Source organism: Camellia sinensis, chromosome 6, assembly GCF_055761805.1.
Source record: "Camellia sinensis isolate YWXY chromosome 6, ASM5576180v1, whole genome shotgun sequence".
Taxonomy (NCBI): Eukaryota; Viridiplantae; Streptophyta; class Magnoliopsida; order Ericales; family Theaceae; genus Camellia; species Camellia sinensis.
Window position 1 is genome coordinate 11,380,109 of NC_138966.1, and position 129,788 is coordinate 11,509,896.

At 38.8% G+C, this 129,788-nt stretch overlaps 2 protein-coding genes and 2 pseudogenes across 4 annotated transcripts in view; 3 read left to right on the plus strand and 1 right to left on the minus strand.

Annotated features, from left to right (window-relative positions):
- Positions 1 to 6,172, plus strand: part of LOC114318892 (DEAD-box ATP-dependent RNA helicase 21 pseudogene) — a 6,888-nt pseudogene extending 716 nt beyond the window's left edge. Inside the window, exons 1-5 of one of the 2 annotated variants that reach the window (XR_014331970.1) lie at positions 1 to 1,683; positions 2,517 to 2,799; positions 3,380 to 3,481; positions 3,673 to 4,573; positions 5,340 to 6,172. The exon at positions 1 to 1,683 is cut by the window's left edge and continues 716 nt beyond it. The product of XR_014331970.1 is annotated as a DEAD-box ATP-dependent RNA helicase 21 pseudogene, transcript variant X1 (transcript). The remainder of the gene's footprint in view (positions 1,684 to 2,516; positions 2,800 to 3,379; positions 3,482 to 3,672; positions 4,574 to 5,339) is intronic. The other variant, XR_014331971.1, reaches the window with a different exon arrangement.
- On the plus strand, positions 4,195 to 5,814 carry LOC114304295 (indole-3-acetic acid-amido synthetase GH3.17 pseudogene; annotated as a pseudogene).
- Positions 6,173 to 15,545: 9,373 nt separating the features above from the next.
- LOC145792562 (uncharacterized) lies at positions 15,546 to 57,803 on the plus strand. Its single transcript, XM_082873221.1, has 4 exons — positions 15,546 to 15,794; positions 16,051 to 16,156; positions 55,761 to 56,730; positions 57,020 to 57,803. Exons 1-4 carry the CDS (start codon positions 15,546 to 15,548, stop codon positions 57,801 to 57,803), a joined length of 2,109 nt encoding a protein of 702 aa, XP_082729347.1.
- CP12-3 (CP12 domain-containing protein 3) lies at positions 18,770 to 20,121 on the minus strand. The gene is made up of 2 exons (XM_028265864.2): positions 19,751 to 20,121; positions 18,770 to 19,606 (listed from the first exon to the last, which is right to left on the minus strand). Exon 2 carries the CDS (start codon positions 19,556 to 19,558, stop codon positions 19,052 to 19,054), a length of 507 nt encoding a protein of 168 aa, XP_028121665.2. The 5' UTR covers positions 19,559 to 19,606; positions 19,751 to 20,121; the 3' UTR covers positions 18,770 to 19,051.
- Positions 57,804 to 129,788: the final 71,985 nt, after the last annotated feature.

Sequence of the window (129,788 nt, forward strand, 5' to 3'; positions counted from 1 at the left end):
CGGCCGTGGCTTTCGCGCTGGCATGGATCGCCGCGAGCAGAAGAAGCTCGCTGCCAAGAACGAGAAGGAAATCAGAGACGAGATTCGCAAGAAGGACGGTATTGAGGAGAAACCTGAAGAGGCCGCCGCCCAGAAACTCAAGGAAGAGGCCGCTGATTTGTACGACACTTTTGACATGAGGGTCGATCGCCATTGGTCCGACAAGAAGCTCGAAGAGATGACCGAGAGGGATTGGAGGATCTTCCGTGAAGATTTCAACATTTCCTATAAGGGATCCAAGATTCCTCGCCCTATGAGGAGCTGGGTCGAGAGCAGGTTGACTCAGGAGCTGCTCAGGGCCGTCGAGAGGGCAGGCTACAAGACCCCCTCCCCAATTCAGATGGCTGCCATTCCACTCGGTCTCCAGCAGCGTGATGTCATTGGTATTGCGGAGACTGGTTCTGGTAAGACTGCTGCATTTGTTCTTCCCATGTTGACTTACATATCTAGGCTACCTCCAATGAGCGAAGACAACGACGCTGAGGGGCCTTATGCAGTTGTCATGGCCCCTACTCGAGAACTTGCACAACAGATTGAGGACGAGACTGTCAAGTTTGCTCATTATTTGGGCATCAAGGTTGTTTCTATTGTTGGCGGCCAGTCAATTGAAGAGCAAGGTTTCAAGATTAGGCAAGGGTGCGAGGTAGTCATCGCCACGCCTGGCCGTCTTATTGATTGCTTGGAGAGGCGTTATGCTGTTTTGAATCAGTGCAATTATGTTGTCCTTGATGAGGCTGATCGTATGATAGATATGGGTTTTGAGCCGCAAGTTGTGGGTGTCTTGGATGCAATGCCTTCAAGCAATTTAAAACCCGAGAACGAAGATGAGGAGCTCGACGACAAAAAGATTTACCGGACAACTTACATGTTCAGTGCTACAATGCCACCGGCTGTGGAGCGACTTGCTAGAAAGTACCTCAGAAATCCAGTGGTTGTCACCATTGGTACTGCAGGAAAGACAACTGACCTAATCACCCAACATGTGATCATGATGAAGGAGTCGGAGAAATTGTATAGGTTGCAGAAATTGTTGGATGAACTTGGAGATAAGACAGCTATTGTGTTTATTAACACTAAGAAGTCTGCTGATAACCTTTCCAAATCTTTGGATAAGTCTGGTTATCGCGTGACAACTTTACATGGTGGCAAGTCTCAGGAGCAGAGAGAAATTAGTCTTGAAGGTTTCAGGGCCAAGAGATACAATGTATTGGTCGCAACGGATGTAGCAGGACGTGGGATTGATATTCCGGATGTGGCCCATGTAATCAATTATGATATGCCTGGGAATATTGAAATGTACACCCATCGTATTGGACGAACAGGTCGTGCAGGAAAGACAGGTGTTGCAACAACATTCTTGACTTTACATGATACTGATGTCTTCTACGATCTCAAGCAAATGCTTATTCAGAGTAACAGTCCCGTGCCCCCTGAATTGGCTAGACACGAGGCTTCAAAATTCAAACCGGGAAGTATTCCTGACCGACCACCTAGGCGGAATGACACAGTGTTTGCTCATTGAATTTGAAGCAGCATTGAACTGTGCTGTATTACGGTTAGGAGATCAGAATTGAAGTGAAGAATTTGGTTGCTGCTACAGACAAGGAACTGAGTTTGCATTGGAACACAAGCTTCTAGAATGTGGTAATAAGAATTGCAAAGTGCTGAATGTAGTTTTGAAGATGTGATTATATCTTTTCTGATATTCCTGCCATGCTATTAGCTTCTATCAACTAGAAGGATCTTCGTAATTGTATTAGACATTAGTTAAAGGATTTCATTTTAGATGATTTCTTTCTTAATTTTCCTGAAATTATATTTTGTTATAATTTGTACGTGTTGAATTAGGAATGTTCACTTTGAAGGGTTAATTTCTAGTCAGTATTGCTTTTAGAACATTCTAATGTCTGCAATTTGATCCCTATTGTCCCTTCTATGGTTCGAAAAGCCTTGTGTTTATGATGCAGTATTGGTTTGGTGGTTTTTATTTTCTTTTCTTTCATTTTTGGGCTATGCGGTGATCTTTTTCTTTTGGATTTTTCTTTTGAGTGGTTGGGAATCTGATGTTGCTAGCTCCAAGGTATATGTAGAAAGGACCTATCTATGTTGGAACACATTAGGCTTGGATTGAGTGACAAGTATATCAATGGGCAGTGTTATTGTTTTCTACTATTTTGTCATGCTGGAAGTTTGACTAGAAATTTTGGTGGCCTTCATTTTGATAGGAAATTATTGAGGCCAGGGTATGTTAGACAGAGTTGTTTTATTCATTATTTAATGGATTGTCAGATTGTATTGCTAAGGGCACCATGAGAGCATCCTTGATGATTATTGTGAAACCTCTCAAGAGTTGTATATATTTGTATAATTATTATGATTATATGTTAAATGTTCTTGCATGGTTACATTGTGTTACTCATAACTAGATAAAGATTGGGTTCAAAAGTTGCCTGAACTTGTAGTATTGTATAATTTAGCAAAGGATGTTGCTAAGCTGTGATCCAACTGACAATGAAGCTGGTATGAAGCTCTTGGAGGACCTGACCACAAATGCCAGTCAAATACAACAACAGGTATTGGATCAAATACACAAACCGAGTATTTGGGTGGCTTTCTCAATAGCCAATCTGATAAGGAACATTTCAAGAAGAAAGTTCCCATTGTCAATTACGAAGATATCAAGCCATACATCGAGCGAATTGCCAATGGAGAGCCCTCACAGATCATATCCGCCCAACCCATCACTGAGCTCCTCACTAGGTACCTATAAAATATAAAGAAATTTCTCTCTTTCAAAGAAGAAAATTAATCAGTGTGTTTGGTTTGAGTTTTCTGGATTAAGTTTTTTGAAAATTGATTTTTTTGGTTTTTGTGTTTTTTTGTTTTTAGTGAATATTTTTTAAATTTTAAACATTTTTATTTACTTTTTTAGATGCACTTTACTTAGATGTATCTAAAAAGTAAAAAATTTGTGAAAAAATATTTTAAAAAATTAATAAATACATAAAAATACAAAAAATGTACTGAATTCTTGTATTTTTTTGTATTTTTGGTATTTAGTGAATTTTTAAAAGATCTTTTTTATAATTTTTTTACTTTTTAAGTGTATTTATGTTAGGTGTGTCTAAAAAGTAAAAAAATTGCTCAAAATATTTAAAAAATTCAATAAAAACAAAAAAATACGAAAAATAAGAAAGTAGAATTTTCTAAAAAGTAATTTTTGAAAAGTAGAAACAAGCAAGGTGAATCACTGTCCGCTTTTTTCACTGCTATATATATTTTTTCCTTGATAGTTTTAATATTGTAAGTTGAAGTTCATTGATTATCGGTTTTCATGCAGTTCAGGAACTTCAGCAGGGCGGCCAAAAATGATGCCTTCAACTACTGAAGAGTTGGACAGAAAGACTTTCTTTTATAACATCCTTGTACCTATGATGAACAAGTGAGAATAACCTTCTATAATTGTAAATATATATATATATATATATATATATATATATATATAATATATGTACCATTTTCCCCCCTCTATATTCCTTGGTGATACTGTAGTACAATTTCTTTTTAGATGAATGAACGGCTGCTACATGCAAAAGCAAGATTGCTAATTAAAACAGCTGAATGAACTTATAGGTATGTGGATGGATTGGACAAAGAAAAAGGAATGTACCTTTTGTTCATCAAACCTGAAATAACAACTCCAGCTGGTCTGATGCAAGGCCGGTCCTAACCAGCTACTACAAGAGTAGTAACTTCAGAAACCGGCCCTTCAACAAATTCAACATCTACACAAGCCCCAACCAAACCATATTGTGCTCCAACAACAAGCAGAGCATGTACTGCCAATTAGTGTGCGGTCTAGTTCAGTGACACGAGGTTCTGAGAGTCCGTGCAATTTTTGCATCCGCATTCCTAAGAGCAATCAAATTCCTAGAGGATCACTGGAGAGAAATGTGTCATAACATAAGAAGAGGTCGGGTCAGTAATTGGATCACTGACCCGGGTTGTAGAAACGCAGTGTCGTTAGTCCTGGGCGAACCCAATTCAGAGTTAGCTTGTTCAATTGAAGCGGAGTGTAGAGGGAAGTCATGGGAAGGGATAATCAAGAAAATTTGGCCTAGAACCAAGTATATCAAAGTAATAGTTACAGGGTCGATGGCGCAGTATATACCAACCCTGGAATTCTACAGCGGTGGGGGGATTCCATTGGTTTCAACAATGTATGCTTCTTCGGAATGTTATTTAGGGATCAATCTTGAACCATTGTGCAAGCCTTGTGATGTATCTTACACTCTCCTCTCAATTATGGCCTACTTTGAGTTCCTTCCTATCTCTTTAATGGAGAAAAATCAGCGAGGAGTGAGTACTCTTCCCACTGATCATGAGCTCCAATATTATTCTTGCAGTGGTGCTGTTTCAGCTGAGCTAAATTTCATAGAAAAGGAGGAGGATAAGAGGGTGGAAAGTGGAGCTGTTGGTCTTGTGGATGTGAAGCTTGGTCACCATTATGAACTAGTTGTTACAACTTTCACGGGTAAGTTTTCTCCTAAATCACGAACAGTAAGTATACCTCACAAAAATGACTGGCCGTGGCTTCGAGATGATTTCTGTGAAACTTTTTTTTCGTGATGTGTAACATTGCTGAATTACAAAAAAGTACTAATAAACAGACAAAATATTTATACAAAATTTTCATACAGAATGTAAACCTTTCACTTCAAAACAAAACGCCTATGAAGGTATCTTTTGTTTACAAAAATAAAATTACTACATCATTCTTGTGGTGCTTTTTGTATGGGATTTGCATATGAATATAGTTTTCCATCTCAAATGGACACCTCACACGCGGTCATCTTTTTTCACGATTAATCACAAAAATTAGTTTAGATTTTGATTTGTATTGAATGCTCCACTTGGATGTGAATTCAACTTTGCAATCAAGGCTGAGCCCCTGTTGCAAGAAGGTTGGAGTTCGGGGGCTTGTCCTGTCCACCTTGAATTTTGATATGTTAGTACTTGTGAACTTGTAACCTTAATTATATGTATATGTTGTTGAAGGAGTTGGTCATATCTATACTTGCTTGTAACAATCATAGTGAAAATGTAACATCTTAGACTTATGTTAATATGTTCTTATGTGAGCATGTGATTTACAATTCATATTTATTTGTTCCTTTCTTTTTTTCTTTTTTTTTTGTGTGTGTGTGTGTGTGTGGGGGGGGGGTCTCATTGATCGTGGTAGAGGGTTCTGCAATGCAGTTCTAACTTGTAACTATTCATCATCTGTTGATCATGAGCAGGCCTATATAGATATAGAGTTGGAGACATTCTAATGGTGACTGGTTTCCACAACAATGCCCCTCAATTCCGGTTTGTGCAATGGCGAAATGTGGTTTTGAGCATCGATACAGACAAATCCAATGAAGAAGACCTCTTAAATGCAGTGGCACAAGCATAGCTTATCATCGAACCACTGGGCTACCTTCTCACAGAGTACACAAGCTATCTGACACATCTTGAGTGCCTGGTCATTATGTACTATTTTGGGAGCTCATTAAAACGAGAACAAACAGTGATGATCTCCAAGAACTTGAAGATGATCTTGATCGAGCGATAATGGAGCAATGCTGCTCAACGGTGGAGGAATCATTGGACTATGTATATAGGAGGTGCAGAAAAAAGGATAATTCAATAGGGGCATTGGAGATTAGGGTGGTGAAGCATGGGACATTTGATTCATTGATGGATTTTTGTGTTTCAAAAGGTCCTCTGTGAATCAATACAAGACTCCGAGGTGCATCAAATCTGAGGAAGCCATTCAAATATTGGATTCAAGGGTGGTGGGAAGATTTTTCAGTAAAAAAGTTCCTTTCTGGGAGCCCTTTAATATCCAAACTAGCTAATTAAATACTGAACCATTAGCCAGCAATGTGGGTATATGTTCCAGTCAGGGGGTTGATTTTCTGCATTGAGATGCCTCTAGTCATTACTCGTTTGCATTTGACTTTGTAAAAGCTCTTGTTTTATCACTTATGTTTTTCTCATTCTTCTTCTTCTTCTTCGGTCCTTTTTGGACACTTGTGTATGCTTGATTTGTACTGAAATTAGACTACCTGAGGAGTGAGGTTTGTTATCTCTGTGACTATGTTTTCAAATTTACAACTTGTACCCTAATGCTTGCACAGTAATGGGATTTTTTTTTTTGGTTTAAAAATAAATAAAAAATTCTAAAGCCAAATGATATACCAGAGAGATAATTACAGGAGTAGGACGACATAATGTATTGAAACTTCTATTCAATGTAAAAGGATACAGTACAACAGAGAGGGAAACAAATATTGGTGGGTGCCTCTTTACCTGGACATGTGCAATGGGGGAAGAGACTGGCAATGTTGTTGCACTTCAATTAAATTCAGATGGGTAAGGCGGCATTCTGCCTTGGAAAAGTCATTTCACTGTCAAATTGAAAAATCTAGGATCGGAGATGGTGCGATACAATATGGATCTTCTATTCTCAAATTTTTTTGTTCTCATATTTCAAAATATTCACAATAATTGAATCATTAAAAATCTTCCTTCCATGTGCCAATTCATTGTCAAATTGAAAAAAAAAAAAGAAAACTAGAGTCAAGTTGGGTGCGATGACATGGGATTTTTAATTTCTATATCTCTCTGTCTCCTTGTCATAAAATCACTCGATCATTGAAGTTCATCCTAGCAAGAGTCATTTCACTAGCCAAATTGAAAAGGCTAGTATCACAAGGTGGGTGTGGGATACTCAGAGATGAAGAATTGGAAAATAAAGCGCAGCATGCATGTTCATAGGGAAAAAATGATGCATAAGAGAAATGGGCAGCTGATGGAAGAATGCAATTGGAAGGAAAACAAAAATGGTAGAAGCAAAAGAGAGAACATAAGAGTAAACCCAATGAGCAATAGGATGATCAAGCACCAAAATTTGGTGTTATTATCTTCTGTCAATATAATTATTCCAAGATCTTTTTTGATGCATATTTTACATCACATTTTAACTTTGTTTTTTAACAAAACTATGGATACAAAATTAATCACATAAGATAATTCTAACAATACATATCACATGGTAGGATCATCATAAAAGACATAATTTGACTTAAATTACTGTACTTATGTTTTGTGTAGGTGGTGCTGTGGACAGTAGACTAATTGTAGTTTATTTGTTTTTTGTTTTTTGTTTTATTCTTTCACATTGGTTGGCTGGGCTCCAAACGTAGAGGAGACCCGCAATTATAGTGATGGAGGGAGAGGCATGAATGCAGCCACGAGGACTATAGGGTCCGAAGGAAGTTGAGATTTTGTTTTATTCTTTCACATTTGTTTGTGAGGAAAAAAAATGAAATACTTTATAGATTTGATATGATATTTTATCTTATTAATTATTTTAATTTATTTTATTTTTTTGTGAATTTTAGTCAAAAAAATCTCCTAAATCCAACTTGCCAAACACCGCCTTAACAATTTACTTATTAATAAAATTGGTCATTCGTTATGCGAGTATGATTTATGTATTAATAAAATTAGTTATTTGTATATATATATTTTTTTCTTTTGCTTTTTTATTAGTTTAGTGAACTATCTTAATAGTTTTTTTTTTTTTTTTAAATAAGAGAATTATCTAAGTATTTGTTTTATATTTATCTGTTGAAAAAAAAGTTACATACCATAATATTTTTCTCATAAATTCAGAAGAAATGTTAAAAACTCATAAATTTACTCAAAATAATACGATAATAAAATTAAAGTTTACAGCATTGATCATATAACAAATCAAAAAATGATACATACTATACCATAGAATTCTATTATTATCTAATAATTTATTTTATTCAATTTTATAAAATAATATTTTAATTTTAAAAAATTATTAAAATATAAAATTTAAATATGTTGTAATAATAACACGAGTCATGCACCGGCTTCTTACACTATAGATATAGATATGGATATAGATATATGATGATTCGGTCCACATTATCAAAAAAATTTCCGACCCAGGCCCTGCGCCCTAAAAAAGTATCGGCGGAGTCCCGCAGCAGGCTTGGTGCGGGCACAACCATATCCCCACGCAGCAAACCAACAAACATGGCCTAGAGCTAGAGGCGGTTACTCTTCTCCACCATCAGCATAGCAGCAGAACAACGTGGGATTGGAGGTTCCAACTTCCAATCCAATCCTGTGTATGAGTGTGTGATTATTGAGGCTGATATGTAAGTAAATGCTTGATAGAACAAGTGCTATTCTTTCTCTAAATATTTCCTTACAATTTTCAGAAGAATCGGACTCTGCTGCATTGCCGTCAGACAGACAGACTCTACCATTGTGAGTAAATATATCTATATATTCTTTTGCTTCCATACAATATATTTTGTGTTCATTTTTTGTGAAATTGCCATTGCACTGTTCCCTGTTAACGAATTTAATAAATCAGGATTTATAACCATTGTTTGTTTGTTTGTATGTTTTTTTATTTATTATTATTATTATTATTTTTTTTTTTGTGAATTAGGGTTTTTGAGTTTGGGTATCTTTACAACATTCAACGCCACCAAATTTGGGTAAGGGAAGTGATTGAGACCCCTCCAATCACCACCCCCAACAGATATAGAAATTACAACATTCATTCAGATATCTTACATATCTCACATGGTATCAGAGCACAGGTGTTTTGCCTAGTCTCTTCTTCCGCTGCACTACATTTTTTTTCTTCGCAGATTGCTGTGTCTCTCGTCTGCATCACATTTTGACAGCTTGTTGAATATCTCAACCTTATCTGCCTTCCATATTGGACCACACCAGTACCTTCGTCTCCTCACGACGAATCCAACGCCACCAAATTCATTACCAACCGACGTTCCACGCGCCTCCACGTGCCGCCAGAACTTAAGGCCACGCGCTGCTTCGTTCTCAGACGCGCTCTACGCGCCTCTTATGCGCCTCTTACACTATCCCGTGCTACTGTGCGCCGCGGCCTCCTCTGCTAACGTGAGCCGCGTGTTTCTGACGTCAGCCGACGTCAGCCCTAGCTGCTTTCGTGCGCCGGCTGCTATCCTTTGCTATTGTGCGCCGCACACTTCTCTGCTAACGTGCGCCGCGCCTGTGACATCATGACTATCGCCCGTGACATCATCTTGTTTGACCAGATTTGTTGACCAGACCACTCCACTCACTTTGACAAGCCAATTTAGTACTTTTCTGGTCCTATTTTTTGGTTAGTTCACTCATTTTCCACTGATTTCGACCCTCTGAATTCACTGGTACCCTCGGATTTTTTAAATTCTACCTCGAAAGTACGATTTTTCCCTCATGGATCGCCTCAACTCTTCTCACCACCCTATTTCCGTTGTTCTTGATGGGACTAACTATGTCTTATGGGCACAAGCTATGTTTGGATTCCTCAAAGGAAAGAAACTTTGGCGCATCATCACTGGGGATGTGTGCAAACCCCTCCCCGCAACCACGGAATCCGCTGCCACCACGGACTCCGCTGCCAAATATGTCGACCGTCTGGAGGATTGGGATAGTAAAAACTATCAGATTATTACCTGGTTTCGCAATACTTCTATTGCATCTATCAGCCTTCAGTTTGGTCGGTTCCAACTTGACTTTGCTTCCTCTCCAGCGAAGGCCATCTGGGATTTTTTACAGGAACGCTATCAGACTACTAGCCTTACTCACCAATATCAGCTTTTGAGTCATCTTCACCGTATGCGTCAAGAAACAACTCAGACCATTAATGATTTCCTCTCCCAAATGTATTATGTTTGGGATCAGCTCGCTCTTTCTGAACCTCCATGGGATTGTACTAAGGATGCTGCCTTGTTTACTACTTACCGTGACCAACATCGCTTGGTTCAGTTTCTCATGGCTCTTACTTCCCGTTTTGAGCCAGTACGCGCATCTCTCCTTCATCGCACTCCTTTACCCACTCTTGAGCAAGCAATTTCTGAACTCCTATCAGAGGAAACCCGGTTTGGTACTCTCCATCCGCACCCTGTGGACTCTGTTCTTGCTACTCCCCAGACTCGGAGTTCTCCTTCCCCACCTTCACCACAGAAGTCAACTTTCTGCAACTATTGTCAAAATCGCAGTCTTCCGTCGACTCATCTTCTGGTTAATTGTCTTGTTCGCCTCTGTCGGTTTTGCAACAAGACTGGTCCTGGTCATCTCCAGCAAGATTGCTTCCGCAATCCCGCCCGTGCTTCTCGCAATGGTCCTTCCCCCGGGCATTTGTCCCGCAGCACCTCACATCGTTCTGGGACTCCGTTTAAACCAATCCCTGCTCAACGCACTGCTGCTGCTGCCTTAGAGGATTTACCTTCCCCTGTCCCTATAGATCCTTCCACTCCAGTCTTCTCTCAAACAGATGTCGAAGCCATGTTTCAATATTTTTGGCAGAAATCCGGTACCCCTCCCTCTACTGCTTTGTCTGTCACCGCAGGTAACACTTCCTGGTACTTTGACTCCGCTTGTTGTAATCACATGACCTTTGACTCTACTATTTTTACTCCTCTCTCTTTTACTCCTCATGTTCCTTCTATCCATACTGCTGATGGGTCTCTTCTGTTTGTAAGTCATGTTGGTTCTGTTTCCACCTCTCACTTATCTTTATCCCATGTATATCTTATGCCTGCTCTCACTTTAAATCTTATCTCCATTAGTCAATTATGTGAGCATGGTCTAACTGTTACCTTTTTCCATACTGGTTGTTTGGTGCAGGACCCTCGGACGGGGCAAACTCTTGGGATAGGCTGTAAACATGGACGTCTCTACGAACTTATCCATCTTCATGTTCCGGATTCCTCTCAGATCACAGCTCCTACCACTGCTACCACTGCTCCTCGTTTATCTCCTTTTCAGCTTTGGCACTGTCGTTTAGGCCATCTTTCTGCTGGTCGTTTAAACACTTTGGCTCCGTTTGGTAGAGCTTTGTAATTATGATTTGAGAATATGAGTTGTATTTTGAGTTTGTGTGTTTTAGAATTATGATTTGAGTGTAGAAAATTTGTTTGGTTATAGTTTTTGAATAAAGTGTTAAATTGAGTGTGGAATTAAGTTTTGAATTGAGTGTAGAATTGAGTTTTGAAAGTTTGATTTGACATGTGAAGTAAGAAAATTTGTTTGGTTATGAGTTTTGAAAAGAGTTTTCAAAACTTAATTCAAATTGCTATAACTCATAACAAAACACATTACTTTCATATTATTGAAAATTTTGATCAACACTCATAACCAAACTCTTTTTAAAATTCAATTAAAAAAATTTATTATTAACAAAAAATAACATTAATCAATTTTTTAATTGAAAATACTACAAAGGAAATAATTTTTTTTCAAAATAAATATTCAAAAAATTTAAATCATAAATATTTAAATAATTTAAATAATCTAAAAAATTTAATAAGTAAAAAGTTAAAATAAATATTCAAAAATTTTAAATCGTAAAAATTTAAATAATTTAAATATTCAAAAAATTAAAATAATTTAAAATTTTAATATTTTAAATTTAAAAACAACTCTACACTCAAATCGTAACCAAACACATAAAACAAAACTCAATTTAAAAATTATTTTTAAAACTCATAACCAAACACATAACTCGAAACTCCATACTACTTTCACAACTTTACACTCAAATCGTAACCAAATACATAACAAAAAAATTAAAATATTCAAAAATATTTTTATAAAATAGAGTTTGAATTTATTTTTATAAAATATTTTAAAATTTAAAAAATTAAAATCGTAATATTTAAAAATTAAAATATTTAAAAATATTCAAAAAATTAAAAAAAAATTAAAAAATTCGTAACATATTTAAATATTAAAATATTTAAAATCTTAACAAAATTAAAATATTTTTAAAATATTGATTTGAATGGAGTTTTGAAAAGAGTTTTGAATTATGTGTTTGGTTATGAGTTTTGAAAAGTAATGATTATGTTTTGAATTGAGTTTTGAGAAATGAGTGTAGAATTATGATTTGAAAACCCTAAACAAACACCATACTCACAAGTGAGTGTGGAACTAGATTTTAAAAACTCCACCAAACGGAGCCTTTAATTTCTAGTGGTCATTTAGGTCCTGTAAGTTCTGATGCTTTAGATTGTGTGTCCTGTTAACTTGCTAAACAACCTGCTTTGTCGTTTAATAAAAGTGACTCTGTTTCTCTTGCACCATTTGATCTCATCCATTCTGATATTTGGGGACCCTCTCCTACTCCCACTATGGGCGGAGCCCGCTATTTTGTTGTTTTTATCGATGATTTTTCCCGTTTTACATGGTTGTTCCTTATGAAAAATCGCTCTGAGCTCAAACAACTTTATTACAATTTTGCTGCCATGGTTAACACAATTTTCTAAAACTATTAAGCTTTTTCGCTCCGACAATGCCATGGAATATAAAGATTTTGACTTTCTTTCCTTCCTTCAGAGTCATGGTACTCAACCTCATCGTTCCTGTCCCGGTACGTCTCAACAAAATGGACGTGCTGAACGGAAACATCGGCATATTCTCGACACTACTCGTGCTCTTCTTCTATCTTCCTCTTGTCCGGAACATTTTTGGGGAGAGGCAGCTCTCACTACTGCTTACGGTATCAATTGTATCCCTACACCTGTCATTCATAATCACACTCCTTATGAGCGTCTGCATGGCACCCGTCCCCCTTACACCAACCTTAGGGTCTTTGGCTCTGCCTGTTTTGTTCTTCTCCAACCTCATGAACGTACTAAACTTGAACCTCGTTCCCACCTATGTTGTTTCTTGGGCTATGGTATTAAACATAAAGGGTATCGTTGTTGGGATCCTCTCTCCCAACGACTTCGTATCTCTCGTCATGTGGTCTTTTGGGAACACAAAATGTTTTCCTCTCTCTCTCTCTTTCGTTTGTCCGTTCCCTCACCCTCTCTGTTTTTTACTGATCCTTCCACCGATCTGTTTTCTGATGATCTTACTCCACCACCCCTGCCAGCCTCTCTCGAGTTTTCTGATCCGCTTACTCCACCGCCCTTGCCAGCTTCTCTCGAGATCGTCTTGCCTCCTGGTCTGTCCCATGCCCCTGCTCCCTCTGATGGTCCTGCTCTTGCTCCCTCGGGCTCCTCCCTTCCTGCTGAGTCTCTTCCTCTGGCTCCTCCTCCCTCTGCTCGACCACGCCGGGTAACCCAACCTTCTACTCGTCTTCGTGACTGTATTGTTGATTCTACTGCTTTTTCTACTTATGAACCGACCTCCTATCGTGAGGCTCGCTCTAATCCTCTTTGGCAGCAAGCTATGACTACTGAATTGCAGGCTTTAGCCAAAACTCATACTTGGGACATTGTTGACCTTTCTCCTGGCAAGTCTGCCATTGGCTGCAAATGGGTATACAAAATCAAGACTTGTTCTGATGGATCTATTGAGCGCTACAAAGCCCGCCTTGTTGCCAAAGGCTTTAACCAAGAATCTGGTATTGACTATGAAGAGACCTTTGCTCCTGTTGCTCATCTCACCTCTGTTCGCAGCTTGATTGCTGTTGCTACCTCCCGACAATGGGATCTTTATCAACTGGACGTAACCAATGCTTTTCTTAATGGTGTTCTTCTCGAGGAGGTCTACATGCAACCTCCCCCTAGGTCTACTTATCCACCTCATAAAGTCTGCAAACTTCAGCGTGCCTTATACGGTCTCAAACAAGCTCCACGCGCTTGGTTTGCCAAGTTCAGCTCTACTATTCATGAATGTGGTTTCACCTCCAGCTCTTATGATACTGCTCTTTTTATCCGGAAAACCACTCAAGGGACCACCTTGCTTTTGCTTTATGTAGATGACATGATTATCACCGGTGATGATATCGATGGTATTCTTCACCTTAAACAGTTTCTTAGCCATCATTTCGAGATAAAAGACCTTGGTCCTCTCAGCTATTTCTTAGGTCTTGAAATCTTTCATGATTCTACGGGTTCTTTTCTCTCTCAGGCTAAGTATACCTCTGATCTTCTCACCTGTGCTGGTCTTACGAATTGCAAGACTGCCTCCACTCCCCTCGAGCCTCAGAGTCGTCTTACACCTCTTGATGGCACTCTTCTCTCTGATGCTACCCTATATCGTCAGCTGGTTGGCAGTCTTGTCTATCTCACTGTTACTCGTCCTGATATTGCCTATACCGTTCATATTGTCAGCCAGTTTATGTCGGCTCCTCGTACCCCTCATTATGCTGCCTTAATTCGTATCCTTCGGTATCTCAAAGGCACCATGTTTCATGGTCTTCATTATTCCGCCCGCTTCTCTCTCCAGCTTCGTGCTTTTTCCGATGCTGATTGGGCTGGAGATCCTACTGACCGCCGCTCTACTACTGGGTTCTGCTTTTTTCTAGGTGATTCTCTTATTTCTTGGCGCAGCCAGAAACAATCTCTTACTGCTCGTTCCAGTACCGAGGCCGAATACCGTGCTCTTGCTGATATTACTCAGGAGCTTCTCTGGCTTGGTTGGCTTCTTGCTGATCTGGGTGTTACCTCCTCTGGTGCTATTCACCTCTTTTGTGACAATCACAGTGCTCTTCAAATTGCTCACAATGATGTTTTTCATGATCGCACCAAGCACATTGAGATTGACTGTCATTTTATTCGTCAACACGTTACTCGTGGTACTGTCCATCTCCATCCGATCTCTTCTGTTGATCAACCTACTGATATCTTCACCAAAGCTCATTCCCCTGGTCGCTTCGTTGAACTTGTCTCCAAACTCCAGTTGGTCAATGTTTTTCTACCTTGAGTTTGAGGGGGGCTGTTAATGTATAATGTATATAGTATAATATATTATAGGGCAAAGCATAGAAAGCATAGGATTCTTTTCTTCTTTCGGTTGTAAAGACCAAACACCACTCACACACTTTCATTATTATGCATAGCTTTTGTCTTCTCCTTTCGGTGCTTTCTCTATAAATGAGCATCACTCTTGTAACCAACAGATATAGAAATTACAACATTCATTCAGATATCTTACATATCTCACAGTGCCGAGGCACATGCCCGGTTCAAGCAGTATGAATATCGAGCCAATTCAAGTCTTGTGCTGACTACGGACTCTCGGCCTCGTGACACCCACAAGCCCACCAGAGAGCTTGAGTCACTTCATGGGAAGATAGACCCCAAAACCTTTGATGAGTACAGAGGTAGACCCCCTGAGTAACGAGTTAGACGAGAAACTCAATAGATCTAGGAAGAAAAAGGAACGCGATGAGCTTCTCTTGTTTCTGAACCCTTGCCTACTATCACTAGGCATTGCAAGAAAAGCCGCCTTCTTCAATAAGAAAGTGTCCACACGGTGCTCCAACATATTGTGATTGGTGGGAGAGTGAGGCCTACGAATTTGTATTGGGTAATTGAAGAATATAAGAAGATATGATAAATTATGATTGGTGAGGGGTATACCTCTAGACCAATCAATAATTTTTCCTCCCTAAGACCAAGGAAACTAGGATTTGGCTCCAGGGAATGTGGCAGCGTGACTCCATGCTTTTACAACTTCCGCACTTCACCAAAGATTTGGCTAAGAAATGCCAAGAGAACCCTGGGAAGAGTATAGAGACACTGTTTGATTTGATGGAGATGGAGGATGATGAAAGGGGTGAGCTCTTGCAAATGTCAGATTTACATTTGATGGCACAGTTTTGCAACCGTTTCCCAAATATTGATCTGACCTGTGATGTGGTAGATGGTGGCAATGTGAGGGCTGGGAAGGATGTTAGTTTGTAGATTACACTTGAACGGGATCTTGAGGGCAGGATAGAGGTGGGAGACACTGATGACCCGAGGTATCCCACAGCCAAAGAAGAAGGCTGGTGGCTTGTGGTTAGTGATTCCAAAACTAACCAGTTGCTTGCCATCAAAAGAGTTTCCTTGCAGAAGAAAACCAAGGTCAAGATTGATTTTGCTGCTCCCAGAGAAAGTGGAAAGAAGGCCTATACTCTCTATTTCATGTGTGATTCTTATGGCTTAGATGTCAAAGAAGCAAGAGCTATTGGATATGACAGTGGAAGAGAATGAGTGGCATGTTCAGAAGGCTGAACTGATTTTGGGCTTCTGCATCATTGACATGGTCATCTGTATTTATTAATTTTGCTATATATCGTCGCATTGTAAGTTTTTTAACGTGTTATTCCTCTTATTGCTATACCTAGGAATATAGTAACATATAGTTGACGGAAGATGGTTTAAAATTTGTTGCTGGGAAGCCTAGTTTGAAGCTTTACATATTCCCCCATTTCTATAATTTGCTCACCAGTGGTGTCGTTTAGCTAAGCCATAGATAAAACAACTCAAATATGCTATCTACTTGGTTATGCATAATTGATTTTAATAATAAGACTTGTTTTTCTTTTTCTGTGTTTTTAACTTTCAACATATGTAATTATGGTTTTCGTGCCACTCAAAATTTGAAAATTATAGAATAACTGTTGCTTCGGTTTCTGTTCTGTCATTGGTTTTGGTTTACAAGGTCTGGTTCTGAAGGTGGGTTTTGGGAAATCCTGTGTGATCAATTTTTATGATCGATCATGATACAATGAGTGTTTAGTTTTATGATGATAGAATGTTTACTCGGAGCACCTATTGATTGAAATATTTTAGACTGGATACAGAAATGGTTGAAATTATGAGATTTTAGAGCAGAATTTGTAAGGATGTGTGATATGTATTGCTGAAAGACATCCGACATCCTGCTTGCTCATGGGAAGCCATGACTATGGTTTTTTTTTAATTTTTTTTTTTTCGGAGTGAAGTTTTATTTGGTGTTAGTTAACAACCATGACTACATGTTGCACTTTCTGCCTGCAAACAGATTTTGAGAAGATGATAAAAAGTGATTTTTTGATTTTTAACGGTGGTTTGAAATGTTCTAAATAAATGTATTTTTTGAGTTTTTATAAAAAGATGTGTAGAAAAGTAGAGAGGAGATGTTGATTGATGTGACCTCAAAAAGATAAAAAGATGGACTAAAATATGTTATGCTAAACAAGGTTCTTAGAAAGTTGATAAAAAGTTACTTTTGACTTTTTTGATTAATATTTGTTTATGATGTCAAATCACAATAAAATGATTAAATTATTTCCGTTTAATTTAAAATATTTACAATTTTACTCATATAGCACATTTTGACCTATGAGGGGTAGAATTATAATTTCACCTGTGGCTGAAAATTAACTTTTCAAATGTCCTTAAAAAAAAAAAAATCAACTTCTAATTTTTGCTACAAATGTGATTAAAAGCAACTACAAAATGGGGCCTTTATCTTTTAATCTTGTTTTCTTAGCCAAGCGATTTGTTAAGAATTAGCAATAATTGAAAACAAAAAACAAATTCCTACTTTGTATGTTGGTTGTATTCATTATGGGTATGGCTTCTGTCCAGTCTGGGATCGGATTGGACCGTACTGTTGGGCCTGTAGAGATTTACCACGGGTCCTGTTTTGATAATCTGAACCGTTTAATGTGTAGAACTCATCGAGTACTATATGCCTGTAAAAAATCACGTTGATCGGATATCGATAGCTATATGATCAAATCAGTTTCGTATTAAAAAAATTGGACGGTGAACAAATTAACGGTTGACAAAAAACTGTTTTGATCACATAGCTATTGATATCCGATCAACGTGATTTTTTACAGACATATAGTACTCGACGATTTCTACACATTGAACGGTTCAGATTATCAAAACAGGACTCGTGGTGAGCCCCCACAAACCCAACAGAACGGTCCAGTCCGATCCCAGACTGGACAAAAGCCATACCCATTCATTATTATTGAGAAATTACAATGAATTTGTCTTTGTTTGTATAGTGATAATTATCATTGATTTATAGTTGGTCATTGATTTCGATCTAGATGTGAAAACTTGAGCACCGTATAATTCAATTAAACATAAGTAGACAGTTGATAACACAATCCACATTTTGTTTCTACTTTCTATAATTGCTGACTTGGTACAATACTTAAAAATACTGTACTACTTGGTACTTAAGCAAAGTAGTAATTAGTATTAGAAATCTGTTTAGTAAAACTTTTAAAATTTAATTCTATCTTTTAGTTTTAGTGTGTTGTTTGATTATAACTTTAGAAAATTAATTTTATATCTACTTTTTAAAACATTTTTCAAAATATCTACTTTTTAATATTATATTTCACATCACTTAATTTAAATTCTTTTTAAAACTCATAACTAAATATATGTTTTATACTTAAATCATAATTTTAAAACTCACAAATTCAGAATATAATTTTATTTTCAAATAATAATTCTAATGCTCTACCAAATGCAATCTTAGACTCCCTGGAGTTTTTAAAACTTAATTCCACCCTTTAGTTTTACTGTAGCGTTTGGTTAACATTTTTAAAAGTTAATTTTAAACTCATTTTGAAAACACATCTACATGATCACTTTTTCAGACGTTTCCTGAACGTTCGTCTGGTTGATTGATTGAAACAGAGGCAATTTTTTCTTTTTGAATCTATTATTTTTATATTTTAAATAAAAAATATTTTTAAATTTTTTAAAATTCTTTTTATAAATTTTGAATAAAATTTTAGATTATTTATTTTGTTATGAGTTGTAAATTTTTATATCAAATATTATGTCGCATTACTTAATTTAAAACTCTTTTCAAAACTCATAACTAAACAAATTTTTTATATTCAAATCATAATTTCAAAATACACAAATTCAAAATATAATATATAATTCTATTTTCGAATCATAATTTTAAAACATAATTCTAAAATACTACGAAACATGACCTCAGAATTCCACATCAACACATCATACACAGTAAGTTTTTACTGCATACACAGATAAATACATACATAGAGGCAGGCAGTAAGTAAAAAGGTAAGGGATGGATAGATGATGAGGATGATAAGATAAAGATAAGATTACACGAGAGAGAGAGAGAGAGAGAGAGAAGTATCGTGGTTATCACTGTGAGCACAGCAGTGGGGAAGTGGTCAATCGTCATAGATACGGCATTCGTCGGTTTCAGGGTTGTCCTGGCAGAAGAATTCGAGGGGATCTTGTTTCTCCAGAAGCTTGAGGCGGAGGTCAGCCTTGGCCTGGCTCACCTCCTCCACCTCGTCCCACGCTACCTTGCACTCATCCGATCTCTCATCTCCCTCGCACACCTCTTTCGCCTCCTCCACTTTCTTTGCTATCATCTCCGCCAGCTTCTTCTCTCTCATCTGCGTCCCTTTGTACTTCGCCACCCCTCCACCACCGCTTCCACTTCCACTTCCCCCAATTGCTTTCACCGCCTTCCCCTTCATCCTATTGTTGTTGTTGTTGTTGTTGTTTTTGCTTCCCGTACGGATCGAACAAAAACCATCACCAGATCGAAGATCCCCAAGAAGAAGAAAAAGAGGAGGAGGATATTGGGTTTGGATCATCGTCAAATTGATCGAAGCCACCCGTGTTACTGTCGAAGAACCACTCAAAGCTGCTGTAATAAAAGATGCCATAGATCGTTTTCCAAAATTTCCAAACCCCCCACCCCAATCAATCCCCCCCTAAAAAAAAACAATTACTATTAAAACAAATAAACTTGAAAATAATAATAATAAAAAAAACAAACAGAAAGAAACAAATTCCAGTAGATATAGATTCAACCCTTGAGCGGATCGATCTTGTTGAAAGCACAACTCAAAACTCACCTGCTCTCTCTTTCTCCTCGTTTTTCCCGTTCTCCCCTTTCGTCCTTTTGTTTTACTGATGGTGTGGTGTTGTTGTTGGTGTTGGTGATGGTGATGTAAAGAAAAAGAAAACCCATAAGTAATTGAATTTACACAAATACCCAGAGCAGGGCATTTAATGCAAGCCCACAGACTTCAACCCACAATCAAAGAAACGGATAATGTTTGTTGGGAATGGGTCCACTACCCCAGCCAACTGTTATCATCACCAAATACTGTGGGCCGGACGTTTGTATCTGTGTACGTGTATATTTACCATCTCATTCTCATCCTCCTCCTTATCTCTTCATCTCATCATGGGGGTCGGTGGAGATTAGATTGACCAAAACAAAATTATGAGAAAATTACAATTGGCCTTTACAAAATATTTACCATTTTTTTTTTGGTAATTTTACTTGTTAAGGTTCCGTTTGATGAGGTGGTTTGAGGTTATGCAACAACAGATAAAATAGGTTATTTTAGTCACATCAAACAAAACATGACATCTAATTTATAATCATTACACTCTTCTCTCATAAAAAAAAGTTAAAAAAATCAAAAATTTCTTTTCAAACCAAATTTTTTAATCAAGGTTAAAATAGTTAAAAAAATCAAAAAGTTAATCAACTTTCCAAACGGATGCTAAAATTGGTAAAACTTTTCACTGATTAATTTTTTTTTTGAAAGATGCACTGTGTTAAAATTTTTCCAAAAATTATTTAGCAAATTCAAATTAAATCACATATCCATTGCTTTTTATCAATTATAAAAGGATGGGTCATTCTACCATCAATGATGTTTTAGAGTTATAATTTAAGAGTGTTAATAGAACTTTAATGATACGGACAGGGCCCATGTATTATGCGATTCACACTCTTCTCTTTATCTCTCTACTCTCTCCTATCTTATTAGAACTCCAATTAAAATTACTATTTTAAAGTTATGTATTACTACTTTTCTACCATGTATATTCCTTAAGAAAGCTGTTATCATAGAAAAGTTATTAAATTATTTTTAGTTACATTTAAAAAAATATCACAATAAATTGTAATTAAACATGATTTGAAATATAACTAATGACCTCTTTAGTTATTTATTTATTTTTTTTATTTGCAAAAGTTAGTTGTTAGATTAGCATAGATATAGCCTCCACATACTTTACAAAACATCAAGGGTGTGTTTGTTTGGACGGACTAGATAAGAGAAGATTGTAATCAATCGGACTATTAGTCATGGGATACATTGTCCCCGGATTATTTGGTTGGACTGAATTTGTATCCTATGTTTGTTTAGTCATGGAGATTAGATGTCTGGATTGGACTATTTTTAGTTATCCAATGTTTGTTTGGGATATTATGGAAAAGGAAAAATGCTCAAATGACTATTTTATCATTTTCAATTATTTACTAAGTAATAGCAATATTGAACATAGCTTTAATATTTTAATTATTTTTAGCTAGATTAAATAAAAATTTATTTTATTTTATTTTTTGCACAATTATATAAATTTATTTTCAAAACATTAAATAAATTAAATATCAATAAAAATATATATTATTTTTTTTAATTAAAATTTTAAATAAATTTATTTTAAATAATAATAATAATTACATAATGAAATAAAATAAAACATCTATTAAAATTTAAATAATGAAATTAAATAAAATATAAACAAAATTTTAAAATAAAACATCAATAAAATATGTATAAAAAATTAAATAAATAAAAAAATTTTAAAAATTAAATAAAATTATTGTATTTTTAAATTGAAACATTTAAATTTTATTGAATTTTACTAAATATAATACATAATTAAATACCAGAGGGCAAAAATGTAATTTTAGTAGCTAATCCCATGAGATGAGTTATCACATGGTTTCTATCCCACACCCCCCCATGGGATAGCATAGTCCCACAAATATGAGACTAATAGTCCGGAGGGATTATTAGTCCGGACCAAAAAATTCATACCAACCAACAGACTATAAATCCATCCGGACTAATAGTCCAATCCCATGGTATTATCCTTCAAAACAAACATGCTCTAAATACTTGCCCTTCTAATTAAACTCCCCTTAAGAAGAGTTAACACATAATCTTCCTTTAGGGAATAAGTCCTTACAAAAGTCATGTAGTCAACTGCGTTAGGCTTAATTGGTTACAGTAACAATTATTGTAAGTCATAATTAATATTACAATGATTCATAATTAATGGTCATAATTAAATATTATTTGAGGTATAACCAAAGACTTAAATCATAACCAACACTACAATGAATTAAATCATAACCAATACCGTAATGAATCATAATTAAAGCATAACACCTAAAGACTACTAAAACCCTAATCATAATTGTGGGCACAAGGTAGAGACACCTTTTTTGATTCGTGTATTATAAATTTTTCTAAAAACATTCATAATTATTTTGTTTCTGTCTTGTTTTTTAAAAACAATATAAATTATTATTGGGTGGACATACAATTACAAATAAATTAAACTTATCGAATAATTTCTCAGTATTCATAAAAATGACACTGAAAAGGAAAAAAAAAAAAAAAAAAAAATTTGATTGAGAATTTGAATTTTTGATTGAAAAGGTTGTCCACAACAACAAACAAACCTGCTCCTGTCGTAGATAAGTTTAAAGTAACGAATCACAAACTTCTTCTACCCATTTGCAGTGGCAATTGAGTGTGTGATTCCTATTATTCTCAATTAATAAATGCAAATTTTAAGTACTGTGTTTTTTTAGTAGAATTTCACCTTACTCTTTCATAGTTTGATTTGTGTAAATTATTTTTTATATTTAGAAATAATCATATAATTTTCTTATAGTTTGTAAATTAAAATGCTTTGTTAGACCGATTAATGATTTAATAAAAAGTCTAAAATATCCTTATATATAAGTAATCTAAGTATGTGAATTACAAAAAATTTTGTCATTTATTTAGAAGGTAAAGTACATTTAAACTTCTTGTACTTTATTTTATGTGCGATTTACCCCCTTCAAATTTAAAAATGAGTATATAATCCCTTATGTTTGGCACGTGTTTCATACTTGTTAAATTTGACATAATATTTAACGATACATTTCAGTTCACAAATCACAAAAGAATTGTGGTTATTTTCAAAAGAGAGGGAGTAATCCGCACATGAACAAAATCATAAGGGGTAAAATGAAATTTGTCATTTTTAGCACTTCGCTGTTTTTGTGTATGAATTTCATTTGCTCACCATCCTTTAGAAACATAGCACTTTGGGAGAACAGAAGTCAAAAAGTGTTTAGGGTTGGAAGGCTAGTTTTGGTATGTATTTGGGGTCCCTGTTGTGGTGGGAAAAACTGACATTCTTGCTGCATCGGTGCTCCAATGTGAACTTGGTGGACTTCAGCCTGAAACGCTCAAGAAAACAAAGAAATAGAGAAATGGAGTATTAGTGTAGAAGTTGGTCCCTTAACATTCCCATTAGGGTCAAATTTGTACTCCCTTGGATGACCAGTGTAAGTGGTTCTAATTTCCCCTGCCACTCTTCAGGTTCGTCCCACTTTTTGTGGGATTGTGTTCCATATTTGATGATTTCTAGAAGTGGTTGGTCCATGTATATAGGACCAAGTGTAAAATGCCCGAAAGGGGTATTCATGCGCATTAAATAGTTTGGATCATTGACTTCTTTGATCTAGTCTCACGAGTGCAATATAAAACATAAATGAGAGTTCAAATTTGACAATTTTTATAGAAAATTCATTTTATTGCAAAATATTTGTTAGAAATGGACTGCATCACCAGATCTTAGAGTCGCTACCTAATGTTTTGGAAAAATTAGGAAACCTGTGACTCGTACCAAGGCCACCGTTCGTCGTCACTAAAGATACTTGGCTCGGAACCTTAAGTATGAGAGGGGAAGGTCATTATTGAGCACCCCCGCTCACCCGATCAAAAGATCGGCCTCTACTAGACCATGATATGAGTTTTATTTACTTTATATGTTCATGTTCTTATTATTAAATAAATTCTAAAAATTATTATGTGAAGCATACAAGTATAGACTATGCCATTCATTTTGGAATAAATTGATTTCATATATTTTGAAAGAATTTTGAAGATGTACAACTCATAGAAATTGAGTTTACAAAAATGAAAATCAACATTATTCCAAATTAAGTGACACAACCTCCATCCACTAACATTCATACAATTATATCAAGTAAGCACGTAGACTCAATGTAGGATACTAAACATAGTAAGAAAAATACACATAAGCGGGATGCTAAAGCATAAAAACTCACAGGTTTACTGACGTCCCACGAACAACTACAAAACAAAATTAATAAAATATGCATGATCTTATATACAACATTTTAATGCGATTCACACATGAGATGTAACTAAAGATTTGACTTCTAGGATGTGACATGTGAATCATCTCAAGAACATGAGGTAGCGCACATAATCATATAAGAATTGATTAAATCCACAAATACAAACTTAGCCGAATCAAGATGTATGAAACATGAATGCAAAGCATAGATAGGATGAAAAACCAAAACATGATACTTATGCACAAATAAGGAAAGTAAGTAAAAGAATGAGATAGAAATAAGCGGGCGAGAGATTATTATAATGATTTAAAAAAATAATTACAAACCAAATTAGAGAGGGAGGAGAAAAATATTACAACAAAATAAAAAATATAGCGATTCTGGTTTAGACCCAACCCATCTTGTATTCTGGACTCGGGTTTCATGATTCTGTATTTTTGTTCTCATCTTTTTCCCTTATTTCTCATTGAGTTTGAGTATTGGAGTATCTCGGTTGTGTTTGGAATAGGTTGCTTGCTTAGTTTCCAAACTCTTGCGGCCCAAAATTTTGCTCATCCACTCGAGTGGCACTTTTTTCGCTCGAGCGAGCTTTGTGAACTCTCAGTACTTTTTTAGGTCTGCAAAATTACTGGGAGAGTGTATTTTACGCTCGAGCGGCCTTTCTTGCGCTCGAGCGTTGGTCTATTGTCTACAAAACATCTGGGAGTGTGCATTCCGCGCTTGAGCGGAACAACTTATTGTGTCTAACGCTCGAGCGTCACTTCTTGCATTCGAGCGGACTGTACGTATATCACTTCGCAGCAGCTTCTTTCTATATCATTTTTCATCTATTTTCCTTCTGAAACCCTAGATCTAGAGTCTCTCTCTTCAAAACTCACATTCTCTCTACATTTTCACCTAGATCTAGTGATTTCTCTACCCGTGTGCCTTTGTTAAAAAGGTAGAGCACCTCAAGGGCAACGTTTTGATCTGAATAGAACTTGGTTTCGGCGTCTTTGGAGTTCCCCCATTGCTTCCGTTGGTTTTCTAACTTGAGGTAGGGATTTTTTACACTCTCCTATGATTTTTAACTTAACTATTTGTGACTGTGTAAGTAAATGTTGGGATTTAGAGGATTTTAGACAAACCTAGGGTTCTAGTTTAAAATCGAAATAGGGGTTTTCAAATGAAGGTGTTAGAAATGATTATGAGTGTAGATATGAGGATGTGTTGTGTCGAATGTGTTGATTTTGGCTTATGAATTGGGTTTTGAACGAAAATGAGATTTTGCCCTAAAATGTCTTTAATGGTTATTCTGTATAAATAAATGAAATTGATATTAGAAATATGAAAGTGGATGAATGCTTAGATAAATGGTGGAGTTGGATATGTATAAACTCTCACCTATGGAAATTTGGGTAATTTATCTGTTTTAGAGATTGTATATCTGTTTAGAAATATCCATTTTGGGTTATTGGTGGAGAATAGTTATGATTTTTGTAGAAATTGCATGAGGATTAAGTGAATTGAAACTAACCTCTTCTCGATTGTTATTGAATATGACTGTATTTTAATACATTGTATATGTATGATATTTGGAGGAGAAAGGGGATGTACTCCATGTTTGGAAGTAGAAAGGGGATGGACTCCATTGAATTAAGTTAGTTTGTGTGTCCAGGGTGAAAGTCCCGAAAATGTTGTGTATACAGGGCCGTCTTTCTTGAAATGAGAGTTTTTCTAGTCGAATCCGGATGAGTTTGTGGGTGATCCCAAGGAGCCACTGAAGGCAGATGATTGGCTAGAACAGATAGTAAAGACGTTCGAGATGTTGGGCATCAAGGACGACCAGTTGAGAGTGACCTTGGCATCCTTTAAATTGAAGGGAGATGCGTGTCAGTGGTGGAAGTATGCGCGTGGGCGCATTGGAGTGACTTGGGAGGCTTTTGTCAGATTCTTCCAGGACAAGTTTTTGTCTCCCACTGTTAGGGAGAAATTGAGGGATTAGATTTCCAAGCTAGTACAGTTGAATACTCCGGTGGCCGAGTTTGAAGCCATATTTACTAGCCTTTCTAGGTTTGCACCGAAGTTAGTAGCGACTGAGTAGTGCCGTTGTTTGGAGTTTGAGAAGAAGTTGAGGGCCAAACTCATGTTCAAAGTGGCCAAGTCAATGATTAGAGACTATGGGTGCCTTGTGGAATCGGCGGCTCATCTGAAAACCTAATGCAGATGGAGGAGGAGAGGAGCAGAGGATGAGGGGCTCTAGGAGGTGTCAGGATGTTTAGGGGGACAGTAAGAGACAGAAGGGTTCTAACCCACAGCTGTCCCAAGGAGTTCAGTCGAGGTCCACTTTTCTAGTACCGAGTTCAGGCTTTGGGAGGGCTGGTCAGGGAGATTTTACTTGTTACAAGTGTGGCCAGTTGGACTGTAAGTCTCCAACTTGCCCACAGAGAGGAGGAGAGTAACGATCTGCATTATCTTCGATTTTTTCTAAGAACCAGAGTCATGGGAGAGGCCAGCTGCTCACTTGTTATCAGTCTGGACAAGCGAGGTACATAAAGAGATTTTGCCCTCAGTTAGGTGGCACACTCGGTGCGTCTGGTTTGAGGCAGACATAAAGCTACTAGCCGGCACAGTCAGCATAGGCCTCAAGGGCCAATTAGAGAGCCTCTTCGGTTCAGTCAGTGCATCAGATTTATACTCTGAGGGGTGAGCATGTTGAGCAAAGACCTACAGGGCTTGTGTTTGCTGTTACTGTGCTAGATCTAGTACCAGCGTCGTCGGTAGTGAGAGGTACCTTCTTGTTTTGCAATTCAGTTGCTAATGTATTAATTGATATGGGTTCATCCCATTCATTTGTTTCGTCTACATTTGCATTGGTTTTGGGATTAGAGTTGGCGTAGTTAGCATCTCCTATCTACGTAGAGTCACTTATTGGTGGTGAGGTTGTTTTGAAGTAGGGGTGTCGGGGTTGTAACATACAAGTTACCGGTCGTCAACGTTTTTTTATTTTTTGCATTTGTGTTGATTGATATGTTTAGTTTTGACATTATATTAGGTATGGACTGGTTGTCATCCTATCAGGATGTCATAGATTGCTACCGTCAGAGGGTTATTGTATGTACCTTGAGCGGTGATTGCTTTTATTTCTTGAGGGATCGGGTTGATAAAGTCTTATCACCGGTGTATGATCTGCGGAGTGAGCTTAGTTGCCTTCTTGCCAACTTCTTGAGTATTGAGTGTGACGAGGTCTAAGTTGAGTTGCTAAGGGTAGTTTATAAATACCCAGATGTTTTTTCGGAGGATCTTACTAGTTTACCACCTCACCAAGAGATCGAGTTCTCTATTGATTTAGTGCTTGGCATGGCATCGATTTCTATGGTACCATATAGATTTGCACCTGCCAAATTGAGTGAGTTGAAGATTCAACTCCAAGAATTGTTAGATAAGGGTTTTATCCGCCTTAGTACTTCGTCTTGGGGAGCACTGGCCCTTTTTGCCAAGAAGGAAGATGGTGCGTTGCGACTTTGTATAGATTACCATAAGTTGAACTGGGTAACTGTCAAGAACAAGTACCTAATGCCTCGTATAGATGCTTTGTTTGATCAGTTGAAGGAGTCTTGTTACTTCTCTAAGATAAACCTGAGATCGGGTTATTGCTAGTTGAGGGTAAGGGAGGAGAATATCCTGAAGACGGGATTTCGTACGCGGTATGGCCATTATGAGTTTCTAGTGATACCCTTTGGGCTAACCAATGCACCAGCTGTGTTTATGGATTTGATGAACTGAATCTTCCGTGGGTTCCTAAACCGTTTTGCAGTCATCTTTGTGGACGACATCTTGATTTACTCACCTCTGAGGAAGAGCATGAGAAACAATTGCGAGTGGTGCTTAAGTTGCTTAGAGCCCATAAACTGTATGCTAAATTTGGGAAATGTGAATTTTGGGTAAGGGAAGTTAAGTTCTTAGGCCATGTGGTATCTGGAGAAGGGGTGACTGTAGATTCATCTAAGGTAGAGGCAGTGCAAGATTGGAAACAACCTAAGAATGCTTTTGAGATCCGTAGTTTCTTGGGATTGGCCGAGTATTACCGTCAGTTTGTGAAAGATTTCTCTAGATTAGCCTCACCATTGACTAGATTGACGAGAAAAGGAGCTAAATTTGTGTGGAGTGAGACCTGTGAGAAGTTATTCCAAGAGCTTAACGTTAGCCTTATCACTGCTCCAGTATTGATTCTTTTGGAGAGGGGTTTGGACTTTTCTGTATATTGTGATACCTCACGGGAAGGTTTGGGTTGTGTGTTGATACAAGAGGGGAAGGTAGTAGCCTATGGCTTGAGGTAGTTGAAAACACACGAGAGGAACTACCTTACCCATGACCTAGAGTTAGCAGTAGTGATCTTTGCCCTGAATATTTGGAGGCATTATCTGTATGGTGAGAAATTTGAGGTGTTTTCTGATCATAAGAGTCTGAAATATCTGTTTACACAGAAGGACCTGAATCTGAGGCAGAGGAGGTCGATGGAGTTCATAGAAGATTACGATTTCGAATTACATTATCATTCGGGGAAGGCCAATGTTGTGGCTGATGCCTTGAGTAGAAAATCTATTAGCAGTGTAGCTTGTATTGTCATTTGGGAATGGGAGATGTAGGGTGCTATTAGGAAGTTTAACTTGCATCTTGGCGAGTTTGTTGAGTCTGCTACCTTGTTTTCGGTAGTTGCACAACTTATACTTGTGAACCAAGTGATAGAAGCATAGAAGGGTGACCTTGAGATAGAATCCCTCTACGAGAAGATCTCCAGTGGGAAGGTAGAAAGAGGCTTGAACTTGTACTCTGACTCAAGTGTTAGATGTCTTAATCGTCTATTCGTGCCAGAGTCTCGAGAGGAAATACTTCGAGAGTTTCACAATTCACACTTTACGGTGCATCCGAGAGGCACAAAGATATATCATGACCTTAGTTGCCAGTTTTAGTGGAGGGAAATGAAGAAGAATGGAGCCGTATTTATATCAAAGTGCCTTACTTGTCAACAAGTGAAGGTCGAGCAACAGAGGCCAGCGGGTTCGTTACAACCCTTACCTATAGCCGAGTGGAAGTGGGAACATGTTACGATGGATTTTGTTGTGGGCTTTATGAGAACTCAACGGGGTAGTGATGTAATTTGGTTGATAGTTGACCGGTTGATCAAGTTGGCGTACTTTATTCAGTGATTCGGTAGATTATCTTGCCAACCTTTACATTAGGGACATAGTGAGGTTGCACAAGGTCCCTATGACGATTGTTTCAGATAGAGATCCGTGTTTCACAGCTCGGTTTTGGCAAAGCCTACAGAGTGCGTTGGGCACAAAACTAACCTTTAACACTACGTATCATCCTCAAACTGACTGGCAGTTAGAGCGCACCATTCATATTTTAGAGGATATGCTTTGGGATTGTGTCCTTGACTTTAAGGGTTCGTGGGAGAGGCATTTGCCCTTAGTGGAGTTTGCCTATAATAACAGTTTCCAATTAAGTATTGGCATGGCACCGTTTAAGGCCTTGTATGGTCGACCGTGTAGATCCCCTGTGTGTTGGGCTGAGGTGGGTGATGCACCTATGTTGGGTCCAGAGTTAGTCCGAGAAACGACGAAGAAGGTTGCACTTATCCACAAGAGGTTGGTTACGGCCTAAAGTCCTCAAAAAAGTTATGCCGACCGTAGGAGGAGACCTTTGTCCTTTGAGGTAAGAGACCATGTATTCTTAAAAATATCACCTAGGAGAGGTTTGGAAAGAGTGGAAAGTTATCCCCTCGATTCATTGGGTCTTTTGAGATCCTTGAGCGGATTGGAGAGATAGCTTATCGTTTGGCCCTGCCACCATAACTTTCCAAGGTTCATGATATGTTTAATATTAGCATGCTTCGGAAGTATGAGCCAGATCCATCGCATGTGTTGGTTTGGACCGACTTAGAGGTAGATAAGGATGCTTCGTATGAGGAGAGACCGATGAGAGTCTTGGATACTGTAGACACCCCATTTTTTACCACTCTTACGACTTGGGCGCCACCGCTTGCACGCCCAATGATGAAGTTGCATATGCTTGTTAAGTACTCGAAGTCCTCAGCAGAATGCCACAACTTTGAGTCTCAAAACCCTACACACTTTGTGCTTTGTTTTGGACCAAAACAATAGTTTTTCAAGCCTAAAAAACCTAGGGACCTGCAGGCCCCCTAGTGTGGGCTGTCAGCCATGTGTGTGGCCTGCCGACCACTTGTGTGTTTCTGCAAATATTTATGCCAGTTGTTTCCACAGGTGCTTGCATCTGTCCACACGTGTATGTATGGATGTTTCTGTGGGAGTCACATGTTTTTCTATAAATAGAAGACCTCCCCTTTCATTTTTGAGGATTGAAAAATTTGGAGCAAAAAATATTTTCTCTCTCTTTACAATTCTCTCTTTCTCTTGCAAATTCTTAAGCTTTTGCCTATACACTCTTAACCAAACCTTGTGGTCTTTGAGCTGAGGTGCTTTTGAGCCTACTTTGAGCTCTTGAGGATGTGTAAGTGTTGATTTGTTTTTTAGAAAGGGTTCTCCTCTTCAAGAGGTATAAGTCTTAGCTTGTTTCTTTGATTTATTTGCTATTTTTCCTATTGTTTTTAGACTATTTTTGGATTGTTTAAACTCTGAACTTTTGGGCTAAAACTTGTGGTTTAAGGCCAATAATGGTGGATGGGTGGATCACCCTTCTTTGCACTTGGCTTCTTAGGCCTCTGCCCTTGTGTTTCCCACCTCTCTGTCAACTTTTTTTGAGCTTTTTTATATTGCTTTTCAGAGGTTTTTCAGTTGCTAAAACCATGTTTTAAAGTTCCAAAAATGGAGGGGTTAGCCTCCCATCCTTATGCTTTGTTTACTAGGTTAACTTGCTCCATGTTATAGCTTACTCTTTTAGCTTTTTGTACTTCATTTCCAACACTATTTTTGACTGTCTTAGGATTATTTTAGGCTGGTTGTTCCATTTATGCCTTGTAGTGCATGCTTGTAGTGTAGTAGTCCTCATAAGTTTGGAGGTTTAGGCCTTAGCCACTAACCTATTTGAGTTGATAGTGTTTATTTCTTGCATTCCATACTTGTGATCACCTCTAATCACTTCTGCAACCTCCCTCATTTCTTGGCTTTTTCTTTGTTTTGAAAGTGGTTTCAACCCAAGTGTTTGTTTAAGTATGAGATTGAGGTGTTGTGCTTAATTGTTTAATCCTTTTGGGGATTCATTACTAATGGCATAATGTCTCTCTCATGCCTAAAGCAACTATTGGTTTGATATTTCTTTCCATTAGAGGACTTAAAGATCACTATTGGACTTAATAAACTAAAGAATGGTTGGTAATTAAAATGGAGTAATAAAATTAGGACTAAAAATAATGTAAGATAATAACTTGGTTAGGGTTCAATCAGACGTTAATTGAACCCTTGAGTCTTGAGTCGTTTCATACTTGTTTGTAATTAAAATGGTTCAAGAATCATTGTCAACCACTTCCCTTGATTAATCCATGATAGGGAGGAGGTTTGAGAGTCTTTTATTGTGCATTTATTGAAATTGTACCCCTTGATTCATAGGCCATCATGTAATGAAATTGCATCGATTGATGGCTTGTGAATCAAACTTACCACTCCTTTGAGTTGTTTGATGATAAGGAGGGGTAAGTGTACAAACATCCCTTGAGAATGTCCTGTTTGTGCTCTGTTTATTCTCTGTTACAGCAGGAGGAACTAGGCTCCAGTGGACGGTTGGTCACTTTTTCCGGCTGGCATGCCAACTTTTTTGGACGGCAGGCTACCTTTTGTGGCTGGCCGGCCACTACTTCTGGCTTGCCGGCCACTTTTGTGAAACCAAGCAGTCCCTTTTTGATACATAATAGAGTTGATTCTGAGGTGAAAAACAGTGCAAATGTTCTAACTGTGCAACAGAGACATTCTGGCAGCAAAACAGTGGCTTTTTTGAGTGGATAGTAATTAGTTTATTCAGACCCTCCTGTGCGAGGACAAGCAATGTAATAATGTGTATATCTTCCAACCCCACATCTTTCTCCCTTTTATTTATTTGCTTATGATGGTTAGTTTGGAACATCACTTTTCTTTTAGCATACTCTATGTTTGTATCCACTTGTTTTGCATACATCAAGACTCATTCCATCATTCTAATAATGTATTGTCGTTTAAATACTTCTTTGAATATGTGTTTAAACTGTATGCTATCAAATTGACTCACATGTAAAAATTAGTAGCCAAGCCTATTAGTTACATATCGCATGTGTTGCATTAGTCATGTTGTATTAGTTAGAATCATGCATTTTACTAACTCTTTCATATTTTTTGGCTTGGAGTACTAGGTGAGCTTTCATTTGTTTTAGAATATTGCATTGTATGTTAATATTACCATGTCAAGCATGTTCACCATGAGGCTAAGTACTTAAATGATAAACTGTTTGAATGCCTGTGGATGAAGGCCAATTTCTTGAATTGGAAGAATTTGAGTAATGTACATATGAGATCACTTTTTCAAGTGGTACATATTCAAAACTCTTTTAAAAAACAAACATGAAATCAAATGTTCCAATTTTTGCAAATTAGTCTATACTTGTGTACGTCATATAGTAAGTTAGCCTAATAAATCGGAACAAGAGTATATAATGTAAATAAGAATCACATCATGATTAGTAGAGATCGATCTTTAATCGGCTGAGTATGAATGCTCAATTCATGACCTTCCCCTCTCGTACCTAAGTTCTCGAGCTGAGACACTCTTGGTGATGACGGATAAGTGGCATTTGACACGAGTCTCGGGTTTCTTAAATTTTCCAAAAAAATATTTAAGTAGCAACTCTGTATCTAGCAAAACAGTCTATTTTTGGCATTTTGATTCAAAATCGATTTTTCAAAAGATTTGCCGAATTTAGACTCTTTTATGTTTATCTATTTCACACTGCACTTGTGGAATCAGATTCAGAACCACGGGAGTTCGAATTGTAGGGCTTCTCGTCTTTTGAAAGGAGCACGAAAAGTCGAGCTACAGATACCCGAGATCAAGTCTTGCGAGGTAAGACAATTCCCTTGGTTAAGGTATTATGGAAATATCACGGGGTAGAGGAAGCAACTTGGGAACATGAGTTGGAAGTTCGTGAGAAGTATCCGGACTTATTTGTTGATATTTGAACATGCATCGAAATTTTGATGATGTTAATGAAATATGAATGCATTGTATATGTTTTGAGAATATGAAAACATTGTATGTGTTGTATATGTTTTGGAAGCACGGGTTTAACATAAAAACATTGTATATGTTTTGGAATTATGAATTGTGTATTCAGTATTGAAATTCGTTTATCATATTGATGGGACTGAATGACCGGAAAATGGGTCATGGTGATAGAATTGAATGAATATCATTATTGTAATTGGTTTCAACTCAATTTTCAAACTTGATTGGAATTTTGAGGACGAAATTCTTTAAGGGGAGAGATTATAGCGATTTTGGTTTGGACTCGACCCATGTTGTATGCTGGACTCGGGTTTCATGATTCTATATTGTTGTTCTCACCCTTTCCCCTTATTTCTCATTGAGTTTGAATATTAGAGTATCTCGGTTGTGTTTGGAACAGATTGGTTGCTTAATTTTAAAACTCTTGTGGCCCAAAATTTTGCTCCTCCGCTCGAACGGCACTTCTTGCACTCGAACGGGCTTTGTGAACTCTCACTACTTTTGCAGGTCTGTAAAATTATTGGGAGAGTGTATTCTACGCTCGAGCGGCATTTCCTATGCTCGAGCGGTAGGGCGCTCGAGCGGCCGTTCTTGCTCTTGAGCGTTGGTCTATTGTCTGCAAAACTTTTGAGAGTGTGCATTCTGCACTCAAGTATCACTTCTTGCGCTCGGCCGGAACAACTTATTGTGTCTGACGCTCGAGCGTCACTTCTTACGCTCGAGCGAACTGTACGTATATCAGTTTGCAGCAGCCTCCTTCTGTATTACTTTTTCATCTCTTTTCCTTCCGAAACCCTAGATCCAGAGTCTCTCTCTCTCTAAAACTCACTTTCTCTCTACATTTTCACCTAGATCTAGTGATTTCTCTACCCGTGTGCCTTTGTTTAAAAAAGTAGAGCACCTCAAGGGCAACGTTTTGATCCGAATAGAACTTGGTTTTGGCATCTTTGGAGTTCCTCCATTGTTTCCTTTGGTCTTCTAACTTGAGGTAGGGACTTTCTACACTCTCCTATGATTTTTAACTTAACTATTTGTGGCTGTGTGAATAAATCTTGGGATTTTGAGGATTTTAAACATACCTAGGGTTTTGGTTTAAAATCGAAATGGGGGTTTTCAAATGAAGGTGTTGGAAATTATTATGAGTATAGATATGAGGATGTGTTGTGTTGAATGTGTTGATTTTGGCTCATGGATTGGGTTTTGGACGAAAATAGGGTTTTGCCCTAAAATGTCTCTAATGATTATTTTGTATAAATAAATGAAATTGATATTAGAAATATGAAAGTGGATGAATGCTCATATAAATGGTGGAGTTGGATATGTATAAATTCTCACCTATGGAAATTTGGGTAATTTATCCGTTTTAGAGATTGTATATCGGTTTAATAATATATGTTTTGCGCAATCAGTGAAGGATGACTATGAATGTTGTAGAAATTGTATGAGGATTAGATGAATTGAAATTAACCTCTTTTTGGTTGTCATTGAATATGACTGTATTTTAATACATTGTATATGTATGATGTTTGGGAGGAGAAATGGGATATACTCCATATTTGGGAGAAGAAATGGGATGGACTCCATTGAATTAAGTTGGCCTGTGTGTCCAGGGTGAAAGTCCCGAAAATGTTATGTATACATGACTGTCTTTCTTGAAGCGGGAGTTTTTCTGGTCGAATCTGGATCAATTTGTGGGTGATCCCAAGGAGCCACTGAAGGTAGATGAGTGACTAGAACAGATAGTGAAACAAAAAATCTCACAAAACACTCAAATAAAAAAAAACAAAATAGAAACTTCATGCACCTTAGAAACCACTGGAAATTGGACAACATCGGAAGGCTATGCCGTTTTGTCCAAAAGAAGCAAACCGGTCGACCGGCCAAATAGGCCTAGCAAAACTTGTCTTCTTGCAAAACCGAGAAAGGGAACAAATAAAAAATTTGTAGGTGGCTCAACTAACTACTTCTGATTATCTTACAACAAAACTAATATGAAATCAAAGCAAGAAAACAAATATAAGATAGGAAGTTACAACAAAATGAAGGAATTGAAACATAATTACTTTACAACAAAACAATATGAAACAAAAGTAAGAAAATGAATTTGAAATAGAAATAAAAGAATTAAAAATTCACATTCTAAAGAAATAATGAACCTCTTGATTTTCAAACTTCCTCTTGATTACCCTCAAGTTTGTGTGAATTATGTTCGTAATCCTCAATTCAAGAGCTTGGAATTTAAGCTAAAACAATGGTTTTGAACAAGTGTATGATCATTCTTTACTCTTTTTTAACTTAGCATGACTACTCTTTCTTTGATTAAGGCTTTAGGACTTGGTTCTTAAGTGGTGTTTGCAAGGGAAGATGAGATGGTAAGTTCACTATTTTGGCAAGACAACTCTTTTGTTTTCAAGGCTTTCTTTTCTCTCAAATTCTAACTCAAATTTAGCATTCTCTCTACACTTCTCTTCTAATTCTCCTCTAAATTCAAGACTAGAGCTCTCATTATATAGACAATGCAAGTGGGCAATGGTGGAAGACAAAGTAGAGGACAAAGTGAAAGACAAAATGGAGCATTTAGGGAAGATAATGGAGCTAATGGAAGACAATGTATAATAGAGGTGGATGGTGAGTAGGGGGTGGTGAGGTATGATTAGGAAAATATATGATGAATGGGGATGGTAAGTGTGATTATGAAAGTGGATGGTGAGTGGGGATGGTGGGGTGTGATTATGAAAGTGGATGGTGAGTGGGAATTGATGGGGTATGATTATGAAAGTGGATGGTGAGTGGGGATTGATGAGGTATGATTATGAAAGTGGATGGTGAATGGAGTGAGGTGTGATTAGGATAGTGGAGATTGAAGAGACAAAATTCTTTTGGTAGTGGAGATTGGTGAATTTTGGATGAAAAATGATTTGGCCAAAAAATATGTTAAGGCTGGGATTAAAGCTCAAATTCCATCTCTCTTACTGAGGATTCTATGAGAAACACATTATGATTGTCATCATCGGATAATCAAAAGAAAGTACCCAAGTCTTAGGGTCGGTCAAAATAGGGTGTCTACACCAAGCATTGACCTAATTTGATTGTTCAGAATGTCACCTGCGTCTACAAATTAGTTCAGCTTTCCGAGCTAACTTCCGGTCCTACTCGGAAGTACGGGTTTTAGTTCAACCATAAGTGCTAACTCCTTTCCTAGCTCAGCACACCTACCGTGCTCTAGTCCTAGTCAGGCTTTAGAGAATTGTATTTCAAATTTTACCTTCCATACCTGTGTATCAAAAATGTAATTTATCATTTGAAAATGACTTCTCCCCAATCCAAGTATAGATAGAAGCAAATCGTTTAGTTGAGCAAATTGTGCTACTTTGATATTTGTATAAATTAAGTGTAGATTTTGTTAGTCTATTGAATATTAGGTTGGATTTTTTTCATGGATCTAATATTGTTTTTGTAAATAAATAGATAAAATTTGAACTACTAGTTCACAAAAATTGCTGACTAGTGAACATTCAATGCTCAAACTAGATGTCGTCCAGTTCGAGTTGAAAGACTATGTTTCTATGCAATAGGGATTGATGGCCAACTATTCCCTCCCTCACTCCCTCCCTCCTACCTTTTTTTAAATAAAAAAAAAAAAAAAGAAGCCCAAATCTATGGATGTTTGATGGGTAAACCACGTTCAATGGGTAAACCAAAAGCTATGGAAATTTCTCCCATGTTCAATGGGTAAACCAAAAGCTATGGATGTTTGCAATTCAATGCATTGGCTATGTTGAAGTCCAATTTTTATTTTTATTTTTTCCACTTTTTCTTTTTTAAATCTAGAGGTATTGGCCCAAAGCCCAAGTCCAGCCAAGCAGCCCGAATTAAGAAAAAAGCCCAAATCATTGATAGGTCCGTCAGACAAGGGGATAGTGTCACGTGACCAAAACCTGAGTAAAATCACTTTCTAGAAAGATATTTGCAGAATGCAGGGATGCCCTTAGATTTATTCACAATCAATGACAAGGATCATAATCATCATAGATAGGAGCATAGGCCTAACTAACTCAAATGACACAACCATCTGATAAACCTAATCGAATGGATGGAGTAATTGGCAAGTTCACCACTAACGCCTGACATAATCTAAGCCGCACACAGCTAGATAATCCAACGGCAAAGGATCAAAGTAACCTGGCCACTTGTCCAACGAAAGTCTGGTAGTAACTAGAGCCCTTAGATGAAGACGCCAATCCAACGGCCAAGGCCAAGACAATAACACTATAAAAGGACTAATAAGGAAAATCAAAGAAGGTAACAAAAGGGCAAAGAAAATCTTTCTTCCTAACCAAATATTATATGGCCGATCATTTTTTTGACTTGATCATCGGAGGGTCCTCCCGACTATCCCTAGTCGGGGGTGATCACTAACGAGTTAGTTTCTCTTTGCAGAGTAAAGGAAGGAGCATCCCATCTTGCTTTTTCTGTAGAGAACCTTTCTACCTTCCACAATTGGCACCATCTGTGGGAAGGACAAAAATAAGTACCCATCATTCTTTAAAAGAGATACCAAGTGATCATCAAAATGCATGGATCGAGAACATGGCCAGTCTAAACTTTGGCCATGATTCCAAGGTAGCACTCGAAGACTCAAAAAAGATAATCCCCTTGCCAGATGATGGCCACCAACAGACTCCACTCGTAAATTGGTTGGTGGCACAAGTTGAAGCCCTCAAAGAAAAACTACGCTTAGCTAAAAGTAAACCTGACACCCGAATAAAAACTGTCGATAATCGTAAGAAGATCGGTCCTCATGGAACCGCCAGCCAAACAGGCAGTAGCCACCCTGATTGGACGTAGAGAAAATGCCAGGTCACCAGAAGAGAGGACTCATAGGATTAATAGAAGAATGATTTGAGGAGCTGGCTTGATGGACGAATAGGGGGCAATCCTAAACCCGTTCGAAAAAAGCTCTTCATAGAAGAACTGGCTTCGCCATTCTCTCGAGCAATAGAATATGCCCACCTACCGAAGAGGTTTACCCCACCAAAATTCAACCTATACGATGGTTGTGGGAGCCAAATAATGGGGGTCGTAAATAGGCCGAGTACATGAACTTGGGGAACTGGGATGTATATATAGTATTCGGCTTCATCCCACATCCAAATCCTACCCTATTCAGTCAAATAGCCGAATAGGGCAAGGGCCGAGTAAAAAGCAATTTACTACAAAGGAAGCCGAATGACGAACAGAAAGTGGGCCTAATCCCGAGGCCCAAGAGAGAAAGGATATAGATAGAAGAATATCAGCCAGTAAAAGGCAGGTAAGAACTATTGTGCTTAATTTAGAATACAAGTAAACTTGAGTGTAAAGACTGACTTGCCTGTCGGAGTGCTAATTTCGGCACTCCCGGTCGGAGTGTTTGTTCCCTTTCAGGTGACTAGAAGAGGATCACTAGCATCTCCCAAGATCAAAAGAGTATTTCCAAAACCACTAACCCATAATTGGCGTCGTCTGTGGGAATACTCAAACACATCCATGGCGAGCGTAACGGAAGACCCTCCGATAGTCACTGATGAAACCACGCAGAGAGACGACCTCACTCCATCAACCATGCTTGGACCGAAGACCATCCCCACAAGACGCGCTTTGAACTTTGCCTAACCCTCGACTCCAATGCAAGCGATCATGGAATAAGCAAAGCAAAACGAACAAAGGTTGGAGAACATGATCGCAGAGAACGAACGTCTCCGTCAGGATTTGGCCTTGGAGGTGGCAAAGTCCAAACAAGCTGCACACTAAGGCCCAGAATGACCTGTGAGGGCAGGTGGTCGACGATCTTGAGCCTGACAACAAGATACTGATAGCAACTCTGACTCATTATCCTCGGAGCCCAAGAAGAAGGGACGATCTGAAACTTCCAGTTCTTCTGAAGAGAGTCCCCGTATAAGGCATAAGCGAAGAAAAAACAATTCGGATGAAGATCAACACGATCCTTTTGTACGACGGATTGCAAAGGCAATGCTACCCAAGAAATTCAAAGCACCGTCATACACCTTGTATGACGGTAAATCAGACCCCACCGATCACATCCGCCATTACAAGCAAGCCATGACACTGCACGCAGATGATGAGGCTTTGATGTGCAGAATATTTCTGAGCAGTCTGGGACCACTAGCTGTTAGGTGGTATTACAAACTGGAGCCGGCTTCGATTAGAAGTTTCCCCCAACTCCAAAAATCCTTCAGGGCAAGGTTTATCACTAACGAGGTCCAGCCAAAGCAAGTTGATTCCCTCTGGGCAATGCAGATTCAACTGGGGGAAACCCTTCGTGCCTACTCGGCGCGGTACTGGGAATATTTCAATATGGTAGACGATGCTTGCAATGACTCCATGGCCATCACCGCCTTCAAGATGGGGCTGCATCTCGACAATGCCCCCCGCAGCTCTTTGACCAGACGGCCCCCCAAAACAGTTTGGTCGTTGATAAAGAAAGTTGAAGAATACTGTAAAGTGGAAGATGATGCCTTGAGAGTTAAAGCCGGTAATGTAAACAACAAGACGGCTCCTGCTGAAATTGCTCTGCCGTTAAATTCTATAGCACCTCAGAGCCCTGAACCACGGCATCAGGCGAAACGAGATAAGAGACGGGATTCCCGCCGATCAAGCGACCAATGCTCCCACCGAGAAAATGAACAGCTGCAAGTTGACAGCAGGCGCACGAGGCGCGCCGACAAAAAATATACAGAGTTGACTGAGCCGATCAGTGCGGTTATGTCCAAAATCCAACACCTTCCGTTCTTCAAATGGCCGTCGACAATGGTGGGATCACCCGACACGAGAAGATGGGATAGACTATGTGAGTACCACAAGGGCCATGGCCATGATACTGATAGTTATTATGCACTGAAGGACTCCTGGAGGAATTGGTACAAGATGGCCGGCTACAATCGTACGTCCGAAAAGGAAACCCAACCAAAGCAATAGCCTTGAGACAGGATTCACCCCCGCTCGGCGTGATCCACATGATATACAGCCTGGCAATGTCATCGGCGGTGCATGCGATTCAATCGAAGTCTAACCCTCAAGACCAACTCACTCCGGCTAAACGGCCCCATGAAGCCGAGGTTATTACTTTTGATGATTCGGATTTGGCCGGAATAACACTGCCCCACATTGATCCTTTGATAATTGAGTTACGTGTAAACCGATTCACAGTTGAGCGCGTACTCATTGATCTAGGGAGCACATCGGAGATTATGTACTATAAGACATTTACCAAACTCGGCTTCTCCAAATCGGATCTCTCTCCGGCCCCTTATCCACTATTCGGCTTCAATGCCAATCCAGAGTATCCGTTGGGAAAAATCAAACTACCCGTTCGAGCAGGTTCCTGAACAGTGGATGTGGAATTCTTGGTCGTCAAGCTGCCGTCGCCGTATAATCTCATCATGGGGCGATCCTGGTTGCATACTATGCAGACCGTGCCAAGCACCTATCATCAGCTGCTATGCATCCCTACAGAACGCGGTATTGAGCAAATTCGTGGCTTCCAGAAATCAGTACAAACATGTTATCTCCTTGCTGAAAAAATGCCAAAGGAACTACAGGTGAATTCCATTGAGGTGTCGGATCGAGAGAGCCTCGACGATGTTGGGCGGCTCCCAAATGAAAAAGCCACGGAAGGCTTAGACCGAGTTGAAATCGATGGAAGCCTAGACAAGTTCTTCATGGTCGGTGCCTCCCTAAATCAGGCCGACAGACAGCAACTAATCTCTTTCCTGCTCAGCAACCTCGATGTCTTTGCATGGACTCTGTATGAGATGTCGGGTATAGATCCGTCAGTTTCACAGCACCATTTGAATGTCGATCCTAAGTGCAAGCCGTTCATTCAGAAAAGCTGGCGATCAGCCGCAAAGCACACTACCGCCGTTGTTGAGGAGGTTAACAGGCTACTTGACGCCGGGGCAATTAGGGAAGTGACCTCCCCTACATGGCTCTCTAATACAGTGGTGGTGAAGAAGAAAAATGGGACTTGGAGAGTGTGCGTCGATTTCACGGACCTAAACAAAGCCTGCCCCAAGGATTGTTTTCCCCTACCCAGAATCGACCAACTTGTAGATGCGACGGCACGCCATCAACGTATGAGCTTCCTCGATGCTTACAGAGGCTACCATCAAATCGCCATGCATCCAAAGGACCTGGACAAAACTGCATTTCTCACCCCAAGAGGAACCTACTGCTACAAAGTTTTGCCTTTTGGGCGGAAGAATGCAGGAGCAACTTACCAAAGACTGGTCACCGCCATGTTCAAGGAGCAACTTGGCCACACTATGGAAGTGTACATTGACGATATGGTGGTCAAGTCCAAGGAAGAACATAATCATATAGCCGATCTAGAAAAGACATTCAACTTTCTACGCAAATATAGAATGAAGCTGAACGCTTCCAAATGTGTATTTGGGATCGGCTCTGGCAAGTTCTTAGGTTACATTATCAACCACCGAGGAATCGAGGCCAACCCAAGGCAAATCACAGCAATCTTGGAACTCGGCTCCCCTCGTTCAGTAAAAGAGGTTCAAAAGTTGATGGGGATGGCCATCGCACTCAACAGGTTCATCAGTCGGTTTACAGATCGCTGCTGACAATTCTTTCATACACTACGGCAGGGCAAGGCTTTTGAATGGTCTGCCGAATACGAAGCCACTTTCAACGAACTCAAGACCTACCTCCGCTCAGTGCCACTCTTGACAACACCCGCTGCTAGTGACCCGCTCATTTTGTATTTGGCAATTTTCGACAGGGCCGTCAGCGCCGTACTGATAAAGGAAGAGCTGGGGGAGCAACGGCCAGTGTATTATGTGAGCAAGGCAATGGTTGACGCCGAAACACGGTACCTTCTGCTGGAAAAACTCATCCTAGCCCTAGTCATGGTGGCAAAAAAACTAATGCATTACTTCCAGGGACATAGCATCGGGGTACTAATAGATTATCCCCTCCGATCAGTACTACGAAGTGCAGAAGCATCAGGATGTGTTTCAAAGTGGGCTCTTGAACTCGACCAATACGACATTTAGTTTCTACCCAGAACCTCAATCAAGGGACAGGTACTTGCCGACTTTGTTGCCGAATTCACTGGGGGTCTTGCCGATTTCAAGTCTGATGAGATTCGTCCAGAGCCCAATTGAAGAATTTATGTTGGGGACATTTGGCAGTTGTACTGTGATGGATCATCCAATCAGCGGGGCAGCGGAGCCGGAGTTGTAATCATGGCTCCCGACGGCGCAATAATTGAGCAGGCCGTCAAGCTCAGCTTCGAAGCGTCAAACAACGAAGCCGAATACGAAGCCCTTCTAGCCGGTTTGCGAAATGCACATCTTCTGGGTGCTCGGCGTTTGCTTGTATTTTGCGATTCAAAACTGGTGATCAATCAGCTAAAGGGGGAGTACGCGGCAAGAAACGACCGTATGGCGGCTTACATGAAAACGGCCAACTCCTTGCTGGCAAAATTTGACCATCATGAATTGAATCAGATAACACGTGATCAGAATACACATGCAGATGCCCTTGCTTGCCTAGCCTCCGCCATCAACTTAGAGATTAAACGAACCATCGAAGTAGGTTTCATCCCAGAGCCGAGCATTGGCCCTTTGGAGGAAGTCCAGGTCAATGTTATAGAATCTGGACTGAGTTGGATGGATCCCATTGTCGCATTCCTGTCTTCCGAACAGCTCCTAGAGGACAAGAAAGAAGCGCACAAGCTGCGAAATAAAGCCCTGCGATGCTACTTGGATCCGCAAGGAAGGCTTTATAAAAAAATCCCTCTCTGGTCCATATTTGGAATGTGTACACCCGGACAAAGTCGAAGACCTTCTGACTGAAATACATGAAGGCAGTTGTGGCGCCCATTCTGGCGGGCGGTCCTTGGCCCATCGAGCCGTGACACAGGGGTATTACTGGCCGACAATGAGAGCAGATGCCGAAGGCTACGTGAAAAAGTGTGAACAGTGCCAGAAGTTCTCTCCTTTGATCCACCTGCCTGCTGAAGAGCTGAGCTCCATAACTAGTCCTTAGTCGTTCGCCCAATGGGGACTTGACATCGTCAGACCACTGCCTCGTGCCCCGGGTAACAAGCGATTTTTGATTGTCGCGATAGATTATTTTACAAAATGGGTAGAAGTGGAGGCACTAACCCACATCCGAGATACCGACGTGAAGCGTTTTGTTTGGAGAAACATCATTACACAGTTCGGCATTTCGAGAGCACTTATCTCAGACAACGGCACCCAGTTCGATTGTGGTGTCTACCGAGAACTGTGCAGCAAGTATGGTATACGGCCTTACTTTTCTACGTCGACTTATCCACAAAGCAATGGTCAAGCTGAAGCCTCTAACAAATCCATCTTGGACGGCATCAAAAAGAGGCTGGAGAAAGCTAAAGGCAAATGGGTCGAAGAATTGTCGAATGTGTTGTGGGCTCATCGAACTACGTCGAGGTGGTCTACTAGGGAAACACCGTTTGCTCTATGCTTTGGAACCCAGGCAATTATACCCTTGGAGATTGGCCTCCCAACCTTGAAATCGACAGTTTTTTATATGGGTCAAAACGACATGATGCTAGCCTTGGATTTGGTTCTGATTGAAGAACGAAGAAACCGTGCCCTCGCATCCATGGCGCGGTATCAATAACAGCTTGCTAAGTCGTATAATCAACGAGTTCAGCTGCGCCGCTATATACCCAGGAGAGTTAGTCCTGAAGAAGGTAGTTCCAGCTGCCAAGAAACCGACTGATGGAAAATTGGGTCCGAACTGGGATGGCCCCTATCAGATTGATTCAATCGCAGGAGTAGGGGCATATCGGCTCAAAGACATGTCAGGAACGAGTCTGCCACGACCTTGGAATTCCATGCATTTACGTAAATTTTATCATTGACCCGACTTGTGGGACATGATGCTTGTTCTGAACGGTTCGCCATGTACATCTCTTTTTTTGTAATACAAAGATCCCTATTTACCCGCTACAAATTGCAGTTCAACGGTGTTCCAAAAAAGCCTCCGGATTCGGAGGGCTCTTCGTGGATATCACGATTGGCCAAACAAAGCCTCCGGATTCGGAGGCCCATCGGCGCATGACGTCTTGGGCCGAAAAAGCCTCCGGATTCGGAGCGCCCTTCGTGGATATCATGATTGGCCAAACAAAGTCTCCAGATTCGGAGCCCCATCGGCGCATGACATCTTTGGGCCGAAAAAGCCTCCGGATTCGGAGCGCCCTTCGTGGATATCACGATTGGCCAGTGTAGACACCCCATTTTTGACTGACCTTAAGACTCAGACGTCACCAGTTGAGCGTTAGGTGATGTTGCATAATATGCTCGTTCAGAAGTTTCAGAGTCGCGGCCGTGAGCCCTGCCTCCGGACTTCCGAACCCTTTTCTGTGCCTTGTCTCGGTTTGCGAGCCAGACTCGGTTTTCTCTGTTTCTTTTCCTGAGGGAAGGGAGAGGTCCCGTGGACCATCTCTCAATGTCCGTAGGCTGCATTTGGTGGCCGTAGGCCATTTTGCCCATTTCAGAGTCCGGTTCCCGGTTTTCGGAGCCGTCAGGTCGTGTGCCTCAGTTCGGGACCGCTTAACCATCTCTTATTGCTCTGATTTTTGGCATACATCTTATTTCATCCCTTTTGAGGGACACTGGGGGCTAAGAAACCCACTTCGAGGTCGAATACCATTTTCGGTGCTTAACAGCCCATTTTCGGGACCCCGAACTGCGTGTTTTGGCCCCGGAACGTTCATTTTGCAACGGTTTTCGTTCATTTTTGGCAGGTACCTCTGTTTTATCACAGGGAAGGTCACTGAAGGGTGGGAGGCCAGCAATTTTTGCAGCAACCAGTTATTTCTCTTCCGGAGCCTCCCGGCGCCCGTTTTTCGCACTTCCGGGCTAATGTTGAATACCTTGGAGCTAGTGTTGCCAACTTTCAACCACATATCTGTGATCTACACACTTGGGAGGCCCCTAAAAGTTCATGGCCGGCCATTAAGGTCACCTGACCCTTTTGACCCCTTTCTTCCGGGCTAATGTTGAACCCCTTGGACCTTTTTTCTTGAACTTTGAACCACATATCTGTGATGTACACACATGAGAGGCCCCTGAAAGTTCATGGCCGGCCATTAAGTCAACTTGACCCTTTTGACCCCCTCTTTCCGAGCCATTGTTGAACCCCTTGGGCCCACTTTCTTGGAATTTCAACTACATGGTTGTGTTGTACACACATAGGACTACCTCCCCAATAGCTGGCCGGCCAGAAAATCACCTTGACCCTTTTGACCCCTAGCCGGCCAGCTAGGGGGTGTGGCCGGCCGGCCACCTCCAGCAAAAGTGTGAGGCCGGCCTGCTTCCTTGCACTGTGCCCTTTACAGCTGTGGGGCAATATCCCCCAGATATTTTCTATATCCGGGGGATATTTTGTGGGGGAGTTTTGCCCTCCTTCTCCCCCACCTTTACACCCCATTTTGAACCCTTATAACCAGCTGGTGGCCTTCTTTGTAAGGGTTAGAAAATTTACTCTTCAAAGCTCCATAGCCAACACTATCTTCTTCCTTTTCAATTCTTCAAAAAACCCTAAGTCCCCTAACCACCATTCCTTCTACACCACCAAGCTCTACTACCACCATCTCATTTCCAGCAGCAAGGAGGGATTCTTGAAGGCTAAAGAAGCTACAAATCCATCCAAGAAGCAACAAAAGTTCGAATCTTCAAGGGTAAGTAACACTTTTACCCTTTTGACCCTTTTTCTTGATCCATTTCTAAGCCTCACTTCTTTTTGGTTTCAAGCTCCGGCCCTAACTGAAAAGGGCCATATTTTGAGCTCATATTCACTTCTCATTAAGGGCTCAACCCTATTTGAGCCCTCCATAATATACTTGCTTCATTGATCATCTTGTATGTCATGATTTTGCATGCTATCTTTGGCCCATGAGAAATCTGTTTTTCAGCATGTTATAAACTGATATGAGGCTTATTTTGAGCCCCTCTTCAACATTGGAGAAGGGCTAAACATTGTTTGGTGTCTCCATGTGTCACTTGTAGTTATATCCCTTATTTGGCCCCATTTTTGCATAAATTGGCAACCCTCTTTGCTTCTGTTTTTGGACCTTGGTCCGAACTTAAAGTGGTCTTATTTTGGCCTATACTTCATGTTTCATTCACACTTTTTTTCTGTTTGGTGAATATTTTGTATACTTCATGTTATAGCCATTGTTGAGCCTTATTTTGCATCACATTTCTATCATGTTTGTATACTGATTTTGAGGCTGCCATATACTGTGAATGTTCATATTTTTGGTCCATCTTCAGTGTTGTAGAAGGAAATTTTTCAGTTTGGGTTTTGCTTATACCACTTGCTTCATTACCCCTCTTTTGGCCCCTATTCTTGCATGCTATTTTTTCCATACCTATACTTGCTGTTTGGCCATGTTCATAACTGTGAAAGTGCATCTTTTGGGACTGTCTAGCTTCTGTCTTTGCATTGCATGTCCATATTGTGCATGTTTGGCATAGCTATAGGCCATTTCGGGTGCCTTATGTTGCATTTCGGGGCATTTCCTTGCATTTCATGTCATTTCGCTTCATTTCGGGACTGTTTTCCCCCGTATTTTGTTGCTGAAATTCCATTAGCATGCTTGCATATCATTTTTGCCATATTTCATTGCATTTCATCATTGCCTCGGTTTGCGTGCCCGTGTGCACGCATTTCGAGGCACTTCATTTTTATCCGACGGCATCCGATGTGAGTGTGGCTGAGGCTCACTCATGTTGGTATAAGCCCATTTGTCATTTCCATGCCATTTCATTGCATTTCATCATTGCCTCGGTTTGCGTGCCCGTGTGCACGCATTTCGAGGCACTTCTTTTTTATCCAACGGCATCCTATGTGAGTGTGGCTGAGGCTCACTCATGTTGGTATAAGCCCATTTGTCATTTCCATGTCATTTCATCATATTTTTGCATCGCCTCGGTTTGCGTGCCCGTGTGCACGCATTTCGAGGCACCTCATTTTCTGCTATCGGCATCCGATGTGAGTGTGGCTGAGGCTCACTCATGTTGATATAAGCCCATTTATCATTTCATCACATTTCATCATTGCCTCAGTTTGCGTGCCCGTGTGCACGCATTTCGAGGCACTTCTTTTTTATCCGACGGCATCCTATGTGAGTATGGCTGAGGCTCACTCATGTTGGTATAAGCCCATATCATGTTTCCATGTCATTTCATCGCATTTTGCCATCGCCTCGGTTTGCGTGCCCGTGTGCACGCATTTCGAGGCACCTCATTTTTATCCGACGGCATCCTATGTGAGTGTGGCTGAGGCTCACTCATGTTGGTATAAGCCCATATCATGTTTCCATGTCATTTCATCGCATTTTGCCATCGCCTCGGTTTGCGTGCCCGTGTGCACGCATTTCGAGGCACCTCATTTTTATCTGTCGGCATCCTATGTGAGTGTGGCTGAGGCTCACCCATGTTGGTATAAGCCCATATCATGTTTCCATGTCATTTCATCGCATTTTGCCATCGCCTCGGTTTGCGTGCCCGTGTGCACGCATTTCGAGGCACCTCATTTTTATCTGTCGGCATCCTATGTGAGTGTGGCTGAGGCTCACCCATGTTGGTATAAGCCCATATCATGTTTCCATGTCATTTCATCGCATTCCATCGCCTCGGTTTGCGTGCCCGTGTGCACGCATTTCAAGGCACCTCATTTTTATCTGCCGGCTTCTTATGTGAGAGTGGCTGAGGCTCTCTCATGTTAGTATAAGTCCATGTTGCATTTTCCATGTCATTTGCATTGCGTATACCATTGCCTCGGTTTGCGTGCCTGTGTGCACGCATTTCAAGGCACCTCATTTTCATAGCATTCTGTCATTTTCTCGGTTTGCGTGCCCGTGTGCACGTATTTTGAGGCATCTCATTTTCATTACATAACATCATATCATCGCCTCGGTTTGCGTGCCCGCATGCACGCATTTCGAGACACATATCATTGCCTCGGTTTGCGTGCCCGTGTGTACGCATTTCGAGACACGTATCATCGGCTCGGTTTGCGTGCCCGCGTACACACATTTCGAGACACATATCATATCGCCTCGGTTTGCGTGCCCGCGTGCACATATTTCGAGACACATCATCGCCTCGGTTTGCGTGCCCTGTGCACGTATTTCGAGGCACCTCATTTTCATAGCACATTCTGCATTTTCTCGATTTGCGTGCCTGTGTGCACGTATTTCGAGACATCTCATTTTCATTGCATTCGTGCATTTTCTCGGTTTGCGTGCCTACGTGCACGCATTTCGAGGCATTTCATTTCTATAACATTGAGTATGTTAGGATTGTATCTTAGTTGCATTTCATGCATATCATGCATATTGCATCATGTCCGGAATAGGAGTTAGCCCGGGCACGGGAAGCGAGATACATTTCGTACTCCGAGTGACGGAATGTGTCTCAATTCCCCAGTCACCGACACTCCGGATTATCCATGATGGAGTTAGGTTTTAGCTGTAGTTTCATGTGCATTCATCCTATATTGAGTTGTGCATTTCGACTCCTCGGCCATCATGCCTCGGTATGCGTGATTGGTGGCACGAGGATCGAGACATGCATATATTTGTGCAAATACATTGCTATGCCCCTTTCCTGCTCTCTGTTGCAGCAAAACCAGGAATCAGCAACTTTCCGGGACTTGGCACGCTTTTCAAAAAATAACAGGTGTAAACAGAGGCTAATTGGGGCATTCCGGTGGATTTCCGCGCAAGACAGTCCGGACATGCATCATCCACCAGAAGCAAGGCAGTCCCTGGCTTGCACGCCAGTTTATTTGCTTTCTAGTTAATTCATTAATTAATTAGAATTCTGTAATATTTTGGACTGTAATATTCTTTTATTTTGGGGACTGTAATATTCGGACTGTATTATTTATTCGGACCCTCCGAGTGAGGGCACAACTGTAATAAGTGTGCGTGAGTGTGATGTATGTCTTCCAACCCCACGTCTTTCTCCCTTTTATTTATCCGCTTATGATGGTTAGATTAGGGCATGTTTAAATTAGCATACAGTATGACAGCATGTTTGCATCATTCATCTGTTTTGCATGCACCAGGCTCGGCGCATCATACTAACTGCATTGTATTTTCAATTCCAAGTTGAATACATGTTAGTTGTAGCATTTCATATGCCATCTTAGAATAGCCGAGCCTACTATAGTTGCATTTTGTATGTGTTGCATTAAGCATTTTTGTATACTTAGGATCATGCATGATTTTTAATGTAGTTTCTGTTTTTGGCTTGGAGTACTCGGTAAGCTTTATGCTTTAGCATCCTTGCATGCGTGTGAGTGAATGCCATGATAGCATGCTTACCATGAGGCTATGTGCTTATCTGATATATCTGCCTCAATGCCTGTGAGTGAAGGTTGGGTTATCTGAATTGGAATGAATCATCAAATGTTTCAAGCCTACCTGCGGGTAGCAAACCATTTTAAAAAACAAGCATGAAATGTTTTGTTCCAATTCAGTCGATCCAGTCTATACTTGTATGCTGTAAGCATCACATAGTAACCTAGGCTAATAACCGGAATAAGAACTCACAATGTTTTCAAAAATTGATATCATGGTTAGTAGAGGCCGGTCTATGACCGGGCGAGCGGGGGTGCTCACGAAGTGACCTTCCCCAATCGTACCCAAGTTCCCGAGCCGAGGCAACTTTGGTGATGACGGACACGTGGCCTTTTGGCACCGAGTCAGGGTTTCCTAAATTTCCCAAAATAAAATATTTAGGTGGCGACTCTGTATCTGGCAAAGCAGTCCATGTTTGGCACTTCTTTCAAAAATCTGTTTTCTCAAAACGATTTGCCGGATTTGGACTCTTTGGTTCAGACTTAGAACCGTGACTATGAAAAGTCGAGTCCGAGCTGTAGCGAGGTCCCCCGCGGGCTTGTTACAGCCAGTCTCCGGATTCGGAGCCCCATTGCGCATGACGTCTTTGGACCGAAAAAGCCTCCGGATTCGGAGCCCCATTAGCGCATGACGTCTTTGGGCCGAAAAAGCCTCTGGATTTGGAGCGCCCTTCATGGATATCATGATTGGCCAGTCTCCGAATTCAGAGCCCCATCGACGCATGACGTCTTTGGGCCGAAAAGGCCTCCGGATTCGGAGTGCCCTTTGTGGATATCACGATTGGCCAAACAGTCTCCGGATTTAGAGCCCCATCGGTGCATGACGTCTTTGGGCCAAAAAAGCCTCCGGATTCGGAGCGCTCTTCGTGGACATCATGATTGGCCAGTCTCTGGATTCAGAGCCCCATCGGCGCATGACGTCTTTGGGCTGAAAAAGCCTCCGGATTCGGAGCCCCATCGGCGCGTGACGTCTTTGGGCCGAATATAATAAATTAAATACACCACTTACCACAATTTCACTTGTTTACAGTGAAGTTCAGTCCCAATTTTGCTCAAGTTCTGTTGAAGCTTTTTTATACTTACAAACTTCTTCTTCGACAACAGGTTTCCTTTTAACTCTAATACTCAAAATTACAGTTTGTTTCATGCATTGACCTATTTAACTTGTTCATAATTTCTATTTATGATGCTTCTTAATTTATGCTTTTACCAAATGTGATTACTTGCACATTCATTCTTCACAACTTCTTTTGATTATTTTGCATGCATTAAAGTCTAAGAAAAATCAAATTTTATTTTAATCGTTCATTCTAATTCTATATTTTGGCATAGCTTCCACAAATTGTTCACTATGTGCTCGCCAATATATGTAAACCACAACTTCTCATGTGTTGCCACATCTCACATGTGTAGATGCTATTAGAAAATCAAGACAATAGTGACATCTGTATTTCCAGCTACCAATACAATTTAATCTTTAATAATGACCCAAATTATCATGTTCACAAATGAAAAAAAATACACTTAACCATATAGTAATTGCCAAAAAGGTAGACGAGCTATATTATAAGGTCCCGATGTCCCACATCAGGAATGGATGGGGAGTTCCTGGGTTATAAAAGTAAAAACTCGGACCCTTATATAGCATCAAGGCCTTTTCTCGAGTGGTGAAATCCCTTACGGAACTCTCTAGTTAAGCATCCTTAGGTTGGAGTAGTTCTGGGATGGGTGACCCACTGGAAAGAACAAAACCGTGCAAGCGTAGCCCAAAACAGACAATATCGATAATATGTGAAGGGTTGGGACATTACATATATTCATAGGACATAAATTTTACAATGATTCACGATCAAAAAGTGCCAAAATATCAATAGAAGAGCACCAGGAAAAAATAAAATAAAATAAAATAAAATCATCAATTGTTTTACGATAACCATGAAATGGTTCAAAATAATGCTGGAAGAAAGAGATAATAGGGAATAAAATAATCTAGGGGGGGGGGGAACCTTTAAAAATTTGCTTAGAAAGAAAAGTTGTTAAATCCTAAAAGGTTAAAAGATTAATTACAACTATTGATCAATCACAGCTAGCAAGAGATTAACCATTTCAAACCAAAAACTACAAGTTCCAAAAACAAAAATAAAAATAAAAATCAATAAATAAACAAATAAAATACAATCCAAAAACTAATCAGACTCTTCAACTATAATTGGTCAAGTAGCAGTAAGTTGACTAAAAGACCAATAAGAAAATGCCAACATTTTAGGCCAACAACAATGCTACTCCATTTATCAATATTACTTGACAATAATGAGACCTTGAAATTATTTTCTCCAGTTTTTCTCCACAATTCCTAATATAAATCTAAGATCCAAACACAAACCTAAAAGCTATGTAGTAATGTACATAAATTCTTACTTTCCATCCAAACTTGAAATGTCAAAAAATAAAAAAAATAAAAAAAATTCATATCTCCTGGGCTAAAAGAAAATCAGTTTCAACCGCAAAGAAATATCACATTCAAGCGAAATGTTAGCCACTGAATCATTTGAGGTTATGTCTAAAACCAATAAAAAGAAGGAAAAACTCCAATCCACTCCATCGAACACCTCATACTTAATGATAGTTCCAACATTTAATTCAAAAACAAAGAGAAAAGAAACTAAACATCATTAGAACAACACCCCAAAAATTCCATATAAAAAAAATAAACAAATAAATAAAATGAAAATCCAAAAAACCATAGTAGGAGGCAAATGTTCAATCCAAATCCAAGTCCCCGTTCCTCAACCTTTTCAAGTAACCACTATTAGGCAAATGCTTGAATTCCTTTTTGACCATCAAAGCCAAGCACTCACCGCTCAGTACTCACCATTAAAGTAGTGGTATTGTTCTTTATTAGATAAATCTTAGCAACCTTCTCTCACTAGATAACTGAATTTTCTGACTTAAAATTTTGATTTGTTTATAAATTTGATGAGCTGTGTTTAAAACTTGGATTCTCTATGTTGAGTGGGGGTATTTCATCCATAATCTTGGTTTAGGGAGCTTTCAAATTTGAATACTTCAAGGGATGATAATAGCTTGTTCCCCACCTCCCCTTTATTTTCTTTACTTGATTTCAAAGCTTTGAAATTTGTGATGTTGCTAATAGTTTATGGAAATCACTTGGTGATAGGCATGTAGACAATAAGAATCATATGAGAATGCAAGAATCATATAAACTTATGTTGTGTTCTTTGAATTAATTTGTAAGAAAAATAAATTGGTTTGCCAAAGAATGTGTGCAGAAACAAAAAATGAAAAAGCTATGAAAAAAAAAAAATGCATCACCCTTTGATTGGGCGTGTTCTATTTTGTCATATATTGACATACTTGGTTTCAAATTGCCATCCAAAATTATGAGGTTTACATTTTTAAAACTCCTGTTAGTTATTTACTTGCACCAAATTGAAAACCCAAAATCAATAAAGCTTACAAATCAACAAAAAGTATAAGTAAATCACTACACTGAAAAAAATATTTTGTGCAAAAGATAGAGATCCTTTAAAAATAGAAGAGTAAAAAATAAAATCCATTAAGGAAAAAGACTGAGGTGTAAACAGAGCAAATCCAAATTTTAACCACTCAATGCTTGAAACTTTGGGCATGATGGATAATGATTTAGGCTAAAACAAGAGACACTCTTCTTATCCCTCAGAAAATTAATTAACACATTCAGCTACCAATTCCAAGACTTCACAAGTTCACACACCGTATCTTTCACAGTAGACCTATACTGTTTCATAGAAAAGAAAAAGAAAAATTATAGTACAAAAATAATATAGAAAAACAGTTGTTTTAAAGTGAAGACCCGAAAGAGAAAAAAAAATATTTACAAAATATAAATAAAAAAAGGGGACAAAATAAGGATTTATACATATTCAAAAATATATATAGGTATATTTTTCATACAATATGTTTACATACACACACACGATATAGATGTATAGATATGAAATGAATTTATTTGCTTTTCATGAATAAAACCTTCAAATGGTGGTCCAAAAACTCAATGTTAGTCAAATATATTAAAAAAAAAATTGTTTACCTTTTTGTTTATTTGTAATGCAAAATTGTGCTTCATTTCTAGGCATTAACGCTCCTTGCAACTGAAGATTCCTCTTTGCTCTTTCCTAGGCATTAAATATACCATTCTATATGTCCTCTTCAATTTCCTATTCATTCCTATGTTCCAAGAATTTATAAGGTGCTCATGTCGCTTTTAAGGTCCCAAAGATTTTAACAAAAATTTAGTTTCATTTCCCGCTTTCATAATAATCTTTATGCCAAAAAACATTTTATGTTATTTGCATGCCTATTTAATCATATATTAATTTCCACATTTGTAACTACTCATAGACAAAATTAACAACAATGGTGGAAAGAAGGAAATCGAAGTATTCGTACATATATTTTTCTCAAGAAAAGAAGGACCGTATCAATCAAAGAAGAAGAGAACTCCGAGCATTGTGAAGAAATCCATCATATCTTAATACTATTACTTATCTTTGCAAGAAAATCAGCCAAGCCAACGGACTTGTGAACCTATTTTCACACATACATCTAATGAGCCTTCAGCTTTGCATACTGTTATTCCTAATTTTGACATCAGCAATGATCTTCAATAAAACATTCAACCAACTAATTTTGATATAGGCAAAAATCTATCTACCCTATATAAAAGAAAAATACATATTCTCAATCCTTATCAAATTTCCCCTCCTTATAGTATAACTACTACATTTTGTTATAATCATTTTTTGTTCATTGAAAACTAATCGATTCAACATCTACCACAACACATGAGCCTCTAGAACAAGAATACATAGCTAAGGAACAAATTGAGATGAATCTATGCTCTGATACAGAAGGTGGTTTACTATTACCATATACTTCTCAAAATCAAAATTATCTATTTTAACGATCTTTTGTCTTCTTTTTTCCAATATGATCGCTTATTCATTCTATAACCAAAAAAAGAAAAGGAGAAAGATGCATTCCAACTGAGGCATTCACTTTGCGCACTCGAACTCCTTGCCAATTTTGCACCACAAAAAGAATAGATCTTGAGCCAAATGGATTTTGTTGCTCTGGTAGAGACATTTTTCTATCTCCAACCACTGTTCATCCCATATTATATGATTTATTTATGGGTCACTCTGTTCATTCCCTAAACTTTTTAAAATATAACAGAGCCTATAACAATTCCTTTGCTTTTACTTCATTTGGTGTTACCATCGATAAGGATTTGGCTAGGAGAAATAGAGATACCTACACATTCCGTATTCAAGGTCAAATTTATCATTTCATCAATCATCTTTACGCTTCAAATGATAAACCTTCATATTTGCAACTCTATTTTTTTTACATTGAACATGAAGTACAAAACAGATTGCAAAATTCTGACATGTTAGATCCTATAATTGTTTTTCCTCTGATTGATATCTTAGCATCAAATCCTTACTCACTTTTCTTTTGAAGTTTAAGAGATATATCCAATCTAGATACCCATCGTATAATCATTCGAGCTGATCCATGCTTAGATCCTCTAACTTACAATGCTCCAAATACTTCCCAAGTGGCTGCAATTTGAAATGAAAATGATGACAATCCATATTATGGAGAGCGTGTTATACTTGTTCACAAACATGAAGGACAAAGTCAAAGAATTCGATATTACTATGGTTGTTATGATCCCTTACGATACCTATTGTTATTTCCATTTGGAGAGCCTAGATGGCATCAAGGAATTAAGAGAAAAACACACCAGAAAAAAAAAAAAAAAAAAAAGAATGCACATGCCACCACTAGAGCTCAATCATCAATTTTGCCTCAAAATGCTACCAATGCAAATGATTTGCTTGACAATGAGGCTAAAGGTAATTATAAGCACCAAAAAAAAAAAAACCTATGTTTATATTGTTCCAAGCAATGTTTGAAAATTTTTAACATTGTTTCAGTCTTTAAAAAAAATTCAATTTCAGCTAGGGAGTTTTATGCATATGAGCTTCAAATAAGAGACAATCATCAATTAGTGCTTCTTCAATCAGGTCGACTTTTGCATCAATTTGTCGTTGATATGTATGTAAACCTTGAAACATCGCGACTTGATTATTTTCGATCAAGGAAACACCAAATAAGGATAGATTTATACCAAGGAATTGTTGATAGTGTTGTACATCGAGAATCCAAAGGTTCTCAAATTGGGCGAAGAGTAATCTTACCAAGTTCATTCATTGGTGGTCCTAGGGATCTTCGAAAACGCTACATCGATGCAATGACATTAGTTCAGTGTTTCGGCAAACTAGATATATTCTTAACTATGATTTGTAATCCAACTTGGCCTGAAATTAAAGTTGAACTACTCCCACATGAGGAAGCACACAACAGACCTAATTTACTCATTTGTATCTTTAGAAGCAAATTTGAACATTTGAAAATTGAAGTCATAAAGAACAAACTTTTTGAACCAGTTATAGCCTTTACTTATGTTATTGAGTTTCAAAAAAGAGGCCTTCCTTATGTTCATATGCTCTTGATTTTGCAACAAGAATACAAACTAAATTCTACTAAAAAATTTGATGCCTTAATATCCGCTGAATTACTAGACAAGCAAAAATATCCTCATTTATCTTCTGCAATTGTCAAGCACATGATGCATGGACCATGTGGTTCATTAAATGCAAACAATTCTTCTATGAAAAATGGATTATGCAAAAATCATTATCCAAAAAATTTTAATTCAGCAACTACCATGGTTGCTGATGCTTATCCTCTTTATAGAAGACAAAATAATGGTGAAACAGTATTGGTTCGAGGCCATATTAATGTTGAAATTTGCTCAACCATTAAAGCTGTAAAATACTTGTACAAGTATATTTACAAAGGTTATGACAAGGTAGCACTCAACATTATTGGAGCCAATGCTGTTGAAAATATTGATGAAACATCACAGTTTTAATCAGCAAAATGGATCTCTCCTCCAAAAGCGATGTGGAGAATTTATCGTTTCTCTTTTAATGAGGTCAATCTTGCAGTCATTAGTTTAGAAACATCTTGAAGGCTGCCAAACAATTGGATTCAACAATAACGTTAGCTTAAAATCCATAGCTAACAGTGAGTTCTTTTCAAGAACCACTTTGACAGATTTTTTTGCAATGAATAGATCAAACAACAAAGCAAAATTTGGAAAATTTTTGTACAAAGATTTCTAAAAAACAATTATCTGGTATTCTAAATACAGATTGTGGTTTGAAAGGCAACAAAGAGAGGTCATTGGAAGAATAGTCATAGCAAATCCAACTGAAGGCGAGTGTTATTATTTGCTAGTATTGCTAAATCATATCAAAGCACCAACATCGTTTCAAAGTCTAAGAACTGTTAATGGAAACACTTATGCGACTTTTAGAGAAGCAGCTCTTCAACATGGATTGCTAGAAGATGATGAAACTAATGAAAAGTGCCTGGAAAAGGCAATCAATTTCCAAATGCCTTCTCCACTGAGACAATTATTTGCAACAATACTTGTCTATTGTAATCCACATAATCCAAAGGCACTCTTTACAAAGTTTGAACAATATTTATCAGAAGACTTTTTAAGAAATCCAACAATCTCAATGAAGGATATTCATTACCAAGTCTTGCAAAGTATAAATTCTACACTTGAGTCTATGGGTAAAAATTTAGCCCAATTTAATCTTGTTGACTTGCTAGTATTAGTGAACCAACATAGCACGCTTTGCAAAGAAATACAAGATGAAATGAATATATCAATGTCTGGTTATGACTTATCATGTGTATCATTACTAAACAAAGAACAAGCAACTGCATATTCCAAAATTGTTGAAGCTATTCTATCAGGCACTCCAAGTTACTACTTCATTGATGGACCTAGAGGTACAGGAAAGACTTTCCTTTATCGCACAATCTTAGCAACAATTAGAAGTCGTAAAATGATTGCTCTTGCAACAACAACATCAGGTGTTGCAGCTTTAATTTTACCTAATGGTCAAACTACACATTTTTGATTTAAGATACCAATAGATACCGAAGGCAAATTTTCTTGTAAAGTTACCAAGCAAAGTGGTCTACCACAACTTTTAAAAGTTGAAAGACTTATAATTTGGGATGAATCCTCCATGGCAAAGTGCTAAGCCATTGAAGCGCTTGATGAAATGCTACGTGATATAACTGATTCTAACCTTTTATTTGGAGGAAAGGTTATGGTATTTGGTGGTGACTTTCGACAAGTTTTAGCCAACTGTTTCTAAGGGTACTGCAAATGAATGCATCGATGCCAGTCTCGTGTGTTCTCATATTTGGAATTCTTTGGAAAAGCTAAAGCTAAAGGAAAATATGAGAGCAAACGAGATCCACAATTTTGCGAATATCTACTTCAAGTAGGAAACGGAACAAAACCACAAACCTCTAATGGAAAAAACAAAATTCCTCCATCAATGTTTCTTCCTTCCTCATCAAGTTTAAATTCACTTAAACAATTGATAGACTTTGCGTTCCCAGATTTTACAAAATATTCTAATGATCCTCTTTCAATGATGAACAATGCTATCTTAATTCCCAAAAATGAAAGTGTTGATCACATCAACCAATTGCTCATCGAAAGATTTCCTGGTGCTCAAGAACAATATATGAGTATTGATGAAACAATTGATACAAGCCAACAAGGTCAATATGAAGATTTCTTACATTCTCTCAATCCAATTGGCTTGCCTCCTCATAAAACTATTGTTAAAACTAAACTGCCCAATTCTGATGTTGAGAGATATAGATCCCTCAAAATGATTATGTAATAGAACAAGACTCGTATGTCATAAATTTGAAAGACATCTCGTTGTTGCTGAAATTATTGTTGGTGATCATAAGGGAAATATTGTTTTCTTGCCTCGAATCCCTTTACAACCTTCAGATCAAAATATGCATCCTGTTCAGTTTACTAGGCGTCAATTTCCAATAAGGCTTTGTTTTGCAATGACAATTAACAAATCACAAGGTCAAACTTTGGAAACTGTAGGTATATATTTGCCATAACCAGTTTTCTCTCATGGTCAACTATATGTTGCCTTGTCTCGTGCTACAACTTCAACTAAACATCGAATCCTAATTGAACCACATGATTCTGATAGTAATGGAACTGATTCCATAACAAATATTGTTTTTCATGAACTCTTATCATTGGCACAATGCGCATGATTTTGTAAGCACCATTTGCTTTACATATCCATTACACACTTTAACCGCCTCATTTATTTCTTGTTCTAAATTATAAACCAATCTTTTCCTATTCCTAAATAAATTTTATTTCTTATGCAGAGCAAGCATGACTAATTGTAAACACCCCATTTTTGACCACCCTTACGACTTGGACACCACCACTTGCACACCCAATGATGAATGTGTATATGTTTGTCAAGTTCTTGGAGTCCTCAACAAAATGCCACAACTTTGAGCCTTCAAAATCCTACACACCTCTTGCCTTGTTTTGGACCAAAACCCTTGTTTTTCAAGCCTAAAAACCCTGGGACCTGCAGGCCCACTTTTGTGGGCTGCTAGCCACTAATATTGGCTGCTAGCCACTACTCTTGGCTGCCAACCATCATTAGTGGCCTGCCAGCCACAGGTGTGTTTTGGCAGATATTTTTGCCAACTGTGCCAGCTGTTGTCACAGATGCATGCACTTGCTTACATGTGTATGTATTGATATTTCTAAGGGAGTTTGATGTTTTTCTATATATAGGAGACCTTCCCTCCCATTTTTGAGGGTTGGAAATTTTGGAGGAAAATATTTTCTCTCTCTCTTGCAAATTCTTAAGCTTTTGCAAGCTTTTGCCTATACACTCTAAACCAAACCTTATGGTATTAGAGCTTAGATACTTTTGAGCCCACTTTGAGCTCTTGAGGGTGTGTAAGTGTTGATTTGTTTCTTGGAAAGTGTTCTCCTCTTCAAGAGGTATAAGTCTTGGTTTATTATTTTGCTTTAATTGCTATTTTGCCTACTTTTTTTGGGCTATTTATACTCTGAAATTTTGGGTTGAAACTTATGGTTTAAGGCCAATAAGGGTGGAGGGGTGGATCACCATTCCTTCCACCTAACTTCCAAGGCCTTTACCCTTGTGTTTTTCACCTTGTTGTCACCTTTTTTTGAGCTTTTAAATATTGATTTTCAGAGCTTTTTCAGTGGCTAAAATGTTGTTTTGAAGTCCAAAAATGGAGGGGGTAGCCTCCCCTCCTTATGTTTTGTTTACTAGCTTACATAGTTCCATGTTTTAGTCTATTGTTTTAGCTATTTTTGTCTTAATTCCAGCATGTTTTATGACTGATTTAGCATTGTTTTAGGACTGTTTTTAAGTGTTCATTACATTTGAGCTTTGTATTGCATGCTTGTAGTGTAATTGTCCTTATAGGCTTGGTGGTTTAGGCCTTAACCACCAACCTATTTGAGTTAATAGTGTTTATTTCTTGTTTTCCATGCTTGTGATCACCTTTAATCAGCTCTGCAACCTCCCTCCTTTCTTGGCTTTTGCTTTGCTTTAAAAGTTGTTTCAAGCCACTTGTTTGTTTAAGCTTGAGATTGAGGTCTTGTGCTTAATGGTTTAATCCCTTTGGGATTCATTACCAATGGCATGACACTTCTCTCATGCCTAAAACAACTCTTGGTTTGATGCTTCTTTCCATTAAAGGACTTAAAGCTCACTCTTGGACTTAATTTACTAAGGAATGGTTGGTAATTAAAATAGAGTAACAAATTAGGACTAAAATAATGCAAGATAATAACTTGGTTTGGGTTCAATCAGACATTAATTGAACTCTTAAGTCTTGAATCGTTTCATATTTGTTCGTGATGAAAACAGTTCAAGAATCATTGTCAACCACTTCCCTTGATCAATCCATGATATAGAGGGGGTTTGAGAGTCTTTTATTGTGTATATTATTGAAATTGTACCCTTTGGTTCATAGGCCATCATGCAATAAAATTGCATCGATTGATAGTTTGTGAATCAAATTTACCACTCCTTTGAGCTGTTTGATGATAAGGAGGGGTAAGTTGTACAAACAACTCTTGAAAATACCTTGGTTGTGCTCTGTTTGCTCTCTGTTGCAACATGAAGAACTAGGATTTTGTGGCTGGTAGGCCACCATTTTGGGATGGTAGGCTACTATTTATGGGTGGCCGGCCGGCCACTACCACTTCTGGCCTGCTGGCCACTTTTGTCAAATTGAGTAGTGGCCTTTTGAAATAGAATAGTGCTGATTTTGAGATGAAAAACAGTGCAAGTGTTCTACCTGTGCAACGGAGGCTTCCTAGCAGCAAAACAGTGGCTTTTTCAGGTGGAAATCTGCGTACATGCATGAGCACTCCTCGGTTCCCGAGGCTGTTTAGTTTAATTATTTAATTTTGTCTTGTAAAGTGTTGTAATTAATTTGCTAGTTTAGTTAATTTATTTCATTTGGATTTGTAATAGTTAGTTAATTAGCTTTAATTAGCTTAGCTAGTTAGTTTATTCAGACCCTCTTGCGCGAGGGCAAGTAATTGTAATAACGTGTATGTCTTCTAACCTCACGTCTTTCTTCCTTTTATTTAACTACTTATGATGGTTAGTTTAAAGCATCATGTTTCATTTAGCATACTCCACGTTCGCATGCACTTGTATTGTATGCATCGAGGCTCGGTTCATCATGTTAACTTGCATTGCTAGTTTAACGCTTCTTTAAATACTTCTTAGACCGCATGATATCAAATTGATTCACATGTTATGTTAAATAGCCGAGCCTATTTAGATTATATATCACATGTGTTGCATTAGCCATATTGCATAATTAGGATCATGCATTATTCTAACTTTATCATCTTTTTGACTTGGAGTACTAGATGAGCTTTTACTTGCTCTAGCATATTGCATGCGTATGATTGTTGCCATGCTAAGCATATTCACCATGAGGCTAAGTGTTTAAGTGATAAACTGTTTGAATACCTGTGGATGAAAGCTAATTGCTTGAATTGTGATAGTTTGATTCATGTACATTTGAGCCTACTTTTTCAAGTGACACATTCGCAAACTCTTTTCAAAAAACAAACATGAAATCAAGTGTTCTAATTTTTGCAAGTTAGTCTATACTTGTGTGTGTGCGCATCACATAATAATCCTAGCCTAATAATCGGAACAAGAGCATATAATGTAAATAAGATTCACATTATGATTAGTAGAGGTCAATCTTTGATCAGGCGAGCGGAGGTGCTCAATTCATGACCTTCTCCTCTCATACCTAAGTTCCGAGCAGAGATAATCTTGCTGATGACGAACACGTGGCCTTTGACACAAGTCATGGGTTTCCTAAATTTCACAAAAATATTTAGGTGGCGACTCTGTATCTGGCAAAGCAGTCCATTTTTGACATTTTGATTCAAAACCGATTTTCCAAAAGATTTGCGGGATTTGGATTCTTTGATGTTTATCTATTTCACATTGCACTTGTGAGATCAGATTCAAAACCGCGGGAGTTCGATATTGTAGGGCTTATTCGTCTTCCGAAAGGAGCGCGAAAAGTTGAGCTACACTAATCAGCTCAAAAAAATCAAGGAAATTGATCCAACTACAAGATGATGGATATGCAACATCATGGTGATTGAAAAGGCACATCCAAAAATTAGCATGGCCACTGTAGGACCATACTAAATATTGGTTCTCACTGACTCATAGGTATGCTTAACACAATGGATCTCTTTCAACTGTCCTATGCACTTATTCCTTTCATATGTTATCAGTTTATTCCTTTCATAAGTTATCAGTTTATAACTTCCATACTAACCAACAAAATGAAAACATTCATAGGAAACCAAAACACAGGACACAATTTATGGAAATGATATTGAAGTTTTGAAGAACACATTGCAAATCTTTGGAACATATTCAATATCAAATGCCACAGTCAGACATGTTGCAGAAAAGCACCGTATCGTTCCCAATGAGTACCAATGGAATCTACATGGTCGAACTCCTATTGAGGAAACTGAAGATGATCAGCTAACTTTGCATAACCTTTCATTCAACTTCACTCCTTTGAATGATTTAGAAGATGCCAAGGAAGCCAAAAAAAACATAAGTACTATTTGATGTTTTTTCTGTATTTAAAAACATAACAACTACTATATACTTATGCTTTGTTATTATCATTTCAAATGTGCTTACTGCAGTACTACATGTATCACCACCAAGGAAGACAACTTCAAGCAAAGAAACAACCCTAATGGATGTCATTCTAATTGACAAACAGTAAGTTCATTCGTTTATAGAAAACTTAAATTACTAGAATACTCAACTAAACATTATTTTATGCAACTTGAAGCCAACAGTCCTTACACTATGGGCTCAACTCAGCACATGTGAAGATGCAACTTTTGCAACAAAATCAGCTCCATTTCCAATAGTAATTGGGATAAAACTAAAACTTACATTATACAATGGTAACAAATACTCTTTCCCCTGTACATATTAACTACATTAAAAAACTAAAGTCTAACATGTATCACATAAATTTATTTTCTGCACAAGCTTGACATTGTCCACAAAATCATCAAGCTCATTCATATTTGATTCCCCCCATACCAAAAGCCCTAGAATTGCAGACTTGGTAATCACATTCTGTCTCATTAAACATATTTAGACTTGATTCTTATAATAATGTCTATCTTTTTTTATGAATTTCTATAGGTGCATTAATCATGCTAATATCATAAATGCAATTTCATTGAACAACTTACAACAAATTTCACAAGCACAATCAACTCCACCAAAACCAAGCAACATCATGAAGATCAATGAACTGCCCATGTTTGTCACCGACATAACTAACGTTCCTTTAATTGACTTAATTCAGTTTGATAATTTCTTTATTTTCCATTTTCATTTGTCATTTTCTTTGTCTCCTTTGTTTGCCCCTTTCAAGTGCACATCATTTCAAATATGTATTAAATATATATATTTATATATCTTAATCTCTCATGTCTGTTTTACACTAGAAATCCTAATTCACAATTATTCTATTGCTCTTTTTTTTTCTTCTCATATTCACATCTTCAAACAGACTACTTACTATTGGATACGTGGTTAGGCAAATGTTCCAAATTTTCAACAAAAATTTTGGTACATGAGTTGCTCTAAATGCAAGAGAGCAACAGTTGCAACTTCCACTGATTTAGTTCAATGTAATTTCTGTAACCAAAAGGTCCAAACAGAACCTCGGTAAACTATATACTCCTACAAAACATTATTGGAAACTTTTTAAATTATTTTATATCTTTTACCAATTAATTGATTGTCTTTATGTATCATTCTAGATGTAAGTTTGGCATCAACTCACTAATACAACTGGAACAATAGTTGCAAAAATTTTCGGTGTTCAAGCTAAGAATCTTTTCTCAATCACTACCAAAGATTAGATGCACAATACAAACCTTGTAAGTCTTCTACTAACTACATTGTACTTTATACATTTAAAACAAAAATACGTAATAATTATATATATCTTTCATAAAGGATGGACAGGTTTCTCTCGACGCATTAGGAAATCTATGCAACACTGATGACTACTTCATCCAGCTTCGTGCATACCCATTCAAAATCTTTGGTACTATGCAAATTTAAATTCACTGTCGTTGCAATACACAAAGAATATGCCATCAATACACCAAAATTCCATGAAAGAGCTCCAGATTCAGTCTCATCTCCACCTATAAAAAGAGCACACAAAGAGCTATTTGCACTTGCATCAGCTTTAACTGGAAACACTTCAAAGAATGCTTGATCTGCTTTTACCACCATTTCTCTTTTGCTTACACCTGATCTCTTTTTGCATAGACTTGATTTCCTTTTAAGGATGTACCTATCTTTTTGTTTGTATGCATTTGTAGACCGCCCGAACTCTCTCCGCGCGCCCCCTTTTCAGAGAGGGCGCAGATTTGTGTTCATAGCTACTACAGTTCGGACTGCTGTCACGGTTCTGTATCTAATCTCACAAAGTGCAATGTAAGACTGATAAATTACCAAAGAGTCCAAATCTGGAAAATCGTTTTAGAAAATCGATTTTAATCAAGAAGTGCCAAACATGGGCTGCTTCGCCAGATTACAGAGTCGTTACCTAAATGTTTTGTTTTTTGGAAAATTTAGGAAACCCTGACTCGTGCCTAACGCCACGTGTCCGTCATCACCAAAGTTGCCTCAGCTCGGGAACTTGTGTACGAGAGGGGAAGGTCCTGAAATGAGCACCCCCACTCGCCCCATCAAAGGATCGGCCTCTACTAAACATGATATGTTGTTTTGAAAACACATGTGTCTTTATTCCGGTTATTAGCTATATTACTATGTGATGCGCACAGCATACAAGTATAGACTAGATCGCTTGAATTGGAACAAAATAATTCAATGTTTGTTTTCGAAAATGGTTTGAATTTGCCACCCTCAAGTGGGCTTAAAAATGCGGATTTGCCACCAAACAAGGTGGGCTTAAAACATGATGATTTGCCGCTCCAAGTGGGCTTAAAACTCACATTTTGATGAATTGTTCCAATTCAGGCAATCAAGCCTTCACCCACAGGCATTCATGCAGTTAATCAGTTAAGCACATAGCCTCATGGCAAGCATGCTATCATGGCAACACTCACACTCACGCAAGATGCTAAAGCGAAAACACTTACAGTGTACTCTGAGCCAAAACGGAAAACTAATTAGAAATCAATGCATGATCCTAGCTATGTTAAGATGCCTAATGCAACACATGCAAAATGCAACTAAATAGGCTCGGCTATCTAATCATGGCGTATGAATGCAACACTTTGATACATGTATTCAAATAAGTATCGAAATACAATGCAGTTTGAATGATGCGCCGAGCCCGGTGCATGCAATACAAATGAATGATGCACGCATGCAAGCATAAGGATGCTAATTGAAAAATGTCCTAAAATTAACCACCGAAAGCGGGTAAATAAAAGAGAGAAAGACGTCGGGTTAGAAGACATACACACACACGCGCACACTTTTTAAAACATTTGCCCTCTCGACGGAGGGTCCGAATAAAAAGGAGCTAACTAGCTACGCTAATTAAGCTAACTATTACAAATTAAACTAATTAACTATTCTAGTTAACTAATTACAACACAATTGAATAACTAGCTAATCTAAACTAATTAGTTACAAACCGAATTAATTAATCAAACACTTAACTAACTAATTTCAAAAACGACTAAGCTAACTAGCTAATTAGCTAAGCAATTTAAATGAACGGCCTCAGGAAGCGAGGGATGCATGCATGCTCGGTTGCTCCGCTTCCTCTCGAAAGTCCTTACTTTGCCACTGGTTGCCTCTGTTTGCATTCGCCTTGATTCCTGAACACCGAACCAATCTCTAGGTTGTTTCTGCTCCAGAACCAGAACAACTTCTGACCACCTCTGAGCCTAAGAACTGTCGGCCACTTAAAGAGGCTATAGGCTACTTAAAGTGGCCGGTTGTGGACACCCCATTTTTGACCGCCCTTAAGACTTGGGCGTTACTGATGATTTACTTGGTGATGAAAGATGTGCAGGGCAAAGGTTCGATTTCTTCGGCAAGAGGAGAGTCAAATCCTAACCTCACACCCCATTTTGGACTAAAGCTATTTTGAATGGTTTTTCGACCTTAAAACCCTCTCTTTCAAAATATTTTGAAATAAAGTTCCTACGATGTTCCGGGGCTCGTATTTTGTCAAATGTTGCGCTTTTCGGTAAACCGAGCAAGGACAAAGTGGAAATGAATCAAAGAGAGATGAAATCTTTGGAAAATCTTTCAAAACCTCTTGTTTGGGTGTTTGAAGTTGAAGAAAAGAGGAGTGGAGAGAAGAAACCTAGTTGAAGAAGAAGGTGGGTATGAATCGTCAAGAGAGAGACAAGCAGTCCTTGCCAAATCGGGCCTATCCTTTTGTATACTTGGATTTAAGCTATGAGACCACCACCGTTGGAAAGAAGACTTCTGGGGCTTCATTTTACACTCAATCTCCTAAAGCCAAGTTCGGATGGGGGAGATATGGTTGGTTGAAGTAGGGCATCAATCTGGTTGGACCGAAACTAAGCAGCTTCACCAAAACAGGCATAACGCTTTGCACATTTGGAATTTTGATACAAGGATGCCACCATTGGAAAGCTTACTTCCGGGGCTTCAATTTGGACACAAGAATGACCTGAAAAGGAGTTCATATGAACGAGTTATGCCCATTTGAAGTTGGGCCTGAAAAGCAAATTTTTGTGGCCGATCGGCCAAAAACAGTAGCAGATCGGCCATCACAAGTAGCAGATCGGCACAAAAGATGGCCGATCGGCCAAGAGTGACCCAAACTCATTTTGTTTGAAGATATTTTGTCCTCCAGCTATTTCCAACTTGTGCCACCTGTCCCAAATCAGATATTTCGACCCAAGCTTGATATTTTGCTATATATGAAGCCTTATAACTCATATTCAAAGAGGAAGAACTTCTTGAACAAGTTTGAGAGCTTCTCTCACTAAAAAATCCTCTCTCTCTACAATTTCCAGAGCTAAATCTCTGCCTCTCTCTCTAGTTTGCTCTCTCTTTTACCCTTTTGGGCATAGAAGTGCATAGAAGTAGAGAAATACTTCTAGTTTGCCTAGGCATCCTTCATCAAGGTTGCATATCTATGGGATGAGGTCCCTTGGAGCTTATTTTTGGGCTGATAGAAGATCATTTGAGCCAAGAAAGAGGCTATTTTTCTGCTGTGCTCCAAAGGTAATCACTCGCCCCTTTTAGCTTGTTATGCATACTAGCTTTGTCATAGTTTTCAACTACTTTGGGGCTGTGTTTTGGGGTGGTGTTGAACTACAAAAACCTCTTTTTTTTCCCTATGTTTTTCAGTCCTAAAAGTCTTGGTTTGTGCCTTGGTTGGCTAGGGGGTTGTCCTTCCTTTTGCTCCTTAGCTTGTAAGGCCTTGTGAGCTAACTTTCAAACATTTCAAAAAAAACTTTTGTTTGGCCTTAGAATCACTGAAATCTAGAGGATTTTCAGTGATAAAAACCCTATTTTGAGGGCCCAAATAGGAGAGGGTGGTCCCTTCTCCTCTTGTCTTGCTTGCTAGTGTTGATGGCCAACCAAATGAGCATGTGTTTTTACTTCTTTATGGCTTTGTTTAGGCTCATTTTTGTGACTTATCAGACATGCCATAACTCTGTTTTTGGCTGTCTTGGTCATCTCTTGCATGCTTATTGCACTTGTAGTGTAAATCCTCTTTGCTAGCCTTGTTAGCCTTACAAAGTAGCATGCTTTTTTGGTTTGAACTAGCTTAGTTCAAGCATGTTTTTGGTATTATTTTGACATGTTATAACTCTAATTTTGATTGGTGGACTCACCTCTTGCATGCTTTATACACTTGTAGTGTAATCCATGCTTACTAGGCTAACATGCTTGATGTTTTGGCCAATCATGCTAGCTTATTTTGGCTATACTCCATACATGTTTTAGCATTATTTTGACATGCTTTAGGACTTTTTTGGGCTGCCTTGGTCATATGACTCATGTTTTGTATAGCTATAGTGCAAATGCCTTGACTAGTCTTGAGTTTTGAGGCCCCTACCATGCTATACTTGTGATGTTTGCATGCTTTGGCATCATTTGGCATGGAATTTCAGAGCTTATATCTTTGTCATATTCTCATGTTTATCACTCTTTAATTGTCTTTAAGGAGTTGGTTCTTTATGCCTTAAGTATGGGCCTATATGCATCCCATCTTGCCTAAGCTTTTGGGCCACCATATCAATGCATTTTTGGTGTTATTTTGCCATAATATAACTCTGATTTTTGTTGGTAAAGCCAACTCATGCTTGGTTTTGATAGGTGTAGTGTAACCTTCCTTATTGGCGTTACATACTCCATGCTTCATGCCCTTTATGCTAGCTTGTTTTGGCTCTAGTCCATGCCTGTTTTAGCCTTGATTTGACATGCTCTAGGACTGCTTTGAGGTGTCTTAGCCATATGGTTCATGTTTTGCATAGCTATAGTGCAAGTGCCTATGCTAGTTTCAAGCTTTGAGCCTTCTAGCATGCCATGCTTATGTTGTTTGAATGATTTGGCATCTTTTCTTACTTGATTTCAGAGCTTATAGTGTTGTCACACTTCCACATTTGTCACTCCTTGAGCACTTCTGAGAGTTATGCTCTTGACCCTAGTTGATGGGCCATTGCATGAGCATGCATTTTCTAGCCTTTCATGCCATTGTTTCATCCTTTTGGCCACTGTTTTGGACCCTCTTAGATCTGTCCACTTTTGGTTTAAGTCCATTGAGCATATTGTTTCAATGTTGTTATATTGTATCATGTTTGCATGCTTGAGTTGCATGACATTTGCATGCTTATGACATTCTTACTTGCATGTTGTTGCATGTTCATGATGTTTAGCATGTTGATTAGATAAAATGTTATTGCATTGCTTGGTGCATTGCATGTTGTTGCATGCTAGTTGCATTGCATGACATTGTTGCATGTTGTTGCATGCCATGTTGTTTGCATGCTTATCATTGCATTGTGCTTGGATAGGGCATTAGTCCAAACACGAGGAACGAGGGACGTTTCATACTTGAAGTGATGAAATGTGCCTCAATCCTCGGTCCCCGACCCTCTTGATCAAGCATGATAGAGGTTAAGGCAGTTATGTGTTTTTGTGCATTCATTTGACATTGATTTGTGCAACTTGGCCTCTTTGGCCATCATGCATCGAAATACGTGATTGATGGCTCGAGAGCCGAGCACTACACACCTTTGAGCCTTAGACATGATAAGGGGTGTAGTTGCACACACATTTTTTTGCAAATACATTGTCATGCCTCTATTTGTGCTCTGTTGTAGTAAAAGGAGAGTTTGCAGGAAGAAGTGGCCGATCAGCTGTCTAGTGTGACGATCGGCTATCAAGAATTGGCCGATAGCCTTGAAATTGGTCGATAACCCTTATTCTTTTGCCGATGGCCACACCTTTTGGCCGACCACCTCTCAGATTGTTCCTAAGGTGGGTCAAAAGTGCTTTAGAGATTGGTGCAATTTTCAGAAGTCTAAAGCAGTGCAAACAGAGGCAACATGAGGCATAGTAACAGATTTCCGAGCGAGGAGATCGAGCATGCATCTTCGAACTCTTAGAACTGAGCTAAGGCTTTGTAATTTGTAATTAGCTTTACTTGATTAGTTAGCTTTTGAATTTATAATTAAACTAGTTAATTTGTTAATTAGTTAACGTGTTGTAATAATTAACTTAGTGTTAGCTAGTTATTCAATTTGATTATGTAATAATTAGTCTAATTAGATAATTAGATTAGTTGCTTAGCGTAGCGTAGCTAGCTAGTTGATTTATTTGGACCCTCCGTCGAGAGGGCGAATTTTGTAATAAGTGTGCGTGTGTGTGATGCATGTCTACCAACCCCCATTTATTTCTCCCTTTTATTTACCAGCTTTTGATGGTTAGTTTTAGGGCATATTTCAATTAGCATCATTATGTTTGCATGTGTGCATCCATTCATCTGTTTTGCATGCACCAGACTCGGCGCATCATACAAACTGCATTGTATTTCAATACCAATTTGAATACATGATATCAAGTTGCATTCAAATGACATCTTAGAGTAGCCGAGCCTATTTCTAGTTGCATTTTGCATGTGTTGCATTAGCCATTTTCACATAAACTAGGATCATGCATGATTTCTAACTAGTTCTCTGTTTTGGCTCGGAGTACACTGTAAGTGTTTATGCTTTAGCATCTTGCATGAGTGTGAGTGTTGCCATGATAGCATGCTTGCCATGAGGCTATGTGCTTAGGTGTTTAATTGCATGAATGCCTGTGGATGAAGGTTGGATTGCTTGAATTGGAACAATTCATCGAAATGCGAGTTTTAAGCCCACTTTGCGAAGTGAAAAAATCATGTTTTCTAAGCCCACTCAAGAGTGGTAAATCCACGTCTTAGCCTACTTGCGAGTAGTACCTTCAAACCATTTTCAAATAAACAAACATGAGACGTTTTGTTCCAACTTAGGCTATTTAGTCTATACTTGTATGCCGTGCACATCACATAGTAATTCTAGATTAATAAACCGGAATAAGAACACATGTGCTTTCAAAAATAAAATATCATGTTAGTCAAGGCCGATCTTTAGATCGGGCGTGCGGGGGTGCTCATTGCATGACCTTCCCCTCTCGTACCCAAGTTCCCGAGCCGAGGCAACTTTGGTGATGACAAACACGTGGCCTTAGGCACGAGTCAAGGTTTCCTAAATTTTTCAAAATAAAACATTTAGATGGCGACTCTGTATCTGCCAAAGCAGTCCATGTTTGGCACTTCTTTATAAAAATTAGTTTTCCAAAACGATTTGCCAGATTTTGGACTCTTTGGTGATTTATCGGTCTTGCATTGCACTTTGCGAGATTTCAAATCTAGAGCTTCTCTCTCTAGAAGTCATCTTCTCTCTTTGATTTCTTCAAATCCATTGGGATTTAGATCTAAGTTCTTCATCAAAGTTGGTAATCATCTCAAGGGCTTCGTTGTGTGCAGTGGAGATCGAGTTTAGGCATCGTTGATTTTGGAGTTTTATCTCAATTCTTCTTCAATACTTGAGATAGGGATTTTTTTAGAGTTATATATATATTTTTCCAAGATCTAGAAGATTTTCAAAATCATCATTCGATAGCTTTGAAAATTGATTGATGATTCAAGACGTTGAGCGATTTTGAAAGTGGGTTTGTCTCTTGTTCTTTTAAAATGATCTTATGGGTTTTGATCTTCGTTGATTGAAGAAAAGATGATTTTGGAAAGTTTTCTTTCAAAAGATTTGAGTTGTATAGTTTTGGTGAGAAAACCTAGAAATTTGGGATTTTTAAAAGAAATTGAAAATTCATGAATAATATTGTTATATTTATTTTGTGTGTCAAAATAAATGGATGTTTGGAAAATTTCTTATTTATATTTATATAAATGATAAATTTCATGGAATATGAGAATTGTTGTTCATTTTGGAAATTATTGTTCAAAATGTTGAAATAGTCTTGAAATGACTAATTGTTGAGGATACTTGAGAAGAGGGAATTGTGTTATTCCTTGGAGAATGAATCGAAATAAAAGTATTTATATTCATCTTGTGAAATTGGCATATCAATTCATTTGATTACATTAAACTTTGAAAGTTGATTTGAAAACTTGCATTGAGAAAGGAATGTTGAGAAACAAGTTTTCATGGAATGGTTTTGGGTAAATACGTTGGTAAGTCTTGATAGGTGGTGTAGATGATATTGAATAAGTTGGCCTGAGAGTCTAGGGTGAAAGACCGAAAACCTGCGCGGATAGGTGTCGAACCTTCCGGTTAATACCGGTAAAAATGACAATTTGGTAGTACTTGTATAGTCTATTTGCAGACATCAACCTAGGGATTACCAGAGTCGTATTTACCGCCCTTGAAATAAATTGTTAAGTTTTGAACAATTAAAATTGCATGACATCATTGAGCATGATGGTTTTCAAAAGATGAAAATGTGATTTTCTTTTAAAAAGGGGCATAGCATGACATGTGTATTTTATCTCTTGAGACTTGTATAAAATGTATATACTTTGTTAAGGATTTCCTACTGGGCATTATGCTCACCCTACGGGATTTTTGTGCGGGAAAAAATGTGGTGATCCCGCTTAACTTAAGGCGAGGAAATATGTGTTGAGAGTACAAGGTTCTCATTTTGCTGTAACTCTATTTGTAAGCCAAGGACTGTATTTGTGTGGGTTTGAATAACCATTTTGTGTAACCATGACTAAGCCTTGGAAACTTATAAACCCTTGGGGGTATCTATTTGTTTATGTTATTTTGATTTGAAGTGAATGTATTATCGCCTAAAGACTATTTGTATAGTGTAATGCAAGTGTGGGGATTTATTTTCAGTTTTACTTTAAAGAACCATGATTATCGTATTATCATTTGGGTATAGAAATTGGGGCGTTACAACTTGGTATCAGAGCTACCAGGTTTGAATACTTGGAGCTCGTGGGAAGTGGTTGTTTTACCACCATGGGTTCATGCTGCATGATAGATTGCATGATAGGAAGATGTTATACATTTTGTGACTATGTGATAACATGCTTATGTGACTATATGGGTATGGGATTGGACTTTTAGGATGTTGTTTGCGTCTATTAAATTCCTTAAGGTCTTTTTAGAAGGGTTCTTGATCAATACTCATTCTACTAAGAATTCTTGATTTTTCGTGGGACGAATTTCATCATAAAAGGATAATCCGTATGTGTTTACATAACTAAGGGCTTATGTGGAGTGAAATTAAATTGTCTATATGGTAGGGAAGTATATAGAAATTTTTTTTGTGATTGAAAGTGTAAGGAAAATTACGAGCACGTATGGGTTAGTGTGCTAATTATTTCTATTGTCCTGTATAGGATGTCAGGAAGAGGTCTAACCCGTGGTGGTAGAGGTGGGAGATGTGGTAGGGCTCGTTGAGGTGTGCATAAGGTACCGATCCATGGGATTTCGGTACAAGAGGAAGAGTTAGGCCAAGTTAATGTGGCCGAACAAGTGGAACAAGCGGGTCAAACCGCAATGAGGACCCTAGCCCGAGAAATAGCAGGGGCTATGAACTTGTTGAGGGCTGAGAACCAAGCCCAAGAGAACACCATTGAGGCAAAGTCTAGTTTCCTTACTAAAGAATTTATGTGGGCCAAGCCGGATAAGTTCTTTAGTGGCCCCGTGCCCAAGAGAGTGGATGAGTGGCTCGAACAAACAGTGAAGACATTTGAGATGTTTCACATTGAAGATAGTGAACTAAGGGTGACCCTAGCGAGTTACTACCTAAAAGGAGATGCGGGTCAATGGTGGAAGTACGCCAAGGGTAGTGTGGAAACGACATGGGAAGCATATCTGATTGCTTTCCAAGATAAGTACTTACCTCCCACTGCTAGGGAGAGATTGAGGCAAGAGTTTCTAGGCCTCAAACAAAATTACATGTTTGTGGCCGAGTTTGAGACGACTTTTTCCAATCTGTCCTGGTTTGTATCGGAGTTGGTGGCAACGAAAGAGCGTCGTTGTATCAAGTTTGAGAACCAAGATCTTATACAAAGCTGCCAGAAACATGATTCGGAACTATGGCCGTCTTGTGGAGGCGGCGGCACATGTAGAGACTACAGTGCAGGCTGAGGAGGAGAGACTTCGGGGTTCGAGGTCTAGGGGCCAAGAACCACAGGGGGACTATAAGCAAAATAAGAGGAGCAGAGGCAACTCCTCATCCCAGTCCTAACCTCAACAGTTTGGGTCTACCTTTCTTTTGTCTAGTTCAGGCTCGGGAAAGAGTACACAGAGTGGCTTTTCTTGTTTCAAGTGTGGCCAACCAGGTCACAAAGCCATTGCATGCCCACAGAAGGGAGGAGGGCAGTTGATGTTACCACCGATCAATCTCAGTCCCAGAATAGAGGTCAGGGGTTTAATTGTTTTCAGTGTGGTCAGCCGAGGCACATGAAGAGGACTTGTCCACAGATGAGAGGTTCATCTGGCGCATCAGGGTCAAGGCACACTCAGAGCCACCAGCAGGCTCACTCAGTTCAGACCTCACGAGTTAACCAAGGAGCCGCTTCGGCTCAGTTGGTGCACCAAGCCTATGCTCCGAGAGAGGAGCAAGTTCATCAGGGGCCATATGGGCGTGTGTATGCTGTTACTGCGCCAGAGCAATTACCGGGATCCTCAGTTATGAGAGGTATTTTTGTTGTGTGCAATACTTTGGCTAATGTGTTGATAGACACGAGTGCGTCTCATTCATTTATATCTGCTTCATTTGTTTCTGCATTGGGGTTGGAGGTGGCACAGTTAGCGTCTCCACTCAGAGTCGAGTCACCTGTTAGGGGTATGATTGATTTAGACCGGGGGTGTCCTGATTGTGAGATAGAAGTCGCCAGGCGTCAACTTCCGTTTGCTTTTGTGTTGCTAGACATGTCAAGTTTTGATGTCATTCTTGGCATGGACTAGTTATGTTCATATCGAGCTGTGATAGATTGTTACCGTCAGAGAGTTACAGTTTACACCTCAGGTGGTGATTGTTTTTACTTTCTGGGGAACCGAGTTGATAGGGTCTTGTCACCAGTCTTTGACCCTTGTAGTAAAAGCAAGCTTAGTGGCCTTCTTGCAACTCTCTTGAATAGTGAGAGTGACGGGGCCTGTGTTAAATTGCCAAGGGTAGTTTGTGAATACTCGGATGTTTTTCCGGAGGATCTTACTAGTTTGTCACCCCATCGGGAGATCGAGTTCTCCATTGAATTAGTGCCTGGCACAGCACCAATTTCCATGGCACTATATAGATTTACACCAGCCAAATTGCGTGAGTTAAAGATTTAACTCCAAGAACTTTTAGACAAGGGCTTCATTCGCCCTAGTACATCACCTTGGAGAGCGCTGGCTCTCTTTGCGAAGAAGAAGGATGGGTCATTAAGGTTGTGTATTGATCATCGCAAATTGAATCGGGTTACCATTAAGAACAAGTATCCTTTACCTAGAATAGATAATCTGTTTGACCAACTTAGAGGGTCTCGTTGCTTCTCAAAGATAGATTTGAGGTCGGGGTATCATCAATTGAGAGTCCGGGAGGAGGACATCCAGAAAACGACCTTTCGTACATGTTATGGCCACTATGAATTCCTTGCAATGCCTTTTGGGTTGACTAATGCACCGGCTTCCTTTATGAATTTGAAGAACCGAATCTTCCAAGAATACTTGGACCTTTTTGTGGTCGTCTTTGTGAACGACATCTTAATTTATTCAACCTCCGGGAGGAACATAAGGCTCACTTATGGGTAGTGCTTGAATCGTTTAAGGAGCACCGTCTGTATGCCAAATTTGATAAGTGCGAGGTTTGGCCCACCGAGGTGAAATTTTTGGGGCACGTAGTGTCGAGTGAAGGAGTGACTGTAGACTCCTCAAAAATAGACGCGGTACAGGATTAAGAACAACCCAATAATGTTTTTGAGATTTGAAGTTTCTTGGGATTAGCAGGGTACTATCGATGCTTTGTAAGGGACTTCTCTAGACTAGCCGCACCTTTGACAATGTTGACTCAAAGTTGTGTGGAGTGCGGCTTATGAAAAATCATTCCAAGAACTTAAGACTAGATTGATTACCGCACCAATTTTGATAATTCCGGAAAGGGGTTTGAATTACACTGTCTATTGTGATGCGTTCGGGGATGAACTTGCTTGTGTCTTGATGCAAGAGGGAAAAGTTGTGGCCTACGGTTCACGACAATTGAAAACTCATGAGAAAAATTACCCCACTCATGATTTAGAATTAGTGGCGGTGATTTTTGCCTTGAAAGTTTGCAGGCATTACTTGTATGGTGAGAAGTTTGAAGTCTTCTCTAATCATAAGAGTCTAAAATATTTATTTTCTCAAAAGGACTTGAATTTACACCAACGGAGGTAGATGGAATTTATGGAGGATTATGACTTTGAGTTACACTATCATCCGGGGAAGGCCAATGTGGTGGCCGATGCTTTGAGTCGGAAATCTATGAGTTGTTTGGCAAGTGTGGCCATTCGGGAATGAGTTATGCTAGGTGAAATTGGCAAGGTTGATTTGCACTTAGGTGAGTCCAGCGAGAGTGCTACTTTGTTTACTTTAACTGCTCAACCTACCTTGATTAGTAAGGTCATAGAGGCACAACGAGGAGACCGTGATGTCTAATCAATCCGTGTTAAGATTTCCAATGGGAAGGAAGAGAAAGGTTTGAACATTCACTTGGATCTTACTGTACATTACCTAGACCGTTTGTTTGTACCAGAATCTTGTAGAGAGGAAGTACTTCGGGAGTTCCATCACTCACGCCTTGCGGTACACCCGGGAGGCACTAAAATGTATCATGATCTTAGTCATCAATTTTGGTGGAGGGGTATGAAGTGGGATGTCGCTTTATTTGTATCGAAGTGCCTTACTTGTCAACAAGTGAAGGCCGAACACCAAAGACCAACGGGTTTGTTACAACCCTTACTGATAGCCGAATGGAAATAGAAGCGTGTTACCATGGATTTTGTAGTTGGGCTTCCTAGAACACAACGAGGCAATGTTGCCGTTTGGGTGATTGTTGATAGGTTGACTAAGTCTACCCATTTCATTCCGATGTGCAACAGCAACTCAGTTGAACACTTGGCAGAGTTGTACATTAGAGAGATAGTTCGACTTCATGGAGTCCTTGTGACTATTGTGTCGGATAGGGATCTTCGTTTTACTGCCCAGTTATGGCAAAGCCTTCAAGAGTCGTTGGGAACTAAGTTGACTCTTAGCACCGCTTATCATCCTCAAACAGATAGACAGTCGAAACGTACCATTCAAATTTTGAAGGACATTCTTAGAGCTTGTGTCCTTGATTTTAAGGGGCCTTGGGAAAGGCACTTACCATTGATTGAGTTAGTTTACAACAATAGTTACCAAGCTAGTATTGGGATAGTACCATTTGAGGCCTTGTATGGCTGACGTTGTGGACCACCGGTTTGTTGGGCCGAAGTGGGTGATGCACCGTTACTGGGTCCAAAAATTATTAGCGAGACAACCAAGAAAGTTGTTCTCATTTGGAAGAGGTTAGCTACAGCCCAAAGCCGACAAAAGAGTTATGCCGATAAGAGGAGACGATCTTTATCTTTCGAAGTTAGTGACCATGTGTTTCTTAAAATCTTACCAAGGCAAGGTTTGATGAGATTTGGTAAGAGTGGTAAATTATCTCCAAGGTTTATTGGGCCTTTTGAGATCTTAGAGCGAATTGGGAAAGTGGCATACCGGTTAGCTTTACCGCCACAACTTTCGGGAGTTTACAATGTATTTCATGTAGCCATGCTTAGGAAGTATGAACCTGACACTTCTCATGTGCTTGATTGGGCTGACTTGGAGGTAGATGAGGATGCGTCTTACGAAGAACGACCGGTTCAAATATTAGATACCTGGGAGCAAGTGCTACAGGGCAAAACTATACCGTTGGTAAAGGTATTGTGGAGACACCATGGGGTTGAAGAAGCGATGTGGGAACGGGAGGCAGAAGTCCGCTCCAAATATCTGAATTTGTTTGAAAATGCTTAATTTTCTTTTCTTTGTAATATTCCCTAGTGTTGAGGAAAACATATTTAAAGTTGTTAACCACATGTTGATATGTGTGTTGTAGTTTTAAGCATAAGGTTGTTAAGAGTTGCCATTATTTTTTGAAAAATTTCATATTTATGCGTATTTGGGAGGTTGTTGTTAATGAGATAACCATGGTGGAAATGGTGAAATTTGGTTGTGAGTTAATATTATGATTTGAAAATGACATAGCGTCGTTTTGATCGCTAGAAACCCCTTTGTTTGGGTAGTTTGATTTGAAATTTCGGGGAAGAAATTCTTTAAGGGGGGAAGGTTGTAGCGATCTCGGTTTTGACCCGTCTCTATGTGGTGTTTCGAGCTCAGGTTGGTATGGTTTTGAACAGTGTTACGTATCTTAGTTTCCCTGTATTCCCCTTACTTTGGTTATCGAGTTGTAGCGGTGTGTTTGGAACAAGTAATGTCTCCAAACCTTTAGATGCGAATCCAACCCGAATTGTGCCTTGCAGAGTTGTATCAAAAGTTAATTCTTTCATGTTTTGCCACTTCGCTGAGTAGGTTGGGGATCGAGCTGCTCGGTCAGCTCACGGGGGTCCAAGGGTCCTCGCTCTTTGGCGGGTCCGAGGCAGCGCCTAGGTGGAGCAAAAATGCAAAATGTATTAGAAGTTTCTTGTCTGCTCGAGCGGTCGTTTATGTGCTCGAGCGGAGAATGTTTGATTCTAGAAGTTTGACCTATCTCCAAAAGTTCTGGAAAAGTGTATTCGACGCTCGAGCGGGAGGCTGTGTCTGATGCTCGAGCGGGACTTTCCACGCTCGAGCGGACCATGTTATATCAGTTCGTGAATCTGATATTTTAGATCACTTTTTCAGTTCTCTCTCTCTCTCTAAAACTCTCCAGAATTTTAGATCTAGAGCTTCTCTCTCTAGAAGTCATCTTCTCTCTTTGATTTCTCCAAATCCATTGGGATTTAGATCTAAGTTCTTCGTCAAAGTTGGTTATCATCTCGAGTGCTTCGTTGTGTGCGGTGGAGATCGAGTTTAGGCATCGTTGATTTTGGAGTTTCATCTCAATTCTTCTTCAATACTTGAGGTAGGGATTTTCTTAGAGTTATATATATATTTTTGCAAGGTCTAGATAATTTTCGAAATCATCCTTCGATAGCTTTAAAAATTGATTGATGATTCAAGAAGTTAAGCGATTTTGAAAGTGGGTTTGTCTCTTGTTCTTTTAAAATGATCTTATGGGTTTTGATCTTCATTGATTAAAGAAAAGATGATTTTGGAAAGTTTTCTTTCAAAAGATTTGAGTTGCATAGTTTTGGTGAGAAAACCTAGAAATTGAGAATTTTTAAAAGAAATTGAAAATCCATGAATGATATTATTATATTTAGTTTGTGTGTCAAAATAATTTTGAAAATTTCTTATTTATATTTATATAAATGATGAATTTCGTGGAATATGAGAATTGTTGTTCATTTTGGAAATTATTGTTCAAAACGTTGAAATAGTCTTGAAATGACTAGTTGTTAAGAATACTTGAGAAGTGGGAATTGTGTTATTCATTGGATAATGAATCGGAATAAAAGTATTTATATTCATCTTGTAAAATTGGCATATCAATTCATTTGATTACATTAAATTTTGAAAGTTGATTTGAAAACTTGCATTGAGAAAGGAATGTTGAGAAACAAGTTTTCATGGAATGGTTTTGGGTAAATACGTTGGTAAGTCTTGATAGGTGGTGTAGATGATATTGAATAAGTTGGCCTGAGAGTCTGGGGTGAAAGACCGAAAACCCATGCAGATAGGTGTCGAGCCTTCCGGTTAATACCGGTAAAAATGACAATTCGGTAGTACTTGTATAGTCTATTTGCAGACACCAACCTAGGGATTACCAGAGTCGTATTTACCGCCCTTGAAATAAATTGTTAAGTTTTGAACAATTGAAATTGCATGACATCATTGAGCATAATGGTTTTCAAAAGATGAAAATGTGATTTACTTTCAAAAAGGGGCGTAGCATGACATGTGCATTTCATCTCTTGAGACTTGTATAAAATGTATATACTTTGTTAAGGATTTCCTACTGGGCATTATGCTCACCCTACGGGATTTTTGTGCAGGAAAAGATGTGGTGATCCCGCCTAACTAAAGGCGATGAAATATGTGTTAAGAGTACAAGGCTCTCATTTTGCTATAACTCTGTTTGTAAGCCAAGGGCTGTATTTGTGTGGGTTTGAATAACCATTTTGTTTAACCATGCTTAAGCCTTGGAAACTTATAAACCTTTGGGCGTATCTATTTGTTTATGTTATTTTGATTTGAAGTGAATGTATTATCGCCTGAAGACTATTTGTATCATGTAATGCAAGTTTGGGGATTTGTTTTTAGTTTTACTTTAAAGAACCATGGTTATCGTATTATCATTTGGGTATAAAAATTGGGGTGTTACACAAGCCAGGTTGGTGGCTGCAGATATACACATATGTGTATATATGAAGTGTGTAACTCACACACTTAAAGTCCCATCAGTTTGGTTGTATTTGTTTAGCAGTTTTGCAGAGATTTATTTTTGCATTGTTGTAGGAGACTCTTCCTCTCTCCCCCTCCATGTGTATAAAAGGAGACCATTTTCCTTCAGTTTCGACCCCCATAAATTTTGTTATCTTTGTGTTCTTCCAAAGTTCTAGTTTTTTATTCTTCCTAGTGAGAGTCTGCCTAAGTTTCATTCGTCGAAGCTACTCAATTGGTGCCCTGCTGTAGCTAGTCCAACCATCGTATCTTAGGAGACAGACGTCGAACAACCTTCAGCACCCCAATTGGTGGCGTTGCGAATCTATTTTAAGAAAACTGTGTAATGCAGGCTTTGGTTTGATTTTGTTTCTTGTTTCATTTTGTTTTGTATTTCTGTTCATCTAAATATAATTTCCATCATGAGTTCTTGTTCTGTAACTTGAATTATTAATTATGAATCTATTTTGTTTTAGTTAATCACACAATATTTACAACAAACTTAAAACAAATCCTATATTTCTATGAGATTAGTCAAATAGATTCATATATAAATTCATGTAGTTGTTGTTCCCAGAACTGTTACGGTATAAAAAATAAAAATTAAAAAAAAAACCTACTTTAACCCACCTCAATAGAGGATTAAAACCAACTTTAATTTCGCATTAAAGTCACCAAAAATCATTATTTTCCAACAATCCCCCACATGAATAAAAATTTACCGAATAACAACAAATGGACAACGCTTAACAACAAAGTCTCAGAGAGAGTGCAGCGGAATAACCCCTGTATTGGAAAATGTAGCTTTTGGTTTTGAAACCCTCTTAGTGAAGTTTATTAGATTTACTGGTTGCCCAGTCAACACAAAGTCTTGAACTGTTTTGCCATTTATGTAAACCAAGACAATAGACTTTACACAGGTATTACTCCAACCGTCGTTCTGTTTTCACTGTTGTGTCCGGTTTGGCCCTAAAACTTTAGCCTGGTTCAGTGAGTGGTTTAAAGAATTTGGCCTTGTCAATTCTTATAAAAGCAACCGCACTTCACACTCACATAGGTGACTCTACTTAAGTATCCTACTATACTCAGCTTAACGATTCAACACACTAGAGTCATTAAAAGCTCAGCTTAACCTCTACACTTGCAGATATCACTGATAAAAGGAATGGCTGGAGGTTTAACCTCGTCAGTGATATACCACCATCACACGTAATTAGGTTGTCCCATTAAACCTAGATCTTGGGATCTCCAGTTAAGTAGGTTGGGCTTTCATTCTAGTAACACCTTACACTAAAGGCCTTAAACCCATTCATTCTAACAACTTCTCTACTAACAATCGATTTAATCCTTTGGTTAGTGGATCCACAATGTTGTCCTTAGACTTCACATAGTCTAAAGTGACAACTACATTAAAGAGTAGTTGTCGTATGGAATCATGTCTATGATGGATATGTCTAGACTTTCCATTATACATATTACTCTATGCTTGTCCAATAGCCGATTGGCTGTCACAATGAATACAAATGGCTGGCACAAGTTTTAACCAACGTAGAATATTTTCAACGAAATGGCGAAGCCATTCTCTTCTGTTTCTTTATCCAATGCTATATACTCCGATTCCATCATTGATCGTGAGATACGCGTCTGCTTGGAAGATTTCCAAGACACGGCTGCCCCTCTTAGAGTGAACACATAACCACTAGTGGATTTCGAATCCCTAACATCAGATATCCAATTCGCATCGCTATAGCCTTCTACTACTGCTGGATATCTGGTGTAATGCAACCCATAATCCTGGGTGAAACGAAGATACCTTAACACACCAACGATACCCTTCCAGTGAATGGCATCGGGATTGCTTATGTATCTACTAAGCCTTTAACTAAGTAGGCTATATCTGGCCTTGTACAACTCATCAAATACATCAAACTCCCAATGATCCGAGAATATTCTAGTTGAGAGACACTCTCACCATTATTCTTGGTCAAATATAGACTCAAGTCTATCGATATCCTAGACACACTTGTATCTGATTTACCAAATTTCTCAAATGTTTTCTCAACATAATGAGATTGAGAAAGTACAATACCATCAGATGTTCTGGTAATCTTTACACCCAAAATTACATCTATAAGGCCCATATCTTTCATGTCAAACTTAGAGTTTAACAATCTCTTGATAGTTCTAATCATCTCATCATTACTACCAACAATGAGTATGTCATCAATGTATAGACACAAAATGACATAACCTCCGTCAGTGTCTTTGACATGTACGCATTTATCACACTCATTGATTTTGAACCCATTTGACAACACAGTATTGTCAAACTTCTCATGCCATTGTTTAGGAGCTTGCTTCAAACCATACAATGATTGGACAAGCTTATAGACTTTCTTATTTTGTCTTGGAGCTGAAAACCTGTCGGGTTGCTCAACGTAGATTTCTTTATCAAAATCTCCATTTAAAAAAGTTGTCTTTACATCCATCTGATGTATCTCTAGACCACATAAAGTTGTTATCACAATCATTATATGAATGGATGTAATGCTTGTCACGAGTGAATACATATCAAAGTAATCCAGGCCTTCTCGTTGCCTGTATCCTTTGATAACTAGCGTAGCTTTATACTTATTAATTGATCCATCCGCTTTCATCTTTTTTCTAAAGATCCACTTACTCCCCAAGGGCTTACTGTCCAGGGGTAGATCAACCAACTCCCAAGTATGTGTAGACACCCCATTTTTGAATGTCCTCAAGATTTGGATGTTATCGTTTGAACATTCGATGATCATCCGTGTTCGTGTTCGTTTTGAGTTCTCGGAGGTCTCGCCAGCGCGCCTTACCTCAAGATCTCTCAACTTGACTGTTTTGTGCTTGGTTGTGGACCAAGCACTTGTGTTTTTGCTTCTTAGGAAAGAGGGTGGCTTGTTAGCCATCTCCTCAACCCATCAGCCCAGGGATAAATCCATCGGCCTTGTTTTCTTGCCATCGGCCAAAAGTGTTGGCCGATCGACACTCTTTTTAGTCGATCGGCCCTTATGTTGGTTGATCAGCCATGTTTTCTGGCTAAACCTTGTTCATCTGTTTTATGCAAATATTTTATGGCATGCACAATTCACCCCCTCCATACACGTGTATGGAGGGATTTGCCCCTTGTTTAGCTTGCTTAGGAAGCTTTAGAATTTGGAATTCTATAAGAATGGAGCTCCTCCTCCCTTCTCAGAGGTTCTAAAATTTAAGGTTAGAGAAGTTGTATCTATCTATCTCTATATTTCCCTCTCTTTATATCTTTGTGTGTGTTTTTGTGCTCTAAAGGGTGTTTTGTTCTCACTATTGCACACAAACACCTAGCAATACACCATCCTTGGTTGCTGAGGTCCTAAGTAGTTGGTGTTAGGGTTCTTGAGGTGATTTTGATCAGAGAAAGTTGTTGGAGTGGTGTTCTTGAAGAGGTTCTTCAAGGGTGAGCATTCTTGCTTTTAATACCCCATTCTTGCTTAAGCTTTTAGACCTTCTTGCTTATTGTTTTAAGCCTAGCTCTTAACTGATAAAATTTCTGTTTTTTGGTGCTTTAAATCTTTGGTTAAGGTCTCTTTTTGGTTTGGGGTTGTTTACCCCCTCCAAGGCCTTGTTAGGCCTTGTTTTAGGCCATCCCTTTTGGCCCCTTGTTCTTAGCTTTGCATGACCTTTCTACCACTGAAATCTAGAGGATTTTCTGTGGTGGGAAGGTGATTTTGGGGTCCTAAATAGGAGAGGGTCATCCCCTCTACTTGTTGTCTTGTATGCTTACATAAATGGCTTATGTTGGTAGCATGTTTGCTTAGCTTGCTTTAGCTCTATTTTAACAAGTATTTGGTGCTATTTTGCCATGATATACCTCTGCTTCAAGTTGGTTTAATGGCCTCTCATATGCTCCATATACTTGTCTTGCAATCCCCTCATTTGCCTTAATATGCGTCATGTTATAACATGTCATTCTAGCATGATTTTGGCTCGACTCCATGAAGCTTTTAGCCTTGTTGTGACATACTTAAGCTCTGATTTGAGTTGTTTTTACCATATATGCCATGCTTTGTATAGCCATAAAGCATTCTAGCTTGTTAGCCTTAAGTGTCCGAGTCACTAGCATGCTTTACTTGGGTCATTTCAGTGATTTGGTATCACTTGTTATGTTATTTCAGTCCATATAGTATGCTCAAACACTTGCACTTGTCACCCCTTTAATGCTTTAAAGAGTTGATGCGTTATGCCTCATGAATGGGTCATTGTGTATGCCTCCATGCTTAGGTCTTTGGGATGCCATCTAAGTGGGTTTTTGGTCTTGTTTTAACATGCCATAACTCTGTTTTTCATTGCTTAAGTCATGCCATGTTTGGTTTTGATAGGTGTAGTGTAACACCCCTTTTGTAGCTTTGCATGCCTCATGTTTTTGGCATTGTGTCCTAGCTTGTGTTGGCTAGTTTCGAGCATGTTTTTGGTCTTGTTTGGACCTGTCTTGGGACTGTTTTAGGTCCCCTTGGCCCTTTGGGGCTTGTCTTGCATGGCCTTGGTTTGAACCCCTTGGCTAGCCTTAAGCCTTGAGCCTTCTTGCATGATTTGCTTGTTTTGTTTGGTTGGTTTAGCACCTTTCCTAACATGATTTCAGAGCTTACAATATATGTTATGTGTCCATGTTTGTCCTCTTTTAAGTGCTCTTGAAAGTTGCCCTCCTATGCCTAGGTGTTGGACCATTTACATGTGCATATTCGCTTTGCATTTTCATGCTTCCAATTCATGACTTTGGCCACTGATTTGGGCATGTTTAAGAGTAACCCATTTTGGTTTAAGTCCATCTTACCATGTTGTTGCATTCTTGTTTCATTTTGCATGTTGTTGCATACTATGCATGTTTGCATATTTAGGTTGTATGCCTATTGCATATTGTATGCTTGCATGCTCATGTTGCATTAGACTTGTTGCATGCTTGAGTTGTTTGCATGATTGCTTGCATGCTTAGGTTGCATTGCATGGTGTGTGCATTCCCTTACCTCTTGATCAAGCATGACAGAGGTTGGGGGCCCTTATGTGTTTTGTGCATTTCATTTGATATTGAATTACACACTTGGCTTCTTTGGCCATCATGCATTGAAATGCGTGATTGGTGGTCCGAGGGTCGAGAACTACACACCTTTGAGTCTTAAACATGATAAGGGGTGTAGTTGTGCAGACATTGTCTTACAAATGTATTGCCATGCTCTGTTTGTCCTCTGTTGCAGCAACAGGAGCTTTTCACAGGAAGAGATGGTCGATCGACCATATTAAGTGCCAATCGGCAACAAACATCTAGCCAAGAGCCTTATTTTTGGTCGATGACCAGTTTGCCTTGGCCGATGGTCCTATGTTTTGGCCGATGGCCTCCCAGAATGTCCACAAGGTGGTTCAGAAGTGTCACAGAAGTTGGCACAATTTTCAGAGGAACAGAGCAGTGCAAACAGAGGCAACATGAAGCATGGCAACGAATTTCTGAGCAAAACCTACCGAGCATGCATTTGTCCCTCTTCCCGAGACTGCTTTACTATTTTTCATAGCTTAATTAGTTTGTTTAATTAGTTAAGGGTTGTGTAATAATTAATTAGCTTGTTAGTTAGTTAATTTGTATTATTCTTTCGGTCCATCTGTCGAGAGGGCGCAATTATGTAATAAGCGTGCGTGTGTGTGATGCATGTCTTCCAACCCCCATTTCTTTCTCCCTTTTACTTACCTGCTTTCGATGGTTAGTCTTAGGACATATTTCAATTAGCATCCTTATGCTAGGCATGTTTGCATCATTCATCTGTGTTGCATGCACCGGGCTCGGCGCATCATACTAACTGCATTGTATTTCAATTCCTACTTGAATACATGTATCGAGTTGTCGCATCTCATATGCCATCTTAGAATAGTCGAGCCTATTTCTAGTTACATTTTGCATGTGTTGCATTAGGCATCTTAACATGAATTAGGGTCATGCATTGATTTCTAACTAGTTCTCTATTTTGGCTCGGAGTACACTGTGAGTGTTTATGCTTTAGCATACTGCACGTGTGTTAATGTTGCCATGACAGTATGCTTGCCATGAGGCTAATTGCTTTTATGATATAATTGCCTGAATACCTGTGGATGAAGGTTGGATTACTTGAATTGGAACGATTCATTGAAATCCGCATTTTAGCCTACTTGCGAGTAGCAAACTTCAAATCATTTTCCAAACAAATGGATATGCGATGCTTTGTTCCAAATTAGGCGATCTAGTCTATACTTGTGTGTTGTGTGCATCACATAGTAAGTCTAGCTAATAACCAGAATAAGAACGCATGTGTTTTCAAAAACAAGATATCATGCTTAGTACAGGCCGATCTTTGATCGGGCGAGCGGGGGTGCTCATAAATGACCTCCCCCTCTCGTACCCAAGTTCCCGAGCTGAGGCAACTTTGGTGATAACGGACACGTGGCCTTAGGCACGAGTCAGGGTTTCCTAAATTCTCCCAAAAAATAAAATATTTAGGTGGCGACTCTGCATCTGGCAAAGCAGTCCATGTTTGGCACTTCTTTCTTAAAAATCAGTTTTCGAAAACGATTTGCCGGATTTGGACTCTTTGGTGATTTATCGATCTCGCATTGCACTTTGCGGGATTAGATTCAGAACCGTGACATTTGAGTCTGAACTGTAGCATGAAGCCCAAGGGCGCGTCTACAGTATGGTTCTGTAAGATGCAGTCAATCTCACTCTTAATTGCTTCTTTCCACAAAGGACTTTCAAGTGAAGTCACAGCTTCATGGAAAGTTCAAGATTCTCCCTCTAACATATAAGTCAACGAGTCTAGACCAAAGGATTTTGCAATCCTAACCCTTTTACTCTTTCTTGGCTCATTTACTTCTTTAGCTTGATCATCGACTTGATCATCTATTTGATCATCTATGTGATCATCTGCGTGATCATCTATGTGATCATTGTCAACTTCAACTTCTTTCATGGAACTTGAAACCCCTTCTTGGAGACAAGAAAGAAATGCATCTTCAAAGAAAGATGCATTTCTTGATTCCATGATCATATTCTTGTGTATATTTGAAATAGCGGACCTATACACAAAAATCGATATGCAATGTTATTATGTGCACAGCCAATGAATATACAATCCATTGACTTCGGGCCTATCTGAACCCATTTAGGTGTAGCCACTGCCACTTTCGTAAGTCACCCCCACATTTGTAGGTATTTATATGAAGACTTATGGCCTTTCCACAACTCATATGGAGTCTTGTCTACATTCTTCTGTGGTATTCTATTAAGAATGTAATTCACGGAGAGAATTACTTCCCCTCACAAGTTCTGTGGCAACCCAGAACTTATTAACATTGCATTCATTATTTCTTTTAACGTCCTATTTTTTTCGCTCAGCAATACCATTTGACTGAAGGGAATAAGGCGCTGCAATTTGGTGGATAATCCCAAATTAAGCACAAATCTCAGCAAACGGGGATTCATACTCACCACCATGATCACTTCTTAAAGTCTTTATCTTACGGCTTAGTTGATTCTCAACTTCATTCTTGAAAAGAAGAAATTTATCAATCGCCTCATCTTTGCTTTTAAGCAAATATACATAACAATATTTAGTGCAATCATCAACAAAAGTGATGAAGTACTTGTTACCACCACGTAATTGTACGACTTTCAAGTCACACACATCACTATGCACTAAATCTAAAGGTTCGGTACTTCTTTCAATAGAATGAAAAGAAGTCCTTGTCAATTTTGCTTCTACACAAGTTTCACACTTAAGATTTGGATTAATCTTGAAATATGGTATGTGATCTAATTTGATTAAGCTACGCAAAAAGTCAAAATTCACATGACCCAGTCTACCATACCATAAATTAGGGGACTCAAGCATATAAGCAGAAGAATAAGCTTTTTCATTATTTTTAGGGATAAGAATCATTACATTGAGCTTTAACATATCGCCCGACATATACCCCTTGTCCACATAGACCCCACTCTTGGTCAACACGACCTTATCAGCCTCAAACACCATGCGGAAGCCATGCTTACTTAAAAGCAACCCCGAGACAAGGTTCTTACGAATGCTTGGAGCATATAAGACATCGTTCAGAGTCAGCACTTTTCATGAAGTCATCTTCAAGACCACCTTGCCCTTACCCTCAACAGTTGAGGTCGCAGAATTTCCCATGAACAACTTCTTACCATTTGAAACCACTTCAAAAGTTGTGAACATCTTCTTCTCAACAAAAATGTGGCGAGTAGCCCCAATGTCCACCTACAATTCCTTCAGGTTCCACCCCACCATGTTCACTTTCGAGATGACAACTAACAGATGCATGTCATCCACATCTTGTGATAGATCCTCCATCTCATCCACGTGAGCTCGACTTTTGTTTTGTTGAGGGTTCTTCTTATAGGGTTTCTTTTTCTTGCAGCAATCAACTGCCCGATGCCCATCGCTTCCACAGTTGAAACACTTTCCATTAAACCTAAAAGTAGGTTCCTGCGGCTTGTAGACTGGCCTTTTGGAGACAACACAGTCACTTTTATTTTTTTGGTTCTTACCCTAGTGCAAGCAACGTAGTGTAAGAGTCACTTTTCATTTTTTTTCTCTTCTCTTACTCTCTCTCTTGGCAAAGCAATAGCAATCTAATGCAGCAGTAAATCAGATAATATTTATATATATATATATATATATATATATGTATGTTTTGGCCTGTTAAAACAAAATATATGATAGTAGACAAGTCCCAAAAAAAACAAATCCAAAAAAGAACCCAAAAAACATGAAAAAAGCACGAGTCCAACCCACTCAACCGATTTTCGTCCACAAGAACAACCGATTAACCCACGCGCACAAACCATAACCTATAATTCAGGTAGCTACTGTGACAACCCCATTCTGTATTATCCTATTAAGTCGTAATTATACTTGTGATTATGTGCTTAATGTGAATTTGGATGTTAATCATGTGATTATGTATGTTTTTGAATTCATATATGTTCCTCGTAGGAAAATTTGTTTCGTATTCTATAATAAACTAAAATTGAGGGTCGTAGAGGCGACAGAAACCAAAATTGATCATACCATTATGATTAGCATAATTTTTAGAGCCTATAGTGAAATTTAATTAAAAAATGATTCAGATCAAATTAATTAGATTAACTCAATTAAAATAAGCCTTGATTAATTAGTCTAAGTATGGATTAGTGAATTAAATTAATGAAGCCTATATATATATGCTAATTAAGGTTCTTACCTCATATTTTGAGCTCAAGAAATCTGGAAAAAAAAAAACAAAAAACAAAACTTTAGAGAGAAAGTGAGCCAATTTAGAGAGAGAGAAAGCTCAACTTGGAAGATTGCTTGGAAGATTGAAGAATTGGATTGAATAGCACAAGAATCTACTAATACAAGTGATAATTAAAGCTCTAGGTGAGTAAATGAACTCTACTTCATGAGCTTAAATTTAGAATTGTGTTAATTCATGAAGAATATGTAGTTAAATGCAAGAATTGAGTTAAATATGTTGAGAATGTAATCAAAATGTACACATATGTATAAATTTGCTATAACTTTTCACATTTGAGCATAAACCATGGTGATCATGTTAAATTGAGAGTTATTTGATACATGCATTCATAAATTATGAGGTTATGAAACTCAATTCCATGTTTGAAGATGATAGAACAAGCATTCAAGCTAAATTCATACATGCATGAAAGTTTAGAGTTTCATTTTGTCAAATTCATGAAGCTTTGGGCATAAGAGACATAATTCATCCCATATTAATGTTCAATACATGTTTTCAAGCTTTTGGACAAGTCATGCATGCATTTAATTGGTGAAATCAAGCTTAGAGACTTATTCTTCAAATCTGGAAATTCTAGAAATTTGACATATCGCTTGAGCAACGGAAAAGTGGCTCAAGCGTATATTTTGAGCATCCAGCATTTTTGCAGACATTGAGGGTTGGCTCGAGTTACTAAATTACCGCTCAAGCGGCCACCTTACATTTTGAGCCTTGGCTTGAGCAACCAGGAAGTTGGCTCAAACGTGAAAATGAACCATCCAGTACTTTTGCAGACCAAAGGGTTCGCTCGAGCGACCAATGTTGCGCTAGAGCAAAGTGCCCTGCTTCAAGAAACTTTGAAAAGATGTATTATGTTCCGATTTCTATTCTTTTTCATTTCTAAGCATTCTTAGGCATACATTGAGCATCCTAAATAAACTAAAGAGGTAGAAAGAAGCCTATGAAAGATAAATGAATGAAAGAACAGATTGAATTTATTGTGACCTAATTTTCGTATGTGCTATGAATTGCGTAGGGTCAATTGCGAGGACAAACCAACCATCTGAACACTAAGAGTAATATCTTAGTAAAGATATTTTCAAGTATGTTATTTTCTAAATATTACCTATGTGGTTTTCTGAACTCATGAATTTGAATCATGAATGAGTATTCTACCAGTTTGATTCATAAAAGACTTAAAACGTGATTGATAACCACGAAATTACAAGATTCTACCAGAGGTCATTTTGTATGAATACACAATGGGCCTTTAAGGCCATTTATTATGATTGATGAGAATGTGTAATGGGCCCAAGGCCATTTGGTATTTTGACAAGGACACGGAATGAGCCTAGAGCCATTTGGAATATTTGACAAGATAAACCTAAGGTTATATTACACATGAATTGGACCGAATGTCATTTTGTATGATTGTTAAATGGACCAAATATCAATTCAAACAAAGAATTGATTGGAGTAAAGATCGTTTTAAATGTGAATACGAATGTAAACATAATCACGATTATAAACACATGCGTGAATATGATTTTGGAAATAATGGACCTAAGGTCGTTTTGTACATACAATGTAAAGGACCAAATGGTCATTAAATGTGAACGCGATCTCAACTTTGAATATGCACATAAATAAAATTATAGATATGTTGGACCCGAGATCATTTAGTAGCCCCAAGGTTATTCACATTTGAATTCTTATTGATTTTGATAATCGACAAATATGTTGAACTCATTTAAAATTTTCAAAGTTTTCAAAATTATATTATATTGTTTTTCATTATTTCAAAAAAATTGAATGGTTCAAATTTGTCATTTTCTCATAAAAATTGGCACCTCAAAACATTGAATTTGTAAAAGTGTGCAAAAGGCTATTTTTACTTGAAACAAGTCCAAGGGTCGACACCAAAACAACAAGGGTCGGCACCAGAAAGCAATACATAATGCCTAAGTGTTGCAGCAACCAAGGGTCGACACCAAGCCTTAGCAGAGTCGACACCAAATTTCAGTATACCAAGGGTCGACACTAAGAATGAAGAGGGTCGACACTATATTTTAGTATACAAGGCTTAGACAATTCAGTAACAAAGGGTTGACACCAAATTTTAGTGAGCTAAGGGTCGACACCAGCAAATGACAAGGGCTGACACCGAAAGACAGAGAAAAGAGTTCCAGCAAACAAAGAGTCGATACCTAGTTACAGGAGGGTCGACAATAGGAACACCTGACAGTCAAAGCAGAGAACAAAAGAGATCAAAGGGTCAACATCCAATCTGTAGGGGTCGACACCCTCATGTATGGGTTTCAAAACCTAGCCACTATTTTTTGATATATAAGAAGACTTTGCAGTCATCATTATAAGCAAACCTTGAGCAGACTCTACTATCATCATTATGGAAACATATCTTATCTTCACCTACCAATATTTGTATTAATGGACACTGCATCTTTTGAGTAGTCACCATCTTCAAAGGCTTGTTGACAAGCCTATACACACCCATGCTTTACTCTGACAGCTTGAAAACATCACCCATGCTCTGCTCCAACAGCTAGAAAACACACACATACTTCTCTCCAACGGCTAGAAGTCATTAAAGTCTATAAAGGCAGCACTTCTCCAAATCTGATAAAGTAAAACTACTCTGAGCATTCAAGAACTATTCCTAATCAATCTCTGGTAAATATTACTTTTGTACTTTACTTTCACATCTGAGTTTATTCTAAGCGTATCTCAAAATTTCCTTTGCTCTTACACTTTCATATTCATCTTTTGAGAGAGAAATCTAGTAAAAGATGACAATTGTACCTCTTGTTCTTATTCCTTTTATTTTGAGTGAAATCTTGAAAAGTGAGGCATTTAGTTGAGAGGTCCTCAACAGATAAAGTAAGCCCTGTAAAAAAAAAAAAAAAAAAAACCACAAGATTGGTGAGGCTGTGGTGGTGTATTGATTTGATTCAAAGTAAAGAAAATCTCAAGGAGGAACCTTGAGGAATGGACGTAGGTCCGGTGCACTAAATCACTATAATTCCTTGTGTTTAAGCTCTCCTTCCTTTCTCTTTTATTTTTAGTACTATTGATTGTTTGCTGAAATTTATCTACTTGATTTATTACATTCAATATTCTGCATTTAAAATTTTTTAAACCTAATTCACCCCACCTCTTAGGTTGCCTACTAGGGTAACAATTGGTATCAAAGCCTTGTCTCTAGTTTTTTGACTTAACCATCTTAGAGTGATTTATGGCAACCCCTAGCTCCTCTCTTCCTGAAGGTCAAGCCTCAAATGGACCATCCTTTTTCAATGGCACAAATTTCAACTATTAGAAAACCCGTATGATTATACATATTCAATCCACTGACTATAAGGTGTGGAAAATCATTTGTAATGGTCCCAAAGTCCCCACCAAAACCATAGATGACCTAAAGGTTCCCAAACTTGAGAGTGAATGGACTAGTGTTGATTATAAAGATATTCAAGGCAATGCCAAAGCTGTCAATATGTTGTATTATACACTTGATGCTACCAAGTTCAATAGGATTTGTACTTGTACAATAGCGAAATAAATTTGGGATAAACTTATTGTAACTCATGAGAGAACAACACAAGTTAAAGAGTCTAGAGTGAGTTTGCTTATTCATAGATATGAGCTCTTTAAGATGAAACCTGATGAAAACATCTCCCAAATGTTTACTCGTTTTACCGATATTATAAACAGCTTGAAATCTCTCGGTAAAACTTATACTAATGTTGAGGTTGTGAGAAAAGTTCTCAGATCATTGCCAAAGAGCTGGGATAACAAAGTTATCGCTATGATAAAAGCCCAAGACTTATCAATGCTATGTGTTGATGAGTTAATGGGATCTCTCTTAACTCGTGAGATAATAAAACAAGAAGGAAAAGAAGAAGATGACAAGAATAAGAAGAAATGAATAGCTTTTAAGTCCACCTTGAAATTTCAAGAAGATGAAGAAGACGATTTGAAGGAAGATGATGAAGAAATGGCATTCATCACCAAGAGGTTCAAAAGGTTTGTGAAGAAAAAACAAGGTGTAAGAAAGTTCTTTAGAAAAGACTTTAACAACAGAGATTTTCAAAAAAGAGAAAATCATAAAAAAATCTGAAGTCACTTGCTATAAATGCAACAAACCGAGACACTACAAGTAAAAATGTCCAGAGCTCAAGAAACAATTCAAAAAGGACAAGAAGAAAGCCATGATTGCAGCATGGGGAGAAGATAATGATGAAAGCAACTCAAAAACTAACGCTTGCAAAAATAAGGTTGCTAACCCATGCTTGATGACACTTGGAGATGAAGATGAGGTTACTGATGAATCTTTTACCTTTGATGAATTACGTGCTGCATTTAAAAAACTAAGTTTGAAAAGCAATCGTCAAAAGAAAATGATTTTAAGTTTATCACAAGAAAATGAATCCTTGACTTCTAAGATAAATGCTTTAGAAAATGAAGTCTTGACCATGGAAAAGGAGAAAGAGGTTTTAACTTCAAAAGAGTCTTTCATTTTTGAAAATAAAGTAGATGATTTGCAAAAAGAAAATGAGATTTTGAAAAATAAGAAAATTGTTTTAAATAAAAACATAGAAGAATTGAAAAAATGTTCTTTCAAAATTTACCCAAGGTAGAGATACCTTAGACAAAATTCTTAAAAGTTAAACTCGAACCTTTGGAAGAGTTGGGATTGGATACAAACCTTTTTTAAAATTAAAAAATTCCAAAAAGACGTTTGTTCATGCATCATCAAATCATTCTCATCTCACATGTCATTTCTGTGGAAGAAAAGGTCATATCTCTCCTTCATGTCTTGTTAAGAGAAATTCTTTTGTTAGAATGAAAAAGGAGTGGGTTTTCAAAAACACTTCAAATCCTAACTCTCATGGACCCAAGAAAGAATGAGTACCAAAAAACCAACAAAAATTCAATTTTTACAGGTGTGCTTTAGGACAAAATCCAGCACCAACCGATGATATCTCGACAATGCGTGCTCAAGGCACATGACCGGTGATAAAGCAATGTTCTCATTTCTTAAATCCAAAGAAGGAGGTCATGCAACCTTCGAAGATAATAGCAAAGGAAAGATCATTGGTGTCGATAATATTGGTAAATCTTCTTTACCCATTATCGAGAATGTCTTGCTTGTTGAAGGTTTGAAACATAACTTGCTTAGTACTAGCCAATTGTGTGATAAAGGTAATAGAGTTACTTTCGAAAAATCTCATTGTACTATTGAAAGTTCTATTGATAACAAAGTGTTTTTTGTAGGTCATAGACACGAAAATCTGAATGTATTTGATTTGCGTAGTTTATCTTCCAATCATGATGTTAAGTACTTATCTACTATAAATGAATCGGGGGTTGGTTATGGCATAGAAGATTAGGACATGCTCATGTTGATTTGCTTTCAAAACTTTCAAAATTTGAGTTAGTTATTGGTTTACCAAAAATTGCTTTTGAAAAGGATAGGCTTTGTGATGTTTGTCAACAAGGTAAACAAACAAAAGTTTCTTTCAAATCCAAAAATGTTATTTCTACATCTAGACCTCCTCGATTGCTTCATATTGATTTGTTTGGACCATCTAGGACTTTAAGTCTCGGTGGAAAATCATATTGTCTTGTTTGTGTGGATGATTATACTAGATTTGCATGGGTGTTATTCTTGGCACATAAAAGTGACACTTTCTTTGCATTCTCTATTTTGTGTAAATGTATCCAAAATATGATTAATCTTGTTATTTGTTGTATTAGAAGTGATCATGGTAAAAAAATTAATAATGATGACTTTATTCTATTTTGTAATGATCATGGTATTGATCATAATTTTTATGCTCCTAGAACTTCTCAACAAAATGGTGTTGTTGAAACGAAAAATAGAACTCTCGAGGAAATATCTCGCACTATGCTTTGTGAAAATGATTTTCCTAGATATTTTTAGGCTAAAGTCGTTAATACTGCATGCTATGTTGTAAATCGTACTATGCTTAGATCTATTCTCAAGAAAACCCCATATGAACTCTTGAAAGGTAGAAAACCCAACATTAGTCGTTTGTGTGCCTTTGGTTATAAGTGTTTTGTGCTCAATAATAATAAAGATAATTTAGGAAAGTTTGATGCGAAATCTGATGAAGTTGTGTTTCTAGGCTACTCTAATTCCAATAAAGCTTACCGTGTATTTAGTAAAAGAACTTTCCTTGTTGAAGAATCTACACACGTTGCTTTTGATGAATCTAACTCCTTTGTTTCAAAGAAAGTTAAAAGTGAAGATGTTGCAAAATCTAATCCAAGAATGGACAACATTTACATATTAGAAAATGAGGAAAATCATTCTTCAGAACCCAATGATGGAGTCTCTATGGAAGATCTTCAAAAAGAATACACTCGTCTAGAAAAGGAAAATGATCTACCTAAAAATTGGAGATATGCTTATGGACATCCAAAGGATCTCATCATAGGAGATGCAACACAAGGTGTAAGGACTCGTTCATCTATTCATAATGTTTGTGGTAGCTTAGCTTTTGTTTCCCAAATTGAGCCATAAACTTTTTCTGAAACTGAACATGATGAAAATTGGATTTTCGCTATGCAAAAAGAATTAAATCAATTTGAAAGAAATAAAGTTTGGTTTTTAACTCCTCGACCTAAGGATCATTTTGTTATTGGAACAAAATGGATTTTTCAAAACAAAATGGATGAATCCGGTGTTGTTACTCGAAACAAAGCTAGATTGGTAGCCCAACGTCATAATCAAGAGGAGGGCATTGATATTGATGAGAATTTTGCACCCGTTGCTCATCTTGAAGCCATTCGTATGTTGCTTGCATTTGCATATTTTAAAGATTTTAAGCTTTATCAAATGGATGTAACAAGTACTTTTTTAAATAGATACATTTCGGAGGAAGTTTATGTTGAACAACCTTCTGGTTTTGAAAATCACAAATATCCCAAACCATGTTTTTAAACTTTCAAAAACTTTATATGGTTTAAAACAAGCACCTTAAGCATTGTATTTATGATTAAGTAATTTTCTTCTTGATAAATGTTTTTCTCACAGCAAAATGGATACCACTCTCTTCATAAAAACAGAAAAGAAAGACATTTTCATTATTCAAATTTATGTCGATAATATTATATTTGGTGCTACTAATGAAAATTTGTGTAAGGAATTTGCTAAGAATATGTATGGCGAATTTGAAATGAGTATGATGGGAGAGTTAACTTACTTCCTTGGACTACAAATAAAACAAACCAAAGATGGAATCCATCTAAGTCAAGCCAAATATATCAAAGATCTCCTCAAAAGGTTTGAAATGGATTTACCAAAGCCAACAGCAACTCCAATGAGCACATCGATTAAAATCGACAAAGATGAGTAAGGTAAACGGTAAACAAAAAGAAATATCACGGTATGATTGGTTCCTACTTTATCTAACTACTAGCAGACCTAACAAAATGCTTAGTTTTTGTATGTGTGCACATTTTCAATCTGCTCCAAAAAAATCACACATCACCGCAGTTAAACATATTTTTCAATATCTAGTTGGCACTCCAAATTTGGGTTTATGGTATCCTAAAAGTAATGCTTTGACCTTTATGGTTACTCAGATGCCGACTTTTATGGAATGTAGACTTGACCAAAAAAGTACTAGTGGCACTTGTCATTTTCTTGGAAACTCTCTCACATCATGGTTTTATAAAAAAAAAAACAAAATTCAATAGCTTTGTCAACTGCTGAAGCAGAATACATTACCGCTGCAACTTATTGTGCACAAATGCTTTGGATGAAACAATAACTTCACGATTTCGGACTTTACTTGGATCACATTCCTATAAAATGTGATAACACTAGTGCCATTAATCTTTCAAAAAATCATATTCAGCACTCACGTACTAAACACATTGCAGCAAGGTATCATTTTTTACAAGATCATGTACTTAAAGGTGACATTGAACTCGAATTTGTGCTTACAAACCGCCAATTGGTAGACATTTTTACTAAGCCTCTCTGATGTTATAGTTACGATACAATGGGTCCCAGGTGGAATGGGTCGGACTAATCCACGCTTCTTCAACCGGTAACTGAGTGTTCAAGCCCACCAGAGAACCTGCACACAAGTTCAACAGGGGAACGGGGAGTCCCCCAGCGAACCCTCCGACAAGCAAGTTGGAGAGAGAGAAGTGTAATGTAGAGATATGAATTGGAGATAGAAAACTTAACCTTCTTCTTGTCATCAACGTCTGCTTATATCCTTTGGTAATCATTTCGCCGTCCCTTCCGACCTGCCACCTTGACCGAAAGTCTATGCTGTAGCTTACCTTGTTCAGGGTGAGGGGGTGTTGTTCCAACGGAGAGGTGTTGTCGTAATAAATGCTGTGATGGGTTGCATTAATGGCGATGTGCAGTGGCAATAACTTTGCAGATCTTTGTCTGCTGATATGGCTTGTCCTTTACCTGCTACATGTCTAAATATCATTGGTTCTTCGTGCCATGTTGGCTTCTAGCTGTTCAGGATCTTATCAATTGGGTTATATGTTGGGCTCTAAGTAATGGGCTTGGGTTGTTCATAGTGGGCTATGACCTTTGTAGGCCTAACCACGTCAGTAGTCCCCCATTCCCAAGTGTCGCTTTAGCCCAACGAAGGGAATACTAATGGAGAAGATGAGGAGGACCGACCGCGAAGGGTGGCCGAGTGGAAGGACTGACCATGAGGAGGACCGACCGCGAAGGGTGGCCGAGTGGATGGGCCGACCATGACGAGGACCGACCGCGAAGGGTGGCTGAGTGGGAGGTTGAGGTGGGGGGGCGCGGGGCTCAAGAGGCGGCATGTCACGTGATGACTTGAAATGGAAAAGACAGTGTAAGGGGAGGTGGCAGTGAATCGTGATCGTACACGTGGCAGCATCTCGTGGGGAGGGAGATTAGGCGTTGGGCCAGAAATGAAACGATAGGTCATGATGGGTGTTGAAAAGACAGTTTTGGCGGATGTCTTTGAAAAGTTTTCAAACTGGTGAAAATTAATTGTGACCCTTAGAATACGGGAAAGCCTTGGGCTTTTGGTATTATTCGATTTACCTACTTCTTTGCAAAAAATCAAAACATTCCAAGTGTTAACTCCTTTGTTGCTGACGATACACCTCTGCAACATTTCTTAAATTTTCTTACACCCGCTTCCGAAGCTATTCATAGGCACACCACAAAGATGGCTCAAGAAGAAGCTGGAACAGCCAGGGTTGATCCGTTTGGGGATGACGACGCAGTGGACCTAGCGGAGCAGTACCGGACGGAGAGACAAGTGGAGAGAGTAGGGGAGCCGGTGGTACAATCCCATTCTTCCACCATGATAGCGGCTCCGAAGCCAATTAGCCAGGCAGAACCAGATCACTGGCATACGAAGGCTGACAAATCAACGGTTACTACGGCGGACTTGGAGGTTATGCACGAAAAATACCAGGTTCCCGCTGAAATAGAGTTACTGTTGCCGTCGTCAATGGAGAGGCCATCCGACGCCCGGCCGGGGGAGTTTGCCCTGTACGAGGAAGCATTGAAAGGAGGACTGAAGCTGCCGCTTCCGCAAGTGGTGGTTGATGTCCTAAACCGGTTGGAGGTAGCACCGGGGCAACTAATGCCCAACGCGTAGAAGATTGTGTTAGCCTGTGTAAGTGCGTGGCCGAAGGCGACTGAAGGGGCGGCTATGACGGTGGACGAATTTTTCGCGTGTTATAAGGCCTCAAGATAGCAAGAGACTTGGGTGACGTTACAGGCGGCGGCAAGAAGGGGTCTGGTGAGGGGGCTGTCGTCATCCATTAAGGGTTGGAGGTCGCGATGGTTTTACGTGTCCGCGAATAGAGGGGTTGGGGTGCGTACGGTGTGGAGAGTGCCCACCAAATCTGTGGAACCAAAACTGGGGGCGGCAGCAGTGGAGAGGATAAAAAAGGTGAAGGCATGGAGAGAGAAAGAGGGAGTCAGGTAGGACGAACTCATTCAACCTTCAGCCTTGTTTGCAGCGGGATTGGGCCCTCAGCCGAGCGTTGGGGATCTGGGACGGGCTGAATTAGAGGCGAGGAGGAAAGCGCAAGAGGCTGAGGATATGGCCATCCTTGCCAAAGCCAGTAAGTTCAAAGAGTCCCAGGCAGACCGACCGCCAAAACCGATCGCGAGGGAAAGGATCCGACCTCGCCCCAAACCCCTGAGGGAAAAAGACTTAGGTAGATTTGAGCCACGACCACCCCCAGTTGATCCTTTGAAGGAAAGGGCCTACAAGGAGATGGAGGTGGAGGGTGTGGTGAAGAAGAAGATGAGAGTGAGGAGGAGTGAAGAAGAGCCTGCCTTAAAGAGGAGGAAGGAGACGACGGCAGAGGAGACCCCCATGGCCAAGGATGCAGGGGAGGAGGGGGTGGGGGAGATCCCAGGAAGGGTGGTTGCCCCAGAAGTGGTGGAGGTCGCCTCAGAGGTCATGGAAGTCATCCCAGTAGTGGCGGAGATCGCCCAAAAAATTCAAGTAGAAGGTGAGGCAACTGGCCCTGAGCCGAGGGGAGAGGAACAGCCCCAGGGGGGTCCTGCGTCCCAAGGAGGAGGGGAGGTCAGGCTAACGAATGCGATCTACCACGCCCGCGCGGTGTCTGGGCGACTGGAGGGAGAAAAAGGCCCAGCCAGGGTAGTTGTAGATCGCCTTGTTGGGATCGTGGACGAGGCGGCTGTGCGCTCGGCAGCCAAGTTCAATGAGGCTGAGCTGCTAAGGGGGTTGTGCACTGCCCAAATTGAGGTAACCACCTTGCTGGGGCTCTGTTGAGAAAGGCGGCAGCTGCAAAGGTCAAGTCGGATGAGGCTAAGGCTCAACTTGCAAACTTCAAAAGGGAGAGTGCAGGGTGGAAGAAGGCTGCGCGAAGCGCGTGCTCCAGAGGTTGGCAGGAAGTTGAAAAAGCTAAAAAGATGCAAGTGTTGGCCATTGTTCACCGCAATGTTGCCGACCGAGCCCAAGTAGAGCTGATCGCGGTCAAGTTGGAGCTAGAAGACGAACGCCGCCAGGTTGTGTCGCTCGAGTTCCAGCTGGCTGGCGAACAGAAGAAGCTGGGGGATACTCAAAGGGCCTGCGCGATCGCCATTGAGCGGCATGAAGAGGCTATGACCAGCAATGAAGAACTACGTGCCCAGCAAATCAAAGAAAAGGATGAAGCAGACGTGAAGATTGCTGGGCTGCAGAATGAGCTGGAAGACGAGCGTGCTAAGGCAATGGAGGAGAGGGCGAGCCTGCAGAAGGAGTTAGAAGATGAGAGGGCCAAGACGGCCTCTAAAAAGGTGAGCCTGCAGAAGGAGTTGGAGGAAGAGAGGACCAAGGCAACCTCTAAAAGGGCAGCATACCCCGATCTGTATGTCGCAGCAATAGAACAATTCAAGGGGTCTGCTGAATTTCAGATGGCGATCGATACCGCGGTCGCCAGCAGCATGGTGGGGGAGGTGTCTGGAGGGGCGGGTCCTTCTGGAACGACCGTTGGGGGCCGGACCGAAGCAGAAGTGATTGAGAGCTTCCAGAGGTCAGACTTCTATAAACACAAAATGGCTGAGTTCTTGGGCAGTGGCTGGAAGATGTTCAAGCGTAAAGCTGAAGAACTGTTCCCAGGCTTAGACCTCAGTAGTGTAAAAATTGACGAAGACGATGTGGCCCAGACCCCCCTGGATGAGGGGATTGAAGAAGAAGACCTCGTTTCCAGTGAGGAGGAATAATTGAAGAAGAATGAGAAGACCTTGTACTTAGAGTTGTTTTTGTGTGTTTGTTTTTGTTTTTTTCTTTTTTGTTTTTTTGAAATGCTGTAATGAACTTATGTACCAGTTGGTGAATAAATAAAACTTGAGTTGTGTTTTCAGTCCATTATTTTTGCTTGTGCATCTGAAATGTATAAATTATTGTGAAGTGTAAAATGTAAGGAAAACTCAATGTAAAGTGAATTTTAACTTGTAAGAGAAATTCAATGCAGAGTGACAGTGAAAAAACTCAATGCAGAGTGAATTTTAACTTGTATGAAAAATTCAATGCAGAGTGAAAGTGAGAGAACTCAATGCAGAGTGAATTTTAACTTGTAAGAAAAAATTCAATGCAGAGTGAAAGTGAGAGAACTCAATGCAGAATGAATTTTAACTTGTAAGAAAAATTCAATGCAAAGCGAAAATGAGAGAACTCAATGCAGAGTGAATTTTAACTTGTAAGAAAAAATTCAATGCAGACTGAAAGTGAGAAAACTCAATGCAGAGTGAATTTTAACTTGTAAGAAAAATTCAATGTAGAGTGAAAGTGAGAAAACTCAATGCAGAGTGAATTTTAACTTGTAAGAAAAATTCAATGCTGAGTGAAAGTGAGAGAACTCAATGCAGAGTGAATTTTAATTTGTAAGAAAAAATTCAATGCAGAGTGAAAGTGAGAACACTCAATGCAGAGTGAAAGTGAGAGAACTCAATGCAGAGTGAATTTTAACTTGTAAAAAAAATTCAATGTAGAGTGAAAGTGAGAAAACTCAATGTAGAGTGAATTTTAACTTGCAAGAAAAAATTCAATGCAGAGTGAAAGTGAGAAAACTCAATGCAGAGTGAATTTTAACTTGTAAGAAAAATTCAATGCAGAGTGAAAGTGAGAGAACTCAATGCAGAGTGAATTCTAACTTGTAAGAAAAATTCAATGCAGATTGAAAGTGAGAGAACTCAATGCAGAGTGAATTTTAACTTGTAAGAAAAATTCAATACAGAGTGAAAGTGAGAGAACTCAATGCAGAGTGAATTTTAATTTGTAAGAAAAAATTTAATGCAGAGTGAATTTTAACTTGTAAGAAAAATTCAATGCAGAGTGAAAGTGAGAGAACTCAATGCATAGTGAATTTTAACTTATAAAAAAAATTCAATGCAGAGTGAAAGTGAGAAAACTCAATCCAGAGTGAATTTTAACTTGTAAGAAAAAATTCAATGCAGAGTGAAAGTGAGAAAACTCAATGTAGAGTGAATTTTAACTTGTAAGAAAAATTCAATGCAGAGTGAAAGTGAGAAAACATGGCCACTGTGCTTATGATCATGAAGTCGCAATGGCGACTTCGGCCTGGCTGGGGCTTTAAGTGACTCAGTCTGGCTGAGCTCTTCATGCTCAGTCTGGCGGAGGCTTTTTGTGACTCGGTCTGGCCGAGCTCTTCATGCTCAGTCTGGCTGAGGCTTTTTATGCTCAGTCTGGCTGAAGCTTTTTGTGACTCGGTCTGGCCGAGCTCTTCATGCTCAGTCTGGCTGGGGCTTTTTGTGCTTAGTCTGGCTAAGGCTTTTTGTTACTCGGTCTGGCCGAGTTCTTCATGCTCAGTCTGGCAGAGGCTTTTTGTGACTCGGCCTGGCCGAGCTCTTCATGCTCAGTCTGGCTGAGGCTTTTTGTGACTCGGCTTGGCCGAGCTCTTCATGCTCAGTCTGGCTGAGGCTTTTTGTGACTCGGCCTGGCCGAGCTCTTCATGCTCAGTCTGGCTGAGGCTTTTTGTGCTCAGTCTGGCTGAGGCTTTTTGTGACTCGGTCTGGCCAAGCTCTTCATGCTTAGTCTGGCTGGGGCTTTTTGTGCTCAATCTGGCTGAGGCTTTTTGTGACTCGGTCTGGCCGAGCTCTTCATGCTTAGTTTGGCTGATGCTGCAATCAAAGCGTTATTGGAATACCACAGATAGTTGAGATATAAGCTTGTTGTTATACAAAGTGTAGCCCGTGGGGTCACAAATGTATACTATATGAGGAGAAAATGAGAACATAGATTGTCCAAAAGAAAATACAACATTTTGGATAATACAAAAATATAACTTTTATTGAAATAGCGTTTCAAATGTTCAGCGTTCCAAGGGTGGGGGAGGTCTCGACCATCCATGTCCTGAAGTCGATAAGTGCCCGGTCATGGTCTGGCTTTCACAACGTAAGGTCCCTCCCATTTGGCTACCAGTTTGCCTTCAGTCGGATTTTTGGTGGCAAGAGTTACTTCTCGCAAAACAAGGTCCCCTACGGAGAACTCTCTTGGTCAGACTCTGCGGTTGTAATGTGTTCTCATTTTCTGTTGGTAGGAGGCCAGTCTGACAGCATCGATTTCTCTGAGTTCTTCGATTAGGTCAAGGTCAGCTCGACGGAGCTCCTCAGCTAGTTCTGGGTTCAGATGTAAAACCCTTGGGGTAGGCAGACCGACTTCCACTGGGATGACCGCCTCAGCGCCATATGTTAAACGAAAGGGGGTCTCCCCAGTGGGAGTCCGAGCGGTAGTATGGTAAGCCTAGAGTACATTCGGTAATTCCTCAGCCCAAAGTCCTTTAGTAGCTTCTAGCTTAGTTTTGATGATCTTCAGAAGAGAACGATTGGTAACCTCGACTTAGCCATTGGCTTGGGGATGACCTGGGGAAGAGAAACAGGGTTGGATCTGGAGGTCTGCACAGAACTTCCTGTACTTGGCGTTGTCGAATTGTTTGCCATTGTCAGAGATGATGGCTTGAGGGATGCCAAACCTGCATACGATCGACTACCAGATGAATTTGGTTGTGTTCCGTTCGGTGATGGTGGCAAGGGGTTCTGCCTCTACCCACTTGGTGAAGTAATCAATGGCGACAATCGTGAACTTGGTCTGGCCGCGACCGGTGGGAAGTGGTCCAACTAAGTCGATCCCCCATTTGGCGAACGGATAGGGACTGCAGAGTGTGATCAGCTCAGTAGGAGGAGCATGGGAGATGTTGGCAAAGCATTGACATTTATCACATTTGAGTACGAAGTCGGTCGCATCTTGGTTGAGAATAGGCTAGAAATAACCAGTGCGAAGTATTTTGTGGACTAGGGACTGGCCACCTGAATGATTACCGCAGATACCCTCACGGATTTCTCGCATCACATAGGTTGCTTGAGCTGGACTAAGGCATCGCAGATACAGGCGTGAAAAACCACATTTGTACAAGACACCACTGACGATGATGTAATTGGACAACTAGGCCTTAACTTTGGTGGCTTGCTGTTGGTCATCTGGAAGTTCTCCCGTTGTCCAAAATAGAAAGATGTCCGACGCCCAAGAGATGGGCTCATTCTGGAGGAACTGTACTTCTTGTTGATCGGGAGAAATGGCAGGGTAGGCTAGGTACTCGAGACGGACACCATGACTGAGGTCGGACTGGTCTGCAGAAGCCAACTGAGCCATCTCGTCTGCCTTTGAGTTTTTCGCCCAAGGAATGTGCTAGATGTGGAAAGTATTTAAGAGGCGAACAAGGGGAAGGGCAATATCCCTGTAAGCCCGCATTGTGTCCTCCTTTGCATCGAATTCCCCTGTAATTTGTCCGACAATGAGCTGGGAGTCGCTGAACACCCAGATGTGGCTGACACCAATGTCCCTGGCTAGGCAGAGCCCTGCTATCAATGCCTCATATTCGGTCTCATTGTTACTGGCATCGAACAAGAAACGGAGAGCACATTTGAAATAACCACCCTCAGGGACGGCGAAGATGAGGCCAGCCCCGCTGCCTTCTTTGCGGGATGATCCGTCGACATTGAGAGTCCAAGAATGAGGGTCCTCTGGCTCGGTAGGGTTTAGTGGGGGTGGAGTGGCCGTGGTTGGGGTAGGATTAGTGAACTCCAGGATGAAATCGGCAACAGCCTGCCTCTTAATTGATGTTCGAGGTCAGTAGAAGATGTCAAACTGGCTGAGTTCCACTGACTATTGCATGAGTCTGCCAGAGAGCTCTGGTTGCTGCACTACCTTCTTCAAAGGTTGGTCGGTGAGGACCACTATGGAATGGGCTTGAAAGTAAGGACGGAGTCGTCTGGAAGCAGTGACCAAGGCCAGGGACAATTTTTCTAACAGTGGGTAATTCTGCTCGGTGCCCCTGAGGGCCCGACTGATGTAGTAGACCGGCCGTTGAACAGAGTCGTCTTCTCTGATAAGAGCTGCACTGACTGCGGTGCTTGAAACGGCTAAGTAGAGGAAGAGAGGTTCGCCAATGATTGCCTGAGAAAGGAGGGGGGGTTGGCCATGTACTGCTTCAACTGCTGAAAAGCCTCTTCGGACTCGGTCGTCCATTCAAAAGTTTGCCAAAGAACTTTGAAGAAGGGGAGGCACTTATCCGTTGCGCAGGAAATAAAGCGGTTGAGGGCGACAACTCGGCCAGTGAGTCTCTGGACTTCCTTAACCGTTCTGGGTGACTGCATTTCAATCAAGGCCTTGATCTTTTCAGGGTTAACTTCGATGCCCGCTGACTGACCATGAAACCCAAGAACTTCCCAGATCCTACACCGAAGGCGCACTTCTCCGGGTTGAGCTTCATTTGGTTCTTTCGTAGGGTGGCAAAGGTCTTTCGCAGGTCGGCTAGATGATCAGCGGAGAGTTTGCTCTTGACTAGCATGTCATCGACATATACTTCTATGTTTCGACCGATTTGATGATGGAAAACGGCATTGACCAACCGTTGGTAGGTGGCCCCAGTATTTTTCAGTCCAAATGGCATCACTTGGTAATGGTACATGCCTCAGTCGGTAATGAAGGAGGTGTGTTCCCGATCAGATGGGTGCATCAGAATTTGGTTATACCCAGAGAAGGCATCCATGAAATTGAGCATTTGGTGACCAGTCGTAGTGTCGACCAGCAGATCTATGCGGGGGAGGGGATAGTTGTCTTTGGGGCAAGCTCGGTTGAGGTCGGAGTAGTCAACACAGAGTCGCCATTTTCCATTGTTCTTGCGAACTAGGACCACATTGGACAACCATCTAGGGTAGTCCACGTTCTTGATGAATTGGGTCTCAAGGAGCTTGTCAACCTCTATGGCAATAAGAGTATTGCGCTCAGGATGAAAGATGTGCTGCTTCTGGCAGTAGGGTCGGAAATGGGGTTCAATGTTGAGGCGATGGGTTATGAAGGAGGGGTCAGTAACCGGCATGTCTGAATGGGTCCAGGTAAGGACATCATTGTGCTCGGTCAGGAGGGCAGTAAGGTCGGCCTTTGCTTGGGGGGATAGTTGGCTGCCGATCTTGGCAGTTTTCGTTGGGTTGGTGGGGTCGATGGGAACCTCCACGAGCTCCTCCACAGGTTCTCCTCTAACCAACTCGTCCTCATCTCAGACATCAAGTCCTTCGATGATCATGGCTTCTTTCAGCTTGACTTCTTTGAGTGAGGCGACATAACATTCCCTGGCTACGGTCTGCTCTCCCCTCACTGTCCCGACCCCCAGATCAGTAGGGAACTTAATGGCGAGGTGGTAAGTTGACGTGATAGCTTGAAAAGCATTTAGGGCTGTGCGGCCAAGGATAATGTTGTAGGCGGAAGGGCAGTCAACAACAAGGAAAGTGAGCAACTTTGTAGTCTGTCGTGGATACTCACCGATTGTGATGGGAAGATCGATGAAGCCAATTAAGGTCACCCGGTCGCCAATGAAACCGACCAAAGGGGTTTGGAGAGGAGACAGACTTTCCTCCCCTATTTTGAGCTAGCGAAAGCAGTTGAGAAAGATGATGTCTGAAGAACTGCCGTTGTCAATGAGAACTCGCCTGACCTTGTAGTTGGAGAGGAGGGCAGAAACGACGAGAGGGTCATCATGAGGGTAACGGATGCCTGCACAGTCGGCATCCGTGAAGGTGATGGGCTCGGTTCACTGCTTGGGCTGTTTGGGAGGTCGGTCTACCGTGGCAACTACTTTGTCTGAGCCTTGCCTTATCTTTCTGAGTTCTGCCCTATGAGCCGAGCGGAATGGTCCTCTACAATCAAGGCCACCTGAAATAACTCTGATTTCACCAATAGGTGGGGAGGGATTACCTGGTGGCCGAGGCTGTTGTGGAGGGCGATCATGGCCTTGGTTAGGTTGGGCTGGCTGTCGGGGAGAGGTGCGCCGGCGGTTGTTTCTGAAAGGCTCAGTTCTTTGCCTCTACTGAGGGCGGGTGTCCGTGAACCAGCTAAGGCATCCCTGACATATTAGGGTCTCGACCTGGTCTTTGAGGTTAACACATTCATCGGTGTTATGGCCATGGTCCTGGTGAAAACGGCAATATTTGGACTGGTCTTTCCGATTGGAAGGGGTTCGTGAAGGTTGGGGCCATTTGAGGGGGTAGTCCCGCTGGATCTGATTGAGGACTTGTTCTGTGGGAGAATTAAGGGGTGTGTACCGCTCGAACTGACCGGGCGGCCGGACTAGTGCCGACCGGTCAGCCTGGGGGGGTCGGTCGGTATAGTGTGGTGTTTGGCTATTATACTGGGTGTTTCTGGGTTCTGAGTCTTTTCTCTTTTCTCTGGGGGTCGGGTTTTTGGTTATTGGATCTTGCCGGACGGCTAGGGAGTCCTCAGCATTCATGTATTTCTGGGCTTTGGAGAGTAGGGCTGCCATGGAGGTCAGGGGGTTTTAGAGATGGAGAACAGGAAGTCGGACGACCGCAGACCGGCCATAAAAGCAGTGAGGATGACCTTGTCATCATTTTCCGCTACTTGCAAGGCCTCGGTGTTGAAGCGGGTAACGAAACTACGTAGCGACTCCCCTTCGATCTATCGAATGTTGAGGAGTTGGGTTGCCGGGCATCGCTGGTGCTGGGCTCCAATAAAATGGCTGAGGAAGGAGTCACTGAGATGCTAGAAAGTGGAAACGGAGTCTGCTGGTAACTGGCTAAACCACAGCCGAGCTGACCCCTTCAATGTCACAAGGAAAGCTCGACACATGATCTCGTCAGGGAATGCATGGAGGATCATGAGGGTTCTGTAGGTCTCTAGATGGTCGACTGGGTCTGTTGTACCATCAAAAGAGTCGATTGTGGGCATCTTGAACTTGGGGGGTAGCGGTTTGTCCCGGATGGAGGCGACAAATGGTGAGTTTGTTGTGGTAGAGGGTTTATGCTGGATGTTCTGCATGACCCCTTGGAGTTGGAGCTTCATGGCTCAGAGTTCCGTGTCCCAGAGAGGGATGTGGTCACCTCCGGAGCGCAACGGGGGCTGGACGCTGCTGGCCTCTCCTTCAAGGATTGGTGCCGGGATCGATTGTTGTTGGCCCCGGGGTGGCAGGTTTATACCTGGGGAAGGGGGTTGCAAGCCTTCTCTATTGGGTGGATTAGGCTGCGGGATAGTATGGCTCGGGGCTTGTTCGTGGTTGGGAGGAATATCGGGAGGTGGTGGAGGGGGCATAGGAAGGTTTCTTTGGAGTAGGGCATTAATCAGGGCTTGGTTTTGCTCGGCCATGCGGTTAATGCTGTTGGTAAGCTCGATGAAATATTGTGGTGGGTTGTTTGGATTGGGGGGGTCGGCTTGGTGGTCGGCAGCATTTTGGTGAGAAGCCATGGATCTAGTCGTGACCATACACTTCGATGGGTAGCGAGAAAGGGTAATTGGAACAGGGTCTCCGGCGACAGTGAACACAACTGGCGGGAGAAGCAAAGCGTTCCCACAGACGGCGCCAACTGATGTTACAGTTACGATACAATGGGTCCCAGATGGAATGGGTCGGACTAATCCACGCTTCTTCAACCGGTAACTGAGTGTTCAAGCCCACCAGAGAACCTGCACACAAGTTCAACAGGGGAACGGGGAGTCCCCCAGCGAACCCTCTGACGAGCAAGTTAGAGAAAGAGAAGTGTAATGTAAAGATATGAACTGGAGATAGAAAACTTAACCTTCTTCTTGTCTTCAACGTCTGCTTATATCCTTTGGTAATCATTTCGCCGTCCCTTCCGACCTGCCACCTTGGCCGAAAGTCTATGCTGTAGCTTACCTTGTTCAGGGTGAGGGGGTGTTATTCCGACGGAGAGGTGTTGTCGTAATAAATGTTGTGATGGGCTGCATTAATGGCGATGTGCAGTGGCAATAACTTTGCAGATCTTTGTCTGCTGATGTGGCTTGTCCTTTACCTGCCACATGTCTGAATATCATTGGTTCTTCGTGCCATGTTGGCTTCCAGATGTTCAGGATCTCATCAGTTGGGTTATGTGTTGGGCTCTAAGTGATGGGCTTGGGTTGTTCATAGTGGGCTATGACCTTTGTGGGCCTAACCATGTCACTCTCAATGAGGAACAATTTTATTTTATTCGAACTGAGCTTGGCATGATGAATATTCCTATGTGATGGTTTAATTAAGATTTATATGCTTTTGTGTGAACTTTGTCTTAAAAAAACTCTGCTTGCACTCTGTCTGGACCTTTGAGGGTTGACCCCCCCACTATATAGGGTCGACACCGTGTGAAACCTTTTTGTGCTTTTATTCATAAGGGTCGACACCTCCCTTCGCGAGTGTCGACACCAGGGTGTTTTTGGCATACTGTTTTTTAGGGTTGATACCTCTCTTCGCAAGGGTTGACACCTTCTTAAGGGTATATATACCCAACGACCCTTTCCTATTCCTTTGCGACACCACTCAAAGCCCTAGCCTTAGCCCCTTTCATTTTTTCGGTGACTCAACCGTTGTTTTCCCTTCAAATCTCCATCATCCTCTCTCACATACTCTCATATTCAATCTCCATGGATCCTCAAGCCTTCCCTTCGACCTCTTCAAGGAAACAACTTCGCTCATCCACCACTTCCATCGATGTCCCTGTTCTATCCACTCCACCATTGAGTAGATTCAAAGACAATGAAGCCAAGGTCGCCTTCAACAAAGACTTCAACTTACCGAAGGTACTCTCTGGGTGCACCATTGATATTAACTACTCCTGCTCCATCTCTCTCTACCCTTCTTAGCCCTTCTTCTTTGCAATTCTCCACCCCTGGTTCCTCCTCTTCTTCTGCTGCACCACCACCTGATCTTTCCTCTCTCTCTCTCTCACAAAATTGATTACCTTGATTCCTTAGTTCAAGGTCCTCTGTTGGTCGAAATCGCTGAGTTAAACTCGAGGCTTAACGACCTTAATCTCAATCCACAATCTGCACCAGCTTTAGACATTTCATCATCCTCTCACTCTGCGTTTGTTTCATCTTCATCTAACCTGGCTCAGAAAGTTGATCAGTTGGCCTCCATGGTTCAACAACTTTTATCTCGGCAAACAGATATGCAACATAACATCAACCGAATGAAGATTCAACAGTCTCAGGCCATTGAAGCAGCCAAAACGAGTGTTGAGAGCATGATCATTGTTGTTTATGGGCTCAAGCACGCAAACGAAGAATTTCGACAGATTTTCCAGCAGCGATAGGATGACGACCTCAGAGAGCAAATTCGCTAGTTCATGCTTTGGTTTGCTCAAGGATGACGTGAAGTAGCTTTCCATTGGCCTCGTGATCCTCCACCGTTTCCTTAGCCTCAGCCCCTCTTTTTATTAATGACAAAAAGATAGAAGAATTTTAGATGTTGTTTTAATGTTTTTGACTGATAGTTTTGTACATGATAATCTGTTAATTTATTTAACACAAGGGGAAAAGAATGTTATGTTTTGATTAATTATTTTGGATGCACAAAAGTTATTTTTGATTTGATGGATGATAAACAATTGTGAATGATTTTGAAAAAATACTAATATAGTGGTTTTTGTTTATGATTGTTCTTTATATATTATCAACAATACACACATTGCTTGATGTTTATTTGACATGCTTGAGAATTGAAATTGTTTTATTGGTATCAAAGCTTGTGATGGATGAAATTAAGGCAATAAGTGTTCTCATTTGCTATTGATCCAGTGCATATTAACAAAGGGAGTATTGCCATACTTAAGCTATCTTATTTGTGCAAATCCTTATGCATTTGTATTGAGTTTTGAACTGAAATGTTTTGGCCATAAAACCCATTTTATAAGGGGAGTTTTTGATCTTGTTTTTAAAATTCATTATTCACAAAACTCTTTGAAAACTTGAAACTCATGTTTTGGAAACTTTTCATATATATTTGTCATCATAAAAAAGGAAGAGATTGTTAGCCCCAAGGTTATTCACATTTAAATTCTTATTAATTTTGATAATCGACAATAGTTTGAACTCATTTAAAATTTTCGAAGTTTTCAAAATTATATTATATTGTTGTTTTTCATTGTTTCAAAAAAATTGAATACTTGAAATTTGTCATTTTCTCATAAAAATTAGCATCTCAAAACATTGAATTTGTACAAGTGTGCAAAAGGCTATTTTTACTTAAAACAGGTCCAAAGGTTGACACCAAAACAGCAAGGGTCGACACTAGAAAGCAGTACACAACGCCTAAGTGTTGCAACGACCAAAAGCCAACACTAAGCCTTACTAGGGTCGACACTAAGAATGAAGAGGGTCAACACTATATTTCAGTGTACAAAGCTCAGACAATTCAGCAGCAAAGGGTCGACACCAAGATATAAAAGGGTCGACACCAAATTTCAGTGAACTAAGGGTCGACACTAGCACATGACAAGGGTGTGGACACCCCATTTTTGACTGTCCACAAGGCTCAAGCGCTTTGTCCAGTACACTCAACGATGAAAGTGGTATTGTGCCTAGTTCGAGGTCTCAATGAAGGAGCCTTGTTTAAGCTCCGAAATAATCCCAAATCTTCCATATTTCCAATGATTATACCCAAGAAATCCTCTTTTACACCTTGTGCCACCTTATGTTGAGGCTGAAACAAAAAAACAAGGGAACTCATTGAGGGCCGACTGGGCCTTGATAGCGAGAAACACTATTCTGGGTGCGAGGCCGCCACCTGTCCATTTTTGAAGATATTTATGATATTTCTAGCTCAAATTCTATAAAAATGACCATATACCTCTGTTTTGAGGGTTGAAGAATTTCAAGAAAGCCATTATACCACCTTGAAAGCTCCTTGTCCTCATTCTTCTTGTGCAGGCAACACTTTGAGTTAACCTACCACCTTAAACCCATATTCATACACCATACACACCTTCATACCTTAGTCTAGGAACCTTGTTTGAGCCTTGAACACCATAATTCAAGCTTGAGAGTGTGTTGGAGCCTAGTTTGATCACAAACAAAAAGCTTACTCCCTTGAGAGATATAAGCTTGCTATCTTCTCTCTTGCTTTCATTTCTTTCATTTGCTACATAATTCTTATTGTTTTGTGTTGTTTTGATCCTATTTTAAGTGTTGAAGTTTGGGGTTTGAAGAGCTACCAAAAGGGTAGAGAGAGTTTGCTCTTTGTACACCTTTACCTATAGCTCAAACCCTTACTTTTACACTCTTTTTCTTTGTTCTCTACACTAATTTTTAGAGTTTAAAAAAAGGCTAAAAAACATGCTTTGAGGTTTCAAAAGTGGAGGGGTTAGCCATCTCTCCTTGTTCTTGTTTACTCGCTTTGTTTCCTCTTTTTGTTGTTTAACTTTTTAGGCTCTTTTCATGCAGTTTTAGCCACTTTTTTTTTATCACTTGAAGGCTATTTTAGGGCTGTTCTAAGTTGTTTAAATAGTTCATGCATTGATTAGTTTGGTTGTTGTTTCATAAGTTTGCATACATAGCTTGTTGTCCATTGTTCTAAGCTTTTCTTCAATTCATTTCCATGTTTAAGAATCTCATCTTAATAATCAACTTGTTTAAGAACCTCTTTCATTTGAGAGTTGTTTCAATCAGTTGACAGTTATTCAAAATGTAAACTAGAGATTTACGCTTAATGGCTTAATCTCTACGAAGGTTCATTGCCAACGGTATAATCTCTCTTTCACGTTGAGAATCACCTCTCAATTGACATATTTCTCACTTAGTAGATGTAATCCCCAACGGACGTAACAATCACCTTGGACTTAATGGATTAAAGGATGGCAAAGACTAATGAATTTGGCTTAAAATGAACCAACTCACATAAAGAAAATGAGTTATCTTGCTTGGGGTTCGGCCGAACGTTATGCCGACTCCGTTGTGTCAAGAGTTGTCTAACATCAATTCATGATGTTTTCATGGATCTTGAAGCGTCTCTACCTCCCTCTTTGAGTTTACTCCATGATAAGAGGGAGGGGTGGTTGTTGTTCATTTCATTCATTGATTTTTGTCCAAAATTGTGCATCAAAATCATCAACCAATCAATTTGCTCATTGATGGTTTTGGAAACAATTCTAACCTTCTCTCGAGGCTTTCCCACGACAAAGAAGTGTAAGAGGGACAAACAGAGTCCAAAACACTCTGTCTGCACTGTTTTCACTTTAATACACAAAACATAATTTGGCATGAAATTGAGGCACGGCCGGCCTTCTTTAGGCTCGGCTGGGCTTCATTGAGGGTCGACCGGTCCTCAATGTTTGGTCAGCAGTGTATTTTTGCAGAAAACAGAAAGCAGTGGCCAAAGGTGAAGCAGAATGCTCTGAGCAAACAGTGTTGTTCTTGGATGCTGCGCATGCGAACATTATGCATCCTTGTTTGATGATTAAATTATTAGTTATTATTGTTGTAATTAATTATCATTATTGTAATTAGTTATTGTTATTATAATTAATCATGTTTATTTGTAAATGTTGTAATTAATTAGCTTGAATAGGTAGTTTATTTCTCATTATTACCATTGTTGTAATAGCATAGTTAGCTAGTTAATGCTTTAATGATTTCATTCGGTTTTGTAATAAGTAGTTTAATTCGGACTTTCAGACTTTGATTCGTACCCTCTTGCACGAGGGTAATGTTGTAATAAGTTGTATATCTTCTAACCCCACATCTTTTTCCATTTTACGTAATTGCTTATGATGGTTAGTATAGGACATCACGTTTCATTAGCATTCTTATGCTTTGCATCCATTGTCTTCCATGCTGTAACGCCCCAAATTTCTAGCCCAAATGATAATACAACAATCATGGCTCTTTCAAGGAAAACCAAATATAAATCTTCCAACTTACATTACATGATACAATAGTTCTTCATGCAACAATACATTAATCCAACAACAAGTAAATAAACAAATAAATATCCCCAAGGGTTTACAAGTTTCCAAGGCTTGAGCCTGGTTATACAAAACGGTTATTCAAACCCATACACATACAGCCCTTAGCTTACACACAGAGTCACAACAAAATAAGAGTCTCGTACTCTCAACACATATTTCCTCGCCTTTAGTTAGGTGGCATCACCACATCTTTTCCTGCACAAAAATCCCCTAGGGTGAGCATAAAGCCTAGTAGGAAATCCTTAACAAAGTATATATATTTTATACAAGTCTCAAGAGATAAAATGCACATGCCACAGGCCCTTTTGAAAGAAAATCACATCTTCATCTTTGAAAACAATCGTGCTCAATGATGTCATGCAATTTCAATTCTTCAAATCTTGACAATTCATTTCAAGAGTGGTAAATACGACTTTGGTAATCCCTAGGTCGGTGTCTGCAAGTAGACTATACAAGTACTACCAACTTGTTATTTTTACTGGTATTAACCGGAAGGGTCGACACCTATCCGTGCGGGTTTTCGGTCTTTCACCCCGGACTCTCAGGCCAACTTATTCAATATCATCTACACTACGTATCAAGACTTACCAACGTATTTATCCCAAAACCATTCCATGAAAACTTGTTTCTCAACATTCTTTTCTTAATGTAAGTTTTCAAATCAACTTTCAAAGTTTAAAGTAATCAAATGAATTGATATGCAAATAACACAAGATGAATATAAATACTTTTATTCTAATTCATCATCCAAGGAATTACATAATTCCCTCTCCTCAAGTATCCTCAACAATTAGTCATTTCAAGATTATTTCAACATTTTAAACAATAATTTTCAAAATAAGCAACAATTCTCATATTTCCTGAAATTCATCATTTATATAAATATAAATAAGAAAATTTCTAAACATCCATTTATTTTGACACACAAAATAAATATAACAATATCATTCATGGATTTTCAGTCTTCTCAAATAAATAAATATACAATCAATTTTCAAAGCTATCGAAAGATGATTTCGAAAATCATATAGATCTTCCAAAAATATATATATAACTCTAAGAAAATCCTTACCTCAAGTTTTGAAGAAGAAATGAGATGAAACCCCCAAAATCAACGGTGTCGAAACTCGATCTTCACCGCACACAACGAAGCCCTCGAGAAGTTAACGAACTTTGATGAAAAACCTATGGCAGAACCCTAATGGATCTTGAGAAATCAAGGTTTTGATCTAATTTGGCGTAGGGAAATGTAGAGAGAATGGAGAGGAAAGGGTTTTTAGAGAAAGAGAGAATTGAAAAAAGTGATCTGAAATCTCCCTTTACGGACTGATATAACATGGTCCGCTCGAGCATGGAAATCCCCGCTTGAGCGCATAAACGGCCGCTCGAGCGGACAAGCAAATTCAAATGCATTTTGTATTTTTGCTTCAGCGAGCTGACCGGGCAACTCAACCCCTGACATACTCAGCAAAGTGGCAAAATATGAAAGAATTAACTTCCAGTACAACTCTGCAAGGCACAATTCGGGTTGGATTCGCATCTAAAGGTTTGGAGACATTACATGTTCCAAACACACCACTATAACCTAATAACCAAAAATAAGGGGAATACAAGGGAAACTAAGATACGTAACACCGTTCAAAACCATACCAACCCGAGCCCGGAACACCACAAGAGACGAGTCAAAATCGGGATCGCTACACATGCATCCAAGGTTCGGCTCATCACGCTAACCCGATATCAAATGTTCAAATTCATTACTTGAATACATGCTTTATCGCATGTCTTGAATGGAATCATATGCCATGCTTATAGCCGAGCCTATAAAATACATAATGTGTGCGTTGTATTAGGAACATGCATATCTTTTTAATTATTTTGTTTTGTTTTGTTTTGGCTTGGAGTACTAGGTAAGCTTTTATTACTTTAAGCATATTGCATGAGTGTGGTTGTTGCCATGTTAAAGCATGAATACCATGAGGCTAATTGCTTAAATGATATAATTGTTTGAATGCCTGTGGATAAAGGCTAGTTGCTTGAACTAGGATGGTTTGATTGAATGTCCATTTTAGCCCACTTTTTCGAGTGGCAAATTCACAAAAAAATTCCAAAACAAAACATGAAATCAAGTATTTCAAATCTTGCAAACTAGTCTATACCTTGTGTGCGCATCACATAGTAAAAATAGCTAATAAATTGGAACAAGAATATATAATGTAAATAAGAAACACATCATGATTAGTAGAGGCTGATCTTTGATCGGGCGAGTGGGGTGCTCAACTCATGACCTTCATCTCTCATACCTAAGTTCCCGAGCTAAGACGTTTTGGTGATGACGGACTAATGGCCTTTGGCACGAGTCTCAGGTTTCCTAAATTTTTCAAAAATATTTAGGTAACAACTCTAAAATCTGGAAGTAGTCCATTTTTGGCATTTGATTCAAACATTGATTTTTCAAAAAGAATTACCGAATTTGGACTCTTTTTGTGTTTTCACTATTTCACACTGCACTTGTGAAATCAGATTCAGAACACAGGTGGAGTCCGGACTATAGGGCTATTCGCCTTCTGAAAGGAGCGCGCGAAAAGTCGGGCTACAAAGGGTCGACACCAAAAGATAGAGAAAAGAGTTCTAGCAAACAAAGGGTCGACACCTAGTTACGGGAGGGTCAACAACAGGAAAACCTGGCAATCAAAGTAGAGAAGAAAAGAGAACAAAGGCTCAACACCCAATCCGTAGAGGTCGACATGGGTTTCAAAACCTAACTGCCATTTTTTGATCTATAAGCAGACTTTGCAATCATTATTATGAGCGGACCTTGAGCAGACTTTGCAGTCATCATTATGAGTAGACCTTGAGCAGACTTTGCTATCATCATTATGGAAACATATCTTATCTTCACCTACCAAGATTTGTATTAATGGGCATTGCATCTTTTGAGGAAGCTTCATCTCCAAAGGATTGTTGACAAGCCTATACACACCCATGCTTTGCTCTAACAACTTGAAGACATCACTCATGCTCTGCTCCAATGGCTAGAAGACACACCCATGCTTCTCTCCAACGGCTAGAAGTCATTGAAGTCTATAAAGACAGCACTTTTCCAGATCTGATAAAGCAGAACTACTCTGAGCATTCAAGAACTATTCCTAATCAATCTGTACTGAATATTACTCTTGTACTTTCACTTTCATATCTGAGTTTATTCTTAGTGTATCTCAAAATCCCCCTGCTCTTACACTTTCATATTCATCTTTTGAGAGAGAAATCTTATAAAAGAGGACAGTTGTACCTCTTGTTCTTATTCTCTTTACTTTGAGTGAAATCTTGTAAAGTGAGGCATTTAGTTGAGAAGTCCTCAACAGATAAGGTAAGCCCTGTAAAACTAATAAAAAAATATTAAAAAAAAATCAATAAGCTTGGTGAGGCTGTGGTGGTGTATTGAATTGATTCATAGTGAAGAAAATCTCGAAGAGGAACCTTGAGGAGTGGACGTAAGCCCGGTGCGCTAAACCACTATACATCCTTATGTTTGGGCTCTCCTTTCTTTCTCTTTTATTTTTAGTATTATTGATTGTTTACTGAAATTTATTTACTTGATTTATTACATTCAATATTCTGCATTTAAAATTTTTTAAACCCAATTCACCCCCTCTTGGGTTGCCTACCTAGATAACAGATCTGTTATGAAACATATAGGACCGAAGGTCGTTTTGATTATAAATGATTGGACTCAAGGTCATTTCGTTGTGAGTTGCTTAAGTTTGTTATGAATGAGAAATGTGCTACATATGTATTAAGTACAAGTATGACTTGTTTATATGCGAATCTCATTCATTAACTTCTTTACTCTGGTATTCTTTATTAGGCGTTAGCTCACTCTTTATTTATATGTATGTAGGTGAGTAGCGGGATGTCCAAACCCAGCCCCATTGAGCTTGTGAGAAAACCAAATTTGTGGAGTCAACCAAGGTCGCCTCATGCAAAAGGCTTTATTTTGACCTTCCTTTTTGTTTTATTTTTGTGGTTATGTGTGACCAAGTTAGTATGCAACCTTGGTTTTTGTTAAAACTACTTTTGAATGATCTTGGGCATGTATAACTTAATTATGTAAGTGATGTGTGAGTTATTATATTCATGAGTAAAAAGTTTTTGTTATGCCATGTATGCATAGCTCATTGGATAAAATTTAAAGTTTTGCTTGCGTATCTAGCCCCATATCATTAGGTCTCTAATGGATTTCTATCTGAGGTCGTAGGTAATCTTAGGATTACTGGCTAATTATGATCCTAACCTATAGGCACAGGTTCGGGTCATGACAGAGTGGTATCAAAGCATAAGTTAATAACTCACACAATTGTCCAAATGAGCAATAGAGTGTCTAGAAAAGACTTACGTTGCATTCATGTGATAAATATATGCTTGAATGCATTAAGAATATGCTAAAGTGTTCTGAAAAATGTGACTACATGATATATGAACTATTGCCTATCTGTATATGTGTGCTCTTTCTGTCTATGGATATTTAGTACATGATCTTTGTATGTAATATAATGCAAGTCTCATCAGATAATGATGAGAACAAGAGTTGAGGAGATAGAGGAATCCTCCACTGACAAACTGGATAGAATGGAAAGGTTGATCCCAAACATGGCAGAAACATTGAAGCAACAACAACAGTGGCAACAATCGTCACCCTCACCCCTGGTTCAACCTGTACAAGATTTGCATAATGATGGTCGAACAATAGCTCTTACCAAGGAGTTTAAGAAGATGAAACCGCCAACATTCCATGAGGAAATGGATCCATTGAAGGCTAAGGCTTGGGTCTTTGGCATAGAAAAGCTATTTGAAGTATTTCCATGCCTCGAAGCACATAAAGTACAGTTGCCAACATTTACACTTGAAGACGAGGCAAGGAAGTGGTGGATGTTAATCCGTGAAAATAACAAGGGTATTGATTGGGCACGATTTTTGGAGATCTTCTACGACAAATACTTTCTGCAATGTGCCCATGATAGAAAAGTGGTTGAATTTGAGGGGCTTAAACAAGGCAACCTAACTATGGCCGAATACGAAGCAAAGTTTACTAAATTAGCCTGATTTGCACCGCATATGGTTGACACCGACTATAAAAAGGCAAGAAAATTTGAGAGCAGTCTCCGTAATGATATTCAGGAAAGAGTCAATGTATTGAAACTGCCTACTTACGTTGATGTATTGGATCAGGCTTTAATGTCAAAAACTAACATAGCCAATCAGAGTAGACCACCAACTGACTGAAAAGTAAGAGACGTGGCTTCTTCTCAAAAAAGAGATCATCGAAAAAGTGGAATACGAGATCCTCAAGCACTTCGGGCTCCACTAGAGATACATCACCAATATGTAATTAGTGTGGTAAGAAATACCGTGGGATTTGTTACTGTATGTCTAGGGCTTGTTTTAAATGTGGTAAGATGGGACATATGGAAAGGGATTACACCCAAACTGAACAACAAAGAAGTGGAAAACTGGCTACTAGTTCGACCGAATCCATCCCAAAACCAGGGAATACCACAAGGCCTACTACTAGTAGAGATACAATAAGACAAGAGAGAGTCTTTGCACTCGTTCTAGGTGATACACGAAATACTGAAACTATTGTCTTATGTACTATCTCTATATGTAATCAAGATGCTTTTGTGTTAATAATTCTGGATCCACACATTCTTCTATGTCCACTACATTTGCATCTACATTGAATAGACTCCTGGAGTCATTGTCATATCTGCTATGTGTATCTGCTCCATCTAGGGAATCTATGTTATGTACATTTGTGTATTGTATTTGTGATATGCGTATTGGCAGTGCTACTTTATATGTGGATTTGTTACCCTTGGACATTAGACATTTTGAGGTAATTCTAGGTATGGATTGGTTGTCTAAATATTGTGTCACCATTAACTGTGTAATAAAACGGTTTTGTTTAGACCGTCAGGACATGATGAGTTTGTGTTTGTTGGTAATCATGTAGTGCCTCCACCTTATCTAATTTCAGCAATGAAAGCATATAAACTACTTAGGAAGGGGTGTCAGGGTTCGTTTTGTAGTATCTTGACTGAGCAATTTATGAATGTTGAAATGAATAGTATTCCTGTTGTTAGAGAATTTCCAGTTGTATTTCCTGATGAACTGCTAGGGGAATTGGTTGACAAAGAAATAAAGTTTACCATTGATGTTGTACCAAGCACCCAACCTATTTTAAAAAACCCCTGCAGAATGTCTACTATTGAAATGAGAGAATTAAAAGAGCAATTGCAAAACTTACTTGACAAAGGGTTCATCCGGCCAAGCACTTCGCCATGGGGCGCACCGATTTTATTTGTAAAGAAGAAAGACGGGACTTTATGTTTGTGCATTGCCTACCAGGAATTAAACAAGGTAACGACCAAAAATAAATACCCTTTGCCCCGTATTGATGATTTGTTTGATCAGTTGCAGGGATCACAAGTGTTTTCAAAAATTGATCTGAGATTCGGGTATCACCAATTAAAAGTGAAAGCAGAAGATATTGAGAAAACCGCATTTCGGACAAAGTATGGTCACTACAAATTTCTTGTTATGCTCTTTGAAGTGACTAATGCACCTACGGCATTCATGGATCATATGAATCGAATTTTTAAGTCTTATCTTGATGAGTTTGTTGTAGTTTTTATTGATGATATCTTGATATACTCGAAAAGTATAATTGATCATAAGTAATATTTGAGAATTATATTGCAAACCCTTAGAGAAAAGAAGTTGTATGCTAAATTAAAGAAATGTGAATTCTAGCTAGATGAGGTTTTGTTTTTGGGCCATGTTATCAACAGAGATGGGATTTCAGTAGACCCACAGAAGATAGAGGCAATTGTGAACTGGCCTACATCGATAAATGTAATCGAAGTCTACAGTTTCATGGATTTAGTTGGGTACTACAAATGATTTGTAAAAGATTTTTAAAAAATAGCTATATCTCTTACCCAACTTACACATAAAGGACAACAGTTTGAATGGAGTGATGAAAGAGAATCTGTCTTCCAAGAACTAAAACCAAGATTGACTATTGCACCAGTATTGACACTACCTTCAGGTACAAAAAATTTTGTGATATTTAGTGATGCTTCTTATAAGGGTCTGGATTGTGTATTAATGCAGAATGGAAGGGTAATTGCTTATGCCTCTTGACAATTGAGACCACATGAAAAGAACTCCTGACGCATGACCTAGAATTGGCCGTAGTAGTGTTTGCTTTGAAGATTTGGCTGCATTAATTGTATAGGGAAAAATGTGAAGTTTATACAGATCACAAAAGCTTGAAATAGCCTTTTACCCAAAAAGAGTTGAACATGCGACAGAGAAGATGACTCGAATTGATAAAAACATTATGATCTCCAAATTCAGTATCACCCAGGGAAAACCGATACAGTTACAAATGCCTTGAGCAGAAAATCAAAGGGGAACTTGGCTTGCCTACTTACTGAATAGAAAGAAATCTTGCAAGACTTTGAGAAGTCCGAGATTGAAATAATGTTACATAAGCAAAGTGGGCTGATAGCCACCATTGCGACCCAACCAGCAATTATTGATGAAATCAAACTGAGGCAAAGAGAGAACGAATTCCTCAAGAAAATGATTGGTGAAATTAAAGTGAATCCGAAACTAGGACATAGTATTGAAAATGAAGCTTTGAAATTTCAAAACAAATTGTGTGTTCCGAACATCCCTGAGTTAAATAAGAGAATTTTAAATGAACCTCACAAATCAATATTTGCAATGTATCCGAGCAATAACAAAATGTATCGGGACTTGAAATAGAGTTACTGGTGGCCAAATATGAAGCATAAAATTGTAGAGTATGTGTCTAAATGTATTCAATGCTAACAAGTTAAAGCTGAACATCAGAAATCGGCAAGTCTACTTCAACCTCTCCCTATTCCAGAATGGAAATGGGAACATATAACCATGGATTTCATTGTTGGTTTGCCTTGAACCCAGAGAGGTATGAATTCTATCTAGGTTATAGTTGATAGACTGACTAAATCTACACATTTTCTTCATGTTCAAACCACTTATGATGCATATAGGTTGGCTACAATTTATGTTGATGAAATTGTTCGTTCACATGGAGTACTGGTGTCTATTGTGTAGGATAGAAATTCAAAATTTGTATCTAGATTCTAGAAAAGCCTTCAAGTAGCACTGGGGATAGAACTCATATTTAGTACTGCATTGCATCCACAAACAGATAGGCAATTAGAACGGATTATACAGACTTTAGAAAATATGCTTCGAATGTGCATCTTAGGTTTTCAAGGGAGTTGGGAAAATTACTTACCATTGGTAAAATTTGCGTATAATAATAGCTTCCACTTTAGCATTAGCATGGCACCGTATAAAGCCTTATATGGCAAAAAATGTAGATCACCTGTCTGTTGGAGAGAAGTCAGGGATAGAGTTTTGCTTGGGCCCGAAATTGTGCAAACTATCATCGAAAAGATTAAACTTATTCAGCAAAGGCTCAAGACTGCTTAAAGCCGACAAAAGAGTTATGTGAATGTTAGGAGAAGGCCTCTTGAATATGAGGTTGGTGATCACATGTTTATCCGTGTAATTCCAATGAAGGGCCAATTGAGATTCGGCAAAAAGGGAAAGTTGTCACCCCATTACATTGGGCCATTTCAAATTCTGGAAAGAATTGGTCCAATTGCTTATAAAATTACTTTATCACTGGGAATGGAACAAATGCACAACGTATTCCACGTGTGAATATTGAGGGGCTATCTCCAAGATCCGTTCCATGTAATTGATTATTAGCGAATAGCCCTTGACGAGAATATGAAATATGAAGAATGACCAAAATAGATTATTAACTGACAAGTAAAGTAACTGAGAAACAAATCTATTCCAATGGTGAAAGTGGAATGGACAGAGCATTACGGAAGAGAGGCCGCGTGGGAAAAAGAAGATACGATGCCACAATGCTACCCACATTTGTTTCCAACAGAAGGTAACATAAGTTCAGAGGACCAAACTTCCTAAAGGGGGGAAAAATATAACAACCCCATTCCGTATTATCATATTAAGTCATGATTATACTTGTGATTATGTGCTTAATGTGAATTTGGATGATAATCATGTGATTATGTATGTTTTTGAATTCATATATGTTCATCATAGGAAAATATGTTTTGTATTCTGTAATAAACTGAAATTGAGAGTTGCAGAGGCGACAGAAACTAAAATTGATCGTACCATTATGATTAGCATAATTTTTAGATCCTACAGTGAAATTTAATTAAAAATTGAATTCGATCAAATTAATTAGATTAACTTAATTAAAATAAGTCTTGATTAATTAGTTTAAGTATGGATTAGCAAATTAAGTTAATGAAGCCTATATATATGCTAATTAAGGTGCTTAACTCATTTTGAGCTCAAGAAATCTGAAAAAAAGAACTTTAGAGAGAGAGTGAGTCAATTTAAAGAGAGAGAAGGCTCAACTTGGAAGATTGCTTGGAAGATTAAAGAATTGGGTAGAATAGCACAAGAATCTACTAATACAAGTGATAATTAAAGCTCTAGGTGAGTAAATGAAATCTAATTCATGAGCTTAAGTTTATATTTATGTGAATTCATGAAGAATATGTAGTTACATGCAAGAATTGAGTTCATTATATTGAGAATGCAATCAAAATGTAAATGCATGTATAAATTTGCTATAACTTTTCACATTTGAACATAAACCATGATGATCATGTTAAATTGAGAGTTATTTGATACATGCATTCATAAATTATGAGGTTATGAAACTCAATTCCATGTTTGAAGATGATAGAACAAGAATTCAAGCTAAATTCATACATGCATGAAAGTTTAGAGTTTCATTTTGTCAAATTCGTGAAGCTCTAGGCATAAGAGATGTAATTCATTTAGTATTAATGTTCAATTACATGTTTTCAAGCTTTTGGACAAGTCATGCATGCATTTAAGTGTTGAAAACAAGCTTGGAGCGTCATTTTTCAATTCTAGAAATTTGACATATCGCTTAAGCGACAAAAATGTGGCTCGAGCATACATTTTGAGCATCCAGTATTTTTGCAAATATTAGGGGTTGGCTCAAGCGACCAAATTACCGCGTGAGCAACCACCTTACATTTGGAGCCTTGGCTCGAGCAACCAGAAAGTTGGCTCGAGCGTGAAAATAAACCATCCAATACTTTTGCAGACTAAGGGGTTCGCTCGAGCGACCAATGTTACGCTTGAGTGAAGTGCCCTATTTCAAGAAACTTTGAAAAGATGTATTATGTTCCGATTTCCATTCTTTTTCATTTCTGAGCATTCTTAGGCATACATTGAGTATCCTAAATAAACTAAAGAGGTAAAAAGAAGCCTATGAAAGATAAATGAATGAAAGAACTGATTGAATTTATTGTGAACCAATTTCCGTGTGTGCTATGAATTGTGTAGGGTCAATCGCGAGAACGAACCAACCATCTAAACATTGTGAGTAATATCTTAGTAAAGATATTTTCATGTATGCTATTTTCTAAATACTACTTATGTGGTTTTCTGAACTCGTGAATTTGTATCATGAATGAGTATTCTACCTGTCTGATTCGGAAAAGACTTGAAATGTGATTGATAAGCACGAAATTACAAGATTGGACCAAAGGCCATTTTGTATGAATACACAATGGGCCTAAGGTCGTTTGGTATGATTGATGAGAATGTGTAATGGGCCCCGAGGCCGTTTGGTATTTTGACAAGAACACGAAATGGGCTTAAGGCCGTTTGGAATATTTAACAAGATAGACCTAAGGTCATATTACACATTAATTGGACTGAAAGTCATTTTATATGATTGTTAAATGGACTAAAGGTCATTTCAAACAAAGAACTGATTGGACTAAAGGTCGTTTTGAATGTGAATACGAATGTGAACATAATCACGATTATAAACACAAGCGTGAATATGAATTTAGAAATAATGGACCTAAGGTCATTTTGTACATACGATGTGAAGGACCAAATGGTCATTAAATGTGAACACGATCTCGACTTTGAATATGCGCATAAACAAGATTATGAAAATGTTGGACCCAAGATCATTTAGTACATATGATATGATCTATTATGAAACATGTTGGACCGAAGTTTGTTTCAATTATAAATGATTGGACCCAAGAATATTTCATTATGATGGGCTGGTTTGGCAACTTACAAAAAAGCCAAAAAGTCAAAAAGTTACCAAAAAAGTTAAAAAGTTATCACTATTCACCAAAAAAAATATTAAAAAATTATTTTCATACAAATTGTGAGACAACTCACTCTGACGGAAGGCAGTGCTTGACTTTGGTGAGGATAAATTACAGAGGTGGAGGCAAGCTTAAGGATTGTGCTGTTTGGCCCATGGGGGCCATCACGGGTCCCGTTTTGATAATCCGAACCGTTTAATGTGTAGAACTCGTTGAGTACTATAAGCTTATAAAAAATCACGTTGGTTGGATATCGCTAACTATATGATCAAATCAGTTTTGTATAAAAAAATGGATAGTGTTATAGTTAACGGTTGAAAAAAAACTAATCCGATCAGATAGCTATTGATATCCGATCAATGGGATTTTTTACAAGCATATAGTACTCAACCAGTTCTACACATTGAACGGTTCCGATTAGCAAAACGAGACCCGTGGTGGGCCCCCATGGGCCAAACAACACCGTTCAATTTATGCCCTAAAGGAGAGAATCATCTCCTCCCCTATACTCTGCCATGCTGCCCCTTACACTGTCGATCGTACGGCCTATTCCATCATTTCTCCTACACACTTATTTATACAATTTTTTAATACACATTTTTTCATAAAAATTCAAAAAGTTAACCCAAACATCCATATTTTTTTCCTCAACTTTTTAGTCCAAAAAGACAAACAGTGCACTTATTTACCCCAAACAACCCTTTAAGTCTGTTATGAATGAGAATTGTGCTTCATATGTATTAAGTACAAGTATGACTTGTTTATATACGAATCTCATTCATTGACTTCTTTACTCTGGTATTATTCACTAGGCATTAACTCACTATTTATTTATTTATATATATATATATATATGTAGGTGAGCAGCTGGATGTCCAACCCTAACCCAGTGAGCTTGTAAGAAAACCAAATTTGTGGAGTAAACCAAGGTCGCCTCATGCAAGAGACTTTACTTTTGACCTTCTTTTTTGTTTTATTCTTGTGGTCATGTGTGACCAAGTTAGTATGCAACCTTGGTTTTTGTTAAGACTACTTTTAACTAATCTTGGACATGTATAACTTAATTATGTAAGTGATGTGTGAGTTATTATATATATAAGTAAAAAGTTTTTGTTATGCCATGTATGCATAGCTTATTAGACAAAATTTAAAGTTTTGCTTCTGTATCTGGCCCCATATAATTAAGTCTTTCATGGATTTCTATTTGAGGGCGTAGGTAATCTCAGGATTACTAGCCAGTTATGATTCTAACGTATAGGGGCGAGTTAGGGTCATGACAGCTACGAGTCCATTTTTCATGATCTGGGTCGGGTGAAAATTGACCCACATCTATGCAAAATCGGCCCACCCTAATTTTAACCTCTATGGTTTATTACATGTGTGATTTGTTCCCTTAAAATTTGAAAATGAGCATATAACCCTTATATTTGCCACGTGTTTCTCTACTTTCTATTAAGTTAGACAAAATGTTTAACAGTGTTGAACAATGCACTTCAGTCCACAAACCATATTGGGGTTATATAGTCATTTCTAAATGTCAAGGAAGTAAACCGCATACCATAAGGAAGTAAAGTGAAATTTTCCCTATATTAAATTAAAAGATTTAGAAATTAATAATTTAAAAATAAAATTAATAAATTAGCGATGAAATGGAAAAAAAAATAATAATAATTTAAGTTCCCATTTGGGTGTTAGTTTTTTAACTTAGTTACAAAAAAAAATAAATTAAAACACCCAATCACATCCCTCTTTACTTTATATATATATATATATATATTTAAAAAATCAATTAAAATAATCACAAGAACCCTATTTAAAATTCAATATTCACATTTGAAACAATTCAATCCGATCTGTTGGTTGGAAATTGGAATTTTGGCTATGTTTGGTTTAGTTTTAAAATCATATTTTTGAGTGTGGAGTTGTAGGTTGATTTTTGAAAAGAAAAAATTTATTTGGTTATGAGTTTTAACAAATATTTTGAGTTTTTAAATTTTGAATTTTGAATTTTGAATATAATTTTGAGTTTTGAAAAGAAATTTAAGTTGTATTTTGAATTTTGAGTCTTGAGTTTTTCAATTTTGAGTTGTATTTGAAAAAAAATTGGATTTATTTTTTTAAAATATTTAAAAATGTTTAAGAAAATTTTATTTTTTATTTTATTTTTAAAATATTTTACTTTTTTAATATTTTAAACTCAAAACACAACTTTACACTCAAATCATAACCAAACACATAATTTAAAAATCAATTCAAAAATTATTTTGAAAACTTATAACTAAACACATAATTTAAAACTCAATTCAAAAACTCTCTTCAAACTCATAACCAATTTTTTTTCAAAATTCCATTAAAAAAATCAAAAAAATATTTTTATTTTATATTTTTTTGAAAAAATATTGCTTTGAAAAGTAATTTTTTTTGTTATTTTTTTAAGTATTGACCAAGTAATTTGTTATGATTTAAATATATGTGACGATTCAATTTTTTAAAAAAAAAATTAAAAATTTGAAAATGTTGAAATTTTTTTAAAATATTTAATTATTTAAAAATATATTTATAAAATAAAATAAAATATTTAAATAAAAAATAATTTTTTAAAATATTTTAAAAAATACAACTCAAATATTTAAAAATGCACAATTGTATGAAATATTGTGTACATTAAAAAAAATACAACGCAAAACTCTTTTCAAAATTTATAATCAAATAAATTTTCTCTTTTCAAAACTTAATTAAAATTCATAACTCAAAATACAATTTCATGCTTAAATCATAATTCTAAATCATGATTTTAAAAATAATTTTAAAAAATAAAATAAAATAAATATTTTTTTGAATTTTTTTTTAAATAGAGTTGTAAAAAAAAATTATTATAAGTTTTGAAAAAAAAAATTTAAATTTGTGTGTTTAGTCATGAGACTTGAAATTAACTTTTGAATTGAGTTTTAAATGATTTGTTTGATTATTAATTTATGTTTTATTTATTTATTAGAATAACAATAATCAGTGTGTTTGGTTTAAGTTTTTTGAATTAAATTTTTTGAAAACTGATTTTTTTGGTTTTCATGTTTTTTTGTTTTTAGTGAATATTTTTAAAATTTTAAACATTTTTTTTACTTTTTTAGATGTACCTTATTTAAATGTATCTAAAAAGTAAAAAATTTGTAAAAAATATTTTTAAAAATTAATAAATACATAAAAATACAAAAAAATGTACTGAATTATCGTTTTTTTTTTTCTATTTTTGATATTTAGTGAATTTTTAAAAGATTTTTTCACAAATTTTTTACTTTTTAAATATATTTATGTTAAGTATGTCTAAAATGTAAAAAAAAATTATTGAAAATGTTAAAAAAATTTAGAAAAAATTAGTCTAGGGTCCCTCTTCCACTTTTCGTAATGGAAGAGATCCACAATATTATTTTTTGATGTCTAAGGTCCCTAAACATACATCAGAGAAATTTGACTCACAGAACGTCTATTTCGATTCACATACCGGATATTTTATCACCGTCCCCAACGCTAGTAAACGACAGAACCCAGCCCCCCTCCTCCGTCTTGTTCTTCAGATAACTTTTGGCTATCAACTTCCAAAACTATTCCTTCTTTTCCCCAATAGAACTCATACAACACTCCCTATCTCTCTACCTACTCAGACCCCACTTCCCTAATATATATATATATATATATACTAGGGTATGCCCGTGCCTACCATTAATATATGAAAATTATAGCGATCCCGGGTTTACCTTTGTTGTATAGTGATCCGGACATGTGTCCGTGGATGTTGGTAGTTGTTTATTATCTTGTTTACATCCTTTCTTACTTTGTATTTGAGTTATAGGATGTGTTGAGCGGGTTTGTTACAGGTTGGTTGAGTTTAGAAACCAAAACTAGTTGCCCAGATTTTTGGCCTGTACGCTCGAGCGGAGGTGTTGGCGCTCGAGCGTAGATTACATCCATCCAGTATCTTGTTGTGCAGTGTTGT

Bases quoted from the DNA above. Each gene is read 5' to 3' on its own strand.
- LOC145792562 (XM_082873221.1), top strand. From the start codon at position 15,546: ATGTGGCAGCGTGACTCCATGCTTTTACAACTTCCGCACTTCACCAAA. The intron at 15,795-16,050 runs GTTAGTTTGTAG...CTTATGGCTTAG, and splicing joins ATGTGAGGGCTGGGAAGGAT to ATGTCAAAGAAGCAAGAGCT. The intron at 16,157-55,760 runs GTATTTATTAAT...ATTCAATTTCAG, and splicing joins CATCATTGACATGGTCATCT to CTAGGGAGTTTTATGCATAT.
- CP12-3 (XM_028265864.2), bottom strand. From the start codon at position 19,558: ATGGCATCTTTTATTACAGCAGCTTTGAGTGGTTCTTCGACAGTAACA.